Genomic DNA, 144,179 nt, shown 5'->3' with positions numbered 1-144,179 from the left:
TACAAAATACTCCTGGAAAACTTTTCTGGAGGTATTAGACTCCTCCCATGATGTCTGCATCCCTGGGTCTGTACATGTGCCCTGAAAAAGTTACTTTAAAACAACACAATTAAGACTAGGTCCACCCAGCCCTTCTGCTTTTTGAAAAGGGTCGCCCCCCACCACCACCACCACGAGATTTGTTGTTCTATGGATTGCTTTAGGTACAATGGACGAGCTTGATTGCAATGCCACATGCTTCAAATATTTTTACTGAAACTGAGCAGACCACAGGGAGAGAGCCTCAGTGACCAGGGAGGCTGTGGCAGTGCCCCCTGGGGAGAAAACAGAGATGGCTTCAAAGGTTTGGGCCTTGTGATTAATAACAAGAAAACAGGCTATAAAGGTACCAGGACAGGTTTGGAGCTTTCATTTTTACGTCCTTGTCTGTGGCTTTTTCCACCTCAATAAATCTGAAAATGGTGTCGGATTCTGATTTTTCCTCTTCCTTTGCTTCTAGAGAGACATCTTAAGGAACTAAAGGTTCGTTTGGTTAGGTTTTACCGCCTTCACCACTGGAAAGGAAGAAAAGGGAAAGATTCCGCTGGTTTCCAGATGTTCTTTCCAGTGATAGCTTGTATTCACATTGCTTGTTACTCATGAATATCCAAAATAAGACATGCTTTGGGGATGGGGGTGGACAGATAACTTTTCTTAGTTTGTAAAGTAGCCTTAAAATAAGAACAACAAAGTAAGTTGTTCTGATTCCTGTTACGTATCGCATATGAAAATGTGCTATTTGCAAGACACATAAAACTATTTTAGAAATACTTACTGGTTTTTCTCTACCATTCAGTGTATTTTCCACATCTCATTGGTGTGGGAATGTGGACGTCACTCGTATTTGTGGCTTATTCACAGCCCTGCTATTAGTCGGAAGATGTTTCTTAAACTTCCCTCCCTCAATTTCCTCATCTTGTGAAAATAAAGTGGCATTGTTACCTATGATTAAAGTTATTTTGAAAATAACTACAACATGAATATTGCAATGGAATTTCTTCATTGAAGTCACCAGCAAATTATATTTGTTTCTTCCCCATCTCATTCGTTTATAAATGTTGTCCTATCTGAATGATATAGAATCCAATGCAATTGCAGATGTATGATATAGTACAGTAGGGTGGACCAGAGTCCTAGTATTATGGGACTGAAAGAAACCTACTATTTAGGTTCCATGATGTCCCAAGACGAGCAATGGGAGCCTTTCCATCCACTTCACCAACATCAACTTTTCACATCTTCTGCAACAGCACCCAGACTGCCTCTGAAATATGCCATTGCCCGTGTAACCAAAATTAATTGAATTTTCTACGTAAATAAATATGTATAATATATTTCATTTTCAGTCATTGCCATATAGATGAAATTGGCTCTGGGTAGCAATTAGCATTGCTGAGTGAATCTATAATTAATACTCAGTCTTTCTTTGCCACCATAGCAGTTTTTAAGCAGGACAAGCTGATGTCACAGTGATAAGCTTTTCCTTTTCTTCAGTGCTTACTTGACTGATCGCACTTAATATTAAGTGAACATGTCTTTGGGAAACAATTCATTTTCATTGGATACGCTGCATTGCATATTGCCTTTTATGTGTGAAAATGGATTGGTCAGTTTTTTTTTTTTTTTTAAAGCTGTTCGAGAGATGATGACTGTCAGAAATGAAACTGGCACAATAGTATTTGATTCAACAAATGTTGATTCGTACCCATCACTATGTACCAGAAACTGTGCTGAGTTTGGGACATATGGAAATTAATTATACTCTGCCCTATGGTCTTGGCTTTCTGGAAAAAGTGTAGATGGCTGACTCTTCTGCCCTGTCCTTTTCTGCTTATGCCTAATTAAAGTCAAGTCCTCAACGCTCTTCCTTTTCAAAATTCATTCATTCATTCAATGAATCTCTACTTAGCATTAATGATGTGCCAAGGCACCGTGCTGGGTTCAGGCATAAGAGAAAGAGCAAAATCACATCTTTCCAGGCTCTTGGTGTTTATACTTCAGTGGGGGAGAAAGATGTTAATCAAAGAATTGTCAGAATCAAATGCAAAATGACACTCATGACAGGTGCTATGAAGGAGAGGTACAGGTGATTTTTGTGGTGAGAGTGATCTACAAAGCAGTAAGCATTTGGGGAGCCCACAATATTATTTTTTCCTACCATTTTGCTCATGGCGTACCTTCATGGATTTTTTTTTCTTTGCCTTGTGGAAAGATAATTAACAAAATCCATAGTATTTATTTGTGTGCCAGTAGTTTCCTTCCCAGGAGTATGGTCAATGCTGTAAATTGCATCATGAAGACTAGGGCAGCCACTGGAGACCACTAGAATTGACACTATCCCTTCAGAACTCATGGGGGACTACAAAACACAGCACATTTAACTTAAGTATCAAGGAACATACACCCCTATGCTCTTGCCCATGTGTCATGACTCCTCTCAGAGCAGAACTTCCAGCAAGGCACCCTTCGTGTGCTCTCCCCACTACAGCGACAGCTTTCAAAACCTGAACGTGAGTCTGAGCATGTTGCCACTTCATCTAATGAAATTCCCACAAAGCCCACCATGGCCTGACTCCTGTCCCTCTTTTTTCTTTAATCTTGCCCCAAACTCTGCCCTTCCTCAACTCATCCTATCCCCTTGCACCTGACGCAGTAGCTAATCCTCACTGGGGGAGTGAGGAATGCTTCCCTTCCCCACTGTGCTGATTCAGCCCCTCCTCCACTTTCAGATTCCAGGCCCAGTGGTCATCCCTGTCCCCTCTCCACGGTCAGATGACTCATGCCACCCAACTGTGCCTCTCTAAACAATTGTCTGGAAATCATGGTGGACTTGTTCTTTACCCAAGGAATGATGGGAAAGATTAGTCCGTTTAAACAGAGTGACATTTCCGTTACAGAACTGGCTGCCAATATGAAAACTCAAATTTCTATAAGATTCTAATGATGGACAGCCAGGAAAGAGAAGCCGTATTTCCCACTATGCAGACATATTTATAAGTCTTTTTTTGATGGACAACTCTATGAGCGTTTGTGTCGCAGCACCTGTTTGCTTTGCTCTGTATATTTACCCAATGACTTTTATTTTGGACACCATTGTGGGATTATTACTCATATTGCCTGGAGCAAAATTAGTGTCCTGGATCCTGGAGTGAAGGGATTATCCCTTATTTGTGTGTGGAGAGTATGGTAAGCAACAAAGGAAATCTAGGTTGGGTGGATTTAGCCTTTGTGTTGTAGAAGGAGAAAGTGGTGTGGAGTTTCTGTTTACTGAGAGCTTCAGCTTAATTTCTCACACTGTGGGCTCCCATAGAAGGTTCTTTGTCGGATCACTGCTACTCCTGTGTTCAGCTAACAATAGGAGTTTCAGGAGCTAAAATGACCAATGTGCTATATTGGTCAGGGTTCACTTGCAAAGAGCAAGGTCTGCTCAGGTTAGTTTAAGCAGAGAAGGATTTATTACAGGGTTTTAAATGGACTCACAGAATCATTGTAGGACAGAAGAAATTGAAGAAAGCATAGGGTGAGTTTTCAGGAACTGCTCTCAAAGCCACACCACAAAAATGGGCCACAAAGAAGTCATAATTCTGGCATCATCTGAAAGTGACCTGCCATTGTTACAGGAAGTCCACTGTCACTGCTTTGTCCAAGTAGCACCAAGATGCCTTCTCCTTGGCTCTCCTTTCTCTTTTTCAGTTCAGAATTCCCAGTTCCAAGCAATTGCTTCTGATTGGTAAAACACAAAATATATCAGCTATTCTCTGTCAGGGTTCTCAAGAGAACCAAAGCAAATAGGATATTCATGAATCGATTAACAACAGAGATAGATTCTGAAAAATGCATAAGTAGGCAGTGTTGTGTTCTTTTAAAAAATTTATTTTATTTATTTGAAAGACAGAATTACAGATTACAGAGAGAGAGAAAGAGAGGTCTTTCATCCACTGGTTCACTCCCCAGTTGGCCACAATGGCTGGAGCTATGCCGATCTGAAGCCAGGAGCCAGGAGCTTCTTCCAATTCTCCCACGTGGGTACAGGAGCCCAAGGACTTAGGCCATCTTTCACTGCTTTCCTAGACAACAGCAGAGAGCTGGATCAGAAGTGGAGCAACCAGGACTTGAACCAGTGCCCATATGGGATGCCGGCACTGCAGGTGGTGGCTTTACCAGCTACGCCACAGCACCGGCCCCAGGTGTCGTATTCTTACACAAACTAATATGGCTATGATGTTGCTAGGTAATCTTATGGCATCACTAGCATATATGCACTTTTATCATTGTTATGTGGCACACAACGATATATGGAGAAATGATTTCTTACAGGGATTTGGTGCATGTGTTTATGAATGACTGGCAAGTCCAAAATCTGCAGGGGTGGGGGTGGGGGGGTCGGCAGGCTGGAGACCTAGGAGAGCTGATCATGTAGCTCCAGTCCAAAGGCCCATCTGCTGGTAGAATTCGTTCTTGCTTGAGGGGGATCAGATGTTTGTTCTATTTAGGGCTTCAGCTGGTTAGATAAAGCCCACCCATATTTTGGAGAGCAATCTGCTTTACTCAAAGTCCACTGATCTGAATGCTAATCTCATTCAAAAGCCATCACAGAAACCTCCAGAATGATGTTTGACCAATGTCTGGTCACTGTGGTCCAGCCAAGTTGACACACAAAATTAACCATCACACGCCCATTCACAAGGGAGTCCAACAAATGTCTCTCTTACCCACTCCCTGAAGTGTAGGATGCAACCCCAGAGAGAGGCTAGGTGTTGTATGATGCAGGCATCACAGGAGGTGACTGAACCCACTGTGCCACAATGCCAGCCCCCTGGGTATAACAATCTTAATAATTAAGGTAATAATAATGTTAATTTAAGGTTGTAAGCCCCTTAGAGGAAGGAATCCTGTCATTTATTTCTTTGTATTTCATGTATGTAATGTAGAATGGGGTTAGCTAGTGCCTGTGTGATAGGATAGTTGTCTTTGAAATAAGTAATCACTTGGGGCAGGTGCTTTGGCGAAGTGGGTAAAACTGCCGCCTGCAGTGCCGGCATCCCATATGGGTGCCAGTTCGAGTCCTGGCTGCTCCCTTCCAATCCAGCTCTCTGCTATGGCCTGGGAAAGCAGTGGGAGATGGCCCAAGTCCTTGGGCCCCTGTACCCATGTGGGAGACCTGGAAGAAGCTCCTGGCTCCTGGCTTAGGATCAGCACAGCTCCGGCTATTGTGGCTAACTGGGTAGTGAACCAGAGGATGGAAGACCTCTCTTTCTGCCTCTCCTTCTCTCTGTGTGTAACTCTCTGGCTTTCAAGTAAATAAATAAATTAAAAAAAAAAAGAAAGTAATCACTCAAATACTTGTTCAATGTCTAAAAGAATGAATGAACGAATGAATGATAGTCCTATAAGCAAGATGAAACAGGAGGATCATGGACCATGCCTGTTTCTGTTAAATGATTTTTCAGCCCTGAAAGCAATGCCCAGCTCTCAAGCTTTGCCTTTCCCACTGGTACAGCCACAAACCTTGCTTTCCATCTCAATGCCTCAGTCATCATTTTTGGGACATCCTGGATCAGCAGTTACTCCTCACCTCTGTAGTGTGACTCACTCCGAGAGCTTTAGGAAATTCAGATGTCTGGGCCTCACTCATAGAGTTCAGCAAGTCTGAAGTGGAGCAGAGTGTCTGGAGGTTTCGTGGTATTTTTGATGCACAGGAAATGATAAAAGGCACTGTCCTAGGTACAAGACCAAGATCTCTGCTCTGTTAAAATTTTCAAGGCCTTAAAAGTAGCTTTATTTTTGTTCTTCTTCATGATACGCTTTATACTGATGGAAAGATGAGTCTATATTTTGCTTCATATCCTACAATGGGAGCACTTCCATCATACTCGCCCTAGTGAGGTCTTTCAGGGAGTGTTTCAAACTCTCTCATCTGATTGGAGGTTGGCTAAATTGTGATCACATTGCTGAAATACACAGATACTCATTCTTTGTCACACTGGTTAACAGGATATTAGAAGGAAATTCTAGAAAGTCACAAAAGACCTGAAGAAATCCTGGTGTTTCCTCTCCAATTCAAAGCAATGTTCCCTACCATCCACTGAGCTCCAACTGTGCGTTAGACCTTGTACTTGTCGTGTAGCATTTTCTCACCTAAGCTTCATAACAATCCAATGGGTAAACTGTCATTTAAAAAAGATTATTTATCTGAAAGGCAGAGTGACAAGGAGAGAGGAAGAGACAAAGAGAGAAGAAGATTTTCTACCTAATGATTCATTCCTCAGATGGCTACAATGTCCGGAGCTGAGCCAGGCTAAACCCAGAAGTCTGGAACTCCAACCAGGTCTCCCACAAGAGAGGTAGGTGCCCAAGTACTTGAGCTACTTTCTACTGCCTTCCCAGGCACATTAGCAGAAAGCTGGATCAGAAGCAGAGGAGCCAGGACTCAAACCAGCACTCTAGTGTGGGATGCTGGGGTCACAAGTGGAAGCTTAACCTGCTGAGCCACAGCCTTGGCCACTAGTGGGTAAGTTGCCTTATCCTCTTCTTAAAGATGAAGAAAGATAGGCTCTCCAAGACTAAGTAATTTAACCAGGGCAAAAGGACACATGGCTCTAACTGCAATGCCCTTAACCACTCTGCCATAACTATTGCCTACCTAAAATTCTACTGGAAGGAGAAGCCAAGCAAGTATTAACTAAAGCTTCTTTTAGCTTTTCTTTGGAGTTTGTTGTCCCTTTCTGTTAAGTGAATAGAATAGCAAAAGCAAAGCAAAACAAAAATTTGTAGTGCTCTAGTAAGTGGATAACTGTTGTGAGTTGCATGTTGGACCATTCTTCTATGGAAGGGGATTCGGGCACCATCCTGTTATTTTCAGATTAGGACTGAATTTGAATTAAATTCCAGCTTCCCACATAGACCTTATCAATCAGGAATGTCTCATTGACACTTGCCAAGGTCTCCAGTTCTCACGTACCTAATTTCTTTATAGTCATCTTCCTTAAAAGACAAAATATAATGAAGGTTTGCAACTGGTCTTGACATCAGTACATCAGGACAATGGAAGAACACACAGAAACTTGCCACTGGAAATATTTTTTGGTTGTTGTTTATTTTGATGCAAAGTTTGATGTCTCATCCACCAAAGACATGTCTTAGAAACTGCCAAGCTCAAGAGGCCACAGCAGTAATGTGGACACAGCACCAACCTCACAGAGCCAGAAGGAAGAGTATTGATAAAAGGAAGTAGATCACTCTTCCTAATGCAACGTATGTGAGAAATTTCACCTGGAAAACAAAATTATCAGCATCACTGCAATTGAAAAACAGTAAGTATTCAAACAAATGTCACTTCAACTTCACTGGATTTTCAGATACTCTGATTTCCTGCTGGAGTTTTCCCAGGACTAGGTAAATACCAGGTAAAAAACCACCCCAAAACACAGAGGTTGAAAACAACAAAAACACTTATTTTGCTCTTGAATCTGTAATTTGGGCAGAGCTCAGCAGGGAAGGACTTATCCCTGCTTCACTCGCTGTCAGCTAGGGCAGTTTGAAGGCTGGGGGCTGCAATCTGTGGAAGCTCATTCACACTTACGTCTGGTGATTCCTGATGGTTACTGGCTTACACGTGAGCTAGGCTTGTCTGCCAGAGCACCCACGTGTGGCCTCGCCATGTTGCCAGGACTTATTACAACATGGCAGCTGGATTCCAATGGTGAGTGTCCTGAGACAGAGTAACGAACAGAAACCGTATCACTGGTTACCATTCAGCCCCAGGAGTCCTGCAGCATCCTTTCCAGTGCAATGCAGCCCACAAAGGCCAGCCCAAATTCAGTGGAAAAGGAAATAGATTCTACCTCTTCATGGAGGAGGTAGCAAGGTTCCAGAAGAGCAGGTGGGGCTAGACACATTGCTGTGTACATTATTGGAAAATACAACCTGCCCCAGGCTCCATTGTGTAAGGCCATGTGGAAGTAGCATCACTCTTTGATGGAAGATGGACACTCTGAAAATCATGGTAGTGTATTGTGCCATCAGTCTCCAAAGCCAATCTTCCATCTGTTTGAGGAAGAGCTTTATTCTCATAGTGGTGTTGAACGTGTCTATTTCTCCTCTTAGCTTCTGCTATCCCACCATAGTTCAAGGCTCATCACACTACCCCCCCCCCAAGACTTTTCTGGTTGGTCTAGTTTACCATATTCTTTCCCTTCTCTGAACTTTTACTCTCTGTATCACTGACAAGGCCCTATACACATTTCATCCTATTATGAGTTAATTTTCTTGTGTGCATGTTTTCCTCTCCACTAGATAATAAGCCCTTAGCATCTCTCACAACGGTTTGCACAGAGTGGGTATTCAACACAAAATTTTCTATTAAACATTAATGATGTCACCATATAGTTAGTCTCCCTGGGTTACATATCAACAAAGAAGACAATTGCAGCCCTATGACCTATTATAAAAATGTAACATCTCACTTGAGTGATCAATTGCTCATCAAAAACAAGACAATAAATGTCAGATTTGTCTTCTTGTTCTTCTGATCTTTTTGCAATCATGGCATCATATCACTGGGAATGGGAAAAATTGGATAGTTGCATAATTGCTTAGACATAAAACATACTGAGACATTTAGATCTGGAGGTGGTAAAAATGAAGCAGCCGGGAAGGGTCAGAATTAATGGAATCTTGTTGGATATTCCTCACTTTCTCACTTTGTGTGGGAGAAGAACAGGTCATGGGAGGGTGGAAGGAATGGCTATTTCAAGTTGCTCCAAAAACTTGGAGTAGACAGGAATAAAGTCGCTATTGGGTCAAGTTAGTATTGGTTAGAGTTAGTGAAATCGGTGAGGAAGGGCCTTGGCATTTATTTGTTTGGAAGGAGTTTAAAAGACCTTCCAACAAAGCATTCCAGCTCTAGCTAATGCAATGCTTATGATTTGTCACAAGCAATATCCATTGACTTACTGAGGCTCTGATTTTTATTCCCTGTGGATTGAAGGTTGCATGTCTTTCTTAATCTGAATAGCTCAACGTGGAGAGAATTTGTGTGCATTCTCCTCCATGTCTTTGCTTAAGAATATCACTCCCAACTGGTTTCAGTAATGCCTTCAGCAGAGGAGGTAGCAGACACACCCTCCCTCCCACCCCCAAGAACTTGAAGAATGTGCCCCGCTTAGAAGTATGAAGCAGACCATGAGATGTGCTCAACAGCTGTGGACACCCTGGAGCTAAAGGGGAAAAAGATTGAGTATCTGAAATGAGTCAGAACTGTAACTGACTTGTAGAGGAATGAAGCAGTTGTATCACAAATCTAAAAGAGTGGAAAATCCAAAACTCGGTTCTTTTCGGTTCCGAATATAGTGTCCTATTTTCATGTCAAACTTCCCTTTTCAGGGTGTGTTTTACTTACTCAGCATTACAATTTTCTTTGTATTGTCTAAAACATACACCAACTTGTGGCAGTAAAATGCACCCTGGGAGTACGTTGGGCCTAGGAGAGATACAGTTTTATACCACCGGGTATCCATTCACAGACAGCAGAGTTTTGTTTTTGCTTTTGTTTTGTATCCTTAGATGACAAACAATGGCTATGTGATTGATTAGGAGGGGGGAAAATATTTATCCTAATGTTAGATGTATCATTTCACTCCCTCCACAAACAGGTATTTCTAAAAGTTCATAGAAAGATGGAATCAGAAGATAAGCTAATTTTAGTGCAAAAAGTTTTTGTAATTCCATCCATAGTTTTTCCATAATATGCATTTCATGAACTTTTTGAAGACCCCTCCTACGCATGGATTTTACAATATATTACATCAAAATAAACTTATCCTTTAATTCCATTTTCCACAAACTTTTTGAAATGCCTTCATATTTTTCAATAGCAGATTGAGTTTTCAAGGAGAAGCCTCATTTGCTATTTTTCACTTTTGAAGGCAAGCTCCTTGAAGGCAGAGAGAGTTGATGTCATGAGAAAAAAACTCTGACATGTCCCACAACAGCACACAATAGCAGGTGTGTGGGCCAGGAGGACTCAGTAAAGTAACGTGCCAAGAACAGCATGAAAGTTCAACATAAAGTCTCCTTTTTTAGCCAAGAAACAAAAGCATATATTCAGTAGAGATGAAGACAGAGCTGGAATACGCCATCCATCTTTCTCTTTGTTATTTCCTAAACCTACAGGGGTCTCTTTTGAGATCTTTATACTCTTTGCTGTCCAAAGGCCACGGGAGTGAAATTCCTTGAGTGAAGAATGTCAACTCTGAGGATGGCTGGTCCTTTGCAGTGATGTCTTGGGCACACATTCTGCCAGCTGTGGAGGCATGGAGTGTGCTCAGTGCTGTTACCATGGCGCCATGCAGTGTTTCCATAACACAGCCTTTCCACATTCTGGGAAGCCAACTTGGACAGTTCACCCTGTATGATGCTACTCAGGCTGGAAAGCGAGCAAGGACCCTCTGGGACTCTGATTTTTGAGTGTAAAGTTTAACTCTGGCTAAAACCAAGCATAAGCAAAGGCCAAGATCTAAAAGGGGAAGTCTTGAATATGTTCTACCCTTTTTCCTTTCTGTTGGACTTTTATGAATTCAGAGTGTTTTGAGAGTCTTGGCAGTCAGGATTTTCATGTCCATGAGATTCTGGGAGAGTGGAATGAAAGAGAAAAGGCAGTGAGCTAATTACAAGTGGACTGGAAGGAATAATTTTTGTGGCTCAAAGTTTTAGAAAGTGATTTGCATATTTTCCTACTTTACTTTTTCTACAAAAGAGCACTCAGGAATTCAGGAACTTAATTTGCACTTGAGTTTAAGGAGATCTTTTGTTTCTTGACAGGGGTCAGCCACCCACCATCTGGGGTTTGTATAAGCCATTGAAAACAGTGCCCAGCTGTCATCAGCACAGCCTGGAATGCATGTGTAGGCTCCTGTCTCATTGTAATCCATGATTCTATTGGAGTACAAGTATCCAGAGAGTGACACACTGCTGCTCCTGATTCAGAATCAGAGAAAACTTTCACTTGGCTGCAGAGTCCCTTCGCTGAGCAAGGATTCCACCTGCAGCAGAGATGAGGCTTCCAAGAAGACAGGGTCAAGGTGTGGCTGGCTTCCATGGCTGCCCTTGCTGCTACTGTAGGAATATGCTACTACTTCTCCATGTGAGGGCTGACTTCTTCCCCAGACAACCCCAACTCATCATTCCTCCCCTAGTCTTGGTTGACTCCATCATCTCCTAATTTCTAAAATGCAGGGGATATTTGAATATTTTTCCAAGCTTCCCCAGCTGATAAAGAATGAAATAACTGAGGCTGGGGTTGTGGTGCAGTGGGTGCGGTACAGTGGGTTAAGCTGCTGCAGGTGGCACCGGTAGGTACCTCATAAGAACTCCAGTTTGAGTCCCAGTTGCTCTGCTTCCAATCCAACTTCTTGCTAATGTTTCTGAGAAATCAGCTGAAAATGGCCCAAGGGCTTGGACCCCTGCTACAATATGGGAGACCTGGATGAAGTTCCAGGCTCCTAGCTTTGACCTGGCCCAGTCCCTGCTGTTGTGGCCATTTGGGGAGTGAACCAGAAGATGAAAGATATTGCTCTCTCCCTCTCTGTCGGTAACTCTGTAACTTATAGACTCAAATGAATAAATAAATCCTTAAGAAAAAAATTAAATTGTATATTTGCCTTTCTTATCCATTTTCTAGTTCATTTTCTGCTGCTATCACAGATTGGATAATTTATAGACATTCATGGGTCCCATGATGTGGTGTAGTGGGTAAAGCCACCGCCTGCAGCGCCGGCATCCCATATGGTTGCTGGTTCGAGTTCCGGCTGCTCCACTTCCAATCCAGCTCTCTGCTGTGGCCTGGGATAGCAGTAGAAGATGGCCCAAGTCCTTGGGCCCCCTGCACCCACACGGAAGAAGCTCCTGGCTTTGGATCAGCGCAGCTCCGGCCATTGTGGTCATCTGGGGAGTGAACTAGCAGATGGAAGACCTCTTTCTCTCTCTCTAACTCTTTCAAATAAATAAAATAAATCTTTAAAAAAGAAAAAAAGAATTCATCTCTCCTTCCCTGTTAGTTAGCCAGCAATCCCAATGTCATTTAACACCTAATCTTTGTTTCCACGTATTTCATGGGTTGGTTGTCTCACCCAAAAAAGAGATAGATTGGTGTTCTAACCCCTAGTACCTTGGCATGTAAATTACTTGGAAATAAGATTGTTACAAATGTCATCAATTAAGATGAGGTCATACCATAGTATGGGCTCCTAAGCCAACATGACTAATGTCTTCCTAAGAAGAGGGAAAGAAACACAGGGATGACAGCTGTCTGGAAACAGAGGCAGAGATTGGAGTGACACTGCCACAAATCTCTGGAGCCCACTAGAGACTGAAAGAGGCCAGGAAGGGTGTGTTGGCGACAGGCTTCAGAGGAGGCGTGGTGCTGCCAATGCCTGACTTCCAGGCTTCTGGCCATGAGAACCGTGAGAAGGTCTCTTTAAGCCGCCGTGCCTGCAGGAGGTGTGCTATGGCACACCCAGGAAAGCAATACAGAATGGACATGTTTTTAGATTTTTGGTTTATTTTCTTATTCCTGTGCCTTAATGCTACATTTTATTTTTTATTTATTTATTTGAAAGTCAGAGTTGCACAGGGAGAGAGAAGGAGAAGCAGAGTGAGAGCGGTGTCTTTCATCCGCTGGTTCACTCCCCAGTTGGCCGCAACAGCTGGAGCTGTGCCGATCTGAAGCCAGGAGCCAAGAAGGTCCTTTTGAGTCTCCCCCTTGAGTGCAGGGGCCCTAGGACTTGGGCCATCCTCCACTGCTTTCATAGGCCATAGCAGAGAGCTGGATCAGAAGTGGAGCAGCCAGGACTCAACCAGTGCCCATATGGGATGCTGGCACTGCAGGAGGCAGCTTTACCCGCTACACCACAGTGCCTCTTTAATTCTTTTCTAGTCCTGATTCTGACAAGAAAAAACCAGAAGGCTGTAGATCATGTTACTATACCTTGAGCACCTCTCAACTACCTGGTGTAACTAAGGAATCACAGGGTCCATGCCTCCAAACCATCTACAACAGGAAACATTTTCTTTTCTTTTTTTTTTTTTTTAAAGATTTTATTTATTTATTTGAAAGGTAGAGTTACAGACAGTGAGAGAGAGAGACAGAGAGAAAGGTCTTCCATCTGTTGGTTCACTCCTCAAGTGGCCACAATGGCTGCAGCTGGGCCAATCCGAAGCCAGGAGCCAGGAGCTTCTTCCAGGTCTCCCACGTGGGTGCAGGGGCCCAAGCACTTGGGCCATCTTCTACTGCTTTCCCAGCCATAACAGAGAGCTGGATTGGAAGAGGAGCGCCAGCCCCAAAACATTCTATTGTCCAGCCAGTAAGACTACTCAGTTTTCCGCAGTGATTCAAGTTCTCTTTGCAAAATAAACGTCTGAGGATAACCACGTTAGTGTGAAGGAAAATATGAAGTACAATACTGTCAAGGTAGCCTAAGTCTGTGGCCAATAAAAATGAAGGAAGGGAAAAATAAGCTCGTGTAGGAATGATCTAAATTTGGGAAACACTTGAGCAATCCGACGTGTTTTCTTTCCCTACACCACCTGATCCGTATCTACAATGGCCTCTCCTCCTGGACCTGCTTGGCCAGTTCAGAAAAGGAAGATGGAGCCAGAGGTGGGCATTTGGCACAAGGGTGCTTCTCCTGGCAACACACGGCTGCTGCCCTGTATCCTTGCATTGACAAGGAGAGTCTGTGGACCCCAGTGAAACATTTACCCCTTAATTCGTGTTTTTTTTTTTTTTTTTTTTTTTCCTGAGGCTCCCTCATCTTGCAACAAAACTCCCATGCCAGGCTCAGCTCCATGGAATCTCATTCATCAGAAATCGCTTTCAAGCAAAGCAGGCCTCTGCCTTGGGCCACATGTGGCAGCTCAGGTATCCGGTGGCTGCTGATGTGGGGGAGCATGGGCACCGAGAGACATGCGGTGACCAAAGGTCTCAGGAAAGAACTGGGGCTTTCCATTATCCTAGGCTTCCTGGGTAATGCAATCTGAAAATCAATTCTCATTAAACCCAAGTGATACTAATATCTCTGACAGGTTACATCTTAAGTGATAATTGAAAGCATATTTGCTGACACTGGGCTGCTATGAAATGCATCCCTATTTATGCTGCAGAGGAGGTCTCATGCTAAGACCCAGAGGACCGTCACCAGCTCCCCCAGGAAGCCTCCCGGTTCCTGGGTTGTCATTCATTATTTTAATCTGATTTTCTTCACTCAAGTGAAATAGAACCTGGCATTGGCACGCTCTTTCTCTAACTCCACCAACAGTTTTAAAAAACAATTAACACTGGTGTAAGCCACGGAATGAAGCTTTTGATTGGCACTAACGCAGGCTTCAGCTCTATGGATGGTAATTTGTTAATCATCGGCTGTATGCCATTAAGTTTTATAAACCTCCATCGATTCATGAGAGACCTGGCGGCTGAGATGTTAAATCCCTCATTTGAGCCTCACAGTGGAAAGAAACTCAGTGTCTGGGGCCATCAAGGAAGAAGAGGGGCCGTCAGGGGCCTCCATGACACAGACCTTCAAGAAAATAAGATAATATTTACAGTGGGGGCTGGCATTGTGCCAGAGTATGTAAAGCCACTGCCTTAGACACCAGCATCCCATATGGGTGCTGGTTCAAGCTCCGGCTGCTCGGCTTCCAATCGAGTTCACTGCTAATGACCTGGGAAAAGCAGCAGGCAGTGGCCCAACTGCTTAGCCCTTTCTCCTCTCATGGGAGACCCGGATGAAGCGCTTGGATCCTGGCTTCAGTCTGGCCAAGCTCTGGCCATTGAGGCCATCTGGGGAGTGAACCAGCAGATGGAAGACCTCTCTGTATGTCTCTCCCTCACTCTTTGTAGCTTGACTTTCAAATAAATAAATAAATCTTTCAAAAAAAATTTACAATAACCAATAGCATCTACTGAATTAGTATTTTCGGTATCAAGATGTAAAATTTTATCTCAAAAATTTTCTGTTGGGACGAACGAGAATGCTGGATATCTCTTCTAACTGCATTTGTTGATCAATAAAATGTAACGGGGCTGGCACTGTGGCGTAGCGGGTAAACTGCCACCTGCAGTACTGGCATCCCTTATGAGTGCTGGTTCAAGTCCCGGATGCTCCACTTCCGATCCAGCTCTCTGCTATGGCCTGGGAAAGCAGTAGAAGATGGCCCAAGTCCTTGGGCCCCTGCACCCTGTGCGAAGACCCAGAGGTCTTCTTTTTTTTAAGATTTATTTATTTATTTGAAAGTCAGAGTTACACAGAGAAGAGGCAGAAAGAGAGAGAGAGAGAGAGAGAGAGAGAGAGAGCTCTTCCATCTGCTGGTTCACTCCTCAATTGACTGAAATGGCCGGAGCTGCACCTATCCGAAGCCAGGAGCCAGGAGCTTCTTCTGGGTCTCCCACGTGGGTGCAGGGGCCCAAGGACTTAGGCCGTCTTCTAATGCCTTCCCAGGCCATAGCAGAGAGCTGGATCAGAGGAGGAGCAGCCGGGACTAGAACTGGCACCCATACAGGATGCCGGCGCTTCAGGCCAGGGCATTAACCTGCTGCACAACAACGCTGGCCCCAATAAATAAATATTAAAAAAAAACAATTAAAGAGGGAATAACTTTTCACTATGATATCCCACTTTATTAATTTCTATGTCTGCATACAACCTAAAAAGAATGCTGGTGTGTGCCCCTTGATGTGGGAAGCAAAGATTAATCCAGGCATAATTGTATGGGGACCATACTGTAAGATTACGCAGGAGGAAGTTAGAGGAAAGTGGCCAAAAAAAGGAGACAAAGAAGCAAGAGCCAGCAGGCCCTGCTGATCAAAGTGTTGTTTCTCTTCATTGTGTAAAAAAGATTGGAATGGGCATAGGGTACAATGGTTTGAACGCCTCCTGGGAGATCAACAGTCCATACTAAAGCGGCTGAGTTGAAGTCCCAGCTCCATTTCCAATTCCAGGTTCCTACTAATGTGCACCCTGGGAGGCAGCTAGTGATGGCTCAAGTAGTTGGATCCTTAACTTCATAAGAGAGCTGCATTGAGTTCCAGGCTTCCGACTTCAGCCTGACCCAGCCTCAGCTATTATGAGCATTTTTAGGAGCCACCAATGAGTAGGAGATCTCTCTCAGTCTGTTTGTTTCTCCGCCTTTCAAATAAAAATAAATAATTAAAAAAACAAAACACTGTGAGGCCGGTGCTGTGGTGCACTAGGTTAATCCTCTGCCTGCAGCACTGGCATCGCATGCCAGCATGCTCCTCTTCCAGTCCAGCTCTCTGCTGTGGCCTGGGAAAGCAGTAGAAGATGGCCCAGGTGCTTAGGCCCCTGCACTCACGTGGGAGACCAGGAGGAAGCACCTGGCTCCTGGCTTGGGATCAGCCCAGCTTTGTCGGTTGTGGCCATTTGGGGAGTGAATCAATGGAAGGAAGACCTTTCTCTCTGTCTCTCTCTCTCACTGTCTGTAATTCTACCTGTCAAATAAATAAATAAAGATCTATAAAAAAAAAAAAAAAAGAAACACTGTTCTTGAAAGAAAAAAAATGATCAGAATCAAGGTCAGTCCTACCCATGTCTTTCAGTCCTCCACTCAAGGTTGTTTTTCATCCACTTGGTGGGAATTAATTGCCTCCAGGTGTCAGATACTGTGTAAGACACTGGGCACAAGAATTGCTGTCCTTAAGGGCTTTGACTGGTTCAAAAGACAGACAACAGCATGGAGGGTGCATGGAGAGCTGCAGGATCTACCAGGAAGTCATCTGAAGTAGATTCTGAGGCAGGACCAAAGAGAATAAAGAGGTTCCTGGGGTTCCACCATAATGGAATATTCTGATTTTTGGAGAAATGGAAATTAGTCCCCATCAAGTGAATACATTTGTTTTTTTTTCTTTTAAATATTTTTTTATTTATTCAGAAGTCAGAGCTACACAGAGAGAGAAGGAGAAGCAGAGAGAGAGAGAGAGAGAGAGAGAGAGAGAGAGGTCTTCCATCCGATGGTTTAATCTCCAGTGGGCCACATTGGCCGGAGCTGCACCAACCCAAATCCAGGAGCCAGGAGCTTCTTCCAGGTCTCCCACGTGAGTGCAGGGGCCCAAGCACTTCCAGGTCTCCCACTTGGGTGTAGGGGCACAAGGACTTGGGCCATCCTCTACTGCTTTGCCAGGCCATAGCAGAGAACTGGATCAGAAGTGGAGCAGCTGGGACATGACCCAGTGCCCATATGGGATGCCAGCACTTCAGGCCAGCACGTTAACCTGCTGTGCCACAGCACCGGTCTCAAGGGAGTACATTTGAGAAAACAGCACAGTTTATGCCTCCTGACTTCCTGGACAGATGGGAAGGTATTATTGCTTACTGTAGCATGTTTTTTGGGCTGTATAAAGAGATATTTGGTATTTGTCATGAAGTGGTACTGGTCATTAAAATTTGAAAGCCCTGATGTAATGACGTCTCAATAATTTGAACTTTGAACTTTCCGGAGAGTCTCATTGAAGAGCCTAGCATGAGTCTTTGAGTGAACACACTGTGGGTATTGTCAGTGACCCTCAATGGGCCCATTCTGCTCTCCCAGATGACTCCCCAAGCTAAGACCTGAACTGAGCAGTGGTTGAGAAGGTGGCCACCAGCCTTGTCCTGCTCAACCCCTGCTGGATTATGGGAAGAACGTGGGTGGCATTTCTGGTGGTTCTATAGGTTAGGATTGAAGAGGGGGTGAGGTTTAGCCAAGAGCAAGGTTGGATCTGGCCAGTGCATATCCTTTAAGCACTGATACATATTTAATGTCACTGACATTCAAACCATTCTCACATCCATCAAGCAAACCTGTACTGATTCATTTTACTTATGGATTTTTTTGGCAAAACATAATTTAGGGCAGCAAATGAAACCTCAGTAGGGTTCATCTGAGGCTGGGAGAATTTCATGGATTTCAGGAGTTACCTCTTTCCTCCCTTTGCCATGAGTATTTGAGAATTGCCTGTGCTGGCTTTTGATTTCAAATCACTGCCCCCGAAGCACCACTCCTCTGTTTGCCATATGTAAATTTGAGTCACATGCTTAATACTCATGTTCCTTCATGTTTCTGACAATGGGCAGAAGCAGAAGGGGATTTTAGCTTCCCAGGGAGAGGGCTGCTCCACCGTCAGTGCCTGAGCTCCAAGGATTGATTCTACTCCATTGTGGTGCGGTGACTTCGCCTCCCTGCCACACTGCGTCAGGAGGTTTTATTGGACTGCATCCCAGACCCTCAGCTGGAGCTGATCCTAAGGATGCACAGTGTGTTTTTCCTTGTCAACATAAGTGCCTACAGAAAGATTTCTGAGAACAAAATGGAGTCACATAGCCAGGCACGCAGGCCAGGGCAGGAAACTGGTCTTACAATTCTCTCAGCACAGGATGTGGTGGAGGCAACAGAACTATGCATTATCCTTTGCAAAAATATGTTTCTCTAGAACATTTGACTTCTTCCAGGACCTTAACACGATACTATAATAAACCCTTTAGGTTATGAGAGAACCACTGAATATGTCTACAAGGCAGAGGGTGGATCACATGAGGTGCAGATCTGTGATGTCTTATACAGGAGTTTGCTCTGTTTGTTTTCAGAGTATTCCCCCTGGAGCATGTATTTACCCTACTTTTCTGTGAAATATCTGGAAACTTGGGTGACTTGGAATGCTGTTCTGCTGCTTCCTGTCCTTGAGAGCCAGCCACCAAATAATGGAGACACAAAGGGAAGTTTAGACTATGAGAAGACTGGTGGATATCATTTGTGTGGTTCAATTAAAGGACAGGAAATGGAAAATAATCTGTCTTTATTTAAGTCCGAAATGCATCAGTGATAGGAAACAGAATGATTCCTTGGGAACTTCTTAGAAGGTCAGGATATTTTTGCCGTATGCACCTTACCAACCATCATCTTCCCCATTCCCAAGTATTTTCAATCAGAAAATATTCCTCCCTTGCTGTAGCACAGTGGGTTAACACCCTGGCCTGAAGTGTCAGCATCCCATATGGGCGCCGGTTCGAGACCAGCTGCGTCACTTCTGATTCAGCTCCCTGCTATGGCCTGGGAAAGCAATGGAAGATGGCCCAAGACCTTGGGCCCCTGCACCTGCATGGGAGACCTGGAAGAAGCTCCTGGCTTCTGGCTTCAGATCGGCCCAGCTCCAGCCATTACAGCCGTTTGGGGAGAGAACCAGTGGATGGAAGACCTCTTTCTCTCTCTGCCTCTGTCTCTCTGGAGCTCTAGCTTTGGTGGACATGAAAGGAGTCCAAGCCTCCTGATTCCTAGATGAATGCTTTCTTTCTGTGGTTGGTTGCCTAAAATGCTGTTGGCCTCAATGTTCCATGAATTCCATTGACTTAGAGATGTAGAGGTTTGAGTTATAACCTTACAACAGAAGCTAATAAGAAAGTCATAGAGCACACATGAGAAGTAGGCAGGAGGTTCTTGGAGGCATCAAAGCTCTAGCTGTAAGAACACAACTAAGAGCTCAGTGACTTCGTTCATATAATAGAAATGCATGTGATCAGGTAGAGCCCAAGTCAGGCACAGATAACAGGGCTTCAGTGTACCTGTTCATACTCTTTCTCCAATCCATCCCAGTCTCCCCAGTTATGGAGTGTCAGGTTGTATGTATTTCTTCTTTGCTGATCACTGGACAATAGATCTGCTCAGTCCTATCTCTGGATCTTGGTTTCTGCTGCTGGCCACAGTATCATTTGGAACAATATGTGGGGATAAAGTATCTTCCATAGAGCTCAGGGCAGCAGTGATCCAGTCATTCCCACCTTTGTGAGAGGCACATTCTAACTCTCTCTGGCATACAGTCCAGAGTCATACTTTTCACATCCAACAGAGCAGAAACATGATAAGGCTTTCTCCTCCCCTACAATTCACACCTTTCCCCATTTCCCAAGCATCCGATAACATGAGGCGGGGTCATGTATTTTTTTTTTTTTAAATAGACCATCTAGGAATGAGCTGATCACTCTTTGGATATACTCAGGTCTTTGTTGTTGTATTCAGAAAGGTGTTAGGAATCAGTATCCTATTTACCCAAAGTCTTTAGTGATGATTTAAGGGGTATATTATACATGTTTGTTTGGTAGAGAGGTTCAACTGATGGAACACGTGTTGTAGAGGTAGTTATCTCTTTTAAATATTAATATACCCAGTGTGGCCCCCGACCCTCTGCTTGTATTGGCTCACTGATTCCTCTCTACAACTGAGAGCCACGCTCAAGAGCTCTATTGTACAAATAAGGAATCAGATGTTTTCATGGCATTAAATGACTTTCCCAGGTCACATGGTCAGTTATTGCCCAGCCAGGACTAGGATACTGGTCCTTCAATCTTGTTGAGGGCGCTTGTCAATATGATGCCTTATTCTTTCTCTTGAGGATCAGACATCCACTAGTAAAGTACAGGACCCATCTCCCTTTGTGATAAGAAGAAAAGAATACCAAGACCCAAGATTTTCTGTTTTGGCCAAATGTTCTGATTCTAACTTCAGAGAATGTGTTTCTTGCTTCCTCAAACTTTCAGAAGAAGTATTTTATTCTGTAGACATAATCTTCTAGAAATAGACTCTTGAATCTTTTTTTGTTTGTTTCAAAGAGGACCCAAAAAAATAAAAAACTAAAATTCTAAAGAAATTGGTTTTTGTGGTCTTCTATATCTTCCAATGTTCTTAAAATTTTTTAAATTATTTATTCAAGAGACAAAGAGAGACAGACAGTCAGAGATCTATCATCCACTGGTTCATCTCCAAATACCCACACTGGCCAAGACTGAGCCAAACTGAAGCCATGAGCAGGAACTCAAGCCAGATCTCCCACATGGACAGCAGGAATCCAGCTACTTGTGCCATCACCACTGTTTCCCGGGGTTTGCATTGGCAGGGAGCTGACACTGGGGGCTGGAACCAGGTATTGAACCTCGGTACTCCAGTTAAGAGTCACCCATGTCTTAGTTGCTATGTCAAGATTTTGCTTTTTAACAATGAATATGGGGGCCGGCGCTGTGGCTCACTAGGCTAATCCTCCGCACGCGGTGCCAGCGCACTGGGTTCTAGTCCCGGTCAGGGTGCTGGATTCTGTCCCGGTTGCCCCTCTTCCAGGCCAGCTCTCTGCTGTGGCCCGGGAGTGCAGTGGAGGATGGCCCAAGTCCTTGGGCCCTGCACCCACATGGGAGACCAGGAAGAAGCACCTGGCTCCTGGCTTTGGATCGGCACGATATGCCGGCCACGGTGGCCATTGGAGGGTGAACCAACGGCAAAAAGGAAGACCTTTCTCTCTCTCTCTCTCTCTCACTGTCCACTCTGCCTGTCAATAAATAAATAAATAAATAAGCTGTTTGCCAAGGTTTAGTCGTAGTGTTTTGGGTTTATGAATGGAGTCTCATTCACATCCACACAGGTACATGGAAACTTTGCCCTCACAGCAGTGTGTTAAGCCAGTTGCGGCCTGCAGGCCACATCAGAAAAGTGGAAACTGGAGAAATTATAGGAGAAAACCATTAGGAGGGGGAAGGGAGAATGGATACCTGTCCTAGCCTACAGGGCAGCTAGTGGTTTCCTTTTATAATTTAAAAATTAGTTTTGGGTATTCCTTTTGCCTCCTGCCTCTCAAGAAATTATCTTTCTTTTTTTAAGATTTGTTCAATTATTTGAAAGTTAGTTACACAGAGAGAGAAGGAGAGGCAGAGAGAGAGAGAGAGAGAGAGAGAGAGAGGTCTTCCATCCGCTGGTTCACTCCCCAATTGGCCACAATGGCCAGAGCTGGGCCAATCTGAAGCCAGGAGCCAGGAGCTTCTTCCAGATCTCCTACACGGGTGCAGAGGCCCAAGGACTTGGACCAGCTTCTACTGCTTTCCCAGGCCATAGCAGAGAGCTGGATCAGAAGTGGAGCCACCAGGACTGGAACCGGAACCCATATGGGATGCCAGCACTGCAGGTGGCAGCTTTACCCATTATGCCACAGCGCAGACCCCAAGAAACTGTCTTTCAAACAATTCAAGGCTCCCATGCTGGTGACTCTCAGGCAGTGTGGACAGAAGGTTACCGCGTCTATGTCAAACTAAACCATGAGTCACCAACATCCTGATAGCGTGTGAGGTTCTGGGGCTCCACCCCACCCCAGCCAGTGCACTGGGATTTCCCAGACTGAGAAACATTCCATGGTTATGGCCTAACCCTCACTTCTCAGCTAGTTTTGCCTCCTCAATCTCTATCCTGTTTAGGAAATGAGGATTTCAGCCACAGAGTCAGGAACTCTGGATTTTAAAAAATTGTGACAACTGTGTACTTGCTCCCCATGTAGGACCTCTGTCCTTAATGTGTTGTACTATGAGGATTAATGGTAAAATTAGTCTTCAAACAGTACTTTATACTTTGTGTGTCTGTGTGGGTTCAGACTGTTGAAATCTTTACTTAGTACAGAGTTGATCTTCTGTATATAAAGATAATTAAAAATGAATCTTACTGAAGAATGAGATGGGAGAGGGAGTAGGAGATGGGATGGTTTGCAGGAGGGAGGGTGGGTATGGGGGGAAGGACCAGTATAATCCAAAAGTTGTACTTTTGAAATTTATATTTATTAAAGTTTTCTATAATAAAAACTAAATAAAAAAATTGTGACAAAATACATGTCACATAAAATGTACCATTTTAAGCATTCTTGTGTGTTATTTTCTGAATGTAGTTAGAGTCTCTGAGCTGTAATTTTTGCATCAAAGTTCATAAGTAATTTTTGCCTACCAGTTTTTCTCATTGTGCAATTTGTCAGGTTTTCTGTATCAATATGGTATTCCTTTCCCCCAGTTTTTAGTGTGGTTAAAAAACTCAAGACCATCTTAATCAGTTTCTTATATTGATTTGTTTATTTATTTGAAAGGCAGAATGACAAAGAGAAAGAAAGAGACAGAGAAAGAGAAATCTTCCATTTGCTGGTTCTCTTTCCAAATGGCCACAACATACCAGGTTGTGAGCCAGGCTGGAACCAGGAGCCAGGAACTCCATCCAGGTCTCCCATGTGAGTGGCAGAGGCCCACATACATGAGCCATCTCCACTGTTTTCCCAGGCACATTAGCAGGGAGCTGGATCAGACGCTATATAGGATGCTGGTATCCCAAGTGCCAGCTTAACTCACTATGCCATAAGCCCAGCCCAGGATGTTAAGTAGGTACACATTACTGTAAAACAGGTGCCTTTTTCACCTTGCAAAATTGAGACCCTGTACCCATTCAGCAGTAGTTTCTCTTTCCTACTCCTACAGCCTCTGGAAGTCCCATTCTACTTTTTGTCTCTGTGAATTTGAGTGGAATCATCTGGCATTTGTCTTTCTGTGGCTGGCTTGCTTCACTTAGCATCATGTCCTCAAGGTTCATCTCTGTGCCACAATGACTCTCCTTTCTAAGAATATCCATGGGATGAATAGACCACATTTTATTTATCCATTCATCTGTGCAAAGACTTTGGGTTGCTTCCTCTTCCTGGTTGTCGGACTAACGCTGCCATGAACATGGGTGTCCAAAGGTCCAAGACTCTGGTTTAAGCATTCATAACTGGAACACGACACAAATTCACATTGTTGTGGATGGACACCAAAGACTTGGAGATCAGCCACGTAAGTCTGAATTCCACCACGCAGGGCTGTGGTCCTGATCAGGGGCCTTTTTCAGGCTGCCTGGGAACTCCCAGCGGGAAGGCTTCTCCCTAGCTTCTCTGGGAGAGTGGAGCAACCAGCAATGTCCCAGGAGAGTGTCCCTCTGCAGGCTCTGGTCATGACCAGAAGCTGTTCAATCTGCAGCATGTTGGACTTGGGTCCTCCTTACTACTCTGCTCACCACCTGGTTCCCTCTTCCTCTCACCCCAGCAACAGGACCCCTCGGCCTGTGCACTTTCCCATGCATGCCCTGTCTATGTCTCAGCAGAGCCAGAAGCTGAATGGGCCAGCCCTGGGGGTCCCGAGTGAAGCTGGCCTCTCTCCTGCCGCTTTGCAATGCTTCTTCCCAAGCCCCATTCCCCCACCCCCCAACGTGCCTCCCTTCTCCACAGGGTGCGAGGTTTCCGGGCTGGATCAGGGGTTTGTAGAGAGTGGCTCTGGGTTTATCAGAGTTCATCAGACTGTCTAACAGCAGGCGCCAGGCTGCCAGCATCGTCTGACTTGAATTTCAACCCGTTTTCTCTGCCTAACACCTCCCTGCCCACCCCCCACTCGGCCCCCACATAATAAGCTCCATTCTTTCCCAGCCAGCTCTGCAGCGACAGCAGCCAGGGACCTACCATGTGGGGACAGAAACTGGCTGAGCTTAACCTGCTGGATTTGTTTTCTCCCTTTCTTACCTGTACCCTCAGCTGTAATCCTAGCAGGTCTCGGCCAAATTGGGGCAGCAAGGTGCTTTCTTCCAGGAGGAACGAGTGGGGAACAAGGCACTGATAACTTGGGCTTTGCTTTGCAGGGTCTGTGTGGTCATTGGGGGTCACCGGGTGTGAGCTTCCACGGTGAGTCTATAAGCAAGAAAGAATAGACTCCCGTCTACCTGACCTCACAGGGAGGTCTTGGGAACTACTTTGGCCTAAACGTTACAGTACAGTGGAGAAAAGCAATTGAAGAGCTCAAGGAGAAAGACAAAAACTAAAAGAGCAATCCTAGCTATTATGCAGGGTTTGGGCTCTGTTTGCTAAAAGGGGAGGAAAATTGGTAGTAAACTGGGCACTGAGGGTCAGTCCAGGACCTGTGCTGGGTGATGTAGGCTTAAAACACAACTCAGGGGACCAAGGTTTGGCCTTATGGTGTGTGGCTGACACCAGGATATGACAGCAAAGGCTCTTCTGCTTGGATAGCTTTAGCAGGAGATTGTATGATTAGGACCTTCCCTGGGCCTGAGCTGCTTTGTGTTTGATTTCGTTTTGCCTTGTTTTGTTAAAGGGAGACACTAGGTTTCATCTCTATCAGCTGCCCCCAGCGTCCAGGACTGCAGACGTGGTGCATCGGGAGGACGAGCTGTGAAGTCTCCTCCGGGCCTTTCAGCCCCTGCTCCCTGATGATCTGTGAGTTGTCTCTTACTCCTTCCAACATCCTCTCCCTTCACGCCAGACTCCAGGACTGAGGTGCCAGGAGTGGCAACAGCCAGAGCTGTTGCCCATGAGCCAGGAAACCAGACAGAGGGCTAGGACCTGAACCCCCTCCCAGATAAGGGCTAAGAAAGACATGATGGGGGCCGGCGCCGCAGCTCAATAGGCTAATCCTCCGCCTTGCGGCACCAGCACACCAGGTTCTAGTCCTGGTCGGGGCACCGGATTCTGTCCTGGGTTGCTCCTCTTCCAGGCCAGCTCTCTGCTGTGGCCCGGGAGGGCAGTGGAGGATGGCCCAAGTGCTTGGGCCCTGCACCCCATGGGAGACCAGGAGAAGCACCTGGCTCCCGGGTTCGGATCAGCATGGTGCGCCGGCCGCAGAGGCCATTGGGGGGTGAACCAATGGTAAAGGAAGACCTTTCTCTTTGTCTCTCTCTCTCACTGTCCACTCTGCCTGTCAAAAATTAAGAAAGAAAGAAAGAAAGAAAGAAAGAAAGAAAGAAAGAAAGAAAGAAAGAAAGAAAGAAAGAAAGAAAGAAAGAAAGAAAGACATGATCAGACAGAGAGAACATCCATCTTGCATGGGAAATCAAAGTCAGGCCTTCCAGTAGATCTCCAGAACCTGGCTCTCTTTTCTAAATATGGGCAGATTCCAATTCAATCTTGCTTCCTTCATCTGAGTGGCCTCTGGTGTTGGAGAATGTCCCCAGCAGATTGGACAACGACCCCTGGGACTTGCTTTGCAAGCATTTCACTTTAGGACCATGGTATTCTGGCAGCGCCCTCCCTAGCTCCTTCTTCTCCCTCCATTAGAAACTCCCTCTCATTTGCCCCAGCTCCAGTCTGTGTTCATTCCTTCCTTCTCACTCCCTGCCAAGCTCCTGTGTTTTCCCTGGGACTTGCCTGTCTCCTCCACAGAAACTAGGCCATGTCCCTCCAGCACAGCAGCAGGGTGTCAGACAGAGGAAAAGGGAAGTTCCTGTGCTTCTACCTCTTTGGCCCCATTCTCTCTTCCAGGTGCAGCCCAGCTGCCTCATTAATCATGTCAATAGCTGCATTGTCTGGGCGTCTCCCAGGAAGACAAGTGACATTTAAAAGCCACTCACTATGCATGTGAGTTCTTCCTGTTTCTATGTGTCTAACCCAGGTTCAGGGGTGTCATCAGACCAGACAAGGGAACACCCCTCCCCAATTCTGCAGCTGTATATGTATTCCCATCCCCCCACTTCCCAGATGTGTTTCACAGCCTTCCACCTAATAATGGTTTGCATTGGGAAGCTGTTGGCTGTGATTAGGTTCCTAAGTTTGTGTTTCAAAGGAAAAGGGAGAAAGCTCTGTGGTTTCCAGACCTCCTGAGGTCTGAAGAGTCAACATGGACAAATTCAGCCCAGCAGTTGCTCCAGTAGAGTCCCGACCACTGCACAAGACTCTCCCATTGCACACCCCATTCTCTTTCCCTTCCTAGATTTGTCTCTTTCCAAGGAAAGCCTCATCCAACAATGAACGCTTGGAAGATGGTGGCCCTACATGCTAATGAGGCCCATGGTGTCCACTCATCAGAATTCCCTGCCTCCTTTGCAATCTTATGATTGGCCAAAGCAACACAACTTCCAATACACTGGACATGATTTTAGGTGGAAAAAGGCAATATTGAAGTCGTACCCACTGTTTTCTTTTTTTTTTTCTTTTTTTTTGACAGGCAGAGTGGACAGTGAGAGAGAGACAGAGAGAAAGGTCTTCCTTTGCCGTTGGTTCACCCTCCAATGGCCGCCGCGGCCAGCGCGCTGCGGCAAGCACACCGCACTGATCCGATGGCAGGAGCCAGGTGCTTCTCCTGGTCTCCCATGGGGTGCAGGGCCCAAGCACTTGGGCCATCCTCCACTGCACTCCCTGGCCACAGCAGAGAGCTGGCCTGGAAGAGGGGCAACCGGGACAGAATCCGGCACTTCGACCGGGACTAGAATCCGGTGTGCCGGTGCCGCAAGGCGGAGGATTAGCCTAGTGAGCCACGGCGCTGGCCCACTGTTTTGCTTTCCCACCTCTGGAGCCTGTGGTGAACAGCTGATGGATGACATGGTATCCTGTTCTTGGGGACCAGCAATGCATGACAGTCACAGTAGAAGCTGCTCTTGCTGTGTCCAAAGTACCCCAGAATCACGGAAAGAGGAAGGGCATTGCAACCTGGTCAGTCTAATCCTACACATGAACTTTGTGATAAGGCAATGATGTAATTGCCTTGAAATTTTTACATCAATTTTACACAATTTATTTCTCTTTTTATATGTAGTGTCTTTATGAAGAATAAATAAGTTATTATACAAAATGCTCCCATGTTTCCTCATCCAACCTGTTTCTACAGGAGCTAGATCAATTGCCAGCTCCCCTACAGCCCCAAACAGACAGCAGGCTCTTCCTTTTTAAACCTTTATCCATTTTATGTGACCCTCTACAAGACATAATGCCGTCCATCTCATATCTTTTCTTTTTCTTTTTTTTTTTTTTTGACAGGCAGAGTGGACAGTGAGAAGGAGAGATAGAGAGAAAGGTCTTCCTTTGCCGTTGGTTCACCCTCCAATGGCCGCCGCCGGCGTACTGCGCTGATCCAAAGGCAGGAGCCAGGTGCTTCTCCTGGTCTCCCATGTGGGTGCAGGGCCCAAGCACTTGGGCCATCCTCCACTGCACTCCCTGGCCACAGCAGAGAGCTGGCCTGGAAGAGGGGCAACCGGGACATAATCCAGCACCTGGACCGGGACTAGAACCCAGTGTGCCGGTGCTGCAGGCAGAGGATTAGCTTAGTGAGCTGCGGCGCTGGCCTCCATCTCATATCTTAAAACAGGATTCCATAAAACATTATCTCCAGGACTGGATAAGAAGGATGGCCCATTTCCTCCATACAGTTAGTAGTCACTAAATATTACCTGAATGGATAAACGTGTTTGCTTTTGAAGCATTTCCTCAGCTGGAAAATTGCTTGAACAATTTAGATAATTATTGTCATTCAACAGTGTATGGACTTTGGAAGAGGGCATATAACTTTTTGTTAAGGTACCTGCAACCTATATTGGAGTACCTGGATTAGATTGCCAGTTCTGACTTCTGGCTCCACCTTCCTGCCAATGCAGGCAAAGGGAGGCAGTGGTAATGGCTCAAATAATTAGGTTCCTGCCATCCACGTGGGAGACCTAGACTGGACTATTTTCCTAGCTCCTTGGCTGAGCCCCAGCCTATGTGGGTATTTGGGGAGTGAACCAGCAGATGAGAGCTTTCTCTGTGTCTCTGTCTCTCTAACTCTCAAATAAATGAATAAACTTTAAAAAATAATAAAGTACAAAGTTTTATCCTACTTTATATTGTAAGTTCTCAAAGTGTTTTACTTCTGAGCACGCAGATGAAGAGACTGAGAGGAATAAGTAGTTGCCTACAAGTTCTAGAACTCTTAGTTCCAAGAACATTCCCTGGCTCCAGCCTTCTGGCTTAAACTGTTTTTGTCTAATTTATTTCTTCTATAGCTTTCCATATGGTCCTTCAGAACAGAAACTAGACTGCAACACTGGGTAATCTTTTATTTTTTTAACATGCATACAGCTTATGTTAATGTTCATGTTCATGGCTAGAAGACCCTAGACATGTGAGGCAGACGTCTAGTTGGAAATTTAACAGGATAAACAGGTGCATGGGTACCATTCATGACTTCACTCACACTCAGATATCTAGAGTATTGTATTTTCAATATGTATGTACACATTTCAAATAAAATTTATTTAAAAAGCATACTAAAATGTATTTACAATGAATTTTAGACTTGTAGTTAATGGGCATATCAATAAACTTAGTACATGTGATTTTCAACTTATATAACCAAAAATTCCCAGGGAGCCATAAGAACATTGGGTCTCATCTTGCACAAACACAGCTGTTGTTTGGAGAAAATAATATAATTAACAGATAATTTTCAGGAAGAATACTGTCAATAAAAATTAATCAAAGTATTGGCTTCCTATGAAATTTACCAAGCACACAATTATATAGTCCCACCTTTATCGGCAATATCCAAATAGAAAAGATGATGCTGGAACTCTCCTTTCTGCCCACATCCACAACCTTACAAACCTATAAATATACACACTTTGAAGATGGGGAATTGGCTTTAATTCCTGAGTTTTGAGATGATGCCAGAATAACTAAGAGGAAGCAACTTCTGTAGAGGAGTCCACACTGTAGACTGTATTCTAGAACCATCTGTGTATGAAGAGGCAGGTGCAGAAACCACGAAGTAAAAGACAGCACCAAAGGAGAGTGTGGAGAAGACAAAGAAGCAATCTTAGGGTATGGCCACAGATTGCTTAGGTTGAAAGAAGTTCATCTAAATGACTAGAAAAGATGTAAAAAGAATCACATTTAAAAAAATGCAAAGGGATCCAGCATTTCAAAAACTAGGAAATGGCCACCACAAACATGGAGTAGAGGCTGGAGAAACACTGGTAACTAGAAATGGGCATGGGGAAAGGTGATCTCTCCAAGAAACGGTCCCAGTGAAGACAGAAGCTAAATCTGATGGCTTCAGCTACTGACTGGAAGGTGGAAAAATGATGACTCAAATATCAACCACTGCAGCCAAACCGACACCAAAATAAGAGAAGATTAAAACTGCAAGGGAGCCCAATCAAGGGGAACTGGTGTCAGACTAGAGAAAACTGTTGGACTAGGATTTGAAATTCAGAAGTATCTAGTAGGGCACAAAAGTCTAGAGGAAGTAATGGAGGCCACCACACAGAGGAAGTGAGCGGCTGTGGGATCCATAACTGGGGTCAACAGTCATACTTGGGAAGAAGAGGTTACCAAGATGATGGAGCCACGTGAAGATATAATCCCTTTGGAATGAGAAAGAGTAAGTGAGGAAGCTCATTCCTCAGTTTTCTCAGCAAAATAGAAGCAGGGTTACTGGAAAACTGTGGGGCTTGGTGTCCTAGCCAGCCAAAGCAGAAGGGAGTAGCCATGGAGGCCAAAGCACTTGAGGACAAATAGATGATTGGAGCTTTGCCAAGTGCCATCAGGAGCACTGTTTACTCAATGGTCAAGTCCTGTGACTTTTCTCTAGGCATTCTCTGTGATCCATAAGTACAAATGAAGGCAAGAAATGATGGGGATGCATGCTAGATACCAACCTGAGCAGGTCAAGGGAGGGAGGAAGCTGGGACAGCACCAAGCATTCTCTGTTGTGAGATGTCAGAAACCATGGGCTCTACAGTGCTGTGTTTGAAACTAAATGGACCTCCTCCCCACCACCATCTCCTGCCCACACTGCGGATCACTGGGTTAAGCTGCTGCCTGTGGTGACAGCATCCTATATGGGCACCATTTTGAGTCTGGCTGCTCTGCTTCCAATCCAGTTTCCTGCTAATGCTCTTGGAGAAGCAGCAGAGGATGGCCCAAGTGCTTGGGCCCCTGCACCCAAATGGGAGACCCTGATCATTGTGGCCATTTGGGAAGTGAACTAGCAGATGGAAGATATTTCTCTCTCTCTCTCTCTCTCTCTCTCTCTCTCTCTCTCTCTCCTTCTGTCTCTCCTCTCTCTGTGTGTAACTCTGCCTTTCAAATAAATAAATAAATCCTTTAGAAAAGAAAGAAACAGAATGGAGTAAGGAAGCTTCTAGTGTGGAAGCTGTTCCTAGTTGCCTAACGCGATAGAAAACATGTCTTATGTGGATGCTTCTGCATATTCTCTTCTTCCTTGCAGCTTAACTCAACTCCCCAACTTTGGAATGGCCTCCTGACCTCCTTCCTACCTTCATAGTTGCCCCACCTCTGTGCTCAGATAGCAACCCTCGGCCAAGTTCTCCTATAGTATCTATTGCACTCTCATTCAATCCGTGCATTCTTTCTAGGGCCTGTTCTAAACTGAACTCTGTGGCAACATGAACTGTTCCCTGAATCCCTGAGCCTGGCACTCAAATTGCATGGCAGTCACTGACTGAATAATATTTATTGGCCGGCGCCGCGGCTCAATAGGCTAATCCTCCGCCTGAGGTGCTGGCGCCCTGGGTTCTAGTCCCGGTCGGGGTGCCGGATTCTGTCCTGGTTGCCCCTCTTCCAGGCCAGCTCTCTGCTGTGGCCCGGGAGTGCAGTGGAGGATGGCCCAGGTCCTTGGGCCCTGTACCCGCATGGGAGACCAGGAGAAGCACCTGGCTCCTGGCTTCTGATCAGCGCGGTGTGCCGGCCGCAGTGGCCACTTGGGAGTGAACCAATGGAAAAGGAAGACCTTTCTGTCTCTCTCTCTCTCACTGTCCACTCTGCCTATCAAAAAAATAATATTTATTTAACATTTATTACTGGGGTGTTCAGGCAGTACCTTCAGCTGAAGGCAGAAGACAAAGATCATAGGATTACAGAAGTTCTCTGCTCTAGCCTTTTCATTGTATGACACAGGTTGATTTGAAGTCCTTGACATCACTTACTTGCTTGCTCTCTGCAACACAGCTGACCAGTGCTGTCTCCTGTGTGTTCCGTGTCTGTTTTGGTTTCAATTTCATAAAACTCCATTGGAATCTAGACAAGATCTGGCAGGACCACATAGAACTGGAGGTAGGAATGCCTGAACCACAAGCTGGCAATAATACTCATGGAGGGAAACTGACCCTCAGAGCAATGGAGGAAGCACCAAGCCACACCATGGGCAAGAGGTGTACAAGTGAGTGACCCAATAAACAGGTAATAAAAGTCTGGGATGCCAGAGTGCACACACAGTAATGGACCAGAGGTTTAAAATATTCCCATGTCCTTGCTACTTCTGTGAGAGCACAGGAATGGGTGCTGTGTTTGGTTGTTTTCTACAATATCTGTGTATTTTAACATTATTCATCCAATACTACTAATCCATTTACAGACCATTTATGTAATTCAGAAATTCCTACAAATGAACAGCACAGTTAGAATTACCACATCTTGTTCTCAAAAGCCCTGATTCCCCCATAAAACACCAACATGTTTGTTTTTAGGCAACCATTCTCTCACAAAGTTTTATGGAAAATTATCTTGAATATGAACTGTCTTATATCTATTACTTTAAAATGACTAAATAGGCATTTAAAGTTACATGTCTAAGTATTTGCCTCACTGTGCTATTTTTGTTGTTTAATTTTAGCTGGATCATGTTCTTGCAGTTCCAAGAGTTCTTCAAACTGTAATAACAACATTGTTTGTTTACTTTCTGGGTAGCTTGAAGCAAGGGGAAAATCATACTTTAAAGGATTCGGTGTCCTTAGCTCAGGCGGCTGTGACTTAAACAACAGAAATTTATTGATCACAGTTCTGGCAGCTGAGAAGCTCAAGGTCAAGGCACCAGCAGATTTGGTGTCCAGTGAGGACTCTCCTCCTGGTTTGCAAATGGTCATCTCATTGTCCTCCCAATGCCAAGAGGAGAGAGATCTCTCTCACGTCACCTCTTAGAGAGACACTAACCCCATTTATGAGGGCAGAGCCCTCCTGACCTAAGCACTCAGAGTTCTCCCTTTAAGTAGCAATGAATTAGGGCAGAGCACAAACATTCAATCTACATTATTCAGTTTAAGCCAAAAGGTGTATTTAAAAGACTAACTCCTGTTCCTAATCCACCTAGAAAGATACCTGATTCAATTCAATATTAAATGGTACCCCTGTGGATTCCAATTCAATCCCATCAAGGTGGCATGTGCCAATGCCATCACACTATTCCAAGTGATCAATTTCAGTTCACAATTGATCATAATGAAAGGACTAAGAGTCAAAGGGAGCACATAAACAAGTCTAGTATCTGCTAACACTAACCGATAGAATAAATAAAGGGGAGAGTGATCCAACATGGGAAGTGAGATACTCAGCAGACTCATAGAATGGCGGATGTCCTAAATAGCACTCTGGCCTCAGAATCAGCCCTAAAGGCACTCGGATCTGGCTGAAAAGCCCATGAGAGTATTTCAGGCATGGAAAGCCAAGTCACTCTGGCAAAAAGATCTCTGTGAGTGAGATCCCAGTGGAAAGAACAGGTCTTCAAAGAGGGAGGTGCCTTTCTCTGAAGGGAGGAGAGAACCTCCACTTTGACTATGACCTTGTCTAAACAAGATAAGAGTCGGAGAACTCAAGGGGCTTCCATAGCCTTGGAAACTCATGACTGGTGCATAGGGAGATTACTGATGCCATAAACAGGAGTGTCAATTTGTAAAGTCAACAACAGGAGTCACTGTGCACTTACTCCTCATGTAGGATCTCTGTCCTTAATGTGCTGTACACTGAGGCTTAATGCTATAACGAGTACTCAAACAGTATATTTCACTTTGTGTTTCTATGGGGGTGCAAACTGTTGAAATCTTTACTTAATGTACACTAAACTGATCTTCTGTTAAAAAAAAAAAAAAAAAAGAAACTATCAATTCCCAACTTGACTCTCACTGGGATTAAACATGACAATAGGTCTGATCTGATTTCATCATCATTTAAAAAAAAATCATCTATTATTTTTCACTTTATGTTTCTGTGTGGGAACAAACTGTTGAAATCCTTACTTAAGGTATAATAAGCTGATCTTCTGTATACTAAGATAATCGAAAATGAATCTTGATGTGAATGGAAGGGGAGAGGGAGTGGGAAAGGGGAGGGTTGTGGGTGGGAGGGACGGTATGGGGGGGAAAGCCATTGTAACCCATGAGTCGTACTTTGGAAATTTATATTCATTAAATAAAAGATAAAAAAAAATAAATAAATAAAAATAAAAAAAATAAATACATCTTTCTCAAAAAAAAAAAAAATGGTACCCCTGTTAGGAGCCAAGAGACTGTCTTTCCAGTTCCCAGTGCCTGCATCCTCGGGAAGGCTGCCCAGCTGTCATGGAGAGAGGTTGTTCATTCTCCCAAATGTGCCAAATCAAAATCATCAGGAGGTCAAATGAAGGAAGCAAAGCTTCTAGCATGGATGAGTAGAGAATGTTCTGTCTGCTTCATGGTGGGGAATACAGAACTTTAGAAAAGACCATGAAGATAACCCATTCTGATGCCTTTCCTTCTCCAATGAACAAGAGGACTGGACCCCAGGGATGTGGACTCCCTCTAGGAACCTGTGGGTCAATTGTTAGGACTCACTAACATTAGCTATTATGATAACAATGAGGTTTATCATTTGTCTCCTCCAACTGCAACATTTTTCTCAATGTCACTCAGTTACTCACTTAGTAACCTTCCCTACTTATCAATGCTCAAGGATAAGAAATGGTGGGGCAGATGGTGACATAGGGTCACAACTCACAAAATGGATTCTGGAGATGTAGCCTTAGTCCTGCTCTGTCTCTTAGATGACATGAGGGGAAATCACTCAAGTGCACTCTGCCTCAGTTTCCCCATCTGGGAAGAGAAGTTCTCCTTCCTTCTGCATTTAAAGTCCTTGCTGTTCACAATACACATGGTCAATAGATAATGCAACATTTTTCCATTAGATGAAAAGTTCCTAAATATAACATTGGTGTGGGATTTCAGGCTCACAAATCCCAATATTCAGCTAAAACAAAAAAGTCAATAGTTAATACCTTTTGCAGAGAGAGAGAGAAAGAGAGAGAGAGAGAGAGAGAGAGAGAGAGAGAGAGAGAGAGAGAGAAACTACAACTAAAGAGGAAGAGAAAGAAAAGTGGCATTTGTTCAAAGTAAAAATAATTTTTAAAAATACAAGCTCAACTTTGACACTTTATTTTTTTTCTGGGTAAGAGTACTGATGGGTATCTCACTGGGGTATTTTTTCTGCTTCTAAATAAGGCAACAGCAGAAGCAGTAGGTCTTGCCTAGTAACAGCCCCCTGGCTGCAGTGTTGGGGGCTGCACCTGCAACAACAGATCCTTGCTCCAAGTGCAACACAGTGTCCCGGGCCTCTTGGCTCATGGGCTGCATGCCAGCTGGGATTTATATAATAGGAAGGTCCTCTGTAGCCTGACCAGGCCCTGGCTGGCCCTCTCTCACATTCCTCCTCTTTCTCTGGGCCCTAACATATGGAAGCACACGTTAGCAGTTTGGGTTGGTCATCTTTGCATCTCTGGCATGAAAACAGGCAATTTAGGAAGATGAGAGTCAAATAGTACAGCTAACAGACCATGGTCTGGTGGCTTCAGGGAGTGGGGAGACACCAAGACTCTAAAATGGGATTGTAGGGTCACCAGCACTCACTCACTCCTGAAGCCACTGAGTCTGAGACGTGGATGTCATTTGCTACTCAAATGTTTCCCTCAGGGAGGGAAGTACACTCAACAATGTCTTCACTCAGACTTCTCTCCCAGTGCTAAGCATGCCTTCGCATTTCATGCACAGGCTCCTCCGGCATCATCACCTCCCGTGAGGCCAGCATCAGACTCTTCCATTCTGGCTCACATCAAACTATTCTATTTCCCTGACCACAACTGTTCTTTCCCTGCTGTTTGGCTCAAGGGTTCCCATCCCCACATCCATCTGCTTCCTGACTATACTCTTCACGCCAAGTGTCCCTGAGAAGACCAAGAAGATCAAAGAGTGAGAACTTTGTGAGTAAGGAGTGGGGCTTTAGGGTCCTCCCTAGCCTCACTTCTCATTGAGAAGGCTCTCCAGGGGGTGTTCAGAAAGGGGAGGGTGACATTCATTGGCTTTTGAAGCCCTTTCAATTGCAATTTTTTTTTAAAAGATTTATTTCATTTATTTGAAAGACAGGTACAGAGAGAGGTAGAGACAGAGAGAGAGAGAGAGAGGTCTTCCATCTGCTGCTTCATTCCCCAAATGACAGCAACGGCCGGAGCTGAGATGATTCGAAGCCAGGAGCTTCTTTCGGGTCTCCCAAGCAGGTGCAGTGGCCCAAAGACTTGGGTCATCTTCTACTGCTTTCCCAGGCCATAGTAGAGAGTTGGTTCAGAAGTGGAGCAGCCGGGACTCGAACCAGTGACCATATGGGATGCCGGCGCTGCAGTCCAGGGCTTTAACCCACTGCGTCACAGTGGTAGCCCTGACTGCAATCCTGTCTTTAGGGGATGCTATTTGTCCATGTTCTAGAACCAAAGCCCCTTGTTCATGCTGATCGCCAGGTTTTTGTCTGTGGGAAACAGGTGGAGTCTTTGTAGATTTCTAAGCATATACCCTCTTCCTGCTGAGAAGCAGCAAGCAGGCTGATGGGCTCCCTCTGTGTTCTCTCGCCACCACCCCAGCACCACACACACACATAATTTATCATCACCTAGAAGGCTACAAGCAAAAAAAGCCTCCAGGAATTATGACAAAGGCTGAAGAACTCTAAGTAAAAGGTTTTGTCATTCCGCTGGCCAACTCTCTAGCACCAGACAAGCCAGTTATAAAACAACCACATGGAATTGTCCTGTTTATTAAAACCACTTCACTTATTGGAATAAACTGAAGAAAAGCCGCTGGCAAGTGAAGTGGTTTACAGAGATCGGTATCTGGGATGGAGACTTTTTAATTTCAATCCATTTTTTTTTACAAGAGGAAAACCAACTTTTGAGAGCAAGATAGCATAGCCGAAGAAAATCATGTCCTAAGAAAAAGCTTAATGATTTACAGGGATCACATTTATTTGATGTTTTCATGACCAGTGGTGTGGGCTCCATGGGAGATTCCTTTGAGACAGAGGTTGGCTGCACATCTGGAGAACACCATAACACCAAAAGGAGATTCCTAAGCCTGAACATGAGGCAAAAAGCAGATCAGCCAAATTTGGCCATTTCCACGGAGAAAACAAGTTATGCAGCAACCTTCCTTCATCAGGAAAGCTTATTTTATGGCAGGCTACAAGCTGGATAAGCCAACGGATACAACATACAGACTTTTTTGCTTTTAACCGTGACCCTTTTCTCTTTTGTGCTAACACGTTTCTCTACTGTAGATGGGGGAATGAGGGGTGGAGAAGCAGGAAGGGAAAGCAGAAAGAAATAATATTTTCACTCAAGCTTCTTGCCCCTGTATGTCATTCAAGCAGACGTCATACCTATACTCCATCAGGGTAAGCACATTTCCAAGAGACCAGACATGCGCGAGAGACAAGAAGCACTCTACCATGGGGTCTCCTAAAATCACCTCGCTGTTGTGCACACATCGTTAAGGCTGCCAGTTTCAGAGTCCCCTAGATGTTCCCAGTGCTGTCTCTGTGTCGAATGGATGAGATGCCAGGTAATCCTTATACTCGCCATCAATCAGTTTGGCTGCATTGTTCCTGGCAAACCAGCAGTCTATCTGCTCTTCCCCATTGTAGATCTTCCTTTGTTTCCAGACCACTGGGACTCGATGCCCTTTCACCTTTAGAATGGTCTCAGACCTCCCTTCTGCCTGAGGGAGTGGAGGATGTGTAAGATTCTTGCTGAGCCCTGCAGGATCCTCTATGAGTTTGGCATCTTGGTTCAGGAACTGACCTGGGAGGACAGAGAAGCATCCTATGTAAGGACAACGCAGACGATGTCAGGTTGAAGTCTAATTTCAATGATATCAGTGGCAGGAGGGATTGTAACTGACCACAATTCTAGGTTAGACTCCCTAGAAGGCAGTCACACATGATCCAGTGCCAGTGACAGATCCACGTACCCTGGAGCATATACAGCAGAGAGGGCCGACCTTTCATTCACTGTGGCTGCCTCTTCTGGAAGCTGCCCAATGGCTAATGCTGGCTGGTTACCTAACCAACCAATGGAGATAATCCGTCTCCCACAGAGTCTGGAGGACAGTTAAACAGGGAAGTGGGGTCAGGGGTTCCCTCTTTCCTCCCTGGTTAGAAATCCCTCTCCCTAGAATCCATTTGGTGGGCCTGCACCAGGACACCGTCAGTAAAATTCATTGCTAACTCTCATCCTCAGGATTCTCCAGGTCAAATAAGGGCATAGCTCAGGCTAAAAGAACACAGATCTGCATCTCTGAGTGGGAGCTAATGCTTGGCAACCAGGCTCTGCAAAACGCATCCAGCCCAAGTGCCAGGAAATCCTGCTTTCTAAACTGAGCCCTGGCAATGGCTCACTCTCTATTTTTGGGAAAGGGGCCCACATGAAATTGCACATTGAAGAAAGTCAGCCAAAATGGCCTGTCTGCTGCTGACGGCCATGTGGAAGGGATCAGCAGATACCTTTCATGCTGGTGCTGGGCTGTGGGGTGCCTTTTAGCTGAGGGGTAAGGAGCCAGACCTTAAGATGATTGCTCTCCATTCCTTTCTTTGCTTTCCCAGGAGACTAGGGAGAACTAAACCCCACTTTAGTTCCAGAAAGTCATGGGAGGCAACAAATCTAATTCATTATTAATTACTATGAATACAGTTGGCCCTCTGTACCTGTGAGCTCCCCATCTATGGATTCAATAAATATTATTCAATAAATATTATTCAATTAAATATTATGTTGTTGCTGACATGTACTACATATTTAGGTCTGCAATGGTTGTGCCTGTACTGAACACATACAGACTATTTTTCTTGACATTAGTCTGGAGTTGATTTAAAGTATTTGGGAGGATACCCATAGGTGACATGCATTTATCACATTATTTTACATAAGAGACTTGAGTATCCTTTGGGTAGTCAAGGGGGGGCAGGTGTCCCAGAACCAATATCCTACATATATGAACAACTTTACATATATATGGACCCCATTCTTACTGAATTTCTCAATCAAGCTAAATATATTGGCAATATTAGCTTCACCGTGGGGGGTTTACTTCTGTCCTCTCAACCCAACGTAAAGAAGAGAGCAGCTGCCTACCTAACAGTCCATGGCAGTTGTTGGAAAGGCCTTTGCTGTTGGAGATGTAGAAGCCCAGGTGGTTTCGCTGGAAGGGTGCAGGCTTTTTGTAGAGGTGGATGAGGATGACGAAGGCAATGGTGCCCTGGATGGTGACGGTGACATTGGCATTGGCAGACACCGACACCTCCAACCCCCGACTCCCCACCACCACGCTCTGGTTGCAGGGGAGGACCAGCCTGTCCCCACCATCCAGGATGACTCTGCTTGGTGTGATCTCGAGATAAGACCTCTCCGGCTTATTGATGAGGATAGTGATGGTGCGGAAGTAAGTGCGCTGTTTCTTGTGACCGTTGGGAGGAGCAGGGGCCCCGATTAATTCTCCATTCACTGTCACACCTCAAAAGTTGAGGGGAAGAGAACAATGGTTACAAAAACTATCTCCATTTTCCTGCTGATGGCAGCTAGTCAGAATTTCCTTACTCATTCTTGCTCCTCTAAAACGATGAATGATGTCTAACTCACACACAGAGGATTCTTGGCAGTTATGCAATGAGTGAATGAGTGAAGCCATGAGTGAATTCCCCCCTCTCAGCACCCGATGACGGACCAGTCCATTGGGGTAGGGAAAAGAAGATGTCAAACAAAGTGGCTTCCATGTGTGTTAGCTCTCAGTCTAGTCTGTTTCAGGAGCAAAGTCTTATGCTAACCTGAGGTGTATTTTGTAGCTACCAGTTTTGAGATCTGGTGATATCATTGAGCAGAGTGGTAAAATGCAAAGGTTAGACCTTTGTATTCTGAAAACTCAGTTTTTCCTCTTACTAGGTATTGATTCTCAGACAAGTCCTTGAAAAACAATTGAGCCTTGGTTTCCTCATCTATAAAATGTTAAGAATGTAAAACCTAATAAAATCTTTCTGAGGCTCCCAGAAGTCTATGTGTAAGCTAAAACTGGCCATTAAATGCAACTGCTTTATTTTTTCCTTCATCATAATGAACATAACTGCACTTTTCTGGACTTCAGCAAGGCCTGTAAGCCAGCCCCTAGGGGTCCACGCTGTCCAGCTGAACAGCAAACAGATGGCAATTGCACAGGAGATGTGCCGGAATGAATTCGATGATGCATATAAAATGTGTTTTCCTGTCAGACAAAGAGGCAATTTGCAATAACAAAAGATCAGCTATTCTTATTTCCCTGCTTTGGGGCTAATCTTCCTAATAAATCTTGACTTATAACTTCTTAGACACCCAATGAGAAAAGGGCCTTCTCTTGAGTAAGAGGTCAAGACAAGAAGAGAATTCCCCCATGAGCAGAGCCCCTGATCTTCAGCCACAAGGCTCCAGGCATCACTGGGCTCAGTTCCCATCAAGGACTTCTTGAACAATGCAGAAGCCATGGGCACTGCCCCTAGGAGAGGTGTACTTCCACAGAGGGGTACAGTTAGGCCCTGACCTTCTTCCTAAGTCCTGCAAAATTAGAAACATTAGACAGTTGGCCCTGAGGCTAGAGAACTCTGCAAGAAGATAAATGGCAAAGGAGTCCCCAGATCAAAATTTAAACAGTTACATCATACATGTCACCCAGCTGGGTACCCTCGGCACATGACCTTTCCAAGACACCCATTTTCTCAGCACTGAGAAATGCCAGTACATTTGCACAGAGCCAGGCCAGGTGGCTGTCTACACGGCCAGTCCCAGGCGTTACTATCTGTATTGAATTCAAAAAACTCTACAGATAGAAGGGAACCAGGGCCCCTTATATTTGGGTGTGATCACGGCCCACAGCTGTGTGACTAACATCTGGGCCTTCCATCTAAATCATCAAGGAGCTGAAATGAATCAACTTGAACCCTTGCTTCCCCCCTTGCACAGCTTTCAAAAGGAAAAACATAAGGAGAATGATGTCATGAATTTGTATAGCATTGAGCACCTATAAGGCAACTTCATATCCACTGTTTAATTTGATCTACTTTATAACAGCCCTATGAGGCTAGCAGAGTATCACTATCTACAACTGTACCTCTTACGACATATGCTCAAGGCCAAACAACACTTAAGTCATAAAATATCCATTTAAACATGTCATTCTGACTTCAAGTCCAATTCCTTACTTAGTCATCTACAGTAGCCAAGGAGCATCCATGAGGTGCCCTTATATGACTTGAACATTCATCTGCAGAACAGAGAGGGATATAATATCTACCTGGTCCTTGTCAAGGATGCCACAGGAAGGGCAGAACTCACCGGAATCCATGTGGTCAGAGACCAGCCGGAGGATGTCCCCGGGCTCTCCATCAATGTTAAAGCACACTGTGAGCTTGCTCAAGGGGAAATCCACCACAAAGTGAGGATCCCCGTCCACTGCAGGGCCGGGAAAAAAAGGGGAAGAAAAGAATGACATTTACTGCACACATATCTAATAGCATAAGCACCACTTGATATTTTCTCTGAAATAACATATTTAATCCTAATAGTCCTAGAAGGGTGGCATCCTTAATTCCTAAATGAGGAGAATGTCCCAGTTAGCATGTAGTAAAGGAAAATATTTGATTCCAGGTCTTCTAATGCTTCTTCACCATACTTTAATTAAACAGAAAATTAAGCTCTGAGAGAGGTAAGAGGGTACTATGTTTGGGATATGGTTTGTATGTGCCCCTCAAGGATTCGTGTGTTGGATGCTTGGTCACTAAGGTGGTAGTATTAGGACGCAGTGACATCTTTAAGAGGTGAGACTTAGTAGAAGGTGGGACACTAGCTCTTGTGAAAGAGGGTGGTTATAAAAAGAGCAAGAAGGGGTAGGTGTTAGGGCACAGTAGCTAACATGCTCCCTAAGATGCCTGCATCTCATACTGGAGTGCTGGGGTTTGAATCCTTGCTCCACTTCCCTTTCAACTCCCTGATAATGTGCTACCTGGAAGGCAGCAGGTGATGGCTCAAGTATTCGGGTCTTCCACATGGGAGACTTGGGGAGACCTGGATGGAATTCTGGGCTCTTGGCTTTGGCCCAGGCCAGCTGCAGTTGTGGGGAGTTCTGGGGAGTGAACCAGATGGAGAATCTCTCTCTCTTTCTCTGATGATTTGCCTTTCCAATAAATACAAATAAACAAATAAATAAAACTTTTAAAAAGAGCAAGACTTGCCCCTCCCTACTCTCAAGGTACATCTCACCTTGAGACCTTTCCCTCTCTCACGCACTCCCACCATGATGCCACCCATCATGTTGTGACAGAGTCAAGGGGGCCCTGACCAGGGGCTGGACAGATGAGACCGCCTAATACTGAACTTTCTGCCTCCAAAACAGCGAGCCAAATAAATCTTTTTTCTTTGTAAGTACCTAGATTTATAAATACCCAGTATTTTGTTACAACAACAAAAAACAGGCTAATACAGAAGGGTATGAAAAGGAAGAGATGCTACCATCTACCCTCAACTACTACTGAGTCCACGTTCTTCAGTGGCTTATGTGGATTTGCCATATCACTCTTTTTGACCTATAACTGCCCCTGTGAAGGTATCTGAATGGGGACTCTTCCTTTCGGACTACAGGAGCTCAAGGGCACTCCTCCCAGGAAGCTGTAGGCTATCTCGGGAATATTCACAGCATCAGTGGCACACAGTCCTCACAAGCAAGCTCTAATAGCCAAGCCCAGTTTGGAAGCAGTGACAAATGAACCATAAGGAGTCAGCAGGAGGTCAGTCAGTAGAGTTGGTGATGGTGATAGAAATTCTTCCTTGGGGTCACACTGACTTTACTACTCTCAATGTTCTTTTTTTTGCCCAGATGAGAACACAAAGTTCAGCTGTCCCATAGTTCTTGTTCATTCTCCTCATGTTTCTCTCTGTTAAAGAGGAACAGCCTTGCTTCTCCCATACAGACAGAACATTTCCCAAGGGTCTATATCAGTTGTCTTTTCTTACTGGGTTGGAGATTTCATTTCCTTCTCATTTGTACACCAACTGCACCATGTTCCTCAGTGTCTGTCTACTTCATGTGTATGTGCGCATGTGTGTACATGACCCTGTGCATGCCGGAGGTAGGGGCCATGAGTAGTCTCATCTTTTCAAGCTCATAACTGCTGGAAAATTCTTTCTCTCCAGCATCACTCGGGAGGGCCATTGAGAGAATCTAATCTGGCTGCTAAGTGCCTCAATCACCCCATGAATGGCAACACATCAAGAAACACAACATATTTATTTCTCTTGATGGAAAAACAAATGGCATCTGGCTGGAGGAGGCAAACATCCCGTGTCCACAGGCTCTCTTTAGGTGTGATTGCAGCTTAGCTGACCATGCTGAGAGTGTCTATGTGTGCCTGCCACATCATTTTTACTCAAATCATCCAACTCACTGTAACGGGAAAAATGTTGCCTGTTCCAAAAAGCGGGGGAGGGGTCTGAAAGTCATGACTCCAGGCAGCGTCCAAGAGGAAAGCTTTCTTGCATTCCATAAAGCACATGTGTTTCCAAAAGCATGATGCGCTGTCCACTGGAGACTGCAGTCTCTACCCCCGTAGCTAATCCCAGGGATGTCCCCGACTTTAAGAACACGCACGTGCAGCCCATCCACAGAAAGGGGATGATCGGACTTAACAAGGGAAGATTTGGACCCTGCAAGAATAAAACCCAGTCCCATACATTACTGTTCCATCTGGACTTTTGTTATAACCCCAGGAAGCTGGCAAGAGGAAATGTTTTGACATTTTGAATCCCTCTTGCGTTCTAAAGCCAAGGACTTAAAAACAAAAACATATCCTGCTTCTCACACCAGGCATTTTGATTTTTGTAACCATCTTTTCAGACGTAACACCAGAGGCTGGACACATGCACACTTCAGATCTCTAAAACAAATGTCTTTTAAACTCAATAAGGATCAAAACGCGCCTCTCTTATCCACCTATTCTCCTCTCGGGCTCTTGCCAGGTTCCGTTGGGATCATGTTATCTCCTTGGTGTTTATGTAGTGGCTAAATGATGGCCTGGTTCTTAGCATCTGCTTGATGCTGGCGTGGGCTAATTAAATACAAGTATGGGTCAGGAAGCTTTGTCCTGTGAGCTGGCGTTTTAATCGGCTTAAGAGAATTCCTGGGTGCTCTTTGTCTAAGCATCCCCTGCGGTCCATCCACACACAACCGCATCCTTTCCTTTACCTGATGTTTTCGATATTTTAATTCTTGGGTCAAACGGTTTCTTGAGTGTAGCTCCTGAAAAAGGAGATGGAAGAGAATACCACTATTACTTATGTAAAGAGGATTCAGTGAGGAGTATGGGGAGAAGTTAATCAAACACAGATTTTGTTGTAACTTAAGAGAGCAAAAAAAAAAAAAAAAAAAAAAAACTGTTTTAAAACATCATTTGCTAGCGGCACCGGCACACCGGGTTCTAGTCCCGGTCGGGGCGCCGGATTCTGTCCCGGTTGCCCCTCTTCCAGGCCAGCCCTCTGCTGTGGCCAGGGAGTGCAGTGGAGGATGGCCCAGGTGCTTGGGCCCTGCACCCCATGGGAGACCAGGAAAAGCACCTGGCTCCTGGCTCCTGCCATCGGATCAGCGCGGTGCGCCGGCTGCAGCGCGCCGGCCGCGGCGGCCATTGGAGGGTGAACCAACGGCAAAGGAAGACCTTTCTCTCTGTCTCTCTCTCTCACTGTCCACTCTGCCTGTCAAAAATAAAAAAATAAATAAATAAATAAAAACATCATTTGTTCCTCTTCTAGAGGAAGCATTATCTCAAAACACAAATATTGTGGAAAACATGGAGGATGGGTTACTTTATTCTTTGATAAATTGGGTAATATGTCTCTTTTCTGTGATTTCTATATATGTAATAGTGAGAAATAATCCATCCCACTGAAGATATGGTTCTGAGATGAGAGGGAAATGGAGAGTTGTGGTCTAATGGGTATAGTTTCAGATTTACAAGATGAAAAACTTCCAGGGGCCAGTGCTGTGGCATAGTAGGCTAAGCCTCTGCCTGTGGTGCCGGCATCCTACATGGGCACCAGCTGCTGTCCTGGCTGCTCCTTTTCTGATATAGCTCTCTGATATGGCCTGAGAAAGCAGTGGAATATGGCCCAAGTGCTTGGGCCCCTGCACCTGCAAGGGAAACCCAGAGGAAGCTCTTGACTTGGCTTCGGATCTGCCCAGCTCCAGCCTTTGTGGCTCTTTGGAAAATGAACCAGCAGATGGAAGATAATTCTCTCTCTCTCTCTCTTTCTCTCTCTCTCTTTCCAGTTCTGAATTTCAAGTAAATAAAATGAAAATTTTAATTAACAAAGTTATCATGCCCATTTCACAGGTGAAGGATTGGAAGCTCAGAGAGGTTTGGAAACCTGCCCAAAGCCCAACATCTGGTCAGGATGATGGGCAGATGTTTACGTCATGCTCTCTCTACCACATCTAGATGCTTCTCAGAGTTTAGAGTGTGAGGAATAAATGCAAAGGTACTAATGGGTGCCTTGTGAGCCCTTCAGTTCTCTCCCCTAGAGAATGCAACCTGACACAGCAGAAAGATGCTAGTTTCCACAAATGACTACTACACAGAATACCATCCTCTGCTTTAGTCTAAATGCCATTCTCTTCTCCTGCCCTTGTCTCTGCCAATTCCTCACCCATCACCCCCAGTCCAGATCGCACTGACACAGACTGTGGCTGCTTCTGTTGGATTCTGAGTGATTGATTGCAAAGCGTAGATTATCTCTAGAGTCCTTGCTTGGGTCTCCTCACAGACATTCTCAAGAAAATAAAATCGAGCATACACATAAAATGGCATAACTCCAATGTACTTGAAAATAGAAAAAGACACTAAAAATCAGCATTTTTATTTGTTTGGTCATCTTGGTGCCTCCAATAATCTCTGGCATGTGATAGGCCCTCAACGTATTGATGATTTACTGATGGGCTGACTTTATTGGGCAACATTTCTGAGCCAGATGCCATCTTGTCTCAGTTCTCCAGAGAAACACGCTTTCTAACAAATCAAATGCAACAATCAAAGATACTCTGAAGAACTATAAGCTGCATGTAGGGTGTTACAGTATGATAAGATAAAAGACTCCTGCTGGGGCTACCATGGCCTTACAAGGAGCTCAGGTTGGCATCTGGGCCCCACATTCGTCCCATTTGGCCACCACTGGGGCTGTCTTACCTGACTGTGCACCAGCTCCTCGCAAGCTCTGCATCACTGTTTCAGGTCCCATGGCCGCCGACATGCCATGAGTGTCCTCTAGCCCATCCACATGAGCTGCTGACTTCCTCAGCTTCATGGAGGTGAAAGGGGTGAGGAAGTGATAGCTCACTGCCAGGGCCTGGGCCCTCTGCCTCAGTCGCTCTTTCTCCTGCTCATCATCGCTCTGCAGCCAGGAACTCTGCAGCTCCTTCACGGTGAGATAGCTCCAGAGACGCTCAATGTGATTGGAACCCCCTTCACCATCCCCTGGAGGCCTGGGGCTTCCTGGGACGTCACTCCCCACCTTCCGGGGCCCCACAGGCACATCCTTCTTCAGGATGACGAATTTCTTACTGTTGCTGGCCGTGACCTCCACATGCAATTGATCCAACTTCTTGTTTGTCAGCTTCCCAGCAATGATGATCTCTGAGCCATTGAAGTAGTTGGGAAACAGAGTTTTGGTGGCCTGCTCCACCAGGCCAGGGGGATAATCCATGCGGATGTCAGAAAGGAGAGGGGTCCTGATCTCGTCGTAGAACCTGCAGTAGAAGAATAGCAAGAGAGAGAATCAAGGCCTTTCTCTGGCTGCAGGCAGAGTAGAAATTACTGACTCTCAGAGGGGTGAAGCTGATTTTAGAAGTGATCAAGTCCAACAGTGTAGTTCTCGGAGGAGATAATTCGGCAGTAGCCTCAATAACACAGGTGAAAATGCACCCTCTCTCTCTCAAGGATTCTGAACCTATTTTTTTTTTCTTTCTTTTTTCTTTTTTTTAAGTTTTTTTTTTTTTTTGAAAGTCAGAGCTATGGGGGGTGGGGACAGAGAGAGCAAGAGAGAGAGAGAGAGAGAGAGCGCTTCCATCCACTGGTTCATTCCCCAGATGTCCACAATGGCCAGCACTAGGTTGCACCAAATCCAGAAGCCAAGAGCTTCATCTGGGTCTCTCACATGGGTGTCAGGGGCCCAAACATTTGGGCCATCTTCCATTGTTTTTCCCAGGCCATTAATAGAGAGCTGGATAGGAAGTGGAGCAGTAGGGATATGGACTGGCACCCATATGGGATGCCAGCATCCCAAGTGGTGGTGTTAGCCATGACACCACAACACTGGCCCCATCGGAGCCTCCTTTTCAACTCCTCTGCTGATGAGAAAGAACCACCGTACAGTAGACTAAAATCTTTCTCCCAGAAGTTTCTACCCATTGGTCTGGATAGCTGCTGGAGCAACACAAGGTTAGTCTGATCCACCTTCAACATGACAGCCATGTACATGCTTAAAAAGCAGTGCTGTAGGTTCCTTGAAGTCTTTATACAGCCAAATCAAACCACAATTGCACAACTGCCTATTTTTCACATGATACAATTTCAAGATTCATCAACTAGTTGGCAAATTTCCTTTGTACTCACCTAAGTTTCCCAAACAGACTTTAATAACGATATTTTTCTGGGGACAGCACTGTGACACAGCAGGTGAAGCCACCCTTTGCAGCACCAGCATCCCATATGGGCACTAGTTCGAATCCCAGCTGCTCCACTTCTGATCCAGCTCCCTGTTAATGTGTCTGGGACAACAGCAGAGGATGGTCCAGATGCTTGGGCCCCTGCGCCCACATGGGAAACCTGAATGAAGCTCCTGGATCCTGGCTCAGCCCTGGTTATTATGGCCATTTTGGGAGTGAATCAGCAGAAGGAAGATACCTCTCCTCTCCTCTCTCTGTCTCTCCCTCCCTCACTGTAATTCTTTCAAATAAATAAATAAGCCTTTAAAATAATAATAATTTTCTTAAAATCAAATACATACAATGGTACTTCATGGAAAATGTGTATTATGAAAAATTTCAAGGATTTAAATAATTTTTCACACCAAAATAAAGTTATTTTTTCAGCCCATTGTCCACGAACTCTTTGAAGTCGCTTGTGTCTTAAGCAGCACGTTATACTTGAGAAATCTGACTTTGCTGGACCTGAAGCTTTTGGATGATGCAGCATTTGCTTGCATCAGTTTTTTCATCGTTGTGCTCTGTGGCTGCTTCTTGTCAAGTAAGTAGACCACTAAGCCCCTTTCCAAAGATCTGCAGAGCATGGGCTGTGGCATTGCACTTCCACCCCAGCCCCTTGCTTGCCATGTGTCTTGGGACACGTGACCTAACCTCTCTGAACTTCAGTTTTTCATCCATAAAATCAGGATGTACAGAGTATTGCTTTGGTAGTCTCTTAGATCTCCTCTCCTTCTTTCATGACAACTGAATTCTAACTGAGCACATGCCCATCCAGCTCCTAACTAATTTCCAAGCCTCCAGCTTGGCCATATAAGGCCAGGTGACTATGCCTTCACTGATGGAATATGAATAGAAGTGAATGTGCCCACTTCCACAACACTTGCTCAAGAGAAAATGTCTTGCATGGCTTTTCTTTCATGTGCCCCTTTTGAAGGCTGAGAAACAGAAGTGATACTGACCTAATTAAGACAACACTAAGGGAAGCAGAACAATAAGATGGAATGAACCTGACTCTCTGAATGCTTTTGTGGGGCAGAAGCCAGCCTGTCCTGAAGAGAACTATTCTGTCATTTTTAGATGGCACATCTTTATTGCACGCCTTAGAGACCTCCAATTAGATTTATCAAGAACACATTTGCGGGCCAGTGCCACGGCTCACTAGGCTAATCCTCCGCCTTGCGGCGCCGGCACACCAGGTTCTAGTCCCTGTCGGGGCGCCGGATTCTGTCCCGGTTGCCCCTCTTCCAGGCCAGCTCTCTGCTGTGGCCCGGGAGTGCAGTGGAGGATGGCCCAGGTGCCTGGGCCCTGCACCCCATGGGAGACCAGGAGAAGCACCTCGCTCCTGCCATCAGATCAGCGTGGTGCACCCACCATTGGAGGGTGAACCAACGGCAAAGGAAGACCTTTCTCTTTGTCTCTCTCTCTCACTGTCCACTCTGCCTGTCAAAAAAAATTTAAAAAAAGAACACATTTGCATTGATTATAGCTATGAAGTATCCATAAATATACCAAAACCTCACTTTTCCTTTTAGATCTGTATCATACATGCCACAGTGCAGACTGAAGCATGAAATGCGGAACTGGGAATTGGCAGTTCACTGATTCAACAACAAAGAAATAGACTATTGAACAACATCATTGAGTTCTAACTGGGAAAATACTCCAGAACCTAAGTTATAATTTCTGCTAGGTAAAAGCATGGTCATTTAGCTAGTATTCAAAATGAAAATAACACTACCTCTCTTACCTCTCTCACAGGGTAGAATAAATAAAACTAGAAAGAGCTGTGAATTATCAAGAAGGTAATCTTCACCTCAAGAGCTCACTCAATACCTGATACAAAGGGACTTCAAAAAGGTTGTGGAAAATAGAGCTAAAATATAAGCTTATTTTCTTCTTAAAAAAATCTTGAAATCCATGCATAGCTTTTCATAATATTGATTTTCCATGAACTTTTTAAGACCCTTTGTTTGTGAAAGCTACTGTGCCATACTTTACACAGAAAGATTTGTCATTGACTTTTACCATAATCTTCATTTTACAGATAAGGAAACTAAGGCATAGCCAGTCTTAAAATCTTGCCTAACAGCCCAAAGCAGGACCAGAATTTGAGGCCTCATCTGCCTGGCATCAAAACAGTGCAATGAGCTATTTTGATCATTCCTGGCAGACATGAGGTTAATGAGCAGTGCAACAGGCTCGTCTCTGGGTTTCTCATGGAAGCAAACCCTCAACCCCCTCAGAGATCCTCTCACTGTTCCTGAGCAGACACACACAGACCCGATGAGCTGTGCGCCTGCATTCTCCTCCTCGTGAACGCGCCGTGTGAGGCCACAGTTCTCCAGCGACAGTTTCTCCAGCAGTTTGAAGTCCACGTCATTCCCAATGCCGATGGTGAAGATGCAGACCCGACCTTGGGCAGCCTCCTTAGTGTTATTGAGAATCTTGAGGGTGTGGGTCTCCCCGACAGTGGGTTTCCCATCTGTTAGGAAGACGATGAGGGACACGCTCCGGTCTTCAATGTCGTTGTGGGCCACGTAGTTGTTGAGCAGCCTGATGGCTGTCTGGAGGGCCCCGTTGATGTCTGTGCCTGGAGGACAGCAACATAGGTCAGTTCAGGCCTCCTCCACACGTCTCCTACAGCAAGCACCCGAATGCACACTCAGAGCTGCAGTTAATGCTCAACTTTCATGATGGACAGGATTGAGCTGTGGGGGAAAAGAAGTCAAATGCACCTATGGGACGATTCCAGAGTAGATGGCCTGTCTAAAAGTTGACAAGTGTACACTAAATGAATATAAATGGCACAGTATTATCCCACTATATTAAAAAAAAAAACCTTCAGGATTATCTATGCTTATTGGAACCTCACAATGGAGGAGGTATTAAATTTTACACCTTTGACCCTACCATTCCTCCTTTATGATGCTTGTTAGCAGCTCTGATTAATGTGTCTGTTGTATCTGTAGCAAGTGCTGAACAAAAATTTGACTGGTTGGTTGAGGCTGAAACTACCAGCTAAAATGAGGTTTCTGGATTAGCTAAGAATGTCAATCAACTAAGCTACCATCACTAAGCAAAACTGAGAATTCTTACTGTAGCATGAGCTCCTGTTTCCTTCATTGTTGTCTGTGTTGTTTAATGTCTTAAACTAAGACTGACATACCAAAAAGTCATCTACTTTAACTCCAATGGATTTTACTTATTTATTTGAGAAGAAAAGTGACACAGAGAACAGGAGAGATAGAGTTCACTACCCAAATGCCTGCAACAGCTGGGGCTGGGCCAGGCAGAAGCCAGGAGCCCACAACTCCATCTGGGTCTCCCAAGGGTGGCAGGGACCTAAGTGCTTGGGTCATCACCTGCACATCAGCAGGAAGAAATGGATCAGAAATGAAGGAACTGGAACTCAAACGGGTGCTCCAGTATGGGGCATGGGCATTTCAAGTGGTGGTTTCTCCCACTCTATCACAGTGTCCATACTGATGGTCTTCATTTCATCGCTTGAGACAAAGCTTTCATACCAGAAAAACTACCCATTTTAAGTCAATTCACTATTTTTGACAAGTTTATAGAGTTCTATAACTATCATCACCATCCATCATGCTGACAGTGATTTTTATCTATCTGCAAAATGTACCACGTTTGAGGGAACCAGATCATTTTCTTCACTGCTTTACATTGCCCAGAATTTCTGGCTAAAAAAAAACAAAAACAACAACAACAACAAAAAAAAACAGAGAAGACAACATCTGTGACAAACATGTTCATAATTGTTGCTAAGATGCACACAGCATCCAAAGGGAAGGGGGAATTACAGCTGAAGCAGGATTTAACATTTCTTTGGGATCATTAATTTGCCTTTCTTCATGTCCAGCTTAATTTCATGTTGCCTCTCGATGTGCAGGCATAGATTAGCCAGCAGGTGCTTGTCTTCTCTTTAGTCTGCACTTAGCAACAGTGCCAAATCTCTCACTCCATTGTAAAGCCAAGGAGAATGCAGGCAAAGCAATGGATTTGGCTTCCTGATACCACCTGGACAGCAAGGCACTGCAGGGCTTGGAATCAAACCCATGGTAAGCGGGGGTATCTCCTGCCCACTCAACAGCCATGAAGAGCTCTCCACAGAGACAGTCCTACAGAGTTTCCCCAACTACTTATTCCATCAAGAGCTCATTTAGAGGCATCAAAGAACCAAAATGTGAGCAAAGGGGATTACTCAAGTGGGTAAAAATAATGGTCAACCTCTGATGCTTAAAGAGGGCATCCTAAATGCCAGCACCACTCTAAGAGCATTCAACATTTCAACTCATTTCACACTAACAACAACTCTATTGGCTCTCCCCATTTTGCAGGTGAGTAAACTAAGGTGTAGAGGCTAAATGGCTAGCAGTTAATGGAGCTGAATTCAAATCCAGGCAAGCTGGCTTCAGAATCGATGCTGTCAATACTGATGCCACTCTCCTTAGAGAAAAGCAGATTTCATGGCTGTTCACCTGAACAGGCTGGGGCAGTGAAGTGCAGAGAAAAAAAGAAAGGCAATCAGTGGATTTCTAAGGTTTGGATTCCAAAAAAACAAACTACATATCAGCGTGTTTCTAAATGTGTTTATCATCCCTTCCCACCACGCTCACATCATTCTAATAGTCAGCAGCATCATTAAAATAATTTGACTTAATCAATGTTGGTTAAGCATGCACTACATGTCGGGAATCATGGTAGGTACACAATGGGCTTCCAAAAAAAATAAAGAGGAGCTTCTTCCCTCAAAGGCTTTACAGTCTCAACTTCCTGTGGGAGGTCGTTATCGTAATATTAAACCTAATCTTTTATTTCTCCCATCAACGAATAAGACAGTCCCCGAACTACCTACTGTTTTGGAGACTGGTTGAAAACCCTATTGTAAGTCAAAGCACTGGCTGAGCAAAATCAAGCTACAGATGAAGTTCATTTGGGAAATCAGGGCTTTGTTGTGGATAAGAAATAATAAATATAAGGAGGATGGAAAAATCCCAGAGGGAAGAAGACTGAACTGGGAGTTTTATATGTTTCCAGATAATTAACCAAGATGACAACTCTGGGAGATGGTGTCTGTGTAAAGGGCCTTAATAGAAGAAGCCAGGGGGCCAGGTCCCGTCCCAGTAAACACTCCAGTACTAAGCACCACTGGTGTGTTCACTCTGCTCATGATGCAGTAACAGGAGGAATAAGACCCACGCTGTGAGCTGGAGGAACTTACAGCTGGCTCAGTGGGGTGACACACTATTCTGATTCTCTGATATTCTCAGAATTCTTTACTATCTGTTCTCTCCTTTAGTAACTCTCTGCACCCTGACCTGGGCAGCATACCCAAGGCAAGCATGAGATCACTGAGCCCAATGTCCTGCCCATCACACTTTGCATCCACTGCGCCTCCCAGGCCACCAGGGATTCACGTTTTCCTCACTCCGCTGCAGCCTTGCCAAGGGTCTACCTATTTTGCAGGGCAGTTCCACTCACTGCTGCCTGCAGTGATGGGGCCCAGGCACACAAAACACTGGGTCAGTCATCCATTTGCCTTTAATTCTCCACCCAAGCACAGTTTGCAAAAGCAGCTTCATGATCCAGGATCCATCAGACAAATCAGGCTTCCAAACACCCACCAGGAATTTTCCCTATAACTGGAGCAACAGTGAATTTATGAAGTTGGAGTTCAGAGGAACATAAGTTCCTGGGAAAGCTCTCACCTGATATCTTCTTTCCTGCAATCCTCAGCTTTCGAATCCCGGTCTCTTGGTGGAAAATTAGCTACTATCACGTCAATGCTAATGTGAGAAGAAGAAATTCTTTTTACCTCCAGTGGGCGACATATGGTGAATGTAGATTTTGCCGTCCCTGATGCTGTTAGGAGTGACTGAAATCAAGTTGTCCTTCCACACTTTGATTCGGTTGGAAAATCCAATGATATTGAAACGGTCTTGGGGTCGGAGGTCATGGAGAATAGTGAAGAGGGCATCCTTGGTCTAGGCAAACAGAAAACCAAAACGGGTCATATCCAATCACATTAGTCCACTTGCCCATTGGCTTGTAAACTGCCCACTAGGAACAACCTCAGGGTTCAAGTTCAGGGACTACTATAAAAGGACACTTGGGTAATTGTCAAGGAACTTGTTACCTGGCCAGGAGAAAAATGACACCAGTATATAATAATTTTATAGAAAATATGAATAAGAACTTAGCATATGAAATTTGGCTTGCTGCTTCCAACCACTCTGTATCAGGCCTCTGTGTCTTTACAACTGCTCCTCTCTTGAGCTGGAATGTCCTCTCCTGCTGCCTTATTCCCATCTTTCCCTGACAAACTCCTAGTCATTCTTTAAAACCCAACTAAGTGTGCCCAGTTCTCTAGCTGAAACTTTTTCTAACTTCTCCAAAGAGAGCCAACCATTGCCTCCTTAAAGTGCACACTGTCCTTTCTCCTAAAAAGTGCCAATCATACAGTAACGATGATTTGTTTGTGATCCGTTTCCTTACTAGATTGTAAGCCCTTGGTAGGTGGGTCTCTTTTATCTTCAAATCCCCCAGTGTCATACAACAGATGCTAGACAAAGGTGTAACAAGTGAACAAATGAATGGAGGGGTGTTTCATGAACTACAATTGAAGGTACAGATGAAAGCTAGTATAGGAATCTAAATGATTATGAAATCATTGTAGACTGGAGGAGACTCGAGATGATTTTACATAAAAAGAAGAATCTGAAGGCTTAAAGGAGTTGGACAGCTGAAAAGACCAAGCAGGGCATTCTGAAAACAAGTGAAAAAGTAAGGCCGGCACCACGGCTCACTAGGCTAATCCTCCACCTTGCGGCGCCGGCACACCGGATTCTGTCCCGGTTGCCCCTCTTCCAGGCCAGCTCTCTGCTGTGGCCAGGGAGTGCAGTGGAGGATGGCCCAGGTGCTTGGGCCCTGCACCCCATGGGAGACCAGGAGAAGCACCTGGCTCCTGCCATCGGATCAGCGCGGTGCGCCGGCTGCAGCACGCCGGCCGCGGGGGCCATTGGAGGGTGAACCAATGGCAAAGGAAGACCTTTCTCTCTGTCTCTCTCTCTCACTGTCCACTCTGCCTGTATAAAAAAAAAAAAAAAAAGAAAGAAAGAAAAAGTGAAAAAGTAAGACAACTTCCGCAAGGCAAAGAGGTGATACAGGTAAGTTCAGGTGGGACTGATTGCTTAAAATGTGTTTGTTTAGGTGAGACACGAGTCATGGGAAGAATCTGAAACATTCCAGGAGCCTGGACAAGAGTTTCTGTGTCAATCCACCAGATATCATGAGAAAACCCTGTCTTCCTACAACAACGTTGCTGTTAGACATTTAAAGTGATTTGGCATATGAGGTCAGAGACTTCCATTACCTAATTGCTATGACAGTGACATCTAGCACCCAGTTTCAGTGGTTAGAAGCAGAGGCTTCATAGCCAGACTGTTTGGACTTGACCCTGGTCCACCATTTACTCTCTGTGTTGTCTCTTGTGGGACAGAAGTGGCCCTCTTGCTTCCCCAAGCCTGAGCATCCCAGACAAATAACCTAGTACTGATACTCACTCTAGTACTAATTTTAATTTTCATCTTAGCCCTGAGGAGACTTATTAACTCCTCTGTCTGGGAACAAAAAGACAAGAGAGCATGATGATTTGTTGGAACTGTTCCTATGGTCCTCAAGAACAAATGTAATTTTCTGACATCAAAATTTAGCCCCTCTCACTGATCAGACCTATGCCCACAAGTGTGTCCATCTCCACTGAAACTCAGTGCAATACTTAATTTTGCATACAAAATAACACATCATTAATTTTATGTGTCTATGGCCACTGAAAACATTTTTAGTCTTCTATGATCACCTATGCAAAAAAAAAAAAAAAAATTGGGGCATCATTGCTTTGTCCAAGTAGTGTGTGTGGGATTCCTTGTTTTTAATATGTAAGTCTCCTATGATGGAGTCCAGAAGGGATGAGGATGAATCGCATATGGTCATTAGTGTAAATTAACACAACTCATTCTAATTGTGTAGCCCTGTATAGTGTGCCCTGTCACTTAGTCTCACCTTTCGTATTTCACTGTGCCCAGGTTGCCCCATCTGCAAATCTAGAATGCAAACAGAACCTATCTTGGCAGGTTGTCATGGGGATTAAATCAGGTACCAGATGAAACACACTCCAAACTGGGTCAGGCATGCAGTAAAATACACACACACGCACACACACACACACACATGTCTGGTGGGAATCAGGAGAATTTAGAAGAAACTCAAGTCTGGGGTAGTTGTAGTAAGGAAGTATTACTCTGAAATTAGTAGGTCTTTGCTCAGATCTTATGACTCTCGGCCTTGACTTCCTTTTATAGATTCGTATAGTCTTGCACCTGCTACCTCTCTTGCTTGGAAATAACCACCTCATTTTCACATTTTTCTTTTCTGAATTGTCCCTCTTCTTCACTCCTCAGACTTGCCTTCCAATCCTGTATCTAACTGCTCATTTTCATATCTCATCATCCTATTCATGAATTGCACAGGAGCCTCAAAATCCATCTTGGAAGATGATCCCAGACATGTCTACTTTTAGACATGTACATGACATTCTTCCTAGGAGGGCTTAATAAAGGAAGTTTCCAACCTGAGCACACATTCACCTAACATCCACTGCATTGATCCTTGTTGAATTAATGCACTACAACTTCCCACCATTTCTTCATCTCCAGATTGAGAAAGCAGTGGAGTTTAATATCATTAGATGTATGCTGCTGCTGACAATGATGAAGTCACTTTTTTTTTTTTTTTTTTTGACAGGCAGAGTGGACAGTGAGAGAGAGAGAGACAGAGAGAAAGGTCTTCTTTTTGCCGTGGGTTCACCCTCCAATGGCTGCTGCAGCCGGCACACTGATCCGAAGCCAGGAGCCAGGTGCTTCTCCTGGTCTCCCATGCGGGTGCAGGACCTGGGCCATCTTCCACTGCACTCCCAGGCTAGGCCATATCAGAGAGCTGGCCTGGAAGAGGGGCTACCAGGACAGAATCCGGCACCCCGACTAGAACCCGGTGTGCCGGCGCTGCAGGCGGAGGATTAGCCTATTGAGCTGTGGTGCCGGCCTGAAGTCACTTCTTCGGCGCTTCTAACCCCCACATATTATGTTGAGTTCAAAGACGAGGGTGACTGACTTACTTAATCCAGTATAACTCACAGAGGTAAAGTGAATTTCAGTATTCCCATTTTATAGAGTGGACAACTGAGGCATAGAGGTGGTTAAGTAGCATGCCACATGACAGCCTGGATTAAAACACAGGAAGTCTGAAATTTTTATCAACTCCAGGGCCAAATTTTTACCAACAGCAGTGGAATCTGCAGTCCTAGGCTGCTGGAGCTGAGAATACCCGGAGTTTGCATCATTACAATGTGCAGTTCACTTGGGGAATCCCTTCTGGGCCCATGCATGTTAATAACAGATTCTGTTTCTTTCTTCGTTTCATCTACTTTGTTTCCAGCAAAAATTAATAGATTTATCTCCCATAACATCCTTGCAGAGAGCACTGTGTGTATCCCACGTCCACCCAGGGATGAGAACAATGCATCTGTTTTATTTAATCCATTTTCACATCCTACAGAGGGGGTTACCTCCCACCCCCAGTTCTCCCAGGAGAAAAGAATGGCAATGGGAGTGTTTATTTCCCTTTGTCGGGCCAGCCCTCCACCCCCACCCCCAGTTCTCTCCCTTCTCTTTCCGGCGCCGCCTCTCCTCAGAGGGAACTCGCCGGGCAGTAGAGCTTCCTGTCCTCCCACAACCTGATGTCCACCCCCAGGAAATGTGTCAAAGCATCCTGTGATCCATACCCAAAATATACCAGCACTCTCTCAAGGACATTCTATTTATTTATTTATTTATTTATCTGTTTATTTATTTATGAAAGGTAAAGGGACAGAGGGAGAGACAAAGATCGTGAGATCTTCCATCTGCTGGTTCACTCCCGAAATGCCTGTGACAACAGTATTGAGCCAGGCCAATGTCAAGAGCTCAGAACTCCATCCAGGTCTCCCGTGGGGGGAGTAGGGACCCAACTACTTAAGCCATCATCTGCACATTAGCAGGAAGCTGGATTGCAAGTGGTGTTGTTGGGTCTCAACCAAGTGCTCTGATACGGGATGTGGGCATCCCAAGTAGGTCTTAGTCTCTCTAGGCCAGTTGCCCATGGAAGACATTTAAGATATCTATCGATGCTCAACCAAGACACCTGTTCCCCTCTCTTTGACACTCTTCCTGTTCTGCTTCCTGGACACATCCTGGGTCTCCTCCCTCTTCCCAGTGTTCCTGATGACACAGCTGGTCCTCCTTGACCTGCCCTTCAACAAGACAGTCTCGGGACACTTTTCTCAGCAGAGTGCTCACCTGGCACTCACACTACCCTCTTCCTCCAGGGGAGTTTATCCATCCCCACAACACCTCTTGCCATCATGGTCTTGCTGCTTCTTCCAGGCCAATTTTAAGTCTTTTCTCGCATTAGAGTCACTGCCACCCATTTTTACCTCCATGTCCTACAGATTCAACACACTGAAAACTGGAAACTTTATTCTCTGACCAAAACCTGACTCTCCTTGCTGCAGGAGTTCAAGTCAGAAACCTGCACACCATGTCCAGTCTTCTTTCTGCCCCATTTCTAACCCTCTGATCCTTTAGCACCCAACCATAGAATTCTAATTCCTCTTCAAAATATCCCTGTGGTCATAATCTTTGCTATATTTGTTAGTATAAAAATATTATTTTTATAAGGTCAGAAGATAAACTCACAAAATCCCACCCAGCCAGAGACAACTACTATTAAAATGCTGATATACCACATACCCCTTCAGAAACTTTCTTTGCAAATGTGGATAGATACATGTGCATGTGTATTGTGTGTGTATACATGGGTACCTGTGTGTGCCTGTGTGTGATTTTAAAGGAAAGGGGATCATAAATATATCATGCTATAAAGTTTTTGTTTATCGTGTACAGTTCTCATGTCAATAGATAAATGTGCAAGGATATTCAAAAGTTAATAGAAAATATACTTATGAAAAAATTGCATGGATATCATAATTTTTTACACCAAAATATACTTATCTTCTAATCCTATTGCCCACCAGTCATTTAGAGTACCTTCATGTCCACACCATTTTAGTGGTAGCACGATATTTTGCTGCATACACATGCCTAACTTTAATATTTCTGAATGCTTCAGCAGCGCTGCCATGAAGCTCATCATTCACATATTTGTGTTCACCATCTCCTTAAGGTGAATTCCCTTACATGGGATTGGAGTGACAAAGGGCTTGTACTTTTGGAAGGACAATGTGTTCTGTTGCTGCCAGAGTTAGATTTTCAACCTCCTTCCACTGCCCTCAGCATAAAGTTTAAGCTCTCTTTTTAGACACAAACTCCCCCGTAACATTAATAGTCCCCATCTATTGTTCCAGCTTTTATTCTCTGCTATTTCCACTCCCACTACAGACTCTGAAGTCTGGTTTCCCCACTGTGCCTTGACACATCATGCTTTTTCCTGATCCCCTGCCTTTGCACAAACTGCTCTGCCCTCTTTCCCCTCTTCTCCAGCTACTCAACGATGGTTTTGTCCTTCAGGACCTGTCTGACATATGCCCTCCTTGGTGAAGCCATCCCTAACTCGGCCATGAAGACAGGTACCAGCTCCATCCTCTGCCCTCCGCACCGGATGCACACATCCACTGTGGCACTTCCGTGTTGTCTTCGCCTTGCCACTTCACGTGTTTTCCCATCTCAGGAGTTCTGCTTCTGCTGTTTCATGTCCCTGAAATACTCCTTCACAACCTACACGGAAGCTGCTTCCCTCTCACCCTTGAGATCCGAGTCCACCTTTATATTCCAAGGGAGCCCATCCTTGTCTCCCCACCCCTCTGGGTTCTTTCTCTATGTCATGGGTCCCCTGTTCTTTGAATCAAAATATTGATTAAAAATACACTTCTCTGTGCATTCACTCATCTGTCCATCTCACGTCTATGCTTCTGAGCTCAGGGATTTTTTTTTTCTGTTTTGTCAGTCATTCCATATATAATACCCAGCAGTGCATGGCCTGGAAGAAATGCTGGATAAATGTCTCCTGAATAAGTGAGTGGAAAATAAATTGCCCATCTGTCCCACCAGCTAGGATGCTCCTCAAAACAGCTGTCCTCTGGATGGCCCAAGTCCTTGGGCCCTGCGCCCGCATGGGAGACCAGGAGGAAGCACCTGGCTCCTGGCTTTGGATTGGCATAACTCCGGCCGCAGCAGCCATTTGGGGGGTGAACCAACGGCAAAAGGAAGACCTTTCTCCCTGTCTCTCTCTCTCTCACTGTCCACTCTGCCTGTCAAAACAAACAAACAAAAAAACCAGCTGTCCTCTGGCTTCTCGCAATTTCCTGAAACAGAAATAAAGATAGAGAAGAGAAACAGAGAGAGAGAGTACAAAGACTCCAAGAGAGACAGAGAAAGGGGGTAGGGGTCTGTTGGTGCAGGCAAGGAACATGAGGACAACACAGCTGGGTCCTTAGACCCTGAGATACTTCCCCCAGACGGAGAGCATGCAGGAAGTTCATAGTGACAGCAGTGATCCACCAATAACTCAGCTCAGTGCACTCAGCAGATGCCGGTTGGGAGCTCCAGTGTGGCCCCAGGCAGCCTCAGCCAGGGATCCAGCAGCACTGGGCTCCTGGCTCTTCCTTCCACTTAGAGCCAACAAGCTCCTGCGAGAGCATTGTCCTGCGAGAGCATCAGGTGCACTCAGTCTCACCCCTTGGCAAAATGTGCAGATTCCAGGAGGTCTCAGGACGCGGTGGACAGGGGCACGCAGCAGAAGCTGGCTGTGAGGCAGCACTTCCTGGAACCCTGCTCTGAGGCTCTGCTGGGACCCAGAGCTGGCTGGGCTGCCCGGGGTGGGGCTGAGGAAGGGGGCCTTTGTCAGAGACTGCTTTGTAGTCAGCAGCTGGCCTCTTTAGGGAGCCTTAAATAGCGTGCAACAGACCTGGAGAAGAACCAGCCAGGCTCCTCTGCTGGTGTTTCCCCCGTCGTGATGGACATTCAGCTTTGGGAATGGTTGTTCAAGCCTCTACCCCTCCTCCCCTCGGCTCAGCGACTCCAGGTTCCTTATGACCTTGTAAGGCCTCCACTGTGACTTATCCTCGTGTGCACTGAGGGAAGGCAGGCTCTCACTTGCTCCATTTCCCATTGCATTAGAGCCATTTGGATGGCCTCCTACCCCTGATCCCAGAGGGACCCAGGCAGAAGTTGCTGCTGCTGTCGCTGTCTCCACCCTCTATTAACTCCTTTTTTAAATTTTTAATTTTAGTTCGTTTTTATCAGATTCAATGTTATCTGTAGATACAATTCTAAGAACATAATGATATTCCCTCCCTCCCCGCTTCCCCCACTTTCCCTCCTTCCCTCCCTCCCTCCCTCCTTCTCCTTGTTAACTCTTGACTTGCTCTTCCCTGCCCCTCCACGGACTGCTCAGCCCCAGAGCTCTGCCTTCTGTCCAGGGCTTCAGAGGAATGTGGAAGGCGAGTGTCCACGCACCAGAGTGGAGGAGAGGGAGCTCCTGCTGATCTTCCTGCACACTGTGTTTATGTGCCAAGATTAACAGAAACTACTCAGACGTTGTCCTAGAGTACAGTCCAGAGGATGGAGTAAGCACATTCCAGAAAGATCAGAGGAAGTGCAGAGAGGCAGTGGATGTGTAACCCAACTACTCTGAAGACCTGAACTGCCCTGAAGCAGAGGGGCATCATGGGAGAGGTTGCATTAGACCCCCTTTAACGCGTTGCCCCCAAACCTGAGATCACAGAATCACAACCAACAAGAGCCTTAGACATTTCCAGTACAGGCAGGTGGGCCACTTACCCTCAATGCCCTTTCCCAATTAAGCTTGAGCATACCCCAGGAAGCCATACACCTGGGACTTTTTCCCCTATCCCCAAGGCTCCCTCTAGTGGCCTTACATACTAGAAACAAGGAATCCCACACACACTACTTAGACAAAGCAATGATGCCCCCAAATTGTTTTTTTGTTTTTTGTTTGTTTGTTTTTGCATAGGTGATCATAGAAGACTAAAAATGTTTTCATTGGCCATAGACACATAAAATTAATGATGTGTTATTTTGTATGCAAAATTAAGTATTGCACTGAGTTTCAGTGGAGATGGACACACTTGTGGGCATAGGTCTGATCAGTGAGAGGGACTAAATTTTGATATCAGAAAATTACATTTGTTCTTGAGGACCATAGGAACAGTTCCAACAAATCATCATCCTCTCTTGTCTTTTTGTTCCTAGACAGAGGAGTTAATAAGTCTCCGGCACAGTAGGCAATTGTGAAGAGGCAGGAAGATCAAACCACGTGCCTATGGAAACAAAAATTAGTCTGGCATGAGGGGCCTTGCTGAGAAGGAAAACAGGATTCTTAAAGAGATCTACAAGCCAGAAGAAGCACAGTGTGTTTCCCCTCTGGACTGTGTGCCCAGTCCTGGGGGCACTCACCCATGGCCGATGGGAATCTATCTACTCTCTACTGATACAATCTGCAAACAGTGCTCCTTATATGTAGTCATAAGACAGCTTTAAAAAATTCCAGATTGTGTTTGGAAGGAGAGAGAAAAGGTACACCAACACAAGGATACATGAGAAGGGTGTATTTCTTATTATTTGGGTACTGAAGAAGTACCTTGGCCCCGGAGCAGATCTTGGACAAGGTTCCTTCTAATCCCAGCTATTTAGAATCTCAAAAGATAGGGATTGTTCTCTGCTTAAAACTAGCTTATGGTGATGAATTCCTCTTCTTATATGTACTTTCCTTGGATTAAGTGGAGAAAAGAAGTATTTCTTTTAAAAACAGTGTCTTGGAAGTTCATTCCAGCTCTGCCTTAGGTTTACTATTAAGTCAGTCTTTTAATCTCTCTTCATTTAAATTCTTCCAGGCACAAAGCGGGACACAAATAAATTAAATTCTCTCCTGCAGATTCTTCATCCATGCCACATTGTTAGCAGTAGTCTTTCTTGTTCTAGTGGGTCATCAGGAAGGGAAATTATAGAGTCTTGTCTAATGGTGCCTTTAGACAGAAGAGCTGAGCTCCAGATACGCAGTCACCATCCCATTCTTCACTCCCAGGGAAGGGAGTGTCCTGCATTAAGCAGTATCAGGAATAAGGGATAGAATCGTTCCTTCCCTTCCTCTCTGTCTTCCCTATGACACTGTGCCAAAGCAACTAGGTGAAGGCTCATGGCATGCAGGCTCATGGCACAGCTGTCAAAGGAGTCAGTGTTCACTGTCAATCACCATGTCATGAGTGATGAGTAAATATTTCCTGAGTAGAAAAGCATTACTAGCAAGACCCTCAGAGAGAGAAGTCAGTGGAGCCCCTGAAAAACCCAGCTGTCCCGAGTCTTTCCTTCCACTTCTTCAGGCTACTCATGGATGCAGCTTTTCTCAAATACCTCTGTGTCTGTGTCAAACCACACTCAACAGGAACTCACTCTGACACAAAAGACTTTTGTACCACAAACCCTATGTTGCTGGGCACAGGCAAGGGAAGCCCATGATGTCATAGATGAACCCAAGTTCAAGGGAATTAGTTATTAGTCATCCCATGTTTCTAACACAATGATGGAGCTGTTCTAGGGAGTCCCATCGCTTGCTTCATTCTAAAATGTTTACTGAAGAGTTGACATTTTCTCTTTCATGGGTCCACACAATCCTTTTGAATGAACCCAAAAGAAAGATCTTCTAGGATGAACAGTTTGAAATAATACAACAAAGGAATCAAAGGCCTTCTAAAAGTCTGATTTGGTAGATTGAAGCGAATCACGAAGAACAAATACACATCATGAAAACAACCCCAAGTTTTGGAGAGACAATATTGGAAAATGGAATATTCCCAGGAAACCTGAGGCTACATGTCAGCCTTCACCCTTTCAAAGGTGAGCAGAAACAATGGACAACAGAGGGAAGAGACAAAAATGAATCTGTGTTGTCCTCTTGATGGCCTCAGAGGGGAGAAAATGGTCATGCCACTGAAGGGACAGACTGTGACCCCATCAAAGTTTGCAACAAGAGATTCTCAGTACAGCTTTAAACTACTTGCAATCAGTAGAATGCAAATGTCTGCCTCCCCAGAATCAGCTGCATCACTTCTCCGTACAGCCCACTGTCACTCACACACAGCATTCTCCCAAGTCACCCTGGAGTCCTGATCACAGCTGAGACTTTCCACCAGATGTCTCTGTAGCATACCAGAGTATCTTCAGCAGGACTATTTCAAGACTGTGGTATTTCAAGATCACAAAATCTTACTCTGTAAAAGGTTGCACAGGGGCCTGCATTGTGGTGTAGTGGGTTAAGAAACCACCTTCAGGGGCTGGCGCTGTGGCACAGTGGGTTAAAGCCATGGCCTGCAGCTCTAGCATCCCATATGGGCACCGGTTCAAGTCTTGACTGTTCCACTTCTGATCCAGCTCCCAACAAATGCACCTGGGAAAGCAGCAGAGGATGGCTCAATTCCTTGGGGCTTTGCACCCATGTGGGAGACCTAGAAGAAGCCCCTAGCTCCTGGCTTCAGATTGGCCCAGCTCCAGCCATTGAGGCCATGTGGGGAGTGACTAGAGGATGGAAGACCTATCTCTCTTTCTCTCTCTCTCTGTGTGTGTGTGTGTGTGTATGTATGTGTGTGTGTGTAATTCTATCTTTCAAATAAATAAAATAAATCTTTAATTAAAAAAAAAAAAAGCCACCTGCAGCAGATGATGGCCCAAGTGCTTGGACCTCTGCACCCGTGTAGGAGACCTGGATGAAGCTCCTGGCTCCTGGCTTCAGTCTGGCTCAGCTCTGGCTATTGCAGCCATCTGGGGAGAGAACCAGTGGATGGAAGATTGTTCTCTATCTCTCTCTCTCTCTCTGATTTTCAAATAAATAACAAACTTTCTTTTTTAATCTGGGGGGCCAGGCATTTGCTAAGATATTGGTTAGGACACCCATGTTGCACATCGGAGTACCTGGGTTTGATTCCTGGCTCTGGCCAATATGAGACTGTGGGGGGTGGCACTGATGGTTCAAGCAATTGGATTACTGTCACTCACATGCCAGACTTAAATTCCTAGCTCCCCACTCTGGCCCTAGCCCAGCCCCTGCTGTTGCAGATGTTTGTAGCGTAAACAAGTGAATAGGAGCATTTTCTCTCCCCATCTCTCTCTGTCCCCATCCCTCTCAGTTCCTCTGCCTCTCAAATTAAGGAAATATTTAAAGATTTTTAAAGTTTTTTTTTAAATACTACACATATTTGATTCAGAGAAAAAAAAAAACAAACATTCAAAAACTACTGTTCCAAAGTAGCACTGCAAGGGTTGTGTGAACTCATGAGGGAAATCCGACAACACCATCCCTAGTTCCCTCCTCTAAGTATCTTCTATAACGAAGTGCATTCTATTAACAATGCAAATTTCAAATGATTGGAAATAGAAAGTAATGGAAAAAATTGTTTTCTCTATAAAGAAAGAATCTAATTGGAAGAAACAAAGTATTTTTTGGCCCGCTAAACTGTTCTTTTTGTAGAGATAGCAGAAATGAATGAGCTTTCTTCATATAAATGAAATATTTATGGATAGAAGTCATCATGTTTTTTGGCATTTTAAAATAGTTTAATAACTGCCAAGTATTAACTTGAAATTTTACCTAAAAGTAAAGGTAGAAAACATTTTTCTTTGGTCTCAACATTTTAATATTCACACCCTTATGAAAAACATATTTCTTAAACTAAGCAAAATCATGAGGTTCTTGTATTTGAAAACATATTATTTTAAGCTACTATATTTTAATTTACTTATTGTTTGAGTCCAAATCCAAAATGCTCTTTCTGGCCAGTACTATACTAGCTAATATTGCAACTCTAAGCCAAATTTTCCATTTACATTTGCCCAATTTGCAGAAAAACATAAAACAGCTATTTCTTCTGAGCAACATGGAAAGCACTTTTCTAGTAAAGGTTCAGACCTAAATAGCAGTCTCACTTCAGGATTGTTTCTAAACTACAACTGTTAAAGAGCACGTTCTGGCTAACTTTAGCCTTAACTTTATAAATGTTAAAAGAAGTTTGAATAGGTTTAGCGATCAAACATGTTTGCAAATGTAAACATAACTAAATCCCACTGGTCTTCGTGTTTGGATAACATTATTCCAACTTGAGAAGCAAACTAGGTCTCATCTTAACCTTCTGGCTCATGTTAAGATTAGCGATCTCATGTTTTGACTTTGCTTTGACAAATATAGCAAACATTTACCTAATAATGTCATTGTATTTCTAAAATACTCTTTGCCAATACTATTTCTTTGAATCTTTATCATGTATTATGGAAAATACTTTTTGTACTTGATATGCAAAAAACTGAAAGCTACAGTGGATGTTGGAAGTAAAAATCATCAGATGGTACTTGGAATGCCTACATTCTATATCCAAGCACTGGGTTGAAGGCCGGGCTCTGTTCCCTATTCCAGCTTCCTCCAACTGAACATGCTGGGAGGCAGTAGATGATGGCTCAAGTAGCTGTGTCCCCTGTCACCCACATGGGAGAGCCAGATCGGGTTCCTGGCTCTGGATTCAACCTGGTCCAGCTCCAGCTGTTATAGGCACTTGGAGAACAAACCAACAGATGGAGATATCTCTCTTTCCCTATCTCTCCCTGTCTGTCTGTCTGTCTGTCTCTCTCTCTCCATTTTAAGTAAATTTAACTAATTACTTCATTTCTCTTCTTGTTGAAGGGTAATACTTCCTAGGATTTATACTTATTGTCAATCCTTTATTTTCCATTCTAGCTAAAAATTTAACCTTACCATATAGACTTGGTTGTTTTACCATTAATATAGCCGACCTCTATCTGCAGGCTCCAGCTGGTCATCCACCAGTACGACTCTTGCTCTAACAAGAAGCAAATAAGAGGATGTTGACCAAGCAAAGTTCACTATGAGTTTACAGACCTCCTCTGTAACTCATGTTCTCTACCCACTGTTTTAAAATGGTGACTAAAGTATTGGCATTCTTGGTCCCCAGTGCCTGGTCTACATTCCAAAGTTGATATTGCCCAACTACACACTTGGACTTTCTGGCACCCTCTTTTCTTCATTCTACAGATTTTTGAGTGTCTGACTCTCTGATTGCTTTTGACCCATTCAACTTTCCCATAAGTCTGTTCTCATGATTCCTGCTTCTTTGGCCCATGTCCACCCTATGCCTCTCACTATAAATCCACAGGACATGTCTTGACAAATACCAAGAACATAAAACAAAAAAACATGAAGAGGCTGTGAAAAAGTCATGCTAAAAGTAAAATTGTGGAACAAGTATGGAAGAAATAAGCACAGTTTATCAACAAATATAGATTGTATATACTGATTCAAGAAAATATTTAGAAGAAGTAGAGTCATCCTCCACCAGACAAGAAGAGTAATGATATCCCCATATCTCTTTCCATCTTCCCATACTCTTAAAGTCACCATGAGATTGGAAAGAGATTTTTGTTGTAGGAGGGAAGGGAATATAAAACCAGATGAAGTTAATTGTTGGGAGTTGGGGAGGATCAGTTGGCTGCTATCTATTGTCTTCCTTATTTGCACTAGGAAATTGGCTCCATCCAGTTAGAGGATCCATAAGAGAGAAAACACGGATTGTCTTGGATATCTGGAAAAGGGGGCATACGTGAAACCTTGCATCTCTTCCTATGGTGTCTGGCCCAGTTTACCTGGAGAACAAAACCAAGAGGGGCATTTGAACAAAGCTCTGATCAGCAATAAAGGTTGAACATGGGCTGAAGTTTCAGATATGGTGTGTGCCCCAGAGAGCTGAACAACCAGACAGGATGCACAGGGATGAATAATTCGAAATCCCTGACTTAATCTGATCTCTGAAATCCCATTTTCCACCTCTATGAACCCACAAATCTAGTTCTGTTTTCTTCTAAGTGTTTTCTTCCAGTTCAGCTCTTTCCCCAAGTGACCACAACTCTCTTCAACACATCTCTGAGTACTTGGTCCCAATAGCTCCCCACTTCCTTCAGTTTTGCACAGGCATAGCACACCAGCAATATGTAAACCTAATCTTTCTTTTTTTAATATTTATTTATTTACTTGAAAGACAGAGTTACAGAGAGAGGTAGAGACAGAAAGAAAGGTCTCCTCCTATCCGCTGGTTCACTCCCCAGATGGCTGCAATGACCAGAGCTGCACCAATCTGAAACCAGGAGCCAGGAGCTTCTTCTGGGTCTCCCACATGGGTGCAGGGGCCCAAGGACTCGGGCCATCTTCCACTGCTATCCCAGGCCATAGCAGAGAGCTAGATTGGAAGAGGAGCAGCCAGGACTAGAATCGGCATGGGATGCCGATGCTTCAGGCCAGGGCTTTAACCCACTGTGCCACAGCGCTGGCCCAGGTAGTCTTTTCTATCTTGCTCACTTGGGTTTGCTGCCTTTCATTTTGAATCATAAATGTGCTGGGAGAAGTGATTGGTACATCACTAATTACCTGTCTTGCATTTAATTCTTCAGATCATTATTCTGTGAGTTAAGAATTTGACATGGCCTGGGCATATGGGATTAGGCTGAAATATGTCCCCTCAAAATTCATAGATTCAAATTCAAATCCTGACCCGCAGAGTGCTAAAAGTTGGCACCTTTGAGAAGTGATTAGGTTATGAGTTCAGAACCGTAATGTTTGGGCTAAGTCTGTTTATCAGAAGCCCCAAAGAGGTAGCTAACCCCTTCTACCATGTGAAGTTACAGTGAAAAGACACCTGTCTATAAGACAGACAGCAGGCCCTCACTAGACACAGAATCTGCTAGATCTTGAGCTTGGACTCTCCAGCCTCCATAACTGTGAGAAATAAATTTCTGTGTTTTTAAATTGCCCAGTTTACGGTATTTTTGTTGTAGCAGCTCCAACAAACTAAGATACACACTATAGTACAACTAAATATATTCTCTGTTACTAGTGGGGGGAGAGCTCTTAAGTATCTTCTTTTTATTTAAAGTTTACCTCCTTTCTTCATAAATTCCGCTAATCCATCTTTATCACCACTCTTGAGGCATTAAAAATCGATGTAATTTGCCAGACTGTTGAAATTTTCATTATGACCACATCCAGGGAAAAAAATGGGCTATTTCAGAGAATCAAAGAAATACTGTGTCCAAAACAGTGATTATAAGAACTTCCTTTCCTTGTCCCTTAACCCAGAGGGGACTGCTGGAAGTCAAGAATGCCAGATGCCAAGGGTTCACCCAGGGAGATGACAGCATTGTCTTCGCAGAAGCAGATTTCCCCAAGCCAGACTCCATACGAGTTTGCCAAGCAACTGTTATGTCATAAATGCAAATGCTCTAAGAACTGAGACCTCGTCTTTGATAGTTTTCTCTCTCTCGAAGACATGAATCTGCTGATTTGAGGCTGAACATTCTTATCAGCAACCTCTAACATACCCCCAGCTCCACTGCACCCAGTCATCAGATACAGTAGACAACACCAGACACGGCGCATGCTGCAACCCCTCTGCACGTGGTAGAAGCTGCCTCCAGCGGCCCTGGCAGGCGGTCACAGCAGTGTGCATGATTCCCAGTCCCATGATGGGAATGCCGTCCACAGGCAGACTCCATCACTGAACAGTGAGAGGGATTTACATTATTGTGCTGACTCCCCTCAATGCCATCTTTCTTCATTGATTCCTTTCATCCTAAAATTGTGTATCATGTGCGTGTCACTTCTTTCTCTTAGTACACAAATCTGACATATCCCAAGGCCTGAACCTTGACACTCTCATCCTCTCACTCCCTCTCCTCACCCTCGACTTGCCTCGTTCCCTTAAGGGAAGGAGCTACTACTTCTGCTTAGGTCTTTCCCAAATCCACAATTCAAGGCTTGGCACCTTTACCATTCTACTGTCACTGCCATCTTAACTTGCTGAAAACACAAAGTATAGTATCGTTTATTTCCAATCAGCTTCTCCTCTAGAATTCCCCTACTTCCATCCATGGATCCAATGCTTTAAGAATCTCTCTTCTGACTCTCTTGCTCCCCTATATCCAGTGTGTTTGCATTGTTGGTTTCTGAACCTCCTTGGAGAAGCTTCGTCCAGGAGAATCCTGTGAAGCTTGGACTGAAGCCATGTCCCTCCAGAAGCTTCTCCCAGGCACCTCTGGTTTATCAGTGCCCCAATCTCTTACAGGTAGATTTGCAGAAAGTTCCCAAATTTCATACAATCTCACATGTCTTCCAGTCTGTTTTATTTCAGTTCCTTAGTTAAAAGAAAAGTCTTTCTTCATCACCCAAGCCCACAGAGAGTTGGGTAAACGTCCATGTTGTCTTTGCACATCAGGGAGTGGAGTTTTCTTCTGCCTACTATTTCACTGATGATACAGTTCTTCAAAGGAACCATCTTCAGGCAAGCATCTCAGGCTCAGCTTCCCCCCAGAGAATACTCTCTCCTTTTGTAGTGAAGAAAATGACAGGTCCTGGGACATGGAGACTGGCAGCTCTCCTGCAGGAACATCACTTAATTCAGGTGCACCCACTTCTTTTCAGCTCCTCTTTCACGCTTAGGTTCTTCACTTACTCACCAGCTCAGTACTGACAAGACTTATTCCAATTTACCTGCCCTTCTCAATGTTCACATCAGGAAAGGTTCCAAGTTATCCAGACCAAAATATTACCTGAAGCTTCAGAATATCACATTATGCACTTTTGTTTCATGGCTTTTTGATGTTTGTCTCCAATTAAGACTCAATCATTTCTTTTCCACCAAGAACATGTGCACTATCTTCAAGGATGAGTTCTTTCCCATTGTAGCTCTGTCACTGATCTTGTGCTACAATAGCTTGTTCTATTCCCTAAGTTCTTTCTACCATCTATGTGTCATGTTGGGTTTGAATAAAGTGAGGTCGTTCTGTGTTTCTTTTCCAAGAAAGTGCATGAAAGTGCACTCCTTGTATGTATTTTTTCCTCTTGCCTCCGTGTGTTTTGCACATGCTATCCATCTGTGTGTGTGTGTGTGTATGTGTGTGTGTGTGTGTTTGGATCCTCTCCACCTCTCCTCATCCCACTTACTCAACTAACTTCTAATAGCTGGTCACCACCCCACTGTGCAGTGGCTGCCCCTTTCCCATAGCTCTGCCACATGGTGTACTTTGTGTACAGTGTTTGCTTTTATCTTCTTCCTCTCTGGCCTATTTCAGAGAAAAGTCCCTGTTTTCTTTATCTTTGTATCCCCCAAGCCTAGCATCTCTCCCTCAGTATACAATCAATATCTGTTTTCTTCCTGGGGAATCTGAAATCTAAAGTCAAAGCCAAGATGGGAACCAGAAAGAGAACCGAGTGTCCTGCACACCACACTTTCTGCACTTTGATGCACTTTCTGGCATGTGCAGCTCTTAGGAATTTCACCAAGCTGCAGTATCAGTGAGCCCAGGCTATGCAATCTCCAGAATGACAAAGCTTTCTACACTCTGATAAGCACTTCCATGTTGGTTATCATGTTTAATTCTCTTAGACTTACAATGTTTATCTCATTGTTACTTGAAGCAATGCTTCCTTTCAGCCCCTATCTAGCCTTTCACAGCAAAACTTGGCCAGTTCCAATTTGAGACTCGAATCAAAAGTTAGGAAACCAGAAAAGATGAAGTGGGGCTTTTCTGTTATTTACTGGTGCCATGCCTTCACGTGCTTCCAACAAGAATGCAACCTGAGCAGACAATGCAGGAGCAATCCGTACTCCATATGGTTAAGCTTTCCTTTGTGTGACCAAGGCACACTGTGCCAACAATCAGAGATATTCAACCTTTTAAAGGTTTTTGGTTGATATGTAATAATTGTGCATATTTTTGGGGGTACAGTGTGATAATTCAATACGTGCATACAATGGGTAAGGATCAAATCAGGGTGATTAGCATTTCTATCTCTCTAAACATTTAGCATTTCTTTGTGTTGCGAAACTCTTAACTCCTCTCTTCCAGTTCTTGATGAAACATACAATAAATTATTATGAACTGTAACTACCCTACTTGGCTGTAAACTATTAGAATGCATTTTTTATGTAACTGTATTTTAAACAAGAGTGTAAAAATATAACCTCATTTAGATAAATCTTAACAAACAAATTTTAATGGGTGCCTCAAATTTATTTAGCATTATCAGTTTTATCATGGTTGGAGAGCAATCTTTTCCTGAAACTAAAAAATTCAAGTTCTCTCGGATGGCCTAAGAGAAAAAATATTTTGCCTCTGACCATAATTTATTACCTCATATTCTGAGTCAGAGACCAGTTTTCCCCACTGTCCTCTGTTGCCTGCTCCTAGTCCCAGAGCTCTGTTTTGCAATGTACTCATGCATCAGCTAGTGGTGACATTCTCACAAGGGCAGCTCGGTAGGTAAGAAGAAGTACTGGCAACTGGGCGACCTCCAAGTCATACCCCAACGACTGCACAAGGGATCGGCAAGCTAGGACCTGAGAGCCAAGTCCCAACTGCTGCCTGGTTTTGTAATAAATAAAGTTTTATTGGAACACAGCCACACCCATTCCTTTGCTCACTGTCTATGGCTGCTCAGCAGAATTGAGCTGAATAGTTACAACAGCAACCACCTGGCCTGCAATGCTTAAGATAACTCCCACTGTCCCTTTGCTGACCGTTGCTTCAGGAAATCAGAAAGGAGAAAGTCAGATTCTTCTGTATTTCCTGGGATCCTGCTTTCTATTTTCCACAGGCCCACTGAACAGATGATGCCGGTGCGCCCAAACCAGTATACTGTCCATTTTTATTTATATGATAGCCAGATAGTGCTTACAGTCGAAACCTTCCAACTTTTTTTTTTTTTTTGACATGATCTCCTTGCTATGTTTGCAGTTTTCCTCCTTTCTGAGCACCTTCATTTGTCCACAGAGTTCTCTCCTCCTAGCCCAGTTGCAAGTCCTCCTGGTTCTGCAGCCTGTGCCCAGCATTCCTCCAGGCTGCTCAACAAATTTCAGACTGCCTCCTTTGCTCCCTGTCTACTAAAAATTACTTCCTGCATACTCTGATGTCTCTCCAGAACCCTCCCTCTAAAAGTGTGCAAGCCCACACATTTTTGAAGAGGGCGGTGGAGTATCCTACACCATGGGACACCACTGGACTTCACAGTCACTGGTCTTTTCTCACTCTGCATCTCTGCCATTTCCAGGTTTGGATTCACCCTGTCCAGTCCAAATCATACAGTGGAGAAGCCCGTACCCCTGTGCACACACAAGTTGTGCCCAGCACTAGCAAATAACAGTCTATGCATTGATTCTATAGGTCAGAGCAGAATAGTTCAGTGAGTTTTCTACCACACTTAGCTGCTGTCTGAAGCCTCAGGAAAGGTGCCTTCTGCATGCGCTCACCTGAGATGCACGGCATTCTATACCACATTACTTGGCAACAAGAGCGAGCAGAGCCTCAAAGCTTGAGAGCTGGTCTAAATTATATCACGGTCCACATGCAACGATGTGGTGAGAAGCTTCAGGGTGGGGTCATCTTGAGCTTGTTTCCTAACTTTTCTACTTACAACCTTGTGTTATCTAGCAGAATTACATCACGATCCTACCCATCACCTTCTCATTTATAAAAATGAAGATACCAATGTCAACTTCCCCAGATTGCTGAAATATTAAACTTTTAAAATGGACATAAAACCCTCAGAGTTCTTGGTAAGTACTCATAACTCAGTGGTTTCTACTGTGCCTTAAAATATGCAAGGTACAGGTGGTTTATGTGCTGGGTTTTTTTGTTTGTTTTTTAGCAAAACTCTATACTATGTGTCAGGTACAATGCTAAAAGCTCAGAATACATGCTAAAATTATCAAAACCAAGATGCTCCCCAAATTCATGGAGCTTACAGATTCTTCACTGAAACATGTACAGCTACTGGTAGCCCAATTTTAAACAGTGAAGAGGGGGCCACCATTGTGGCATAGCAAGCTAAGCAGCTGCCTGAGATGCCAGCATCCCTAATCAGAGCACTGGCTGCTCTGCTTCCCACCCAACCACCTGCTAATGTGCTTGAGAAAGCAGTGGAGTATTGTCCAAGTATTTGGGTTTCTACCACCCAGGTGGGAGACCAAGACAGAGCTCTGGGCTATTGGCTTTGGCAGGGACCAGCTCTGACTGTTGTGGCCATTTTGGGGAGTAAACCAGTAGATGGAAGATCGATCTCTATCTATCTATATAACTCTATTTCTCTCCCTCTCCCCTTCAAATAAATCAATCTTTAAAAAACAAAACAGTAGGAAGAAAGTAATGTCCTAGAGCATAAAGCGAGTCCAAGAGTGATCCTTCAACCAATCCTTCAGTTATCCCACATTTCCCCTCATTTAATGAAACATTTTCCTTGGTTTTTATCCTACAACACTGTTGACCAAATTAAGCAGAGAAAGGAAGATAGCCTTCCTAAAGCTACAGGAGAACCTAGTATTGCACAAAGTGGCGCACAGTGTGGGAACAATTTTGGAGAAAGTTACAGCATGAAAAACACCTGGTGAATGATCCATTCATCACTGCCCAGTTGCCAAAGAAGGTCCTAGCCAAGCTCCTTCTTGTGAAAATGAAAGCAGTAGATCTAATTACACGGATTAGGGATAAGAGAAGAAAGGGGGGCCGGCGCCGTGGCTCACTTGGTTAATCCTCTGCCTGCAGCACTAGCATCCCATATGGGCATTGGGATCTTGTCCCGGTTGCTCCTCTTCCAGTCCAGCTCTCTGCTGTGGCCCGGGAAGGCAGTGAAGGATGGCCCAAGTGCTTGGGCCCTGCACCTGCATGGGAGACCAGGAGGAAGCACCTGGCTCCTGGCTTCATATCAGCGCAGAGCCGGCTGTAGCGGCCATTTGGGGAGTGAACCAATGAAAGGAAGACCTTTCTCTCTCTCTCTCTCTCTCTCTCTCTCTCTCTCACTGTCTATAACTCTACCTGTCAAACAAAAAAGAGAGAGAGAGAGAGAAGAAAGTATGCTTCAGACAAAGAAAAATGTATTTAATAGACAAGATAGAATCCTCAAGGTTCCTTTTTGATGTTCTTCTCGGCTCCTGTTCTGAGTCATTTTTGCAAGCTCAAGTTGGGATGCAGAAGTCTCGCCTGACCCAGCCCCAGAAGTAACTCTCAACATACTCGGCTGAAGAAGCACATGGGAGAGAAACACCCAGGCCATGTGCCAGCAACCGCAGGAAGCTGTGTCGCTGTTCCCAAGCTGGGGAAGTCCTGGCTTCCAGGCTCACATTCTAACTGGGATTAGGATGAGAACCAGAAAATGCCAGATGCACACAGCTTCAGGGGCTCCCAGGTGCTGGCATACCCCCTGCTGAGTCTACTGGGGACCGGGGTGGGGGTAATGTTTAAGGATAAATGATCTTTACAGCTCTTTATAAATCAATTGCTCAAGTAATTACTAAACACCTCCGAGACGCCTGTCACAGACAAGGCGAGCCAAGGACACCCAGAAAAACAGTGGATGATTCATAACACAATCCAAGCGGGCCTGGGGCAAGTGTCTCCTGTTGCCAAGCCTGTGGACACCCTAGGAAAGTCTTGTGCTTGGGGTGATTGTCCTTTTCACCAGCAGACTTAAGCATCGTAAACAAGGGCTATGAGGGGCCAATCAAGCATTTCTGAGTGCCTCAGCCTGCAAGAAGCTGAGAATTGCTTTAAGAGCCAGCAGTTTTCAAAACCACCCAAGGCAGTAAGGGGCTTTAGACATTGCTCAGACATGTGTTTGGCTGGTCTAGGTTGGTTCTCCTGGAAAGAGGCCACGCTGTAGCTCAGAAGCCAGCAGAGTGGATGCCAGACTATCAGTGACTACCAAGGAACGGGATTTTAATATCCAGGAATGAAGGAAGGCGGGAGAGTAACAAATGGCCTGACATCTGTCATTGTATTGCTCTTGCATAATGCAAGGGGATCCTTGTCCTCTGCAACACGGCACTGGCAAATGGGTCTTGAAATGCAAAACCGCACGGACCCTGAATCCATCCATCCACACTGCTCTCTGCAGCACAGGACAGTGCTGCCTTCTCACACACCGCCTTGAGCAGAGAAACCATAGCAGCCAAGCTAGTTTTTGAGCTTTAGAATCAGACCTGAGATGCAAGCCTGGCCCTGGCATTTACTAGCCAAGTTATCTGCCTTTGGGAAGCCTCAGTTTTTCTATCAGGAAAGTGGGAATCACAACCAAATTGTTACAAAGACAAAACATCCTCATGCTCAATAATTCATGTACTGCCCTTACCATACCACCTACCATGTTGAAAATGCTCTGTTATACTTTTTAAGTGCCCAAATTATTTTAAGATTAAAGGCAAACTTAGAAGACCATGACTTAGTTCATGGGTTTTCTCTGTAATCTGGGGCAGGGTTTAGCTTTCTGAAAGTTACTTGGCAAGAATCTCCTGGATCATTCTCCTGTCCAGGTAGAAGAAGACCCCTGTGCACTGGAATGGACTAGGTTTGGGTTAAATCCTAAAATGATGCAGGCACCTGAACATGTGAGGCCCTCAAGCTGTGGTAGCATTTGAGCTACTAGGAACCTTTCAATAAATATGCAGTAACTGACCAGACATTTTCCCATTTTGGTGTTGCTTAATAATTATTGGGAAATAGGGGCCGGCATTGTAGTATAACTGGTAAAGCCACCAACTGTGATGCCAGCAACCCCTATGGGTGCTGGTTCATGTCCCGGCTGCTCCATTTCTGATCCAGCTTCTTGCTAATCGCACAGGGAAAGCAGCAGAGGATGACCCAAGTGTTTGGGGTCCTGCCACCCACATCGGAGACCCGGATGAAGCTCCTGGCTCCCGGCGTCAGCCTGGCCCAGTGCTGGCCATTGTAACCATCAAAGGAGTAAACCAGTGGTTGGAAGACTTCTCTCTGTGTGTCTCTCCCTCTCTCTATCTCTGTAACTCTGGCTTTCAAATAAATAGATCTTTGTAAAAAAAATTACTGAAAAGTAATTTAAATATTATAATTTTGTCATATTCTACAAGTATACACTATTTAAATTATCACTATAAGCAATTTACACTACTTAAAGCTTGAAAACATAAAATAAATATTTTATTTCCTTTCATTTGCATTTTAATTACTAAATCATTTACCCTATTTTCATAATCTTAGAGAATCCTTGTTTTGTAGATTGCTCATTTTCTCTTGCTCATTTTCTTATACAGGATTAATTTTAATTGATCTGGAATGGTTCTTTATATATTACTGATAAACTCCTTTCTCTTGCATACAATTTTCCAGTGTTTAATTGGCTTTTTTGACCTTTCATGTTTTTATTAACCTGGATTACTTTTTTTTTAAGATTTCATTTATTTATTTTAAAGAGTTACACAGAGAGAGAAGGAGAGGCAGAAATAGAGAGGTCTCCCATCCGCTGGTTCACTCCCTAATTGGCCGCAACGGCCAGGGCTGAGCCGATCTGAAGTCAGGAGACAGGAGCTTCCTCTGGGTCTTTCCACAGGGGTGCAGGGGCCCAACCACTTGGGCCATCTTCTACTGCTTTCCCAGGCCATAGCAAAGAGCTGAATCGGAAGTGGAGCAGCTGGGACACAAACCGGCGCCTATATGAGATGCCAGCACTGCAGGCGGCGGCTTTACCCACTATGCCACAGCAACGGCTCCAACTTGGACTATTTGTACATATTTACAGGGCTCAGTATGATATTTCAACACCTGGGTCCAACATAAAATAAACAGGTCAGGTAATCAGCATCTCTCCCCGGCCACGTGTGGAGCCTACCAGCTCCACTCCTCTGGTTCTTTATACAGCATGTAGTATGTGATCATGAACTCCAGTCCCCCACTATGCTGTGCAACACTAGAACCTACTGTTTCTTTTCAACTTTGATCCAATCTCCCTATATGCTCCCACTTCTACCCTTCCCAGATTCTAATAATCTAAGTTCAGATTGATTTTTTGTAAATTTCCACTTGTCACATCTTAGAGCTAACGTGTGTTATTTTTTTATTTTCAGTACAAGTTTAAAATTTTTATGTAGCCCAAGTTGCTGGGATATTGTTTTTAGGATTAGAAAGTTTCCCCACACTTCAAAACTAGTTAATTATGTACCTCTATTTTCTTACATATTTGGGGGTGTGGTTCCAGGGTTATTACCTGTAATCCTTTAATTCATTTGGAATTGTTACTCTGGTAACCATTTTAAATGTCATAAATTGGTATAGGCTTTTTAGAAAAATATTGCTTTGACATGTATCAAAAACCACAACTGAGTCAGTATCCTTTGCCCCAGTATTTCTACTTCCAAGACTCTGACAAGAAAATGGGTGTGCAATCAATGATTTTTACATAAAGACGGTCACCCAAATGGTGTTTTTAACAGAGAAAGGAAGAAAAACAGAGGAAAATGGTCATGATCCAGTCTCTCCAGGAGGCGTGACGAGTAAATGACCTGCAGCTACACTGTCCCATATGGAAATCGTTAATCACATGAAGTTATCTACATACATGCACATTTATTTAAATAAACTCAAATCTAAAACTCAGCTCCCCAGTTGAATTAGCCACATTTTCAGTGATCAATAGTTACAGCATGTGACTAATGGCTTCTAGATTAGCATAGGTACAAAACATGGCTCTTCTCATTTAAGTTTCTATTGAAAGCATTGCTCTATGACTATTAAAATCTAATTTTTAAAGAATATTTAAGGGGGCCAGCATTGTGGTATAATGAGTAAGCCGCCTCCTGTCACACTGGAATCCTACATGGCCAATAGTTTGTGTCCTAGCTGCTACACTCCAATTAAGCTCCCTGCTAATCAATATTTTCATCAAGTTATGTTTATTCAGAAGAAACACAAACGCTGTCCTCTTGAAGCTTGTTATTTAAAGTGAGAGAGACAGAGACAGAGAGATAGAGACAGAGAATAAAGAAAGAATATGTAAAGATTCATAGGCACATAGGAATTTAATGAGATACATTGAAAAAGTCTAGCAGCATGGTACCTACTTAGTAAGTGTTCATTCAAAATTCAAATGGGAATTGTCACACTACATCAAATGAAAGACCTAATTAGCACATATTCCAGGGTCAGCAGTGATTTAAAAAATACAAAAGCTATTACTTAATATATACTAAATTGATCTTTTGTATATAAAGATAATTGAAATAAAAAAATACAAAAGCTATAATTATCCATCAACATCTATTATCCAGCCACAGAAGTCACAAAAACAATTTTCTCAACAAACAATACTTAAGAATCTATAGTGCATAAGGTGAAAAAAAAATTCAGAGTATTTAGTAAAATGGAAAGTCCATGAGACTTCCCAAACATCAATAAAGAATCAGCCAGAGCTGGCACGGTGGCACAGTAGGTTAAAGCTCCAGCCTGCAGCACCAGCATCCCATATGGGCATCAGTTTGAGTCCCGGCTGCTCCACTTCTGATCCAGCTCCCTGCTAATGTGCCTGGGAAAGTAGCAGAAGATGGCTCAAGTCCTTGGGCCCTTGCACCCATGTGGAAGACACGAAGAAGCTCCTGGCTCCAGCCATTGGAGCCATTTGGGGAGGGAACCCGTGGATGGAAGATCTCTATCCCTTTCTCTCTGTCTCTGCCTCTCTCTGTAACTGTGTCTTTTAAATAAATAAAACAGGGGTTGGTGCTGTGGCATAGCGGGTAAAGCCGTAGCCTGCAGTGCTGGCTTTTCATATAGGCACCAGTTTGTGTCCCAGTTATAATCTCGGCTGCTCCACTTCTGATTCAGCTCTCTGCTTTGGCCTCGGAAAGCAGTAGAAAAGGCCCAAGTCATTGGGCCCCTGCACCCATGTGGGAGACTCAGAAGAAGCTCCTGGCTCCTGGCTTCAGATCAGCCTAACTCCAGCTGTTGTGGCCATCTGGGGAATGAACCAGTGGAATCTCTGTCTCTATGCCTCTGCCTCTCTGTAATTCTACCTTTCAAAGAAATAAATAAATCTTTAAAAATAAATAAATAAAAGAATTCCTTTTTAAAAATAAAAATATATAAATAAATAATCAGCTGTTGTGAAAGAATGCTTCACTTTGGTGTGATTAAAACTTTGGTGGATTTTGTAAAAAAAATTTTTTTAATTAAGATAAAAAATAAAACTTTGAGGGAAAACTTGGAAATCTGAAAATAATTTGGACACAATCTTCCTACAGAGATCAATTAAAAAAGAAAAACAAAATGTATTTTTAGAAAAATCTTGGAAGTACAGAGAATTAACCAAAAAGAGATCTAGTAAAAGATGAAAATTTAAGGAGGTCAGCATTTGGGAATGTTTGCTAAGGAATGTTTACCAAGGCCACAGAGATATCTGAGAGTCTGAACATCACTTTGTAGCTTAGGGGGCCAAAAGTCAACATCCAGAGTCTTCTAAGGACTGTGGAACACTCTTCATTTTGTGCAAAACAGAAATATATCAGCTCTTGAAAGGACTTCGACCATCTGGGATATCTAGAAAAATCCCAAGCCCTTAAAATGAGTCCAGACTTTAATTCTCCCAGGCACCTGACAGAAACTAACCAAAATATTCTCTAGAGGAACAGGCCTCAAACTATTTCTACAAAGAAATTTTAAAATATAGTGGTCCTCTTGCAATTGAAGATAACACATCACAAAAGAAATGAATTCAATAAAAACATCCCCTACAGAGCTCTAAAATTTGGTTTATCAAGACGGACTTTAAAATAACTGCTTATTATGCTTGAGAAAATTAAAAAATTATTAAACACTTTTTAAATGTCCGAAAATTCTAAAAAGTGGCAAATTTGGAAAAGAAGAAAATAAAATTTTGGAGCTAAAAAGATAATAACTGAAATAATTTATGTATGAGTTTCACAGTAGATTTGAAATATCTTAGACTATTTGTGAACTGGAAGATAGATTTGGAATAAAGTGTGAAAAATCAGAAGTTGGCATATATTGAAGAGACCAAGAGATATAAAAAGAAGATTGAAGCAATTTCAGAGATAATAGCTGAGGATTTTCTTGTGAATCCACACATTCATGAAGATATAGGAGCCTTAGCAAGAAGAAATAAGAATAAATACACACTCAGAACCATCAATTTAAAACTGCAGAAACTTAAAGTCAAAGAGAAAAAACGATCTTAAAAGTAGCCAACAATCAAAGATTCACTTTAACCAAACAATAGTTATAAATTTTACTGACTTTTTAACAGCAACAATGGAAGCTAAGAAGCAATGGAATCTATCTTCACCATACTGAAGAAAATAACTGCAAGCTAGAATTCTATATATAGTAAAAATATCCCTGGAGAATGAGGTAAGGTAAATAATTTTTCAAGAGAACCAGAACTAGGAGAATTTCTAAAATACATTTATAATCACAAGGCATTCATAAGGATGATCTTCAAGCTAAAGAAAAGTAACTCTAGACAGGAAGTAAGAAATTCAGGCAAGAAAGAAGCAATTCAAATGGAGGAGCTGGCAAGCTGAACTTGTACAGGAACATGATTTTGGAGAGCTACCTTTACAAGCTGAAGTTATCTTCCTGCTATATGAATTAGAAATTACGTTTGGCTGTATTCTGAAAGAATATAGTTAAACTCTATCCTCACATCACATTTTAGAATATATTTTCTTTCTATTTTGGGGTAGAGGAAAACAAGATATCATAAATAAAAGATATATATGAGTTTTACTATATTATTCTTATAATGTAAATGGGCCAAGAAACCATTTATAAAGTGGTAGACTGATAAAGAATATTTGCAACAGTTTATCCGTTAGAACCAGGTTCAGCCACATGTGTGGTGGGATCTACAGGTGGAAACAGGTGGGATAAAGGGCCCTTAAGAGCTTTGAGATACTATTTTACCCACTAAAACACATATGTATTATTGATAAAAATAGATAATGGATTTTAAAAGGTAAGCTCAAAGATCTCAGTTTTTGATGAATGCAGAAATATTATTAATCTGGCAGCCAAAACTCTCACTTTCCAACATGTATTTCGGATTCCAGAATAAGATACATAATAATCTTTTCTAGTGGTTTGTAAGGGAAAATGTAAATAATATTTTGGGAATAATTTAATTTTTTAGCATAGACTACATGTCCTTTTGGTGTTCCTTTCAGCCCTAGAATTTCAAAATTCATCCTAGGGGCTGGCATTGTAGTGTAGGAGGCTAAGCCTCTGCCTGCAGCACCAGCATCCCACAAGAGTACCAGTTTATGTCTTGGCTGCTCCTCTTTTGTTCCAGCTCTCTGCTTATGGCCTGGGAAAGCAGTAGAGGATGGCCCAAGTGAGTGGGCTCCTGTACCCACATAGGAGATCCAGAGGAATCCCCTGGCTCCTGGCTTCAGATCAGCCCAGCTCTGGCCATTGCAGGCATTTGGGGAATGAATCAGTGGATGGAAGATCTTTCTCTCTGTCTCTCCCTCTTTTTGCCTGTAACTCTACCTCTCAAATAAATAAATAAAATTGTTTTTAGAAAATTCATCCTAAATTCTCTGAGGATAACTGTTCTGAATTAGTGAGCCCCAGGTTCCTGTTCTAAGGATAGACCAAGAAGGCTGCCAAGGATTCTCCTCCATTGTTCTCAGAGGACATCATCACTGAGCAGAATCATTCTGCCCACATCAGTGCTGAGTCACCCACTCAGTGCATTCTGACCTCACTCTACCCACCTGTCACTGCCCTGTTACTCCCAGGTGTTTCTATAGTCTGTCTCTCCGTTCTCTTAAAACCATAACTCTAAAATAAAAGTTTATATCAATGGCTTAACTGAATGGCTTCAGGAATGTTCTCTGTAGGCAGGACTAGCTGGATGATAAAGTGGATATTTGTCGTGAACTCAGTTTCACTCACAAGGCAGATCATTGTCCCAGGCAAAAGTGAGACAAGAAAAAACGGGCAGCTGGCCCTCACTCACCTGCCGGAGTTTGGCTCCGACCATAGAGGCACTGCTGTCGAGCACAAACACCACATTCTTGGGCAACGGAGGAAGGTCTTTAGGAGCAAAGTAATGCACAAAATATCCATTTAGAACCTAGTAGAGGCAAAAGAAAGCAAAAATGGCAATATCCAAATTAGGGAGGATAAATACCGAAAATGGGTAGTGTATGGAACTTCTAAGGTCAAAGACAGAATGAAATGGAGTCTGGGGTCACATTCCACACCCAAAGTAAAATTATCTATGATCTTAATCCCTCCAAGAGAATTAAATGCCAATTTAATCTGTACAAGGAAAGATTCACACTTTGAAATGTAACCAGGACTATAAATTTAATTTTGATTATCTACCCCATTCTGATCTTCGCTATCTGTTTTTTTAGCAAGCCCGTCACAAGTTGAGACATCAAGGCTGTCTACATTCCAGGTGCATATTAATACATTTTAACATTCCCACCCTGTCTCCAGAGTAATAAACCTAGAGGGAAATGAGCCGCAGAGTCATCTCTTTTAATTAAAATTGAAGATGAACCAAAATTCTAACCTCATCTAACACACCATAGGGAAAATTACAGGACAGATTTCATTTGCTCTCTGGATTACTGGAGCAGGAAATAGGTGCCCTCAGCTTCCAGCTAGGGAACACCAACAGTCTCTTGGAAACATAGTTTCGATTCAAGAAAGTTTTTATTAAGAACCAAAAAGTTCTTTCTCCTTAAAGTAAGTAGAGTTCTAATCTGACTACAAGAGTCCAGTAACCAGTAGGAAATAGCAGCAGCAAAGCCCTTACCTGGATTTCCCCAATGCTCTGTTCCCTGTTGACATCGTATCGAATGATGAAATCTCCCAAAATTCCATTCTGGGCAATCCTGGCTTGCTGCACCACACTAGGCTTAAAAACAACTTTAGCAAACGTTTCATTTTGGTTGATAATAGTGGAAGGAGGAGGCCCAGAATCCTCTGCAAACAAGATATAAACATAATGAATAACTGAGTTTATAATATTTTCCTAAAAAAAAAGAACTGTTTTGCATGGACACAGTGGGCTAGGCATCCCTTTATTCCATGTTTGTATTTCATGTGAAATTCTGAGACTTTTGTTGATAACATGTCACAGTGCAAAAGATATGTCATATATTTTACATGTATGCCTCCTATTTAGCCTACTCTTACGAAAATTTTTAAAACACACAAAAGTAGAGAGGATACTAAAATGAACTCCCATGCAAACATCACCCAACTTCAACAGTATTCAACTTTTTACCAACCTTTTCTATATGTTTTTATCTTATCATTTTTTAAAAGATTTATTTATTCACTTGAAAGGCAGAGTTAGAGACAGAGAGAGAGAGGAGGTAAGTCAGAGAGAGATCTTCCATTTGCTGGTTCACTCCCCAAATGGCCACAATGACCAGATTGGACAGGTCTGAAGCCAGGATCAGGAGGTTCTTCTGAGTCTCCCACTTGGGCGCAGGGGCCCAAGAACTAGAACCATCTTCCTGCTGCTTTCCCAGGTGCATTAGCAGGGAGCTGGATCAGAAATGGAGAGCCAGAACTCAAACCAGCATCCATATGGGATGCCGGCACTACAGGCCATGGCTTTAGCCCACTGTGCCATAGCGCCAGCCTCTTGTCTCACCATTTTAAAACATATTTTAAAGCAAACCCCAGACATCATATTTTATCCTTAACAACATCAGTATGTGTCTCTAAGAACTTTTTTCTAAGACAACCACAAAATCATTAACACAAGTAACAAAATTAATGCTAGATGCCTTATTATTGTTGTAATATCCAGCCTGTGTTTAAATTTCTCTGATTCTTGAAAACGTGTTATAGTATGGCTGTTGTCTTTGAATCAAGATCAAAACAAAGTTTCTGAAGTCTCTTTTAATCTACAAATGGCCTCCCCCACCCCTGGCTCTTCTCTTTTTTTTAAAATCATCAATTAATCTATTCATTTGACAGGCAGAGAGAGCTCTCCTCTGCTGGTTCACACCCCAGATGTCCACAATGGCTGTGGCTGGGCTAGGGTCAAAGCCAGGAGAAGCCAGGAACTCCATCTGGGTCTCCCTGGCAGGAACCCAATTACTTGCCATCCCTGCTGCCTCCCAGGGTCTGAATTAGCAGGAAGCTGGAGTTAGGAGACAGAGTGGGGAAGTGAACCCAGTTTCTCTGATATTGACTGCCTATTGCTGCTCCCACACACAACCCACACATGCATTTGCTTTCTAACACTACATACGTGTTGTAAACCAGCGGCTGCTTGTCCTATGTAATTTCTCACAATCTGCATTTCATGCCAAATCCTTTAACTTGCTCCTCTCTTTCCCTGGTTTCCAAACTTGGTTTATTTCATAACATCTGGGGGAGCTTTAAAAAAATTATTGACGTTCAGACCCAGAGATGCTCATTTCAATGGGACACAACCTGAGCATCAATGTTATAAAATTTGCCCATATGATGCTAATAATATGCAGTCAAGGTTGAGCCCCAACGGCTCAACCCTCTGTGTTTTCTGGCATTCTGGTAGATGGAGCTAAAAGCATGGTTAGATGCAGGTTTAATGCTGTTCAGCTACGTCATAGGTGATGAACATGTCAAAGGAGAAGCATCTGTAGAATATCTCACAGGCGAGGCTGAGTACTTATCTACTTTGTCATATTACAATATACAGAGAGGCTAGCGTTGTGGTGCAACGAGTGAAGCCACTGTTTACCATTCCAGGCATCCTACCTGGGAATGCCCAATCAAAGCCTGGCTGCTCTGCTTCCCATCCAGCTCCCTGTTAATGCACCTGATAAAGCAGCAGATAATGGTTCAACTACTGGGCGCCTGTCACTCACATGGGACACCGGATGGAACTCCAGGCTCCTGACTTCAGCCTGGCCCAACCCCAGCCATGCAGCCATTTAGTGAGTTAACCACCAGATGGAAGTTCATTCCCTCTCTCTCTCTCTCTCTCTCCTCTTTACACAGATAAAGAAATGAACATTTTTTAAAAAAGAAGGTACAGAATACCTCAAGATCTACCTCTAGTGGTAGTAAGACTGACAGTGGCTGTAGGTGTTGTCAGTCTGACACCCCCTCCCCCGCCCATAATATATTTCCCACAATATTTTGCTTAAAGTTTTATCACTCACAGATGACATTATATGCATTACTTCATGAGAGTTGCAAAATGTTTATTTTTAATTCTATTATTCCTTCCATATGGAATTACTCCATAAATCATTTGGTTGTCTTAACATACTATTTGTTTAAAAACTTTATGACTTTTGGGTCGGCGCTGTGGCATAGTGGGCTAAGCCTCAGCCTGTGGCGCCAGCATCCCATATGCCCCCACTGCCCCTCTTCTCATCTAGCTCTCTGCATATGTCCTGGAAAAGCAGTGGAAGATGGCCTGAGTGCCTAGGCCCCTGCACCCATGTAAGAGACCCAGAAAAAGCCTCTGGCTCCTTGCTTCAGATCAGCCTAGCTCCAGCCCTTGTGGCCATTTGAGGAGTGAACCAGTGGATGGAAGACCTTTCTCTTTGTCTTTCCTTCTCTCTCTCTGTAACTCTACCTCTCAAATAAATAAATGTCTTTTTAAAAAATAGAAACTTTATGACTTTTAAAGAAAACACCATTTACCAAGCTTTTCCAAGCATGAATCTTAGGATATATATATGTATATACACACACATATATATATAATAATAGAAAGATAAACAGAAAAATGAATTTTATGTGATTTATGAAAATCTAATGTGATGAAGATTAAACAAGAGCATCTCATTTCTCACTCCTGAACGTCTTCTCTGGTTAGAACATAGAGAATTACGTAGCAGAATACTCATCTTTATAAATCCACCCTATCTATTCACTTGGCACTAAAAATCTGAAGTTTAACATCTGCATACACCATGAAGAATATGAAAATAGGGCAGGCATTCGGGCTAGTGGTTAAGACACTGGTTAGGATGCCTACATCCCATATTAGAGTGCCTGGGTCTGAGTCCAGACTAAGGCTGCTGTCTCCAGTTTCCTGATGTTGCAGACCCTGGGAGGCAACAGTGATAATTCAGCTTATTGGGTCTCTGCTACCCTGGTGTTGTCTTCACCCTCAGATCTTTGAGGGTACTTGGGGAGTGAGCCAGCAGATGGCAGCTCTCGCTTCCCCCCCACACACCTCAGGTGAGAGTGGGAACACAGTCCCCCACTACCACAAAGTATGCAGTCGAGTTTCCCACATTTGGGGAAATCGCAGGGGTCAGCACATCCAGAGTGCAATGGATGAGCCTCACCCTGGGAAAACCACCTTCACGATCATGGTATCTCCCCTGCAGGTAAGTAAAGCTCTCTATTTCAGTCTCCATCTATCCCTCTCCTCCTTTCTCAAATAAAACTACTTTAAAATGTGACAATAAAATCAGAATTCTTAAACATAGGTTGAGTTTTTTTTCCACACAGGCACACAATCAAAGCCAGACTTAAAGCTGCTGTGAAGTAGCTGATTATCCTTTTATAGCTACTCAAGTTGAAACCATGGAATAGGCTGACCAGCAATTTCTGATCTCTAATTAGCAGAATTTAAAAGGAAATGAGACATAAATGGCCACAGCAATTTGTATTTAAGAATAAACTTTCTCTGCTGGCGCCGCGGCTCACTAGGCTAATCCTCCACCTTGCGGCGCCGGCACACTGGGTTCTAGTCCCAGTTGGGGTGCCGGATTCTTTGCCAGTTGCCCCTCTTCCAGGCCAGCTCTCTGCTGTGGCCCGGGAGTGCAGTGGAGGATGGCCCAAGTGCTTGGGCCCTGCACCCCATGGGAAACCAGGAGAAGCACCCGGCTCCTGCCATCGGATCAGCGCGATGCGATGCACCAGCCGCAGCGTGCCGGCCACGGCGGCCATTGGAGGGTGAACCAATGGCAAAAGGAAGACCTTTCTCTCTGTCTCTCTCTCTCTCACTGTCCACTCTGCCTGTCAGAAAAAAAAAAAAAAGAATAAACTTTTCTTCTGCTAACAGTTTACTAGACACCAAAGTCAAAGGAAGTTTGAATATTTTCTTCAACAGAACAATTACTTTTCAGAGACAATTTAGTTGTAACATTAACAGGAACCACAAGGCAGAACTAATTCTTCTATTATTTGCACATATCAAGGGCAGGAATTTTGGACGTGATCAGAGAGCTAGAAAATTTAAGATTACTTTTTAATTTTTTTAAGATTTATTTATTTTACTTGAAAGTCAGAGTTACACAGAGAGAGAAGGAGAGTCAGAGAGAGAGAGGTCTTCCATCCGCTGGTTCACTCCCCAATTGGCCGGGATGGCCAGAGCTGTACCGATCTGAAGGCAGGAGACAGGAGCTTCTTCCAGGTCTCCCAGGTGGGTGCAGGGGCCCAAGGGCTTGGGCCATCTTCTACTGCTTTCCCAGGCCATAGCAGAGAGCTGGATAGGAAGTGCAGCAGCCAGGACTCAAACTGGCACCCATATGGGATGCCAGCACTGCAGGCGGTGGCTTTACCCACTATGCCAGAGTACCAGCCCCTACTTTTTTAGAGTTATGTAAAAGACAGCAGGCTTCCAATAGTTCTGCTCATTTGAAGGAGTCAGGACAATCAAGGTGGCACTCAGGTTGACAAGGGTCGCTGTCAGGTTCACTAGCATGGCTGAAGATGCCTTAGGTTTACCATTACAGGGAGGAAGAAAAGGGGGCTGAAAATGGAAAAGTCCTTGAAAGCAAAGGAAACTAAGTGCTCTCTAGGGTCTGTCTCTCCTTGGTAGACATTGGCCAAGCATCAAGAATGAGAGGGGTAACACAGCAGCTAAGACTTGGGATCATGAGTCAGAAGGCTCTGCATTCAAATGTTGGTCCCACTTCTTAGCTATGAGACCATGGACAAGTTTCCAAATCTAGGTTATCGCATCTCTAAAACAGACTGATGGAGCCGGCGCCGTGGCTCAATAGGCTAATCCTCCACCTTGCGGCGCCGGCACACCGGGTTCTAGTCCCGGTCGGGGCGCCGGATTCTGTCCTGGTTGCCCCTCTTCCAGGCCAGCTCTCTGCTGTGGCCCGGGAGTGCAGTGGAGGATGGCCCAGGTGCTTGGGCCCTGCACCCCATGGGAGACCAGGAAAAGCACCTGGATCCTGGCTCCTGCCATCGGATCAGCGCGGTGCGCCGGCTGCAGCGGCGGCCATTGGAGGGTGAACCAACGGCAAAGGAAGACCTTTCTCTCTCTGTCTCTCTCTCTCACTGTCCACTCTGCCTATCAAAAATAAAAAAAATAAAAAAAATAAAATAAAAAAAATAAAACAGACTGATGGTAGTACAGGGTGCTTATCTGAAATGACTGGAACCAGAAGTGTTTCAGAGTTTAGATTTTTTCAGATTTTAGAATAGGTGCATATACATAATTACATATCTTGGGGATGGGACCCAAGTCTAAAACACAGAATTTGCTTATGTTTCATATATACTTTACACACATAGACTAAAGTTAATTTTGTACCGATTTTTTAATGCATCTGCATTTTTTTAAAAGATTTATTTAATTATTTGAAAGTCAGCATTACATTGAGAGAGAAGGAGAGCAGAGAGAGAAAGAGAGAGAGAGAGAGGTCTTCCATGCGCTGAAATTCACTTCCCAGATGGCCGCAACAGCCGGAGCTGCGCCGATCCTAAGGCAGGAGCCAGGAGTTTCTTCCGGGTCTCCCATGTAGGTGCAGAGACCCAAGGACTTGGGCCATCTTCTACTGCTTTCCCAGGCTAAAGCAGGGAGCTGGATAGGAAGTGGAGCAGCCAGACTCCAACCGGCACCCATATGTGATGCCGGCACCACAGGCGGTGGCTTTACCCGTTACACCACAGCACCAGCCCCTGCACCTGCATTTTGACTGTGACCTATCACATGAGGTCAACCATAGAATTTTATACTTGTGGTGTCATGTCTGCACTCATAAAGTTTTGAATTTTGGAGCATTATTGGTTTTTGTTCAAGGATGGCTCAACCTATAGCAACTATTTCATACTACTGAAAAGATTAAATGATGTTAATGTCCTTAGCCCCATTCTAATTCATGGTAAGCAGTCGTGCTAGCCACTATTATCAACCTTAAATGTATACAAAATAGAAGGAATTAAATATAAGCCAATAAAGCATGTAAGACTTGGGATAGTATATAGCAATCAAAGTGAAAGAACTACTATTGCTACTTTCAACATGGTTGAGTCTCATAGTCACATTAGGTGAAAACATCAGATACAAGAGTGTGTTCTCTAGGATTCCATTTACGTAAAGTTGAAGAGCAAGCACAACATAACCATGGTGATCAGGGTAGGACAGTGGTTACCTCTAGGGGGGTGAATGCTGACTGGGAAAAAGCACCAGGGAATCTTTTGCAGTGGTGAAAATATTCTATGCTTGACATGTAAGATAGTTTCATTGTTGTACTGTATATAAAATTTCATCATGCTATATACATTGAATAGAGTATTCTTTTTTTTTTTTTTTTTTGACAGGCAGAGTGGATAGTGAGAGAGAGAGACAGAGAGAAAGGTCTTCTTTTTGCCGTTGGTTCACCCTCCAATGGCCACCACGGCTGGCGCACTGCGGCCGGCACACCGCGCTGATCTGAAGGCAGGAGCCAGGTGCTTCTCCTGGTCTCCCATGGGGTGTAGGGCCCAAGCACTTGGGCCATCCTCCACTGCACTCCCTGGCCACAGCAGAGAGCTGGCCTGGAAGAGGGGCAACCGGGACAGAATCTGGCGCCCCGACCGGGACTAGAACCCGGTGTGCCGGCGCTGCTAGGTGGAGGATTAGCCTAGTGAGCCGCGGTGCCCGCCGAGTACTTTATTCTATGTGCTCCCAATTGTTTGCCACAATAATATTGGCATCACAGACCCCTATCTGTTCTTTTCTTGGGTTGAATATGTTTCTGTAGGCATTTATATGGGGATTAGGTGTATCCCAAGCAATTCCAACTGGCAGAATTAGGACCAGGGATAGAGTTACCAGGAAGCACTTGTCAGGGCAGTATTGGTAAACTCTAAGATTAAGGATGTTCTATTGGTGTGGGCAACTTTCACAAATCATCTTACTGGAAGTGTTCAGATCAGATCAAACCTTCAATAACAACTTACAGAGAAGGAAGATGTAGAACAGCTCTCACAGTATGGTCTTGGGCCAGCAACATAGGCATTGCCTGGAAACCAGCTAGAAATGCCAATTCTCAAGCTCAACACAGAAACCCTGAATCAGGCACCCCAGGGACGGGACACAGTGGTGTGTATTTTAACAAGCCCCCCTGGTGAGTCTGGTCTCTGCTCACAGGAAGTCGGTGTGTGTCTTACATATAGTCTATGTGCCTTACATATAGAAAATTGGTAATAAAATCTCAAGGCAACCTTGAGATTCTAAGATAACACAATAATTAGATTTGCCTCTCTTTATACTACCAGCGTGTACCTACTTTGTCTTGCTTTATATCTCTCTCATGAAAATGCTTTTTACAAGTACCCTGAATTAATACCATTCATGGCTGAGTGAAAGCCGGGGTGATTAAAAAGTATAATTTCCTTTTTCATAATGCATTTGACTAGCCTCTTTGATATAGACCATGAGAAAGGATAGTGCATTATTATTTTGGTTTCCTATTGACCTCTGGTGTTTGCTGGTTCATGATGAAAATTCATGAGATTCCTCTAAATGGCCTTATTTCACAGACCCGAAGACTGGGTGGATTCTCAATTTTGTTACTCACCAAGGAACCTAGAGTATGATGCTGACTTCTACCCTCCAAATACTGAAACTAAATATGATCCCATGAATTTTCCACTACCTATTCTTTACAAAAAAAAAGTTTGCTGCAGAACAATTCCAGAGTAACATGTCTTGAAAATAAAATCTTCTCTTTATTAGAATAAAGTAGCTTCAATAGGTTAGTATAGGCTGTTCCACAGTTGTTGATTAAAATCCCCAAGCAGAAGAGGGGTGTTTGGTTTTTCCTTACTGTTACTGGGGCTCGTTCTGCTAAGCGCCACACAATATTTCAGAAGCACAGTGGATTGTATCAGCAGAGTCCCCAGAGTCATGGCACGTGTTCCCAAGATAATGAAGAGTTTGGGAGCTGACCAGAGAGAGGCAGAATCTGACCTATTTTTCTAATGAGGACCCACGCATCTTTTTCTCCTCTTTGTTTTCTTTCCTTCTTGCCCACTTAGTCAGAGGATAGGAGTGAACTGTGGTACCTGCTCTGATCTGGGAGAGGCTGAGTCTTCTACTGCCAGCTCCTGTTTTCATTGAGACATCAGTGGGCTCCTCTCAAGCAACATATTCTAAGTAAACACAGGGGCCTCTGGCTGCCCACGGGGAAAAAATGACCAACCACTGCTTCTCCACTACTGATTCCTCCCTGCTTCTCAGGCCACCGGGGTCCCCACAAGGCTCTCTTCCTGTCTAAAGCACAGGCTTTTTGAGCAAGAAGTGATGTGGTATCTCTTGAAGCCAAAGACAACCAATGAAAGTGGACTGTGGATTCTGACAGACTCAAAACAACTAGCTTGGTATTTCTGAGACTCAAGTCCACAGTCATAAAACCAGTATTAGGATTAGCTGAGATCACATACATAATGTGCCTGGCACATAGTAGGTACACACAATACTTATTAGTTCTCATCCTCTTCTCCCTCGGCAGTAGCTTTTTTTGTTTGTTTGTCTGTTTGTTTTTCAACTTTTATTTAATAAATATAAATTTCCAAAGTATAACTTTTGAATTATAGAGATTTTCCCCCATAACCTCCCTCCCACTCACAACCATCCCATCTCCCACTCCCTCTCCCATCCCAATCTTCATCAAGATTCATTTTTAATTATCTTTATATACAGAAGATCAACTTAGTATGTACTAAGTAAAGATTTCAACAGACTGCACCCACACAGACACACAAAGCATAGAGTACTGTTTGAGTAGTAGTTTTACCGTTAATTCGCATAGTACAATACATTAAGGACAGAGGTCCTACATGGGGAGCAGGTGCACAGTGACTCCTGTTGTTGATTTAACAATTGACACTCTTGTTTATGGTGCCAATAATCACCCGAGGCTCTTGTCATGAGCTGCCAAGGCTATGGAAGCGTCTTGAGTTCACCAACTCTGATCTTATTTAGACAAGGCCATATTCAAAGTGGAAGTTCTCTCCTCCCTTCAGAGAAAGGTACCTCCTTCTTTGATGGCCCATTCTTTCCGCTGGGATCTCACTCACAGAGATCTTTCATTTAGGTCATTTTTTGCCACAGTGTCTTGGCTTTCCATGCCTGCAAAACTCTCATGGGCTTTTTTAGCCAGATCCAAATGCCTGAAGGGCTGATTCTGAGGCCAGAGTGCTGTTTAGGGCATGTGCCATTCTATGAGTCTGCTGTGTATTCTGCTTCCCATGTAGGACCATTTTCTCCTTTTTAATTCTATCAATTTTTATTTGCAAGACACTGGTCTTATTTATGTAATCCCTTTGACACTTAATCCCATATTTTTGATCAATTATGAACTTAAACTGATCACTTTAGCAAGTAAGATGGCATTGGTACATGAAATCTTGATGGGATTGAATTGGAATTCCCTGGCACGTTTCTAATTCTACCATTAGGAGTAAGTCCGAGTTAGCATGTGCCAAACTGTACATCTCTTCTCTTTCTTATTCCCATTCTTATATTTAACAGGGATCCCTTTTCAATTAATTTTAAATGCCTAAGAATAATTGTGTGTTAATTAAAGAGTTCAACCAATGGTATTAAGTAGAACAAAAAAAAAATACTCAGAAGAATAAAATAGTAAGTTGTTCCTCGACAGTCAGGACAAAGGCTGATCAAGATATTGTTTCGCAGAGTGTCCATTTCACTTCAACAGATTTCTTTTTAGGTGCTCAGTTTGTTGTCACCGATCAGGGAGAACATACTGGAAAACATCATGCTGAGTAAAATAAGGCAGTAGCTTCTTTACTCTTTATCTATTGCAAAACATAAGTTATGAGGGGAAAAATCCCCTGTGATATATAGTTTACAGCACTGAGTGCAAATAAAATCAGCTATTATTTGCAAAAGCCAGATATAGCAAAATGAGCATTTAGCATAGGTAATTCACTATATATTTCATATAAATCTATTAATATAAATAACAATTTTTATAAAGTACAGTGGAATCAGTAGCTATCCTAGAGTCCCCTAAAATTACAAGCAGAATTTTGCATGTAAGATCATATATACATTTTTTATGAAGATGGGGTCCATAGATTTTGCAACATTTTCCAAGGAGTCTAAAGAAAATTAAGAACCACACACTGAGACCAGCATTGTGGCATAGTGGGTAAAGCTCCCCTCTGCAGTGCCAGCATCCCATATGGGCATTGGTTCGAGACCCTGCTGCTCCACTTCCCATCCAGCTCTTTGCTATGGCCTGGGAAAGCAGTAGAGGATGGCCCAAGTCCTTGGACCCTGCACCCATGTAGGAGACCTGGAAGAAGCTCCTGGTTCATGGCTTCAGATCGGTGCAGCTCCAGCCGTTGCGGCCATCTGGGGAGTGAAATAGTGGATGGAAGACCTCTCTCTCTCTCTGCCTCTCCTTCTCTCTGTTTGTACCTCTGACTTTCAAATAAATAAATAAATCTTAAAAAAAAAAGAACCACACATGTAAGGATCCCTCTACCTGACATGACAAAGCATTTTAAATATCGTACATGAAGATTGGAAGAAAGAAAACATACGTCCTCCATTGCCCCTGGAGCAGATGCCTTCCTCCTAGCCAACCACAGAGGGAAAAGAGGAAGCCAGTTGCTCTGTAAAACATCTAAAGGTGGAAAGACTTAGGAACAAAGAACCATGTTCAAGAACCTCAGCTGGGCCGGCGCCGCGGCTCAGTAGGCTAATCCTCCGCCTTGTGGCGCCGGCACACTGGGTTCTAGTTCTGGTCGCGGCGCCAGATTCTGTCCCAGTTGCCCCTCTTCCAGGCCAGCTCTCTGCTGTGGCCAGGGAGTGCAGTGGAGGATGGCCCAAGTGCTTGGGCCCCGCACCCACATGGGAGACCAGGAGAAGACCTGGCTCCTGGCTTCGGATCAGCGCGGTGTGCCGGCCACAGCGCACTGGCCTCAGCCGCCATTGGAGGGTGAACCAACGGCAAAAGGAAGACCTTTCTCTCTGTCTCTCTCTCTCACTGTCCACTCTGCCTGTCAAAAAAAAAAAACCTCAGCTGGAAGCTACAATGGACAGAGGGATTTCCTGGCCTGTGTTTCCTTTGGGCCTGGGGGCTGGCTACTGTTGGAAGAGAGAAACAGCCAACACCTGGCACCTTACAAAAGGATTTCCAGACAAACACTGCCTGCTCACTTCCTCTTGGAAAGATGCTAAATTGTCTATGTTTGTTTATGTAACCTGCTCACCTGGGAGCCTATGAGATAATCTCTCAAATTTAGGGCAATCAAAAATACTGTGAAGAATTGGGCAACTGACCTTTGGTGAAAGCAGTAATGACAAAATTCAAGCCAATCAGCATGAGAAAGGTTGAAAGAAAAACAGGTAAAGCCAAAGCAATGAAGATGAGAAGGGTTTTGTTCAAATATTTTCATAACTCGTTCATTATAAATAGTTTTCCTATGATATGCTGCTATTGATGTTCACTATTTAAGTCCTTTTAGAAGACAGCATCCTGTAGGTAGGATTACAACATACAGCAGAGAATGTTAAGGCAAATTTACAACTGAAGGGATTCAAAATCAACTCTACCATTTCAGAGTTAGATGTTTGCCCCTAGCTAACTAGCTGTCTTCACTACTTAAAGAACTATTTCCATAGAATAATACATTATGAAGTCCCAAGTTTCCATATTTGAATGACTTACCAAGAGTACATGGGAACAGTACAACTACCTCACCAACAGGTACATGTTCTGAAAGCAGCTAACCCCTAAAAATACACATTATCCTTTCCTGATACATTTTGTGTCCATTGAAGATCTCAAATACTTGCTGCTCTAAGTATCTGAAATGAAACCAAGTGGAATTCACTAAAAACAGTGCTAGAGCAGCAAGAGAATATGAGGAGGAGGGACTTCTGTTAAATTCCTTTACATTGGCCTCTGGCATGCAGGCAGAACACAGTCTAATAATTGAGAAATAGTGGGTGACATTTTATGAATTGAACCTTATAGGGAATTTTACTATTCAAACCTGCCAACTCTACATATGGATTAGGAATATTACTACAAAACAAAAACAGAAAATAACAAGTGCTGGCAAGGATGTAGAGAAATTAGAACTCTTGTGCACTGTTAGAGGGAATGTAAAATGGTATAGCCACTACGGAAAACAGAATGGTGGCTTCTCAAGAAATTAAAAATAAAACTCCCAAGTGATCTCGTAATTCTACTTCTCATTATTTACCCAAAAGAACTGAAAACAGGATCTCAAAAACATATCTGCACACTTAAACATTCATAGCAGCATTATTCAAAAGATCAAAGATGTGGGAGCAGCCCAGTGTCCCTCGATGGATAAATAGATAAACAAAATGTGGTGTAAACCAACAGCGGAATACAATTCAACCTTGAAAAGGACATTTTGACATATCCTCCAACATGGGTGAACCTTGAGGACATGCTGAGACAAAAACTGTATGTTTCTGATTATGAGCCAAAGAGGGCTCTAATCAATTTCATGGAGACAAAATAGAATGGTGGTTGCCAGAAGGAGAGAAACAGAAAGGTGTTCAATGGGTACAGAGTTTCAGTTTGGGAAGATGAAAAAGTTCAGGAGATTCATTGCACAACAATGTGAATACACTTAACACTATTAAATTGTACAGCTAGAAATGGTTAAAATAATAAATTTTGCCTTCTTCCCCACTTAAGATTTTAAAAATTGTTATTTTAGCCTACATTTTTTTCTTTACACACATATATTAGGATATAACCTAGATGATTTTTAAAAAAAAATAATTTAATTATTATTTGAAACTGTTGAAATCCATACTTAATGTATACTAAGCTGATCTTCTGTATATTAAGATAATCGAAAATGAATCTTGATGTGAATGGAAGGGGAGAGGGAGTGGGAAAGGGGAGGGTTGTGGGTGGGAGGGACGGTATGGGGGGGAAGACATTGTAATCCATAAGTCGTACTTTGGAAATTCATATGCATTAAATAAAAGTTTAAAAAAAAAAAAAGAAAGGCAGAGTGCCAGACAGAGGTAGGACCACCAAGAGAGAGAGAGCAATCTTCCATCTCCTGGTTCACACCCCAAGTGTCCACAGCAGCCACAACTGGACCAGGCTGAAGCCAGGAGTCTGGAACTCCATTTGAGTCTCCCACATTAGTAGCAGCAACCAAGTACTTCAGCCGGATTCCACTGCTTTCCCATGTGCATTAACAGGAAGCTGCATCAGAAACGGAGGAGTCAGCATTCAAACTGTCACTGCTGTACCACAATGACCCTAAAACTGTTTTAATTGCTGGTGTGATTTAATAACAGTAACAATGTCATAAACACTGTTAGTTTGCAGGCATGAAACACAGAGCCAGGCACATGACAAGAGCTAGGACAAGCTTGTTGATGTTGAATATTCAATATAAAGAGAACTAATCCTATCATCACATAGTTGGGCCAATGGATGGAGAAGCTAATCAAGGGAACTGAAATGTTCCATGTAACAAGTGTCTGGGTGGGTGTGGCAAGTACTCTCAGTAACCTGTGTCACACCCTCTGGTTTCAGACACAGCTGTGTGGACTATGTTATATACACTGCAACGTGTACTGCATGTACCAAACCAAGACACGAGGGGAAAAGGAAACAGAGAGAGGCCCCACAGGGAAGAGTAGGCTGCTCCTCAACAGCAGGCGACAGACAGAAGGGTGAAACGTCTGTGCCACTCTTCCAGGTCCCTCTGACTGTCCTGCTCAGAGATGGCCTTAACCCAAAACTTCAGCCCCTGTCAGGACAAACAAGATAATATGGATTTTCCTACTGTCATTAAAAACAAAACAAAACCAACTGCAGGGCCAAAATGATTCATACTTGAATAATTTCTGCCCTGAACAATGCTGGAAATCCTCACATAACAACCAGATTGTTTCCTGGCAAATGTACAAAGATCTCACCAAGGCCAAACACGGTCCCTTCCAGCTGCTGAGTGGAGACCGGACTAGGGGGAAACATGGATCTGGGGACTTAAAAGTGTCACAATGTAGCCCTTTAATAGGATAGAGTTGCCAAGTGTAGCAAATCAAAGTACAGAATGCGGAGTTACACATGAATTTCTGATAAATAATGAACAGTTTTTCAGTATGTACCAAATACTGCACAGAAATTATTTTTTTAATCTGAAATTCAAATGTAACTAGGCGTCCTGTATTTGATCCTGCCCCATTAGCAAAGTGGAATTTAACTAGATTTTTGTAACCAAAATTTCCTGGCACCAAAGGCGAATTTTTTACTCTGCCCCCTAACCCCACCTATATAATAAAATAAGAGCTAGATCTGAGATCTGGCAAAATTAACCGAAGTAAGCCAGGAAAGTATTGAAACTCTAATAGCACTTTATTTACTTCTTAGTTCAGTGAACAAATCATTATATTTCAAAAGATTTATTTGTTTATTTGCAAGGCAGTTCAGAGAGAGATACCTGGTTCACTCTCCAAATGGCTACAATAGCTGGAGCTGGACCAAGTTGAAGGCAGGAACTCCATCAGAGTCTCCTACGTGTGTGGCAGGGGCCCAAGCACTTGAGCCATCTTCTGCTTCCTTCCCTGGCACATTTTCAGGGAGCTGGATCAGAAGCAGAGCAGCCAGGACTTGAACCAGAGCTCTGATATGGGATGTTGCCTTCATACGCAGTGGCTTAACCCTTTGTGCCACAATGCTGGTCCCTGAACAAATGATTATTGAACGCCCATTCTATGCCAAGCACCCAACAAGGGGCCTAAGAATACAACCCTAGGAGGGCTTTCACAGCCAAAGGCAGAGTCATAATGTCAACAGATCAAAGAAAAACATAAATAAGATTTTTTTTTGACAGGCAGAGTGGACAGTGAGAGAGACAGAGAGAAAGATCTTCCTTTGCCGTTGGTTCACCCCCCAATGGTCGCTGTGGCCAGTGCGCTGTGGCCAGCACACCATGCTGATCCGAAGCCAGGAGCCAGGTGCTTCTTCCTGGTCTCCCATGTGGGTGCAGGGCCCAAGCACTTGGACCATCCTCCACTGCACTCCCGGGCCACAGCAGAGAGCTGGCCTGGAAGAGGGGCAACCAGGACAGAATCCGGTGCCCGGACTGGGACTAGAACCCAGTGTGCCGGCGCTGCAGGTGGAGGATTAGCCTAGTGAGCTGCGGCACCAGCCTAAGTAAGATATTAAAACAGATTCAATACAGCTCTTTATCGGGTATCTACTGAAATACAAGGCACTGTGCTAGTCTCATTTCCAAGGTGACTTGATGATGCAGGATGTGTGGCTGGTCACATTTTCAAAGACAACTACAAGGGCTGGCACTGTGGCGTAGCAGGTAAAGTGGCTACCTGCAGTGCCAGCATCCCATGTGGGTGCCATTTCGAATCCTGGCTGCTCCATTTCTGATCCAGCTCTCTGCTGTGGTCTGGGAAAGCAATAGAAGATGGCTCAAGTGCTTGGGCCCCTGCACGTGTGGAAGACCTGGAAGAAGCTCCTGGCTCCTGGCTTCAGATGGCTGCAGCTCCGGCCATTGCAACCATCTGGGGAGTGAATCAGCAAATAGAAGACCTCTCTCTCTCTCTCTCTCTCTCTCTCTCTCTCTGCCTCTCTGTAACTCTACCTTTCAAATAAATAAATAAATCTAAAAAAAAAAAACTGCAATGTTACCCTCATCTTCTGATACGAAAGGTTAAAGAGCTGTATTTTGAGTAGTTCCCTTCTTTCCAATTAGGCTTCCTTGGTTCTTGGAATTATTTGGAAGTTGAAATTTTATAGGAAATGTACACAGGGGTGATACACCTAAAAGCAAGCCAGAACCTGGGTTCTACCTATTGTCTTATCACTTGCTTCCCCAGGCATGTAAAGGACTCATAGCCAACTGCTGGAGACATAGCACATTTACACTGAGGGCGTATGGAGGGAGTAGGTTTCTAACAACCCAGAATGTAATGTTTTTATTTTCTTTTATTTAAATATTTATTTATTTATTTATTTGAAATGCAGAGTTACAGAGAGGCAGAGGCAGAGAGAGACAGATCTTCCATCCACTGGTTCATTCCCTAAATGGCCACAATGGCTGGAGTTGAGCCGATCTGAAGCCAGAAGGCAGAAGCCAGGAGCTTCTTCCAGGTCTCCTACATGAGTGCAGAAGCCCAAGGACTTGGGCCATCTTCTACCGCTTTCCCAGGCCATAGCAGAGAGCTGGATCAGAAGTGGAGCAGCCAGGACTCGAACCGGTGCCCATATGGGATGCCAGCACCACAGGCAGCAGCTGTACCCACTACGCCACAGTGCCAGATTGGCCCAGCTCCAGCTGTTGTGGCCATTTGGGGAGTGAACCAGTGGATGGAGGACCTCTCTCTCTGTCTGTAACTCTGCCTCTCAAGTAAATAAACAAATCCCTCCCAAAAAGAAGCCATATATATATTATTTTTTTAAAGTAAGGTGAAACTCACAAAAACCAAGATCAGTTCTTTTCAAGTGTACAATTCAATGGTATTGAGTGCATTCACAGAGTTTTGCGACCACAGTCTCACTTTCTTAAAAGTAAGGTGAAACTTACAAAAACCAAGATCAGTTCTTTTCAAGTGTACAATTCAATGGCATTGAGTGCATTCACAGAGTTTTGTGACCACAGTCTCTACTAGGTTCCAAAACATTTTCTTCACACCCAAAGAAATTCTTACAGGCATGAAGCAGTCATTCCCCCTTCCTTCCTAGTCCCAGCCCCTGGCAATCACTAGTCTGTTTTCTGTCTCTGTGATAGATTTGCCACCTCTGGGAATTTCAAATAAATGAGACCAGGGCCAGCACTGTGGTGCAGTAGGTTAAGCCTCTACCTACAGTTCCGGCATCCCATATAGGCACCAGTTTGAGTCCCTGCTAGTGCACTTCCGGTCCAGCTCCCTGCTAATGGCCTGGGAAAGCAGTAGAAGAATGGCCCAAGCACTTGGGCCCCTGAACCCAAGTGAGACCTGGAAGAAGCTCCTGGCTTCTGGCTTCAGATCGGCCCAGCTCCAGCCATTGCAGCCATTTGGGGAATGAACCAGAGGATAGAATACCCCTCTCTGTGTCTCTCCCTCTCTCTCTGTCTCCATAACTCTGCCTCTCGAACAAATAAATAAATCTTTTTAAAAAAAATTTCTCAATTTAATGGAATGATGCAGTATGTGACCTGCTGAGTCTGGAGTCCATCATTTAGCAAGTGATTTTTAAGGTCCATCCATGTTATAGTGCACCAATGCTTTCTTTGATTTGGTACTTAAGTAAAGGTTCCATTGTAGGCATATAGCATATTCTGTTCACCTAATCATCTGTGAATGAGCATCTGAGTTGGGTCCACCTTATGACTACTGCAAATACTGCTACAGTGGCCATTTCTGTACAAGGACTGAATAACAATTATTTTGATAAATATCTAGAGGAATTGCTGCATCATACAGTTTAACTTTTTGAGGAAATCCCAAAGTTTTTTTTTTGTTTTTGTTTTTTTTTTTTTTTTTTTGACAGGCAGAGTGGACAGTGAGAGAGAGAGACAGAGAGAAAGGTCTTCCTTTTGCCGTTGGTTCACCCTCCAATGGCCGCCGCGGCCGGCGCGCTGCGGCCGGCGCACCGCGCTGATCCGATGGCAGGAGCCAGGAGCCAGGTGCTTTTCCTGGTCTCCCATGGGGTGCAGGGCCCAAGCACCTGGGCCATCCTCCACTGCACTCCCTGGCCACAGCAGAGAGCTGGCCTGGAAGAGGGGCAACCGGGACAGAATCTGGCGCCCCGACCGGGACTAGAACCCGGTGTGCCGGCGCCGCAAGGCGGAGGATTAGCCTATTGAGCCGCGGCGCCGGCATTCCCAAAGTTTTTTAACAGCAGCTACACTTTGTGACATTCTCATTATGATAGAGCCAATTTCTTCTTTGTGTATCTTACTCAAAAGGAGGTCTATTCCAGTCATCTATCCATATTTTGACTGGATTTCTTGTCTTTTTAGGGTTGAGTTGTAATAAAGAATTCTTTGTGGGGCTGGTAGGCTTGTGGCACAACAGGTTAAGCCGCCACCTGCAATTCTGGCATCCCATACGGTTGCAGGTTTGAGTCCCAGCTGTTCTCCTTCCAATCCAATTCCCTGTTCATGCACCTGGGAAAGCAGTAGAAGATGGCCTAAGTCCCTGAGCCCCTGAACGCACAGGGGAGACCCAGCTGAAGCTCCTATCTCTTGACTTCAGACCGGCCCAGCTCCAGCCATTGCAGTCATCTGAGGAATGAATCAGCAGATGGAAGATCTCTGCCTTACTCTCTATTAACTCTGTCTTTCAAATAAATAAAATCAATGTTAAAAAATATATATATGGCTTCTTTTTGGGAGGGATTTGTTTATTTATTTGAGAGGCAGAGTTACAGACAGAGAGAAGGAGAGACAGAGAGAGAGGTCCTCCATCCACTGGTTAACTCCCCAAATGGCCACAACAGCTGGAGCTGGGCCAATCTGAAGCCAGGAGCCAGGAGCTTCTTCTGGGTCTCCCACATGTGTGCAGGGGCCCAAGCACCTGGGCCATCTTCCACTGCTTTCCCAGGCACATTAGCAGGAATCAGAATCAGAAGTGGAGCAGCTGGGACTCGAATGAGCACCCATATGGGATGCCAGCATGGTAGGCAGCAGCTTCACCTGCTACACCACAGCGTCGGCCCCTATACCTGGTTTCTATACACAGCTATTCTGATTTAATTGGCATGGTGAGTCCTGAGCAAAGGATTTATAATAGCTCCCTGGATAATTCTAATGTGCAGCAAGGTTGGGGGAGGACTGAGATTAGCAATGGTGCTATGCCAAACAGCAAGGATGGAGGGTGTGACACTGAGGCAGACTGAAAGGAGGTGGGATTAGAGTAGGGAGGACTGAAGGAAGAACAACCCCCACAAGCCCAGGAAGCCATGGTGGGAATCCAATGACTCAGAGAAGCTCTTCTTTGACACCGAAACTGTCCTGAATGACCATGTTCATCCTTTCCAAGAGAGGACAGAATAGCCCATGTTATGAACTTCAGATTACACTACAAAGTCTGCACCAGCCACACTGGGATTGCCAGTTGGTACTTGCCCATCTCAAGTTTCAGTGTTGATGAGCACAAGCTGGACATGGGAAGAGGTTATTTCCACCAACTGTGTGAGTAACCATGGTGGCCTGTGTCCAACAGCAAACAGGTGTTGGTGCAAAACAAGAAAGATGCACATATTAATAAAGACCCAGGGGCCGGCACTATGGCATAGTAGACTAAGCCTCCATCTGTGGCGCCGGCACCCTATATGGGCTCTGGTTTGGGTCCCAGCTGGTCCTCTTCCAATCCAGCTCTCTACCTATGGCCTGGGAAAGCAATGGAAGATGACCTAAGTGCTTCAGCCCCTGTACCCACATGGGAGACCTGGAAGAAAATCCTGGCTCCTGGCTTTGGACAGCCCGGCTCCAGCCATTGCAGCCATGTGGGGAGTGAACCAGCAGATGGAAGACCTTTCTCTCTGTTTCTCCCTCTCTTTGTAGCTCTGTCTCTCAAATACATAAATAAAATCTTTAAAATAAATAAATACCTAGAGAGTATTCTGAGGACCTCATGAAATTAAGGGAACAATCTTGTTCAATTTGAAAGCTGCTTCTCTAAGTCACATTCCCGGCACAGTTAATGCCCTAATGGTTCCCAATCTTTACCGAGCATTAGAATCACCTGGGGGGGGGGGTGCTTTTACAAACACAGCTGTCTGAAATCTGTAGCCACAGCCCATGAATAAGTGCTTGCCTTGGGCCAGGGTGGGAACCACGAATGACTACAAATGAGTGCAAGGATCATGGGGGATGATAACAAATATTTTTATATTTGAATTATAATGGTTGAACCACTTTGAGAATGTAATAAAATCATTGAACTGTACACTTACAACAGGCAGATTTTATGGTTTATAAACCAAGTCTCCTTAAAACTGTCTTTGAAAAAAGCAAGGAATATAAAAGACAAGCTATGAAAGCCATAGAACCATACCTATTTAGTGGCAGAAAAAATATTGAACATTATTCTTTAACTTGACAACACCAAAAAAATTTTAAAATACTAATACGTTTTAAAGTTTTTCATGTAAATTCATAGAAAGGATTTTCTTATAAATAAATTTTTGTTGGTCGGCGCCATGGCTCACTTGGCTAGTCCTCCACCTGTGGCGCTGGCACCCCGGGTTCTAGTCCCGGTCTGGGCGCCGGATTCTGTCCCGGTTGCTCCTCTTCCAGTCCAGCTCTCTGCTGTGGCCCAAGAAGGCAGTGGGGATGGCCCAAGTGCTTGGGCCCTGCACCCTCATGGGAGACCAGGAGGAAGCACCTGGCTCCTGGCTTCGGATCGGCGCAGCACGCCGGCCGTAGCAGCCATTTGGGGGGTGAACCAATGGAAAAAGGAAGACCTTTCTCTCTCTTTCTCTCTCTCTCTCTCTCTCACTGTCTAACTCTGCCTGTCCCCCCCCAAAAAAAAATTGTTGCCAAAGAATAAATAGGAAATTTGTAATTTAGGTGCATTGGGTAGGACAAAAGGAAATTGAGATTTTAATGTAGGGCGCAATAGCCAACCCTAAATTAGGGCACAGTACCCTTCAGAAGATCACACATCCCAGTGACATCCTAGGAAAGGCTTCATTTCAAATACTCTGTTCCAGGGAGGCACTTGGTACAGCAGTTAAGATGCTGTTTGGGACCCCTGCAACCCATCTGGAATGCTGAGGTTCAAGTCCCAGCTGTGATTCCACTCCAGCTTTCTGCTGATATGCACTGTGGGAGGCAGCAGGTGATGGTTCAAGTATTTGGATCCTTGTCTCCTGTGTGGTAGAGCTGGATTGAGTTCCTGACTCCTGGTTTCAACTTGACCCTGCCCTGGCTGTTACACTAGATGGGAACTGTGTCTGTTTTATTTTTTCTATCTCTCTGTCTTTCAAATAGATTATATAAATACTTTTTTCAAGATTTATTTACTTATTTGAAAAGCAGAGTTACAGAGAGGGAGAAGCAAAGGCAGAGAGAGAGAGAGAGAATCATCTTCTGGTTCACTCCCCAAATGGCTATAACGCCCAGGGCTGTGCCAGGCCGAAGCCAGGAGCTTCATCCAGGTCTCCCATGTTGAGGCAGGGACCCAAATACCTGGCTGTTGCTTGCCCAGGTGCATTAACAGGGAGCTGGATTGGAAGTGGAGCAGCCAGGAAACGAACTAGGGCCTGTATGAGATGCTGGCGCCTTAACCCACTGTGCCACAGTGCCAGCCCAATTAAATAAATGTTTTTAAAACTCTGTTCTATGGAGCTCATGAAGCATCAGAGTACTTTAAGGTAGAGCAACTGGGGGAGAAGACAGCAGAAAGAGAAGTTTTGTCTTTAATTGTATACCAATTTGTATTCCCTCAGATGTGAACGATGTTCACGTGTTAACTGCTTCGATAATCCTGAAATTATAATACCATGTCTTCCAAATTACATCTCATAGAACTGGCACAATGGGAAGAAAGTCCATTAGTGTACAATAGGTTTGGGTCCAGTTTGGATCCCCTCAACAAGTCAACCAAAGCAAAGATATATTATATTCCTTTTAGCTTTTCTTTTTGTTTTTATACCTAACTAGAGACAAACCTATAATTTGAACTCACACTCTCCAGTAGTTTGAAATCTTCTGTTTAACAAGAAGACAGTACAGTACAATGGTTAGAACATGACCTAAGACTTAGATGGATGTTGAAATTGTTTCTATAAGTAATTAAATGTAAGACCTTGTCCATATTGCTGAACCACTTGGCTTCTTCATAAAGAAAATTAGATGTTAAAAACCTAAGAGCATTCTTATAAAAAGAATGAATAATACCACGTGCAAAATACTCAGTCTAGTACCTAGCCCATAGTAATCCTTTTCCAGGGTTGTATCTCTAACCATGAAATGGGTCCAGTGGTCAGAGATTTGCTTAGACAAATTCCAGAAGTCTGATTTCTTAATGACAGCCAGCTCTATCAGAAGAATGTACTGGCTTGGGCGACATTCATATAGTTAACAGCTCATGTTCTGGTACAAGCCCAATTCTAGTTTGATCTCTACCCTGAATATCTTGGCAACACACAACAGTGTCCAGACAAGAATCACAACATCCTGTGCTTCACACTGCTGAGGCTACCATTTTGCTTAAATAATAACAACAGCTGAACTCTAAAAGACAGGAATGGGAAACAGCAAAAAAGGGACTCAGTCCACTGCACCTGGCTTTGGAAAACACTTGTGAACTCTGTGTGTTCTGGAAGGCAAAGTATCTGCTCTGGTGCAAAGAACCAGGAAAACAATTTTCTTGCAAATAAACAGATCCCAGGAGATCAATGGTCTGGAAAAATTCCTCTGTGAGACTAACAAGCCCTGAATATAAACAGCGAGCAATTTTTCAGCTAACAGTTGAAATCCATACCCCTACAAATACCACACACACACACACACACACACACTGTACAAGACACATATTTCTCATAGGAGTCACAGTGTGTATCCATCCCTGGCACATTTCACAGATGTTCTGCCCTCTCTATGCAATCCTACCAGCTCTGAAAAAAAAAAAATGCTTCTTTCATGCCACTGGATATAGGAAAATTTCTCTCTAGATTTAGAAGTGAAATTCTAAAATATTCACTGTGTCTGTGTTTGTATTGTCTAATTTATGTTAAAATTCTCTATTAGCTATCTACTGTTGAAAAGGCAATGCAGGGAGGCAAAGTTTAATCAGACAAACTCATGTCTTCAAAGGCATTTAGGATCTTACTGGGAAGATAGATTTGCATGTAGAAAAGTCAGTATAAGACAATAAACATTATACTTAACCATTATGAATCTCTTACTCTGGAACAGTGCCTTTACATCCTAATATTTCACATGACCCAATCATTTAGCTATTATGCCTCTTTGGCAGATGTACAAGCTGAGTCTTTTTTTTTTTTTTTTTTTTTTTTTTTTTTTTTTTGACAGGCAGAGTGGACAGTGAGAGAGAGAGAGACAGAGAGAAAGGTTTTCCTTTGCCGTTGGTTCACCCTACAACGGCCACTGCGCTGCAGCCAGCGCACCGCGCTGATCCGAAGGCAGGAGCCAGGTGCTTCTCCTGGTCTCCCATGGGGTGCAGGGCCCAAGGACTTGGGCCATCCTCCACTGCACTCCCTGGCCACAGCAGAGAGCTGGCCTGGAAGAGGGGCAACCGGGACAGAATCCGGCGCCCCGACCGGGACTAGAACCCGGTGTGCCGGCGCCGCAAGGCGGAGGATTAGCCTAGTGAGCCGCGGCCCGGCCCAAGCTGAGTCTTCTAAGGTTATAGTCAGGAATTGTCCTCAAATCCATTAGCCCTATGATTGCCACTTACATGATGTAAGAATGGTCTATTTTATCTCCATCCATATCTGAACATCAGGTACATTGAAGCTATTTTTGCCTTTTCCATTTGCTGTGTATTGAGGATGTACAGCTCAGGGTTAAAGTCCACATGTAACAAAAGACCCGAGTCTACCACAAAGCCAGGGCACACTCCAGTCTTGGTTGAATGGTTTCCCATGTGCAAAGTCATTATCTAATTAAAGTCATCGGCAAATTTCCCACACTGTTTGCTCTTCCAGAGACCAGCTCCAGGAACTTGCCAATTTTTGCATTGTGCCAAATACCAACATTGTCTTATTCCACTATCGAGTTATTTCTCTCCTCTCTTCCAAGCTCATTCCTAAATTCCTGTGTCCACGAAAACTTCTTGGCCACTCTAGACTCTCCTTGTAGCCACCGGCACTGAACTTTGAATTGGACCATTCACTTACTTAGCATTTCCCCACTCAACATGTCACAATTATATGAAATTTTGTCATTCCAATCCTGTTACAATTTTTTGAAAATATCTGTCTCATCCAACATGACATTATGCCTTACTGATATATTAAGTACAGAGCCCAACACAAATGAATAATTAATATAAACTATTAGTTAAAATTAATATAGTAATTAAAATTAGACTATTAAATTTTTCAGAATCATTTCAACAAATGAAAGGACATTTTGGGCCGGCGCCGCAGCTCACTAGGCTAATCCTCCGCCTTGCGGCGCCGGCACACCGGGTTCTAGTCCCGGTCGGGGCGCCGGATTCTGTCCCGGTTGCCCCTCTTCCAGGCCAGCCCTCTGCTGTGGCCAGGGAGTGCAGTGGAGGATGGCCCAGGTGCTTGGGCCCTGCACCCCATGGGAGACCAGGAAAAGCACCTGGCTCCTGGCTCCTGCCATCGGATCAGCGCGGTGCGCCGGCCGCAGCGCGCCGGCCGCGGCGGCCATTGGAGGGTGAACCAACGGCAAAGGAAGACCTTTCTCTCTGTCTCTCTCTCTCACTGTCCACTCTGCCTGTCAAAAAAAATAAAAAAAAAAAGAAAGGACATTTTAAAAATTTGAGAAATTTGAGAAAATTCTAAACTGAATGGTCTTGCCTTTTTATTGTAATGTAAATTTAAAATACATTATCTCAAAACTGAAAAAAAGGAGGCTAGGAGGGAGGGAGTGAGGGAGGAAGGGAATATTATTATGTTCTTAGGGGGCCGGCGCGGTGGCACACTTGGTTAATCCTCCGCCTGCGGCACCAGCATCCCATATGGGCACCAGGTTCTAGTCCTGGTTGCTCCTCTTCCAGTCCAGCTCCCTGCTGTGGCTCGGGAAGGCAGTGGAGGATGGCCCAAGTGCTTGGGTCCTTGCACCCGCATGGGAGACCAGGAAGAAGCACCTGGCTCCCGGCTTCGGATCGGCACAGGGTCGGCCATAGCAGCCATTTGGGGAGTGAACCAATGGAAGGAAGACCTCTCTCTGTCTCTCTCTCTCTGTCTATAACTCCACCTGTCCAAAAAAAAAGGATTATATCTACAAAAAGTACACTGAATCTGTTAAAAAAAACTAATAAAAAGCAAAATTTAAAAAATTTAAAAATTTTTTAAAAAACAGATAAAAGTGCACATTTGTCAAAAAATAACAATTTGAAAAATCTAAACTGAATGGCTTTGGTGATAAGCAAAAACGTTCAATCTTAAATCTACAATATATGTTTTTCATTATTTAATTATAGTATGTATATGATGTATTGTTGAGTGCTTAAAATCAGATTTTTAAAATGATCCTATAAACCTATATTCCCAATATAAAATGACTAACTTTCTAGTCTTCCATCAGCTTTAAATTTAACACAGCATTATAGTATATGTATAGTATGTGTATAATGTGTGTATACATATATATGTACAGTGCATTCTGCCCTTTATTTCCCTGTGACATGCAGAACTGTTTTTATATTTTACTAATCACTTCTATGTCATTGAAAATTTAAGTTCATACAATGTTTTTGCTACTACAAATATCAGTAAAAAGCTTTGTGCATATAACACTCATAATACTGCGTCAACCAAGTTAAACATTTGAAAATCTTCTGATGGAATATGACTCTTTGTGTTAGAAAAGGAGGGAGGGGGAGACGGAGAGAGGGAGAGAGAGAGCAAGACAGAGAGAGACAGACAGAGAGAGACAGAGACAGAGAGAGAGACAGAGAGAGAGGGACAGAGATAGAGACAGAGAGAGACAGAGACAGAGCGACAGAGAGAGAGATACAGAGAGAGAGAGAGGGACAGAAACAGAGACACAGAGAGAGAGCCAGAGCGACAGAGAGAGACAGAGACAGAGAGACAGAGACAGAAGGAGAGAGCGAGACTTAGTGGAAGGGGTGCTGAAACCCAGAATCACCCGAGTCACGGCAGCAGATGTGAGCCCGCCCAGCAGGTGCACTCACCTTCCGCACGCCCACTGCCCTTCTGCCGGCTGTTGCGAAGTGGCAGCACCTCCAGCGACGCGATGCCCGACCGCTCCAGCAGAGTCACGTCCACGGTCAGCCTCCCCACCAGCTGCTGGGGGCGCACGCTGATGACGTGTTCGTACTTCCTGTCGCTCCCCCTCTTCGTGGAGGAGCAACACTAAACCCTGCCTGGGCTTCATATCCGAGTCACGGCACCATTATGTCGCTCCCCGTCTTCGTGGGGGAACGACACAGGACCCTGCGCTGTTCTTTCGTCTGCTCGGCCCTCCCCGGGTTTGCTGCTGGTTCTTCCCGGGTTGGCTACTATCCCTTCCACCTCCGTGGAAGGGCAGTTCCCCCTGGCCGCATTCCCCACTTCCGCAGGGGAGCGGCACACCGCCGGCCGGTTCTCTCGGGGGCTGCACGGGTTCCCTTAGATGTTCCCCATAGATGTTCCTGGTGCATGCCGTCTCTCTCCTCCTTTATAGTCCTCCTCCGCCAATCCCAACTCGGCTGAGTACGCTGCTCTCCAATCAGGAGCAAGTCCTACAGTTAATTGGTTGAACTGGAGGCAGCTGTGCGGAAGCTGTTTACTTCTCTCCCAGCGCCATATTGTGGGAGAGCAGATGCATAGAATAAGTCCTAATTCGAGCAACTTAGTCTAGTCCGGATTGCTCCCCACAGATCCCCCTTTCTTTTTATTTTTTGGCGTTGATACGCGCCTGTCTTCGGTGTCCCGCAGCACACACTCTGCTGTACTTGCTAGAGTTGCCACAGGCTCTTACAAGTCCTATCAATCAGGAAAACCGAATCCGGGTCCTCTCTTCGCCATTGTGTGGAGGTTTTTAGGCGCTGATGCGTGCCTGTGTTCGCTGCCCTGCAGCGCATGCTCTGCTCTGCTAGAACTGCCTGCAGGTGTTTACAAAACCTATCAGGCAAACCGAATCCAAGCCTTCTCATTGCCGTATTGTGGGGGAGACTTATTAGTGTTGGTTTGTGCCTATCTTCGGTGACCTGCAGCTCATACTCTGGTCGAGCTTTGCTGGCGCTTACCGCCTTAAATCAGGCAGACCGAATCCAAGCCTCCTAATTGGCATGTTGAGGGGAGGCCTTATTTTTCTCTATTTCTCTATCTCCGGGCATTTCCATTTCTCCCATTTTACTTCTGTCTGCCAACATTCCTATTTCTCTTTTACTTCTAAACTTCTGTTTCTCTTATCCCCGCAGCTTTCCGGCACCTCGCCCCGCCGGCGGGTTCCCGGCTCTGCGCCGCTTCAGCCCGCGCGCCTCTCTGCGCGGCTTCCCGGCTTTGCGCGGTCCGCGGTCTCCACGCTTAACCCTTTCGCGTCTGAACCACGGCCTACGCCAGCGTTCCCTATCTATTCACGCCCCGTGCTCTCTCTGCACGCGGCGGCTTCCGCGAGTAACACGGCGTAGCTTGCGTCTCCGCCACTAGGATTCAATCTAAGTTCCCCGGGCTAGCCTGGCGAATTCAACCCAGCGTACGTCTCCGCCCCACGGTTTGGCTTCCCGTCCTTTGCTCCCCGGGCTAATCAGACGGATCCCAACCTGGCTTACGTCTCAGCTTCTAGTTTCAACTTTTCGCCCCCTATTCCCGGGCTAACTTGAGAACCCCAAAGTGGCTTTCGTTTCCGCCTCGGCCTGCCCCCCGCAGCTTCAATTTCCCTAACATTTTTCTCTACCCGGTATGTTTCCCCAAGCTTTCCTCCAACGATATTCCTCCCTCATTTCTCCTGGCCTCTCCCCACAGTCCGCGTCCGAGTCTGTTTGTTCTAGCTTTCACTTTCGCTTTCGACCTTAGAGATTTCTCCCAGCTTCCCCCCGTAGTCCGAATCCGAGTCTATGCCTAGGCTTTCAATAGCTTCTTCCGGCTCCTTTTTCGTCCGGCTTTTCCCTAGGCTGTTTGCTAGTTTCTCTCTCCGGTATTTTCCCATTTCTTCCCGTTTCTTCCCTCCTAAGTTTGCTATCCGTCCTAGGTTTCCTATCCGAGCTAGGTTTCCTATCCGAGTCATTTCTTCCCTCCTAGGTTTCCTATCCGAGTCACGGCACCATTATGTCGCTCCCCCTCTTCGTGGAGGAGCAACACTAAACCCTGCCTGGGCTTCATATCCGAGTCACGGCACCATTATGTCGCTCCCCGTCTTCGTGGGGGAACGACACAGGACCCTGCGCTGTTCTTTCGTCTGCTCGGCCCTCCCCGGGTTTGCTGCTGGTTCTTCCCGGGTTGGCTACTATCCCTTCCACCTCCGTGGAAGGGCAGTTCCCCCTGGCCGCATTCCCCACTTCCGCAGGGGAGCGGCACACCGCCGGCCGGTTCTCTCGGGGGCTGCACGGGTTCCCTTAGATGTTCCCCATAGATGTTCCTGGTGCATGCCGTCTCTCTCCTCCTTTATAGTCCTCCTCCGCCAATCCCAACTCGGCTGAGTACGCTGCTCTCCAATCAGGAGCAAGTCCTACAGTTAATTGGTTGAACTGGAGGCAGCTGTGCGGAAGCTGTTTACTTCTCTCCCAGCGCCATATTGTGGGAGAGCAGATGCATAGAATAAGTCCTAATTCGAGCAACTTAGTCTAGTCCGGATTGCTCCCCACACTTCCCCAGCCGTCTCTGCAGCAGTTCCTCATAACTCAGGAAGAAGGCGGCTTTGTCCTTGCTGGGAATCACTAGAGCAGCTCGGAATGTTTCTGTCCCCTCCTCCCTGTGGGAAATTGAAAAGGGACCACGAGTAGGGTTTGGAGCAGGATGAAGTCAGGCTCCCTCAGTCCCCTGGGCCAGTGGCCACACTCCTTACCAGCTTAGCAATGAGTCAACTGGGCAGCAGTGTGAGTCCTTAGGAAGCAAAAATAAAAATTAGGGAAAAGCGCTGTGGCGCAGTGGGTTAACGCCCTGGCATGCAGTGCCGGCATCCCATATGAGTTCCAGTTCAAGTCCCGGCTGCTCTACTTCCCATCCAGCTCTCTGCTATGGCCTGGGAAAGCAGTAGAAAAAGGCCCAGGTCCTTGGGCCCCTGCACCCATGTGGGAGACCCGAAAGAAGCTCCTGGCTCCTGGCTTCAAATCGGCACAGTTCCGGCCATTGTAGCCATCTGGGGAGTGAACCAGTAAATGGAAGATCTCTCTCTCTCTGCCTCTGCCTCTCTGTAAATCTGCCCTTCATAAATAAATCTTTTTAAAAAAATAAAATAAAAATAAAAATTAGTATTGGAAGGAGAAGTAAAGGTATCTACTAGATGGTTACTGTCGCTCCCCGTCTTCGTGGAGGAACGACACAGGACCCTGTGCTGTTCTTTTGTCTGCTCGGCCCTTCCCGGGTTTGCTGCTGGTTCTTCCCGGGTTGGCTACCGACCCTTCCACCTCCGTGGAAGGGCGGTTCCCCCTGCCACTTTCCCCACTTCCGCGGGGGAGCGGCACACCGCCGGCTGGCTCTCTTGGGGGCTGCACAGGTGTTCCTTCAGATAGATGTTCCCTTTAGATGTTCCTGGTGCATGTTGTCTCTCTCCTCCTTTATAGTCCTCTTCCACCAATCCCAACTCTGCTACCCACACGCCGAGTATGCTGCTCTCCTCCAATCAGGAGCAGGTCCTACAGTTTATTGGTTGAACTGGAGGCAGCTGTGTAGAAGCTGTTTCTCCCTTCTCAGCGCCATATTGTGGGAGAGCAGATGCATAGAATAAGTCTTAATTCCAGTAACTTAGTCTAGTCCGAGTTGCTCCCCACAGTTACCAAGAATCAAAGGATAATAAATAGGAGAGGATGCAGACTACTGATTTCATCCACCTCTGCTTGTGACAGCCCCAAAGACCATAACCATATTTGTTCCATGCAACAGGGAAAAGGGACATTTAAGTGGGTAATCTGCTGGAAGAGAGAGCTTTGGAGTCAAGTTGTAAGCTGTGAACTATTTTTCTCTACAGGTATGGCCAAATGAATGCTATAGTTTACATAGTTCTAAAATAGTTAATATATTGGGCTTTTACACCTTGGTAAGGATTGGTAGATGTATTTAGGGAGAAATAAAATGAAGGGTTGTGAAACTTATAGAAACACAAGCCATTCTGAATACTGTCCATACTTGGACTGAGAGTGCTCTAATTTAAGAGGCTAAACTGATCACCAAAGGATTAAATGCAAGGGAGACATGTAGGAGGGGCAACTCTATGTGGGCAACACATTTTCACAAAGTTTCTAGAAGACTTTGGGGGACCAGTAGAGCAAGAACTCTGCATTCAGAACATGCAGGAAGGGGTTGCAGCAAAGGAGAGCATCAAACTATCTGGCAGATGCCACAGGCTCTGAAATCAGTGGGCACCACAAGATGGGAGCAAGCAGGAGAACCAAGAGCAAGCATAGGGGGATTATTCCAAGGTCAAAGATGCATGAATGACTAAGCTGATTAAGATGATTAAGGCTTCCTATAATCCTCTTTCTCAGAACTAAAAAGAGACATGAGTATTGAGATGGAAAAGTTTCACTGAGCGCTGATCAGAATGAATGAAAAAAGATTGACACCAAACCCCATCATTATAAAACTTGAGAATATAAGATAGAGGAAACATGTCAAAGGAATGCTATTAGATCACATTAAATACATCATTAATAATGCTAGATGTTATAAGACACTGAAACAATGTCTCAAAATTCAAAAGGAAAATTTTGACCTTAAATTCCAAATCCAGAAAACTACTAATAAAGATCTAAAAATTACCTCTCACACATTTATTCTGCAAAAGTTACTTCATAATATACTTCAGCAAAGTAAAGGTGAAGACAAAGAAAGAAGAAAATACAGAATATAGGAAATAATAAAATGAACCCAGAAAAAAATGAAAAGAAATCCCAGGCTTAAAGTTCTGTAACAAGTCTGCAAAACAATGACAGCTACTTCGTGGATCTGGAGACATGCAGGTTTTTACATCTCTGAAATCAGAATGTCTCCCAATTTGTCATGTCTTTCAGTTGCTATTGGCCAGGTATTGGGGTGACATGGATGGCATCATTTATCAAAATTTGATCATAGGTGTTTGTTTTGTCATCATTCCAAATGATGTGTATGTCTTACTAGATGCTAATTGTGACAAAATTTAATTTTATCTCACAAAAAAAAAGGAAAAGCTATTAGTAACTAGGAAACACCCCTATCAGGATGGATATTATCAAAAAGACAAGGAATAACAAATTCTGGCAAGGAAATTGAGAAAGGAGAACTCTTATAAACAGCTGGTGGAAATGCAAATCAGTGCAGTCATTATGGAAAACACTGTGATTTCTTCAAAAACTGGAACAGGACTGTTATATGATCCAGCAATCCCACTACTATGCATATACTGAGAAGACATAAACCCATTGTATCAAAGAGATAACTTTTCTACCATATTTACTGCAGTACTGTTCACAATAGCCAAAATATGGATTAAACCAAGATATGCATCATCAGAGGAACGTAAAAAGAAAATGTGGGGGCTGGCACTGTGGCTTAGCGGGTAAAGCCGCCATCTGCAGTGCCAACATCCCATATGACGCCAGTTCGAGCCCCAGCTGCACCACTTCCCATCCAGCTCTCAGCTATGGCCTGGGAAAGCAGTGGAAGATGGCCCACATGCTTGGGCCCCTGCACCAGTGTGGGAGATCTGGAAGAAGCTCCTGGCTTCTGGCTTCAGATCATTGCAGCTCTGGCCATTGTGGCCAATTGGGGAGTGAACCATCAGATGGAAGACTCTCTCTCTCTCTCTCTCTCTCTCTCTCTCCCCTTCCCTTCCCCCTCCCTGCCTCTCTTTCTCTGTGTAACTCTTTCAAATAAATAAATCAATCTTAAAAAAAAAAAACTTTGACTTTTGGTGCATTATCCAAGCACGTTATATGTCTATTCAAACAGAATATAGGCAAGTTAAAAAAAAAAAAAAAGAAAATGTGGTATATGTACACAATGGTATGCTATTCAGCCCCAGAGAAGGGATGAAACCCTATCAGTTGCAGCAAACTTGATGGAACTAGAGGACATTGTGTTGGGTGAAATACACAAAAAGATAAACCATCTGTTTTTCCTTTATATTAAAAAAAAAAACTCAATCTTAGCGCAGTGCGCCGGCCACAGCGCGCCAACTGCGGCGGCCATTGGAGGGTGAACCAACAGCAAAGGAAGACCTTTCTCTCTGTCTCTCTCTCTCACTCTCCACTCTGCCTGTAAAAAAAAAAAAAAAAAAAAACTCAATCTTAACACAAAATGCTGATTATATTGCTACCTCACAGTTTTTGTTTTATAAATTCAAAACTATTCTGAAATAAAATGTTAAAGAGAGAGAGAGAGAGAAACTCCAGGAAAAATAGAAACTTACATGCTACAACCCAACGAAACTAAATTACCACATGATTCTGAACAACTGGGATAGACTACTTGGGACACACTTATAGTTCAACAAAGACAGACTTTAATAACATGGTGCAGCAAGGGAGACCACATACCAGAGGGACCATGGGGCATCTCACACAACACAGAGAGGGTTATTATGGGATCGGGGCAGGAGCTGAGTGTACATGTTTGGCCAGGCTCAGAGCAAAGCAGGGCCATGTGTAAAACCATTCTTGTCAGGCTGAGCTGAGAACTAGAATCAGGGTTCTGTGTCCTTGGGAATGACAGCATTAAAATAAACGTGGGATTCTGTGTGTGAAAATCACTTACGGGAAGCTCTGATTCTCATTACTTTTTTTCTGTCAAAGTGAACCACGGCTCAGGTCTACCGGGCAAGAATGAGAAGTTCTGGTCTCACTAGCAGGATTTCCCACAGCAGAGTTGCTGACGGTCTATGATTTTAGGGAACCAGCTTTCTCAATCTGTTTACTTTTATTCGTGAATAAAAACAGTGTTACAGGTTCACAGCATTTTATCCAGGTAGTAAGATCACTTTTCTGCAGACAACAGAGTTCTTCATGCATAAAACATGGTATTAGTGTACTAGGTGGCTCTGTAGATAATATTGATCAAGCAGTCACTAAAAAACAGTACCATTTATTGACTTTAAGTGTTGAGATTCAGTTTATAGAGAAAATTTTTAAAATGTAAGTATTGTTACAGATCAGAATTTAGATATTAATAACTCTGACAATTCAAAAATAAATGTTCAGGTAACCAAGGATGAGTACAAGCAAGGAATAAGATACTAAGGATACTCTAAACACTGTTTAATTGTTGGAAGAAGAAATAAAAAGCAATATAAAAATTTGGAATGCAGAGGAAAAATAAGAATATTGTAATTCTGTAAATTTGCTAAATCCTCTACACAACAGAGTCCACAGATGCTTTATTTTTATCAAAAATTCAAGAGAAGGAATGAAGGCCTATCATAGTATTTAGAGTTAGGGAGATAACCATGAAGAAAAAGAAATTGAGAACCATTAAAAGTGGATGAGTCTAGGGAGTCAGAACTGAGGGATACACAGGGTAAAGTTCTTCTTTTCACTGTGAATGTTGATCTATTAATACTGTCAATGGTTATATCACTTAGAAAAAATACAAAGAAGAAAATGCTTGGGGGAGGGGAAAAGAGCCAGATGAGTAGGCAAAGGGGTAGAGAGTTCAGCTCTTAGCCGGAATGGAGCTTTAATTCCTTAACTAAACAGTACTTACCCACTATCTTCCGTGGTTTTATTCCTTTTCTCTTTTACCCTGTCACCATTCTTCTTTTCTCTCTCAGCAATTTCACCCTGATATACCTTGTCTCCAATAAGCCTGAAAAAAAAAAAAAAACACAAGAGACAGCTGTGTTACCTATTTGCAGTTCCAAGACAAATTCAAACATGGCTCTCATAGCCATGACAACCCTAGAAAATATTTTTCTATGCATCTTGGATGTGCAAAAAGAACACATTCCACACCAGGGCACTACCCTTGAATCACTCGCTTCAATCTAGGGCAATATTCAACAGGTCCAAAGGGGACACCCCAACCCACAGTGCCTGTGATTTTCCATGAGAAAATTGCAAATCTACTAAAACACCATAGTTTCACAGCTTAGTTCTTGCCCAGACCAAAAATTAAACCCAAATATTTATCCTGTTCTGCATCTTTACCTCTTAGAAAAAGAGGAAATAGGGGAGGGTATCTGGTCTAGTGGTTAGGATACTGGTTAAGACCCCTGCATTTCATATTGGAGTACCTGAATTCCAGTCCTGACTCCACTCCTTATTTCAGCTTCCTGCTGATATCAATAACAGGAGGCAGCAGGTAATGATGGCTCACATAGTTGGGTCTCTGCTACCCACATAGTAGACCTGAATTGAGTTCTTATCTCCATTCTTCAAGCTGACCATTGTGGTCATTTAGGGAACAAACCAGCAAATGGAAGCTCTCTCTCTCTCTCTCTCTCTCTCGCTCTCGCTCTCGCTCTCTCTCAAATAAAGAAGAGGAAGAGGAGAAAGGTGAGGAGGGAAGAGAAAAAGCATCAAAGCTTTCATGCTGCCTCATTCTTCAGTCTCAGCCATGGCCTCCTCTGAGCTGCCTCCATGATTTCTCGACCCAAAGAAGCCTCTCCATCCTACTTGCTATCTCCATTACATTCACTGTCTGAGATGATCTCATTTATTAGTTTACTTACTTATTGACCATGTCTCCCCACTGGAATTTCTGGAGCAGAGTAATATTGCCCTTTCCATAGAAGTACCTCAATCCTCTTGTAAAGGGCCCATTGTGGACACTCATTTGTTGGAGAGAAGGAAGGAAAAGAGGGAGGAAAGAGGGCAGGCATTTTGCCTAGCAGTGAAGGCACTGGCTAAGACATCCACATTGCATTTCAAGTGCTTGAATCCAACGCCTGGCTCTGGCTTCTGATTCCACCTTCCTGCTGATGCAGAACCCTGGGAGGCAGCAGGTGATGGCTCAAGTACCTGGATCCTTGTCACCCATATGGGAGGACCAGACTGTGTTCCTGGCTCCCAACTTCGGCTGCGCCAGGCATTTGGGGAGTGAATCAACAGATGGGAACATTCCTTTCTCTCTCTCTCTCCCTCTCGTAAATAGATAAATACAAATAGATTTTTTAAAGGAGGAGGAAAAGACATAGGAAGGAAAGAAGAGATCATTGAAAGCAGAAACAAAAGAAGGAAAAGGGGAAAGAGAGGAGGGAGCAAGGAAGGAAGGAGTGAGTCAACCTTCTGATGCATACACCATCCATGGAGAAACAAACACTCAAAAGACTGTGGACCTCACATCCCCTCAGTTTTACCCTGACTACCCCACACAGAAAGCATCTCCCAGCATGTCACCTACATGGTGAAGTTAGTGATGAAAGCCGCAGCTGGAATCTGCATCTGAAACTCCGTTTCGTGATCCTCAGAAGCTCTGTTCAGCATTTTGCAGGAAACCGTAGTGAAGGCATACCGAGAAATAATGGTAGACTTCACCGAGAATTCTGTCATCAAGGGCTTGGTTTTCTGTTGGAATTAAAGCACACAATATTCTCTGTGAGGCATGAAAGCATGGTTCAGACAATTTTGGGTTGGGGAGGTGGGTAAGTGCAGGTCTTTTGTTCACGAAGAAAGCCTTTGGCACCTGATTCCTGTCTCTTCTTTGCCTTGTCCTGATTTCCCAATTTTTCATTCCTTTGACTTGTAAAATCAACTTTGAGTGAACAACCAATTCATGACATAGGAGCAAATATTTAACCTAACTTTAATGAATGAACACAATGAAGATTTTCAATTTAATAGAAAATACACATTGCTTAAATATTCAATAAGTTATATGAATTTAGAAGCAAAGTATGTGGCATGCACAATACGTGTTGTTATCAACTTTTAGATCACATTTACAGGATCACTGAACTAATTGAAATATCAGAATATGCTAAACAAATTCTCTTATGCTCAACTTCACTTCAGTACCCACTTAGATAGACTATACACTAGGGCTTCCCCATCTGAACTACAGATTCATCTGAAACAGGAATCAATACTGAACTCAAGAGTGTATTTGAAGAGATAGATTCTAGGAAAAAGAAAACCCAAGAGTGCGCTAATTAAATTCATCCCAAAATCTTTTATATGAATAGTACTTGATGGTACAAAATTTGAGAATCCAATAAAATTATTCAGTATTATTTTCCCAGCCTATACAATAGTGCTACATCTGACGACAGCATAAACCTCAAGAAAGAAAGAAACATTCGTGAAGAAAGCCACTACTAACCAAGCAATGCTCTGATTCCAGGAACTGGCTAAGCAATTGACAGGCATGTTATGGGTTGACTATGCCCCGCCCCCTACTTCATATGTTGAAGTCCCAATTCCTAATGTGATAATATTTAGAAGTGGGAACCTATAGAGGTAATTAGAGTTACAAAAGATCATGAGAGCAGCGCCATCATAATAGGGAGGTACTAGATAGACAGCTGAGTCTCTCTATGTACTCACACCAAGCAAAGGTCATGGGAGTACACAGCAAGAAAATGACCATCCACAAGCCAGGAAACACGTTTCCACCAGAAACCAAACCCTGCCAAACCTTGATCTTGGACTTTGCAGCCTCCAGAATGGTAAGAAAATTAAATTTCTATTGTTTAGGCATTCAGGTCTATGGTAATTTGTTATGGAAGCTGAAGCAGACTAAGACAAAGCACTAGCCCATTACAGTCTTGGGATAGATACATGAAGTAGACATTTTATTCTGACTTTATAGATGGAAGGAATTCAAGCTCAGTGAGGGTATCTATTGGTTTTGGCCAGCAAGTAATGGAAATGAGAGCTGAATTCAATCCCTCTTGCTCCAAAATTCACTCTCATCACATTATGCAAGACCACCTGGCTGCCCCTTGGGGACAGACTCTACTCATCTTTGCAGGCTCAAATCCCAGCCTGGTCTTTGGCATACAGTAGACCCTCAACAAACAATAAATAGAGCTGATTTACTCTGACAGGATTCTACACTCTCCTGTTTGGTCTGTGGTCTACCAGGGGCAATGTTTATTTCAATACTCCTCTACTTTATTAATTTCCTTTTGGCCTTAGGCTCATTTTCAAAATAGATGCAAGACTATGACCTGCTGATAGCAAGGCACATTGCTTCCTGAAGTAAAAGGTGATCAAAAACCCTGCTTCAAAAGAATGACCAAAGAAGCTTATTCCACCAAAAAATATTTACTCAAAACATTGGACTCAAATCACACTCTGCCCAGAAAACCACAAAAAGCTTAGGAGATATTTTGCAGGGGATATTAGAGAAGTGAATCTAAATATCAAGCAGATCTGAGAATATATTCAAATATTCACAAGAGCATGAGCTGCAAGAATCAGGGCCAAACCTGTGAGAATATCAGAGTTGATCAATACAAAGTGTCAGGACTACTAGTAATTCAAAAAAAAAGCCAGACAAAATAAGGATATATGTCTCTACCACAGAGCTGGAAGAGATAAAAGCATGCAGTTCAGTTAAATAATGATCCAATTTTTTAAATAAATCTGAGCATATTAATATTTGAAAAATTTTTGCCCAAAAGAGGAATCGATACTCTGCAGTTTGGTCTGAGAAGGACATTTTTCAAAGCAGTGGTTCTCAAAGGTGGGGTCCCCAGACCAGCAGCAACCATATCACCCAGAAACTTGTAAAAGATGCAGATTCTTGGACTCTGTCCAAAATCCAGAGAATCAAAAACCTAGAGGAGGGGCCCAACCATCAGTGCTTGAACAGCAAGTGGCTGTGATGTGTGCACAAGTTTCAGAACTGATTCTCAAATCAGTTAATAAGATGGACCTCTTCATACATTTTTCATCTGCCAACTGAGGGCTTAAATAAATCACCACAATGACATCCACTTATGAGATCCATAGACCCAAGGCAGAGCCAAAAGTAAGAATTAAAATCTTAGGGCTTAAGAAATTATTCCTGAATTCAGAAATAATTGGATTGTACAATATTCTTTTATGAAAATCTAGTCTCCTTAGGAGAAAATCTGTCTCCCTGGAAATGATTTGGATTAAAAAGAAGTTCCAGATGGAGTTTAACCAAATGTTTCTGTTAAATGATCTCATTAAAAACACTTAATGCATTTCAGTAAAGACAATAAAGATTAAACTTTCTTTCACAAAAAGAATCCTAAGGTGATTAAAACCATGAATTGAGATGAAATGTTTACTTTATCTGTGCCCTTCCTTGAAACAGAATTCATCCTGTTTCAAATTCATGCATGATTAAATATATCTTTTTTTTTTTTTTTGACAGGCAGAGTGGACAGTGAGAGAGAGAGAGAGAAAGGTCTTCCTTTGCCGTTGGTTCACCCTCCAATGGCCATCGCAGCCGGTGCGCTGCGGCCGGCGCGCTGCGGCCGGCGCACCGCGCTGATCCAAAGGCCAGGTGCTTCTCCTGGTCTCCCATGGGGTGCAGGGCCCAAGCACTTGGGCCATCCTCCACTGCACTCCCGGGCCACAGCAGAGAGCTGGCCTGGAAGAGGGGCAACCAGGACAGAATCTGGCATCCCGACCGGGACTAGAACCCGGTGTGCTGGCGCCTCAAGGCGGAGGATTAGCCTAGTGAGCCGTGGTGCTGGCTAAATATATCTTAAAGGTTTATTTATTTATTTGAAAGGCAGAGTTACAGAGAGAGAGGAAGAGACTCAGAGAGAGACAGACAGAGATCTTTCATCCATGAGTTCACTCCCCAAATGGCCACAATGACTAGGACTAGGAAGGCCAAAGCCAGGAGCCAGGTATTTCATCCAGGTCCCCCCTGTGGGTAACATGGATCTTCTGATGGTTTCTCAGGCACATTAGTAGGTAGCTAGATCAGAAGTAGAGCAGCTAGGATGCACTGATGCTCATATGGGATGTAGTGTCCCAGGAGCTGGCTTAACCCACTGCACCACAGTGCCCCTAAATATGACTTTTAGCTCCAAATCTGCATTCACTTTGATTTCAATAGATACATTGAAAAGTGAATAAGAGTAATGGCTAAAAGAGAAATCCAATGTACTCAGAAAATTCTAGTTTTATCACTTTCCACTTTGTTTGAAATTTAAACTATGTGGGCCAGTGTTGTGGCATAGTGGGTTAAGCAGCTGCCTATAATGCTGGCATCCTGTATGGGTTACAGTTTGTGTCCTGGTTGCTCCACTTTTGATCCAACTCCTGCTAATGGCCTGGAAAAGCAGCAGAAGATGGCCCATGTGCTTGAGCCCCTACCACCTACGTGGAGACCCACAATAAGCTCCAGGCTCCTGGTTTTGGTCTGGCCCAGCCTCTCGACCCCCCATTTTAGCCATTTGGGGAGTGAATCAGTCAGTGGGTGGAAGATCTAGCTCTGTCACTCCCTCTCTCTTTAACTCTACCTTTCAAATAAATAAATAATTTATTTTTTTTAAAATTAAACTAGTTATTTATTTTTTAAAGAAAAGTATATCTCATTTCTTTTTTTAAGATTTATTTTCCTAAAATTCACAATGACAGAGAGATAAAGACAGAGATTTTCTACCATTGGTTCACTCCCCTATTTTATTTCTTTATATTTTTATTTTTGTTTGTCAGTTTCTTGTTGCTGTTGTTGTTTCCATTCTCTTAATTATTTTCATGCTAATGTGATATTAACACAAAAGAATAGATTTAATATAGTTCATAGATGCAATTCTAAAATGCAATGAGAGGGAGAGGGGAGGGAGGGAGGAAGGGAATGTCATTTAACTAGCTTTTATAAAATTACTAAACAATATATGCACAATAAAAACTCCAAATTACACTGAATATAAAATGAAAAGTCAGTCTCCCTAGCACGCTGGATTCACAATCCCGTTCCCCAGAGGTACTATTTCATGGTGTTTGCTATATCCTTCCATAAAGAGAAACTGTCCTGATTTGCATCTCACATGGTCGCTGGTTCGAGTCCTGGCTGCTCCACTTCCAATCCAGCTCTCTGCTAGGCCTGGGAAAGCAACAGAAGATGGCTCAAGTCCTTGGACCCCTGCACATGTGGAAGACCTGGAAGAAGCTCCTGGCTTCTGACTTCGGACCAGTGCAGCTCTGACCATTGCAGCCATCTGGGGAGTGAACCAGCAGATGGAAGACTGACCTCTCTCTCTCTGCCTCTGCCTCTCTGTAACTTTGCCTTTCAAATAAATAAAATAAGTCTTTTTAAAAAAATAAATAAAAGTAAATCTTTTTAAAAAAAATTAGCCAGAAACAAAAAGATAAATACTGGATAATTCCACTTACATGAGGTACCTCAAGTAGTCAAAATTATGGAGAAAAAAGTAGAATGCTGGTTTCCAGGAACTTGAGGTGGGGAGAGAAAGTAGGATTGTAATAGGTATACAATTTCAATATTGCAAGATGAAAGAGTTCTGGAAATGGATGGTGGCAATGGTTGCCCAATGATATTAATGTATTATTGCCACTGAACTTCACTCTCAAAAATGGCTAAGATGGTAGTTATATGTATTTTACCATATTAAAACATTAAAAGAAAAACAATACTTGTTTAAAGTCACAAATTGTTTACTTCTGTTCCCATTGAAATGTGGAGTTTAATTAATTTCTTCTTGATTTTGAACCTTAGTGATTTGCTTCACTTATAGAACGTACTAGAAGTGATCTCCCAGGATTCTAAATCCTGGTCCAAGAAGCCGCACAGCTTCTGTCTGTGTCTTTCCGAACAATGAAAATCTTGTATTACCATGTAAGACATCCAGCCACTCTGAGATTGCCACACTGGTGGGGCCATGTAGTTACAGCAACTGCTGAGCCCACCTTCAGTCATCCCAGCTGTGAGTGAAGCTGCACCGACCCCTCTAGATCAGCCATCTGCCTACTGAATACCACTGAGTAACCTCCATCAACATTATCAACCAGAAGAACCACCCAGCTGAGCTATGCCCAAATTCCTGCTCCACAAAAATGATACGGTAAAAAGCTGCTTCTTTCACCTGTTCAGTTTTGCAGGTGATTTTTATACATCAAAAGAAGCTTGGAACATGAACGTCATCTTTGTAAACATTTGCATTTACAACCCTACCTTAGTGTGGCTTGCCCTTGCGTGGAATTGAGGCATTTTATTAATTATTTCAAGTTCTACATTGTTTCTGATCATTTTTACGCTTTGTAAACTAGACTTCTGCACATCAAAAATGTCATTGAAATCCTTTTGGAAGAAGTTACAATATAAAGAAGAAACATAAAATAAAAAGAAAAAGAGACATTCAAGTCCAATCCCTTCACTTCACCAATATAGCCAAAGCTACTTACTGTGTGATTTCCCCAGGTCATAAGATCAGAGGCAGTGAATCTAAAACCCCAGGCAAAACCTCTGAATGTTATAAAGGTGATAAGTCCTAGATAACCAGTAAGATGTAAAGCTCCAAAAGTAAACCAAATATAGTCTTTTTTTTGAGTCAGAAGTTTCTTATGAGCCTCCTTTATCTTCCATTAAATTCTAAACATTGAAGCCATAGGTCACTAAACTGAATGTATTCTAAATGGTTGTCATACTCTGACGTGCTATTTAACTCTTTGACACAAAAGTAGAGTACTTCTGAGGGGAACCCTTGCGAAGTTTCATGTTAGTTGAACAGAAGTTGATGGTTCTAGCTATAGAGCATTCCAAGTAAAATTTAGTTCCTTCAGTGTAGTCTTTGTCCAGGTCTATTTTAAAAATAATTGAAAATCTTATTCCTTTGGCACACAGGAACTATTGTTGATGTCATGTTGCTTTGTTCTTATTCATAAGATATGCAATAATTCCTCGAATTTACAATGCGACAATTAAAAGATACCTACAAAAATATTCAGTTTATTATAGTAACCTTATGTCTTACCTTAAGCTTATGGAACAAGTAAAATTTTCTACAATGTTCCATCAGGGAGAATGTGAAGTATAATTTATGGGCCCAAGAGACAGACCGAGGAATGTTTCAAGAAACTATTTTAGTTTTACTGCTTCTGCCCAGTTACTGTTTTCCCAGGAGTCCTTGCTATTACCATAGCCTTGCCCTTCTGGTGCAGTGCTCTTAATCCAGAGTGCCAGAATCAGTTATGTAAAAATCTTTAAGAGCCCTGGCTACAGATTCTCTACCCCTACTCTGTCTATATCGGAAACAACCAGAGAACAGGAAGCCGTGACTTTTTTTCATCTTACCCACAGCTCTTAGCATAAAGAACAACTTTTAAAAACATTTACAAACCTGAACTTTCTCTTAGACAATTAAAGAAAAACATTTATCCCCCAACACACACAGAAAAGTAATAAACTAGCACTTTTTAAGCACCACTATAGACTAAAGTTTATGGAGGTTTGGGGAGAAATATTACAGATAGCTCCTTATCTCAAGGCACTTATAATCACATTAGGGAGAAAAATGCAAAATATACAAAACAACATAGGAAGAGATAGGTAGGAAAATGCACAGATATATATATATATATATATCTGTGTATATATAATATATATATATATAAAGCTTTCACTCTTACACACACATACAGAGAGACAATAAGACTTTGACTGCAAGACCTTCTAAAATCTTGAAGCAAGATAAATCAGTGGAGCCTGTAAAAGCAATAAAAGACTTTAAACTAGATGTCGAATTTCTATTTGATGAAAGAGAACAAAAAGAATGTTCTAAGAACACGAAAACGAGGGAAGTGGGAATGAACCAGAGCACGTGCCTGAGATGAGACAGTGGATAGACCAGTTTAGTTAGAAAGGAGAGCACATTGTGAGGAGTACATTGGACACGTAGGTAAAGCAGTCAGGAACACAAGCACAGAACTTTGGATGGCAGAGGTTCATCAAAATTTGTCATCAGAGGAAGGATATGAAACAGTTGCCTCAATTTTCCCAATGCATAGTTATTAAAAATGCAACATGCTTCCTGTATTTATATCTAAGTAAAAAATGTTGTTTTGGGATGTCAACTGGAAAATAGGGAGCAAAAAATATCTTCCTATGACATAATAGGATTTCTTCATTAATTTTTCCTACAAAGGCAAAACAGATGGGAAAGTAGTTTGAGGCAGGGAGAGACTTAATTAGCTGCTTACTGGACCAAAGGTTTTTTGTATGACTCATGTTGAGTCATTTAAAATCAAGCCACCCAGAGGATGTCCTGAATCACCCAAGACGCCTTCTGGAAATGTAGCTGGGGAATGAGTGGCCCTCAGGGTCTCTTCCTCGAAAGTTAACCTTTTGCAGTTTTGTTTTGGTCTAACAATTCTTTCGTGATCACTAGAAGAAAGCATGCTGGAGGCAGAAGAGAACCTTAGACGTCATCTAACTCTATTCTCCCTCATTTATACAAGAGAAGACCAGAGTGTGGCATTTTGCTGACTCAGGATCTAAAGATCTTTAGTAACCTTAATGCCACTTCTTGAGAAAACCAACATGCAGAATCAACGTTATTACATAAAACAAGAAACAAGGACACTTCCCTGAGAACTGTACTTACCACTTCAGGAAAATCATTTCACTGCTCTATAGACAGAAGATGGCAAAAACTCTCAATCAACTTTTTATGACAATACCTTCTCCTTAGGAATATTTCATGATATTTTGAGGAAAAGAAATATAAAATGCGATTATCATCTTTATGTAGAAACAAATCCACTCTACACATCTGAAAAGGACACACCATGGTGGTTAGAATTGGGTCTAGGGAGTTAGATACATATGCAACTAGCACTCTGACAGGTGACAAAGCCCAGGGTCATGCTGTCCACTCTACTGACCATGTTTCTCATGTTCTTGATGCTCTGGTATTTGGTGCTTTGACCCAGGAAGGACTGCCTGTTGTAGAGCTAGTTCACTCCTAGAAGTGGCAGACAACTCCCCAGTGAGCATGCCTTTAAGTACAAACTAAACACTCAAAAGCCCATACCCCAGCCATCTCATCTTACAAACTACACCGCCAGCCACCTCCTCTTATCAAACTCTCTCTCCCTCTAAATCATCCCAGGGCCAGAAACTGGACAATGAGGACAACTCCTACAGCCCAGAGCCTGCCAATATGACTCAAACTATCCAAACTTAAGCTTACTCAGTATTCCTACGCTTCCTTGCCCAATCCTGTCCATGAAAACCCTAATGAAAGTGTGAAAAGCCACACTTGCCATCTGCCCCCTTCTGCCTCCTGACTGTCCCCTGCTGCTTCCCCTGGTGGCCCTGCATCATATGGCGCAGCTCCTGTTTCTAGAGATATGTGAGTATAAATTTCCTTCATGACAACCACTGTGCCTGTGATTCTTACCATACCTGATTAAAACAAATCCAGGACACAAATTTTTAAAATCCGCTCTGAAGAAGCTGTCACCAAAAAAGCCTGCTATCAGGAGGTTAAACGGTGGCCAAGAATCCTTTCAGGAAAACCAGGCCAGTATCTGTTAAGCACCATGGAAACTCAGACACAAAGATAACCCTGCTTTTCAATCTATAAATACTGTGTGTGTGTGTGAGCCAGGGAACTTCATGAAAGGGGTATGTAATCAATTAAGAATAAAATCAAGCAAATCCCTATGATCCTGGCAAAGGAGAGAGAGGACCAGCTGTTGCCACACACATTTTATTCATTCACGGAAGTATGGAACATTTGGAGAACTCCAAGTAGTGGGGAATGGCGAGAGCACAGATCAGAAGGAGACTTCATAGAGTAAATGGAGGCCCAGGGAAAGCAGAAGCCAGACGGCTCAGGACCTTACATGTTCTTGGGGTTTACCCTACAGGCGACGGGGCCTCACGTTCACACAAGAGAGTGGTGGTGTGCCAGGTACACTGCTGGAAAGATCATTCTGTCAATAAAGTTCATGCTAAAATGTAAATGTGAGATTTTAAATTAAAAGAGATTTCTGAGGAAGTCTAAGCCAGGGAATCAAGAAAATCTTTGTGACTTAGGAACTTAAAATATGGCGCGAGTGGGCGTTTGATGTCGTGGATTATCAGGGGCTTGGGAAGCCCACATACCATATCACAGTGCCTTGGTTTGATTGATCCCTGTCTCTGCTCCTGATTCTACCTTCCTGCCAGTATGCACCCTGGAAGGCAGCAGGTGACGGCTCAAGTCCTTTGGTCCGTACCAACTACATGAACACCTAGATTGAGGCCCTGGTTCCTGGCTCCCACCTGGCCCAGCTCCAATTATTGTGAGAATTTGGTGAGTGAACAAGCAGATAAAAGATCTTTGTCTGTGTATTTCAATCTCTTTTGTTCTCTCCACATCTCAAATTAAAAAAAAATGAAAACTAAAGAAGTTTTTACATGGCAAATAAAGTTAATAGACAAATATTTTAGTGGGAAAATTTTATAATCCAGAACACAGAGGGTAGCTATAACATAGAAAAATCTCTGACAAATTGACAATTGGGGGATAAATAGCACAACAGAAAGATGGTCAAAGGATCTAAGAAAAGAACATAGAAGAACTACTCTGCACATCTAACAAATATATTTTAAAATGTCCAAATCTGTAAGTCATCAGGGGATTGCAAATTAAAGAAATGAGATATCACTTTGTATTTAACAACTAACAAATCAAAAAGAGTAATTACACTAATGGCACATAGCATCACAGCAAAATGAATTTTCATCATTACTGATAGAAATTGAAATGACATAGATAGCATTAGGAGTAGTCAAAAAATAATCTGACAGCATCTATCAAATTTAAAATGCACCTATATACTAAGTCATAGAGTGAAAAGCATCCACAGGTTAGAATTTTTTGAAGTTTTTGGCAGCATTGCAAAAGAGGGATAAGACTGGAAACAAACTGAGAGCACATTTATAGTAGAAAACTCAATAAACTATGGTATGTCACAACATGAAATATTATTGACCATTTTTTAAATGCATAGAGCCAGGTAAGGTATTGTTGGAGAAAATAATAAGGAATAAGGGGGCCGGTATTGTAGCACAGCAGGTAAAGTCCCAGCCTGTGATGTCGGCTTCACATACAGGTGCCGGTTCGTGTCCCGGCTGCTCCACTTCTGATCCAGCTTCCTGCTAACGGCCTGGGGAAAGCAGCAGAAGACGGCCCAAGTGCTTAGGCCCTTGAACCCATGTGGGATATCTGGATGAAGCTCCTGGCTTTGGCCTTGTCCAGCCCTGGCCATTGTGGCCATCTGGAGAGTGAACCAGCAGATGGAAAATCTCTCTTTCTCGCTCTCTCTCTCTCTCTCTGTCCTCTGCCTTCCAAATAAAATAAATATTTTTTTAAAAAAGAAAATAGTAAGGAATAGAAACATTTGTATAACAGAAGTGGCTGTTTGGGGTATTAGTGATGAGGATGGCCTGCAAAGCTGCACTGTTGGGACTCAGTCCCGACTCTGCCACCTGTCACCAACTGTGTAATCTTGGGAGAGTTACTCAAGCTCTCTAACCTTGGTTTTATCATCTGTAAAATGCCTCAAAAATTGCCATAAGAGTAACTGAGTTATGACACACAAAGTACTTGTAACAATGGCCGGCACATAGCACACACTCAGTAAATCTTTGCTGTCCTTCTATACCCACCCTGTTTTAAAGCAATGATCAGAAATCACAGATACACAAATGTGTCTGAGATGCCCCTCCCTATGTTTCACTGCTGTTCTATTTTTCTCTGTGGCACTGGTCATCTCCTCAATTAAGAGTTTGTCTCTGATGGGACTAGCAAGGGGAGAGGGAGGAGGAGGGGAGGCGGGAGGAGGGTTGGGAGGGTGGGCATAGTAGAAAGAATCACTATATTCCTAAAGTTGTACTTATGAGATGCATGAAGTCTGCATTCCTTAAATAAAAGGTTTCTTTGGGGAAAAAAAGAAAAAGAATCTGTCTCTGATGTCTGTCTCTGCCCCTTTTAGAATTCAACCTCCATGGAAGATAAAAGTCTTTTATATGTTTTGTCATTGCTGTATCTCCAATACCTAAAACAAGACTGAACAGGCAGCAGGCAGTCAAAAAATATTGCTGAATGAATGACTAAATGAATGAGTAGATATGTATGAAAGAGCTTCAGAAAGCTCATGGGAAAATGCCTGTTATCTTTCACTCGATGCTTCCGTGAACTTTGTAAATCCTCCTATTTACAATCTTTCATTATTGAACTGTAGGAATAACATTCAGAGAAAACAATCTCTTGGCAATTCCATCATTGTGTGACATCACAGAATGTGCGCAGATGACTAAGATAGTTACCGTGTCACTAGGTGATGGAACTTGGAGACCACAGTCATATATGCAGTCAGTTATTAACCGAAGCATTGCTAGGTGTAGATGCATTCTTGGGAGGCTGTTCTCTATAAGTCGGATATTTCTACACATTTTATGAGCAGAGACTCTAGCTGCTTTTGTTCTGAACTCTTTCAGAATGTTGGTATTGTGAACAGCCTTTGCAGTCAAGTTATGTCTCTCTCTGGAGCAGAGGGCAAGTTATCCCAAATAATAAAGAAAATATCTCCCTCCAGGGCAAAGATCAGGCAGGTTGTTCTAATATAATGTAACCAATTGCATGTGGAGGTGTCACCTGGCCCTCTCTTCATCACCATATGGGAATGGCACCAATGGCTCTGTCTACCAAGACTCTGACTGCTGCTATTACTGTGAATAAAAGTCATCCTTTGTCTTTGATCCAGGAATCTCCCACTTTTTGCCAGCATCCATGAAATGGGAACAAACTGTCTTACTAGCTGGAAATCAGGGTAAAAATCTCAGATGCATCACAATTCTTGACATGTGTACGTACATATATGTTTACTATTGTGTGAACATGGAGAAAAACATGAAAGAATGAATGCTTGGCTAACAGATTTGAGGTACGGGAAGGAAGAGGAAACCAAGCAAAATACAAAAAGAATATAGGGCCCCAGTCCAAACAACATGGTAATGATGGTGACATCAGTAGTGGTGAGAAATTGGAATTGATTCAAACACCAGCCAGAGGTAGGGAAGGCTTGGGTAACTGCCTCGCCAGAACCTAAAGGCTTGTCACCACGTTCGGCTCCTTCACAGGATACACTGTCATAAATGGTTTCAGATAAGCCTTAGAGTCTCTGCACATTTGTCCAAGTTCCAATCTATTAGCCTCCACATGCACTGAGCACCTCTGCAACTTCCATCATCTGAAGCTTTAATCTATAAATGTGGATTCTGAGTGCTTTGCTTTAGTTTATAGCTCACAGTGAAACCTTGATTTCCTGAGTAACGGTGTCATTTTTTAAAGGTTAAATTTAGAAAGTTGTTTTTTTTTTTTTTAATCTGCAAAACTCCATGTTTTGTCCTTATAGTCCTGCTAAAATAATCAGGTCTCTTTCCAGAAATAAAAAAACTACTTAACAAATCCTTATTTTAAAAAAATCAGCCATGCAGTTTCAGAATAGGATTCTTCTATAAGCAACTTGAAAAGCTTCAGAGGACCTTAAGCAATGTTGGTACTGGCTTCAAAATAAAGAAGAATGAGCAAATTGAATTTTGCGTTGCACCCTGAGGATACGTACCAGCCTTTGCAACAGCCTCACTTGCCTGGGGATCCTGAGTCCAACCTATGAGAAGAGAAGAGACATGAAATATGATTGGGAAGTCATCCTTAAATGGCTATATAAGGAGGTACGAATAAATTCAAATTCACCCATCCTAAAAAGTCATTCTGACTTTCTATCAGTTTGTTCCCAGCCACAGTTAGAATTCATCTCAGTGAGACCTGGTTGACTCTTAATCCATGAACCCACATCACCTCCTTGGCTAATAATTCTTAAGTCTGTTAGAGGTGAATGTATGAAATGACAAGAACAAAAAGATAATTGGAATATGTGCATTTGATTTCAGTTTCTTTTTTGTCTTGAAATTAAGCCCTTTGCTATTGTGTCTTTTGCAAAGAGGAAAACCATCCAGCTTTAATCTGATAGGCTCACTATTCAACTCAAAAATGCCAGGAAAAATTCTGCAAGCAAAATTGGACTTACCTTGATTTTTCTTATTGTGTCTTTTTCTGGATTGTTTGCTTTATTTTATTGCAGAAAAGGGATATGGGAAGGTACTCAAATCATCTTTTTATCTTAAAAAATCACGTTAATAATTAATCAGTCCCCTCCAGATTACTTGAAAACTCTCAGTGGGGTTAGTGTTTGGTACTGTGGCTAAGATATCTCTTGGGATGCCTGCATCCTATGTTGCAGTCCCTGAGTTTAAGTTCCAGCTCCACTTACAACTGCAGCTTCCTGTTAATGCGCGCCCTGGGAGGTAATGACGTTGGGTTCAAGTTAGTTCTAGAGTTCATGGCACTCATATGAGAGACTCAGGCTGAGGTCTAGGCTCCTGGCTTCAGCCTGGCCCAGGCCTGGTTGTTGTGGGCATTTGGAGAGAGTAAACCAGTGCATGGGTGCATGGAAGATCTCTCTCTCTCTCTCTTTCTGTCTTTCTCTCCCTCCCTCCCTCCTTCCTTCCCTCTCCCCTCTACCCCCCCTCCCTCTTTCAAATTAGTAAAAATCTTTAAAGGGCAAGGAACATGTTTTAATTAAAAAGCAAATGTCTTAATGGTTGTTGAACATTACTCTTGACAAATCTCTGTTTAAATAACAGAAATGTAAAATGTTAATGCTACAAGTACTACATTTTATATTTTGGAGGGCAATTTGACAATGTAGATCAAAACTTGAAAACTATGCTTAGACACTATGCATATTTTCAAAACTGTTTTATGAGCTATAATTTACACACAATAAAATTTATTCATTGAAAATACACAAATGTTGTTTACTATATATCCAGAGTTGTGTAATCATTACCACATCAATTTAGAATATTTTCATTACCCCAAGAAGTAATCCTGAAACTGTTTAGCTACCGTCTCCCAGTCTCCCCATGACCGCAGTCTTGGGCAACCGCTAATCTGCTCTGTCTCATGGCTTTGCCCATTTCTGAGTATTTCATATCATGTGACCTTTTTCATTTAGTGTAATGTTTTCAGGGTTCATCCATGTTACAGCATGTATAAGTGATTCATTCATTTCTATGTCTGAATAATATTTCATTGTCTGGACATACAGTACTATATTTTATCTACTCACAGTTGATGGACATTTGGGCTACTTCCACCTTTTGTTTATAATGAATAATATAGAACCTGAATGAACAGTGAATGAACTCTCACAAGCAATCCTTTGTGTTGGAAATATGTTTTCTGTTTTCCTAGAAATGAGATTCCTATGACATATGGTAAATGGAACTTTTTAAGAAACTACCAAACTATTTTTCAAATAGATTAACATTTTATATTCTCACTAGTAAGCATATTTTTTTAATTTATAAATTCTGCTTACAAAAAAAAATGTGGGGGAAACCAGTAGAAAAAATTTAATGAACAAGAACATTCTTTGCAACTTTTCAAACAATTGCTCATAATTGGAAACAGCCTAGAACATCCTTTAAAAGTAGTTTTGTTAAAGGCTGGTGTTGTGGCATAGTGGGTAAAACTGCTGCCTGTGGGCATGAGATCATGTGCCAGTTGCTCCACTTCCTATCTAGCTCCTTGCTACTGGCCTGGGAAAGTAGCAGAGGATGACCCAAGAGTCTGGGACCCTGTCATTCACGTGGGAGACCCAGATGAAGCTCCAGGCTCCTGGCTTCAGCTTGGCCCAGCACTGGCCACTGCAGCCATCTGGGAAGTGAACCAGTGGATAGAATATTTTCTCTCTCTCTCTCTCTCTGCAACTTGCTACTTAAGAAATTGAGGTTTGTTACACCAGCACATCTGTCTGTTTCTCCCTCTCTCTCTGTAACTCTTACTTTCAAATAAATACATAAATCTTTAAAGAAAAAAGTTCAGTTAAATACATCATGATACATTGATTAATTTCAACACAGCTGTTGAAAATCATGGTGCAGGGGCCGGCATTGTGGTATAGCAGGTTAAGCCTCTGCCTGGGACACTGGCATTCTACATGGACACCGGTTCAAGACCTGGCTGCTCCACTCCTGATCCAGCTCCCTGCTAATGCACCTGGGAAAGCATCGAGAGATGGCCCAAGTGCTTCGGCCCTTGCACCCACAGGGGAGACCTGGAGAAAGCTCTGGGCTCCTGGCTTCAGCCTGTCCCAGCCCCAGCCATTGAGGCCATTTGGGGAGTGAACCAACAGATGGAAGATATCTCTCTCCTCCACCTCCTCCTCCTCTTTGTAACTCTGCCTTTCAAATAAACAAAAATAAATCTTTTTAAAAAAGAAAAATACTGATGTATATCTATATTTATGATATCAACAGATGTTCATTTTCCTGGGTTTCAATGTTGTGCACCAAATATTTTTCTAGCTCTCTGTCAGGAGCATTTACCCTCTTGTGGGTAGGTGGGGCCATGTAACTCGGTCTGGTCAGTAAGTGATGAATGTTAAGTAGCATCCATCACTTCTGGGACAAGTATCAAATTGCAGATGTTGGATTCTCCACAACTCTTCTCCCTCTGGCACAGTAATTAGCAATATTTAAGTGGGAGCTGCTCCAACAAGCCCAAATTCACGAGTGACTGCAGTGTGCATATTTGCTCCCGTGCCAACCCAAAACAGACAAGCTGTATGGGCAAGAAATAGAAGCTTGCTATTTAAGAAATTGAGGCTGGTTTGTCACACCAGCACATCCTAGCCTACCCTGACAGATATATTCACAACACATTGAAAAGTACTGAAGCAGATAACAAGACGCTATATTCAACATGATCCCATTTTTGTGAGTATACATTTTTTTGTTTTGTTTTGTTCTGTTTTAGATTTATTTATTTGAAAGTCAGCATTACACAGAGAGAAAGAGAGGCAGAGAGAGAGAGGTCTTCCATCCAATGGTTCACTCCCCAGTTGGCTGCAATGGCCAGAGCTGTGCCAATCTGAAGCCAGGAGCCGGATCTCCCACGTGGATGAAGGGGCACAAGCACTTGGACCATCTTCCACTGCTTTCCCAGGCCATAGCAGAGAGCTGGATGGGAAGTGGAGCAGCCAGGACTTGAACCGGCGCCCATATGGGTTGCCAGCACTTCAGGCCAGGGCATTAACCCACTGCACCACAGCGCCAGCCCCGAGTATACATGTTTTTAGTTGCAGAATGTGTATTACCTCTGCTTTTGATAAGTTAGCATATATTACTTCCGTAGCAGAAAACAATGATGAACATACTTTCATTCTGAAAATTGACACTATAATAGAAAATCTTTTAACCCCATTCTTTCGCCTCTCTCCCCTGAGGAAAAGAAAAATGCACACTATTGACCTGCAGATATTATAATCCTGAGCCATCCTAGGGTGTTCTACTTGATAGAATGAAAAGAGAGTGAAATAGTACAGGGTTTAGCTTGACAACCAACCCTGTCTCCAAAGAAGAGTCAAACAATACTCAGGAGGAGGCTGTTTTCTGATTTCTAAAATGAGGTGAGCTGTATGGGAAGCCCACATAGGAGAGCCAGGGGAAAGATGCTGGGAAAATTCCTCACCAGCTCTGCAGGTTCATTTGGCGCCTTTCCCCTCCTTAAACTTGTGGAGTAGGTTGGGGACCACCTGTAACAACCGCCATCAGAGGGCAAGCCCAGCCCCTCTGTGGTATTAAGTTCTGGGGTTGAGCTAAAGGATTTTCTTTGAAGCTTCCTCCCTTGTAAAGTAGATTTTCCAAGAAAGTGAGCAAGCTTTGAGCAGAAGGAGAGAAGTTGGTTTTTCATTTTTGAGATGACTATCTGACGTCTCTGGGGATTCTGATGGCTACACTTCAGTCCCAGTTTAAACTCAGGCTGACCCACGTGCAAAACATCCTGGTGCACACAGATTTCCTGGTGCCAGTTAGAAATGGAAGTAGAAATGGCACCAATGCCACCATCCTTTTTTAGTTAGGAATTCCTGTTCCTTTTTTAATTGTTTGGGTGCTTTCCCGTTGCTTTATAAGAAACTGGAGGCAGGACTTGGGGACAGAGAAATAGCAGACTTCCAGCCCTCCTGGTATATTCACCATAGAGCTTCTACCCACTTGCTTGGGGCCTAAAATCCTAGACTTAAGAGATGGCTCAAATAGGATTCTTTGGATCCAGCAAGCTGAACTTCTTTATCCAGCATCAAACCACAATATTTGATAAGAAAGACATGCCACAATGTTGCAGCAGGTTAAGCTGGCCTCCCATTAGAGTGCTGGTTTGAGTCCCAGCTGCTCCACTTCTTATCCAGCTCCCTGCTAGTGTGCCTGGGAAAGGAGTGGAAGATGGCCCAAGTGCTTGGCTCCCACCACCCTGTGGGAGATCTAGATGGAATTCCAGGCTCCCAGCTTCAGCTTGGCCCAACCACAGCTCTCGGCGCCATCTGAGGAGTGAACCAGAGGATGGAAGATCTCTCTCTGTCTCTCCCTCTATCTCTATAACTCTGCCTTTCAAATAAATAAATAAGCCACAATATTCAATATCAAGGACCATATCACTTAACTTCAACATACATAAGCATTTGTATGTATATGTGTTTGTATATATTCAAGATAACATAATAGACAAGGTAATTTTTTTCTTTTTTTTTTTTTTTGTAAAGATTTATTTATTTATTTAAACGTCAGAGTTACACAGAGAGAGAAGGAGAGGTGGAGAGAGAGAGGTCAGTCTTCCATCTGCTGATTCACTCTCCAACTGACTGCAATGGCCAGAGCTGCGCTGATCCAAAGTCAGGATCTAGGAGCTTCTTCCCAGTCTCCCACATGGTTGCAGGGACCCAAGCACTTGGGCCATCTTATACTGCTTTCCCAGGCCATAGCAGAGAGCTGGATTGGAAGTGGAGCAGCCGGGACTTGAACCGGTGCCCATATGGGATGTCAGTACTGCAGGCAGCGGTTTTACCCACTAGGCTACAACGCCGGCCCAGGTAAATTTTACATTAGAAAGAAAATGGGAAAAAAGGGACTTCACTGTATTCTTGAGTGACCAAAAAGTCTTTGTGATGGAGATACGTCTAGAACTGACTGTGTGGATGTTTGCTGGGGTGGGATGAAAGGGATAAAGAGGGTTAAAGAGAATCAGCTGCGGACAGGAACTATGCTCAGAAATACTCAGCTCATACACCTGCCACTGCCTCTTTACCTCCCATGGACCAAGCAGCATTTGGAACCAGAAAATAAGGTTTCCTTTGCACCTCTGTGACACCAGGCCTGTGGAGTTTCACATCCCCCTGTCCATCCCACTGTCAATCAGTACAACTGTAGATTTCAAAGTTTTGCAAGTGCTGCTTCAATGTTTGCATTTGAGCAATAGAGCTTCTGTTTTCCTCTAGGATCTACCACAGTGTCAAAGGGAGAAAAATGAATGCCCTTAAAATATTCCCAGAGTCCATCAAGGAGAAAGAATGTGCCTGGAGGGACACTTAGTCCCTCTGGGTTGGATGCTTTCGTGACTCAGGTTGATAGAAAGACAGGTAAAGGCAGAGTGTATCTCTATTTTTTTGAGCTCTATTACTGGGTCCATGGCTCTAGGTCCCATTACAGGCCAAGAGATGCTACAGTTAGGCCAGCCTCAACAGAACTTCCCCAATGGACTAAAGTTCTGAGCTCCTGTTGAGTTCCCCGTGGGAACTCAATCTGCCAATTGGTCCCATTCTTCCGAGGACATGCTAACATTCTGAACCCAAGACCCAGCACCAAAAGAGTCTGTTACCTTAGAAAGCCACCTTAATGACCTGGAACAAAACCAAGGCTAGATGCTGGAAAGTCACTTGAGATGCCATTCATCATCTGCGTGGAAAGTAGTTAGTGTGGGAATAGTCCCAATTAGGTAATTCTATACCACCCACACAAAACTTTTCTTCCTTTGGAATAATGTTTCTGCAAGTTATTCAGCTGTTAACCATTTGCAATACGGGGTGCCTATCACCTCAGGGATGGAAGAAGAAATTTCAAATTTGAACTAAAATTTCAAGCAAACACCAATCAGGAGATTAAAGTTAAAAATAAATTGGCCTTAGGCTGCCCTGTTGCTTTTATCAAAAAATAAGAGAAATAGACTTTGCTTGGAGAAAATAATGTAGTGGTTCAGGACGCCACTTCCCTTTGCCTCCCCCCCCCCCAAAAAAAATCCAGGTCTTCATCCAATGTGCACATCCTCCTGAATCAGCCTTGCTCTTCCTCAGATACTGAAGCATTGCAGGCAGTACTGACCACATTCTGACAGCACATTAAACAAAGCTTTCTTAAATCTTAGCACGCAAAACTTCAGGGAGGGAGCTAGTTAGGAACACGAAGCTGCATACAACTCATCACCCAGTTGCCAGGACTCCCCCACCCTTCTCCGCCCCCAGGAAACAAGCTATGGCTGTTTGAGGAGTGAGAAAATCCCTGGAATTTCTCCCACAACATCCTCCTTCCCCATTCAACTCTCCAATTCCATTTGAACAATCATATCTGTGCACATAAGGGAGACATTACTGAGGGATCTGGTTTTCTTTTTAAAAGAGCTAAAAAAAAATAGTTGTCTTAAGTCTCCATTTTTTTTTCATCCAAATGCAAAGATTTCTGAGTGGGAATTTACAAGAAATTAAAAATCCCGAATTTCTCTTTCAGGAAATTAGTTTTGTCACAAGAGGTGTTTGAATGATGACAAGTAGGTATTGGTCTATGGACCAGGAGCTACGCTATCTATGTGGCTGGAGCTGCAAATAAAAATTGTATTTAGACAAATTAAACTAAATTATAAATCTGTATGTGGTCTGTTATCTGGAGAATTCATGGAGAGCTCCAGCTTTGGCAGTCAGTAGAGCTGGGCACCAATCCAGGCTGTGTACAGAGTAACTTTGGTGTGTCACTTCCCCTGGGTGGGCCTCCCTATCTTTTATAAAGCACACTGAGACTGAGGTGGTGGTCACAGCTTTAGCTACGATGCACAGAAATATTGAAAAGAGCTAATACAACCTTAGTGCTTAATACCTGCGAATGCTGTGCCTCAGTTTACTCATTTAATCTTCATGCAACCATAATAGCATATAACAGGGTTAACTATTTTTATTGAATGTCCTATTATTATCACTTAAAAGCTAAGAAAATATAAGTTTCAGAATCTATGACTTGTCACAGGCCCCGAAAAATGGACGATATTTGTAGGATTTGTCAGATTATCCAAAGATATAATTTTTAATGCATTGTTTCTCATTCTAAATAGATGCTCACTTTAGTATCTAATATGGTAGTCACAATTTGATATTCGTGTTCTTGAGTAGGGCCCTGCACATTGTAGAAACTTTACTCCCTTCCTGAAACCCAGAGGCATCCCTGCCTGAGGTAGGAGTTACAAACCACTCTATCTCACAGATGTGAAGACTGAGACCTGGGTAAGTAGTACATGCCCAAGTACATGCAGCCAGTAAGTGCTGGAGCCCGCACTTGAACCCAGGCAGTCTGGCTCGACTTGAGTGCTATGAGCCATAACACTTTACTTCTTCTTATTACCTTTACATAAAGCCCTTAGCAAGCTCTGTGGGACATAAGGGACACTCAGTAACCAGTGGCTATTACTATTTTGTAAACTTCAAATTGCTTTTGGAATAACATGAATACAGCTAAGCTTATTTGAAGGAATCATAAACTGGAAACTTACAAAGCACACAAAGCAGCAGACTGACTTTATCCAAGGAGATTTCCTCTACAACACTAGTCTCCTGAAAGACTGAAATCCTGAAAATGATGCTATCCAAAGTGTAGTTTGTGCATCACCTACATTAGAATCATCAAGATGCCCACCCCAAGCCCAATGGATCTACGTAGACTGGAGTGGACCCTGGGAATCTGTGAACTCTCTGAATGACTTTTGCACACTGAAGATTGCAAAACCACTACTCTTCATAATCACTCCACTGTGAATAATAATATTTACTGGCAGGCTGACAGTAAGGGTTGGAGGGAGGAACTGAATCTAAGGTATTATTGGTATATTTCCAATGAAAGGTAAATGACAAAAGTAAATTATACTGCAACATAATAGACATATTCAGCTACCTTCAAATATAATATCTTGTTATATTTAAATTTATCGGTTTGTTTACATTTATGTATTTGGAAGGCAGAGAGGCAAGGAGAGACAAGGATAGGGAGTGATCTTCGGGGCCAGCACCGTGACTCACTTGGTTAATCCTCTGCCTGCGGCACCAGCATCCAATATGGGTGCCGGGTTCTAGTCCTGGTTGCTCCTCTTCCAGTCCAGCTCTCTGCTGTGGCCCTGGAGGGCAGTAGAGGATGGCCCAAGTGCTTGGGCCCCTGCACCCGCATGGGAGACCAGGAGGAAGCACCTGGCTCCTGGCTGCGGATGAGCACAGCACGCCAGCTGTAGCAGCCATTTAGGGGGTGAACCAACGGAAGGAAGACCTTTCTCTCTGTCTCTCTCTCTCTCTCTCACTGTCTAACTCTACCTGTTAAAAAAAAAATGAAAGTGATCTTCTATCCACTGGTTTACTCCTCAAATGCCTGCAAACACCAGGGCTGTGTCACACTGAAGCCAAGTGCCAGGAACTCATTTGAGGTTGCCCACTTGAGTGGCAGGAACCCAAGTACCTGCTGCCATCACCCTGCTGCCTCCCAGGGTACACGTTAGCTGGAAGCTAAAGTCTGAAGCAGAGCTAGGACTCAATCCCAGGGTTCTAATATGGGATACAAGCATTCCAAGTGGTGTCTTAACAACTATGCTAAATGCCTCCTCCCCTTCCTTACTTAATTACTTAAGAAACTTGTGCTCAATTTTAAAATTAAGTTTACATAGAACTTTGAAGACCATAATTATGGAGAATAGAACATTAACTACATTCCCAAGTTCTGTTCCAAGATTTAAGTATGTTAGTTCTTTCACTCTCCAAAATTCTTTTAGTTAAAAGGCTTTAATTAAATCCTTTAATCTCATCACCCTTGTTCAGAGATAGAGGCTTACAGACATTAAGTAACTCCCAGTAAGTGCTGAGCCAGGATTTGAACCCACAAAGTCTGGTTCTGGAGCCTGTGCTCTTAAGATCTATGCCAAAAAGAAAACTTTTAAAATAAGCTTTAAAAAGAAAATTTTAAAATAAAAAATTAAAAACCTAGGGCTAAAAGGTATGATTGCAAATTTTCATTGAACCTTACTCTCCCCACTGCCACCCCAGATAAATAAATACTGCTGTGGATTGAAGACAGCATGGATCAAATTTGTGTTTTTCCAAGGAGAGAAGCTGAGAGGGTTAAACCTCCTTGGACTTGGGGACCTTAGAGCTTTCATCTGTCCTCCTAGTTCATAAACAGAATCTTTGTTTCCAGTTCTTCCCACACTCTCCTCCCTCCACCCCTCAACAAAGTCTCCATATCTTTACCCCACATTCCTTTCCTCAAGGCTCCTGCTGCAGAAGCCTACCAGCCACAGCTAACAGAGGGGCTGAGCCTGCGCTAGGCACACTAGGTATATTAACTCCTTCCATCCTCACAGCCCCATTGCTTTTCCATAATCTGCAGAAGAGGACATTGAGGTACCCAAGGAGCTGGTGAGTGACCGAATCAGGACTCATCTCCAAGGAACCTGGCATCAAACCCAACGCCAATGCCCTTCTCCACTTACTAAAACATCTACCATTTACTGAGTGCCCACTGTATACCTGTGCCTTCACACAAACTCGCTGAATCCTTACAAGTGTTGCCAAAAGGAGCTGTCCTCCGTGCTGTGGCTAGAACTGGAAGAGACAGAGGAATCCAGCCTGTCTCTCTGAATCCCAAGGCTGCACTTTCCCTACACTGCCATGAAGCCTCCTGGAACTTTTAGCAGATTTTCCTTCTGATAACTCTGAAGGAGAACTGCACTGACTTCCATTTTACAGATAAGCAAGTTAAAAGAGGTAGCATGAAAATAACCATTTGACAAGCAGGCAGGTTCCATCTTCCAGATCTGCCCTTGGAAACATGGGGCTGAAAAGCAGCAAAGTGGCATGCCTACTAACCTCTCTGTCCCATCAGGCGAAAACATGCTTTAGGCTAAACAATTTAAATATCATTTACATGACGGTGTGTGTGGACCGCACTGTGTAATGGCGATAGCCATTTCTCACGCAAGATCTTTGCAATCATTTTTGTATGAGTTTGATGTGCGGTTTTCAAAGAGCTTTCCTAGAGATTGCACGTGCACAGGATCTGTTCACCTGTGGACAAAGCCCTTTAAAACGCAAGTCCTGGCAGATGTACCCAATTTCAACCAGCAGAACTGCCATCCGCTTTGATTCTAGGTGCTGGCGCGACCCGGTAGCCACGTTTAACTGACGAATCGTTGATAAGAACCGAATGGAAAAATTCGTATTCTCTAGTTTTCAGATGGGAAAAGCGGAGCCTTCCGGGAGTTTGGAACTTTTCCCAGACTGGCCTTTCTCCCGCATGAGCTAGGAGCAACAGTCACAACAGACTACCCCCCTCCCCCCGCACACACACACACACACACACACACGTGGTGGAGAAGAAAACTTGTAAGGAACTCGGGGAGTTCACAAAACGACCGGCAGCAATGCGCACAGATAACAAGAGCCACGAAGAACACTTAGTCTGCAGAACTTGGAGGTCCCAGGCACAATTCTGCAGAAGACCCGAGCATAGGGTGCAGAAGGGATCCGCAAGTGACTCAATCGGTGGAGAAACTCCCGGGCAGAAGCAGGGGCCAGCGACTAGGGGGAAGGAGAGGGAAGGTGATGCCTCCTTCCTTCACATCCAGGACCCGTCAGGGGGACGCTGTCCACAAGCCACGGGGCCTGGGGATGAGGAGGGAAGGGATCCCAGCTGCGCCCGGGCTCCCTGGCTCCCTCGGGCTCTCCCACTTACTTGCTCCGAAGTGTCACCCCATCTCCGCGCCTCTTCCTGCAACCCCGCGCAGAGGGGCATCCCCAGGCACAGCCCCAGCAGCAGGAGCATGGCTGGGCGAGAGCGCGGCGACCGCACTGGGAGCCGGACGGGACGCGCAGGGCACAACGCTCAGAGCGCTCTGGCAGCTGCAGGACTTGCTGCAGCCCCGCCTCCCCGAGGCCCCGCCTCCTCAGGCATCGCCCGCTCACCCTGGACCCGGCCTCCATGAGCCCCCACCCCTGAGGCCCCGCCCTCGCCTCCGCCAGCGAGAGTCCGAGCCAGGCCGCCCGTGTAGCGCGCGCACAGCTGGGGCCACCTCGGCTGGCCCCGCGGGACCTCTTCCCTGCCCTCCCATCCTGATAAGGAACCAGACTCCTCCTCTGTGGAGCCTCCTGCTCCGTTTCCACCTGCCACCCTCTTTCCCTCAATCCTTTCTACCTTTCCGGCAAGGTGGACTTGGTTGATTTCTGTCTCCGGAGAACGCGGGAAAGGCCAGGCTGGCCTTCCGTGTACAGTCTGCCCTCCCTCCCCTAATAACCTGAAGCCAACAGGAGACCCTGTTCCTTCTGGCCAGAGGACAACTACCTCTGATGCAAAGAGTACCAGCAATATTGTCCCCTTGATCCTGTGCTGGCATAAGCACAAGGTGTGGTAGTACCCTTAATTTTTATGCTATTTTTTTAAAGATTATTTATTTGAAAGTCAGAGTTACACAGAGAAGAGGCACAGAGAGAGAGAGAGAGGTCTTCCATCTGTTGTTTCGCTCCCCAATTGACCGCAACAGCCGAAGCTGCGCCTATCTGAAGCCAGGAGCCAGGAGCCAGGAGCTTCTTTCGGGTCTCCCACGTGGGTGCAGGGGCCCAAGGACTTGGGCCATCTCTACTGCCTTCCCAGGCCATAGCAG

The 144,179-nt window shown here is 43.8% G+C and overlaps 1 protein-coding gene and 1 non-coding gene across 4 annotated transcripts; both read right to left on the bottom strand.

Annotated features, from left to right (window-relative positions):
• Positions 1 to 36,685: 36,685 nt before the first annotated feature.
• ITIH5 (inter-alpha-trypsin inhibitor heavy chain 5) lies at positions 36,686 to 143,471 on the bottom strand. 3 transcript variants are annotated; one of them, XM_070055768.1, is made up of 15 exons: positions 143,255 to 143,471; positions 131,950 to 131,994; positions 118,784 to 118,947; positions 117,146 to 117,247; positions 112,119 to 112,223; positions 109,504 to 109,652; positions 83,284 to 83,453; positions 82,474 to 82,590; positions 53,339 to 53,507; positions 49,786 to 50,095; positions 45,989 to 46,548; positions 43,999 to 44,052; positions 41,097 to 41,213; positions 38,874 to 39,251; positions 36,686 to 37,544 (listed from the first exon to the last, which is right to left on the bottom strand). In XM_070055768.1, the coding sequence occupies exons 1-15, from the start codon at positions 143,342 to 143,344 to the stop codon at positions 37,249 to 37,251; spliced, it is 2,826 nt and encodes a 941-aa protein (XP_069911869.1). In that variant the 5' UTR covers positions 143,345 to 143,471; the 3' UTR covers positions 36,686 to 37,248. The 3 variants fall into 3 exon arrangements, with proteins under 3 accessions (XP_069911869.1, XP_002717657.1, XP_069911870.1); XM_002717611.5 differs by having other exon boundaries at positions 109,504 to 109,653; positions 112,123 to 112,223; XM_070055769.1 differs by having other exon boundaries at positions 109,504 to 109,648; positions 112,117 to 112,223; positions 143,255 to 143,446.
• LOC127483637 (U1 spliceosomal RNA) lies at positions 86,667 to 86,829 on the bottom strand. Its single transcript, XR_007910075.1, has one exon. It is a non-coding gene; the product is annotated as a U1 spliceosomal RNA (small nuclear RNA).
• Positions 143,472 to 144,179: the final 708 nt, after the last annotated feature.

Source organism: Oryctolagus cuniculus, chromosome 13, assembly GCF_964237555.1.
Source record: "Oryctolagus cuniculus chromosome 13, mOryCun1.1, whole genome shotgun sequence".
In the NCBI taxonomy this organism is placed as follows: domain Eukaryota; kingdom Metazoa; phylum Chordata; class Mammalia; order Lagomorpha; family Leporidae; genus Oryctolagus; species Oryctolagus cuniculus.
Note: the sequence above shows the minus strand (reverse complement) of the source record. Positions and strands in the feature narration are given on the sequence as shown.

What these genes read in the sequence shown, in the direction of transcription:
- ITIH5 (XM_070055768.1), bottom strand. Translation starts at nt 143,344, where the DNA reads ATGCTCCTGCTGCTGGGGCTGTGCCTGGGGATGCCCCTCTGCGCGGGG. An exon ending in GGGCAGTGGGCGTGCGGAAG is followed by an intron (nt 83,454 to 109,503) that starts GTGAGTGCACCT and finishes TCTTGTTTGCAG; the next exon opens with AGGATTCTGGGCCTCCTCCT. An exon ending in AGAGCATTGGGGAAATCCAG is followed by an intron (nt 82,591 to 83,283) that starts GTAAGGGCTTTG and finishes TGCCTCTACTAG; the next exon opens with GTTCTAAATGGATATTTTGT.